Raw genomic sequence first — 144,179 nt, forward strand, 5'->3', positions numbered from 1 at the left:
TTGTGGTGTTTGTTGGTGCAGGTTGTGGAGTGTTTTTAAGCTTTGGGCAATTTGATCTTATATGGCATGGGGTCGCAGATTGATGGTTTCCCCTTCAGGTGAGAGGATTTATGTTCCAGGCTCCCATGAGCTGTTCTAATAAAGTTGGGGTTAGATTTACTGGGGTGTACAAGGATTACCTTTCTCCTGGGGTTTACACCCTTCACAAGCTCGGTTTTCTATAAATTCATTAGTGATATCTGCTGCCTGTAAGACTGAGGCTACGTCTACACTACAGACCTTACTGCAGCACAGCTGTACCACTGTAAGGTCTCCGCGTAACAGCAATATGCGGATGGGAGACTCCCAGAGGCATAATTAAACCACACCCCCAATGAGCGGCAGTAGCCATGTTGACAGGAGATGTCGCCCACTGATACAGCGCTGTCCACACTGGCATTTTTTGTCAGTGAGTCTTTATGAATTGGGCAGACTTTATGTCAGTCTCTCTTATTGAGAGAAGATGGAATTTCAGGCTGTGGCTGCTGTTCCTTCTGCCTGTCTAGGACTCAGAGCTGCAGTTCATGAGCATCTCTCTCAGTCTCCAGCTGTTCCATTCACAATTCCGTGAGCTTCCTTTTCAATTTCAGCCTCTGCTCAGTGTCTCTGGGACACTCTCTCATCTGCATCCTCAGCCGCCTTCTTCATTCTAAATTCTGGCATTTCTTCTTCATGCTTTTACTGGTGCCAGCGTTTGCATTCTTTGTTCCTATTCTGAGCAAATTGGTCATCTCCTGATCTGAGATATTCCCTGTAAGGTCCATTTTCTTATCTTCACATCATTTTTTAGTTCTTTTGTGTTCATAAAAAATTATATGAGGATAATGGACCTTACATTGTGTTCATAGCTTCATAGGCTCGTGACTCACTCATGGTCACTAATCTTTAACCCTTAAAACTCTCAATATTAAATTTAAGTCTTACATAGGGTGGGGTTCTGAGCCAAAGCCCAATTGACCTGTGATGATGTGTATCCTGCCCAAGACTTCGCCAAATGTGACTTTGCCTGGTATGGGTCACAGCTGAGAATGCCAAATTCAGGACAGACTGTAAGAAACAGGGCAGAAATACCCCAAAACTGGTGGTTTATTCTATCATAAGATTTCACCAAGCCAGTAACAAAAGTGAACTCTTGTATCACGCACTAGTTCACAGAGAGCCAAACAACAGTCCCCTAGGCACTCCAACCCCCAATCACCAACCAGACAACTGGACTTGGTGATGAAAGGTTCTTAACACCAAAATTCACCACGTTCAGTTCTTCCAATCCCAAAGGATCAGACACTCACCCCCAGGTCAACATGTACTTTCAGGATCTCATCAAATACCACGCTGCAGCCAATCTTTAGTAAACTAATTAAAGATTTATTTTAAAAAAAGAAAAGAAGGGAGTTATTAAATGGTTTAAGGAATCATATACATTACAATTGATTTCCAAGTCTGTAGAGGTCAGGATGATAGTAGTGATGGTAATTCTGCTACCTTGCAATGTGTCTCTCTGGATCACCCAAAAAGATTGGGGGTCATCAGTCCTTTGTTCAAAGCTCCCCTCCTGTTAGAAAAATCACAATCCAGAGAAATGGAGGAGGACTGAAGACAAAGAATGTTGTCACAGTCTGCAATTTACACTCACAGCACATGTGAATGGAAAGTTACTGGCACAAATATGGAGTCCTGGGTCACATGTTCCTTGCTGAGTCATGAGGCATTCATTGCCTACATGTGCCTGAAGAGACCTTGGGAGGGGTCCCTGGAAGAGCTGATTGTCCTTAATGGGCCATCAAGCAGGCTGGCTAGCCTTGGTGTAAGTCTGTCTTGGGGCGTGGAGGGGTTTACTCAGAAACACAACAGGTTTGAGATACAAATACAGAGCAAAACTTCATAACTTTATATACAATGATGGTATATGGCATTTGGCATTTAAACAGGACAATCATACTTAGACTATAACTTTTCCGATGATATGTTACACGACATACTTTGTATAATATTTATCACAATTGTGTAACAGTGGTGATACATCAGTGATGATACATTACCATAAACATGGTCACCTTTCTTTTATACAGTATCACAATGGGCTCTTCAAACTAGCAGAGAAAGGTCTAATGCTAACCAATGTCTGGAAGTTGAAGCTTGAGAAATTCAACTGGAAATAAAACAGTAAGAATAAGTAACTATTGGAACAACTTACCAAGGATCGTGGTGGAATCTCCATCATTGACCATTTTTAAATGAAGCTTGAATGTTTTTTCTAAAAGATATGCTCTAGGAATTATTTTAGGAAGTTCTATGGTCTGTGTTATATAGCAGGTCAGACCAGATGATCTCAATGGTTTCTTCTGGAATTAGAATCTATGAAGAAAAGAGCGCAATCCTGCCCCCATCTTTGGGTACAGAGGGCTTTGTGCAACAGCCTTACTTAGTTTCTGCTGCAAAAGGGCAAGAGCAGAATTTGGTTGATGGATGTATCCCTGAGAATTTGCTAGGTTTGAAGGTGGGCCTCAGGGCCTGTTCTGCAAGGTGACAGCAAATCTCTCAGAGGAACAATCAGGAAGAAACTCTGCAAGGGTATCCTACTGAAGGTTTTTTCTTCAGAGCCCTCTCGTAAGGGAAAGGATAATCTGGGCCCAGGCTTGCAAATGTGAACACGTGCATTCAAACAATGCACCAACTAGGAAAAAAACTTTTTATTTCAGGAATACGGGGTCTATAGATTTTAAATATATTCCAACCAAAACTAATATACTTATTGCAGAAAAATACTTTTACTCATTTCACCACAGGAAACCGGATTGTCCTCCTTCCAGATTTGAAGACAATGCAAGACTTAAATAACTGCTGATCTATCTAGACATGCTATATACTTTTATTGTAAATTTTAATTAAACTAAGATGCTTTGATGTATATACATCCTGTTTGCATGTATAGCAGAGCAGCACTAATTCACAATAACCACTGGGAATCCATTTCTGAATTTTGCAAGTTAGCAAGTGAATAAATTAAACACACACACACCAGGACACTACATAAAAGATGTAATTTATCCATTAATTTTCACTTATTTATAATGCTTCGGAGTACATTAGCATGTAGAATATTTTGTAATGTTAATATGAGAGCTGACTACAGCATTCTTATCTTTGCTAAGAAATAGGGTGGGACAGTCTGGCTTTAGTGAGAACTATCATAGTTGCCACTAGTAAAGTGAAAATTACTGAAGTTCTGTTGGGTCTTAAATGACCAATGGTAGATTGTCTTGATTATCAATACAGTCAGATAATGGGGAAATGATTATCCCATTGAACTTGTTCTTTATGGCTAAATGAATTCAAGATCAGCCCAGAGGGCTCCTATCTAGGGTTGCCAACTGTGGTTGGACGTATTCCTGGAGGCATCATCACATGACATAATCTTTAATTAAAAATTAATCTTTAATTCCTGAAGACTCCAGGACAATCCTGGAGGATTGGCAACCCTACCCCATCTGAAGTGCCAGCACCTACAATGAATAAATGGTGATATACATATGAATGCTGTAATCTTAATATGCTGGAAAGGTATTTATAAACTTTTAAATTTTCTTGAAGTATTGCAATGAGGCGCAAGAAAAAAAATTGTGCAAATGAGTCTTGAATTGAGATAATTCATTAGAGCCAAGGGTTTCATGAAAGCTTCCCTCAAGCTTGCACATGCCTAGCAGTGTTTCAGCATGAAAAGTTTTAGATTTTTTTTTTTTTTTTTTTTTAGGTAATAACAGCACATATGAAACGTTCAATGTAATGCATTATGTATATTTCTGGAATAATTAAAAGACAATAGCTCTGGGTAAATAATTATATTACATATTTATAACTATCGCAATAATAGACATTTTATATAATCTTCAAATTTAAAAAAGCAAGATATACAATTGAGAGTATTAGAAGACGACATTCAAATCTTGCAAAAGATTATCCAATCTAACTTTCAAAAAAATTTAAAAACAAAAAACAAAAATAAAGCAAACTATTTTCTGGCCCCTTTTTTCCCCCCACAGACAGCACAGTCTCAGAACCAACATTTCATGCATTTTTCTAGAATTGTCTTATTGTAAATAAAAGTGGTTACAAAATATTATCCCCCTCTGAATTAAGAGCACACGCAACGCAACGCATAGACACTGCGTTTCATTTTTAAAAGTCCTTCTCCAACATAAATTTTTATACTCACTCAGATATGGGTGACTATCTGCACCCATGTTCCACAGAGAAAAAGTGTTAAACCTCTCTCTTTTTTAATTGCCTCCTTTTATCAATAAATAAGGTAGCCACAAATGATATTTTCTTTCCCCCACCCTTTACATATTATGCTCACATTCAACCAAATTGTTTCTCCAAGTATCTCGTGAGTGTTCATGGATCATTAACAGTTGTTAGTATTCATAGAAATGTCAACATTTGTCATCCTTACAAAGCAATGTACCTAAAGGTATATTAACATTCGTAAGGACTTAAAAGAGTAAATAAAAAAGTAATCTTCTGTAAACAGTTCTCATGTCATACCCAATACAGAATATTTAATGAAGTATTCAAGTCACTGCTTAAGACAGAGACAATCTTATAACTCAAATATATAGTCATTGGCCAGATATACCCGTCGGAATATAAGAGCTGCCAATGCTAAAGTCAGAAGGACAATCAGAACAGTTGATCCAGTGTGGCTTGTGTTGACTCTTGGTTGCTGCACCTGATTAAAGTTAGTTGAAGATGGTACTCTTCTCTGACTCTGCTGCTGGGCACGGCGCTGGCGAGGGCTCATGGAGGTATTATTAGATACAGGCTGAGTATGCTCTTGATTAGGTGGTGTGGAGTTATTCTGAATTTCAGACTAAAAAGAAAAAAGTGAATATTGTTTTTAAACCGAGACAGTCCGTGCATCAGCAGTGTACATACCTCTACATTTAAGAACAAAGCCTACTCTTCCAATATAATGTTATGATCTGAAAGTCAGCTACAGGTGATCGCCTCTTTATGGTATAGTTTCAACCACCTTCTGTTATAGAACACTGTTCCAAACCCTATGGCTCTCTAGTCAAACATTCAAAATAGACATCCTTCTACACACCTCCCAGCCTTGTTCTCCCAACCACTGTCATCCCAACTACATAAGGTACAGACAATCACCACTCCTGCCTATCATATGCTATTGCTCCCACTGTTTGTCTCTGGATATTGTAAAGAGGCATTAATGTAGAAATTATCTGCATTAAACTATGTACATCAACAATTTGCCTGTCAACTTAGGACCTTGCCTCAGGAAGTATGTACCACAGGACCTAACTACATAGTTCAATTCCTTGCTATGTTGCACCATCCACTATTTTTATGCAGTTTCTGGACTTTTGCTCATTCCCTTGCTGCACAGAAGGAGCACAGAGGTATTTGTCATTTAGAGAATTTGATTCCCCATGCGTCTGACGAAGTGGGTATTCACCCACAAAAGCTTATGCTCCAATACATCTGTTAGTCTTTAAGGTGCCACAGGACTCTCTGTTACTTTTTACAGAACCAGACTAACACGGCTACCCCTCTGATACTTGATTCCCCATGAAATTCCAAGCCACTGTGTGTAAGAAGCACTGTTCTACAGGTTTTAAAACTTGTGTCTAAAAAGCTGTCTCTACTCCATGGTTTTGTGTTTTCTTTGTCATAATGGCTACCTCACATTTTGGGTCCCCTTATCTCAACAATGTTTTCAAGTGAAATATTTTAAATGGTTAAATAAAATATTTTATCCTTAAACTAGTCCATAGCATCTAGGTACTTAAGCACAAATGGTTTACACTGCACAAATGGAAAACACTGCAAATTATATTGGAACTGACGTTAAAGGATGAAATTGGCCATAAAGAAAGTTATAAAAATAGTATACAAAGCGGAGCAAAATTAGGAATTTCCATGTCACAGGAAACCCCAAAATTTGCTTTCAGCCCAATTCACAAAAAAAATCTAAATGTTTGATTTTGGTTTACTGAACTAAACCAAAATGCTTTGTTTGACTGAGTTCAAATTTAAAATTTTTATTAAAGTTAATATTTAAAATGAAATATGCACGAGTTAAGAGGCAAGGTACTGCACATCTGGGGTCAGGCTTGGGTTATGGGGGGTTACAGGTATTGTTTGCAAGGATGAGAATATACATACATATCGCATAACCTGCATAGACCCAGATTGGGTTGCAAGGGTTTTTAAAGTGTCAGTGGATAAGAGGCCTCGGATACACCACCCCGAATAAGGAGTCCAAGTCAGTATCGGTGTAGTGGATAAGTACATGGGTGGGGCGCGTCCCTTGGTCCTTCAGGGAAGGAAGTGGGTTAGTTCCCTGGTCGGCAGTCTTGGTTACTCAATGCGGTATTGACAGTGTGTATTACACTGTAATTTTCCCCATAGTGACATGTACATTCTTGAGAGTTGTAATTTGGGAGCCTGATCTCTCCTGGCTGGATGACATCTTCCATAATGCACCCAGTCTTGTGATTCCCATTATGCACCATGCAGCTCGGTCACAGGGAAATCCACACTGCATTATGAGACACATGGTCCTCCAGGTATCCTGGCCAACAGCAGAGAATGGAGATCTGAACTACAACTCCCACAAGGAGACTTCAGTGTGCAATAAAAACTAATGATTGACAAAAGAAACACTGACATGTACTGAAAAGAAATCCTAATGTCCATGAGATATGTTGTACCCTCCTACGTAATAGGACAAAGGACTCCGGAACTCCAGAGATTCACCTTGAAGTTTCCTTTACATGACATTTCCAGCAGGGGTCTAAACAGGTACAGAACTTCAAATCCAAACAGTTCTGGCCAGCTCTCCTACCATCCTCACGTATCCTAGAGTGCCCTCACAGCCATGCCGATCTTTCCCCATTATATGAATATGGCTTCTTCAACAGCAGAGATGATTTCCGCTGCAGCTACACAGCAGTAAGGACCTACTCAGGCATGCACTGAGCCTACAGGAATGTTTCTAAGGAAGACCGAGGACCACTCTTTAAGCAAAAGGCAAATTATGCACATATCCCATTGATTTGTAGGTCTGTCCTGGGTGGCAGGTGGCGCTAGGGCCAAAGAAAATTAGATTTAGAGACTTTTAGATTTTGAAACTTTAGATCCACAGAAACAACTACATCCACCACCACGAGAGAACAGTGAAGCCAGGAAATGCAGGAGTTGGACACTAAGAAGGGAATGGGGTTCATTTTCCCAAAATGAAAAATCATGTTGTTCATCCAATATGTCTACCTACAGACTATTCTATGTTATTTACAATAAGAGGCCTTGTATATATTTATATTATTTGGAAACATTTCTAAATCCTTATTATCAATTATCATAAAGATGGGATCAGAATGATTAGTGTGTGCCATCCTTGGCTATTCAGCAGGGTTTCTTTGTAAAACTGTAAAATCTGTGTTTAAAGGTTCTCAACCTGCGGCCCAATTAGGACACAGCTGCAGCCCAGCTCAGCTGTGTGCTAAAGGCCGCAGGCTCCAGACTGCCCTGCCAGGCAGCGTGCTCCTGGCTACGGGCTCCCAGTTGGGCTGCCCTGCCAAACAGCAGGCTCCATGGTCCAGGCTCCTGCCGGTCCCGCACGGTGGGTCTCAGGGTCCAGGCAGCCAGCCGCTTGCACCTCCGCGGGAGGCTCCAGGTTCAGGGGCCTGGCTGCCCCCCCAGTGGGGCTCCCGGTCTAGGCAGCCAGCTGCCGCCCAATCCCCTGCGGCGAGCTCCAGGTCTGGGCAGCTGGCTGTCCCCTGGCTCCCCGCAGTGCACTCCAGGGTCAAGGTCCTGGCTGCCACCCTAGCAGGGCTCAGCCCACAGCAGGGAGGGAAGGTCGCAGAGCAGCCAAATTGCCCCCCTCTTTTGCCTCGTTTTGGCTGGACCTCGCCAAACCCCAGTTTGGCTCCAGTTTGCTATCAAGCATCTCCCTGGCTGAGACCTAGGATGGGAGACAGTCATTGTCTTTTAATCTGGAAACGATGACAGCAGAGAGTTGTTGATGTAACAAGGAACCAAGAAGGAATGCTGATAATTTCATGGCTCACAACCATTGGTTCCACTCAGGGGGCTCATAGAGCACTTAGTTTCAACTCAGTTTTGTATCTTTAATAAACGGATCCCGTTATCAGAATGCCAGCTGTACTGACAAAATTTCATTGTTGGCAATGAGGTGTTCAGTGATGGCTAATACCAAGGCCGAAAGATAACCATGTAAAAATGTGATGGGAGTGCCTGTAAGTGGGATGATCCCTACCCCATCCTTCCAAGAGCATACAGACTCTGAAATAGTGTCCAAAGTCATTCCTTTCCTAGGATGTGCCTGTATTGGTAACTTAAAACCAGTAACATAACATTAACCTCAACCTAAGCTTACTCTGAGTGTGGCTGTTTCTAGGGTCCCTCTAGGACCTCTTCTAGCTCAAAAAAGCCAGATTTCCATTTTTAACCTGTCCTATACTGGGGGACTGAGCAGCCCACGTGGCGAATATGAGCTAAACCTTTTCTGCCTGTAGTGTTCAGATGACATAAAAACAAGGTGGATGTCTGGATTTTCAGGCATTTGATAGTGCACTGAACCCTCAAGAAGGTAGGAGAGCAGCAGGCAGGTTGCAGCTGGGCTTAAAGGCTGAAGCTGTGCATCTTTGATGGTTTGGTATGAAGGACGTATTGTGGGATTGGTTCACACCTCTTGCATACCTCTGATGGGTGAATCACATTTATTTATATTCTTCATTGAAGGGAGAATGATCATGGGATTCATACCGGTGTGAATCTGAGTCTGGATTTAGTGGGGGGAGGAGGGCAGGCACAGAAGATGCTTTTGTCGGAAATGTGTGCAAATCAGCTATTACAAGGAGCTATCAACTCTGCTTGTTTAAACTGGATCTGGAGGAGCGTGTAGCAAAAAGGTCATCAGGGTCTTTTGGGATACTGGTGACACAGTGATTATATACAGGAAAATCAGGTATAATGTTGCTCAACTTTACAGGGAAGATAGGCACATTTAACCAGGCACAGAAATGTCATTGGGAGAAGTTAGGATATGTCGACGCTGCATTTGAGAGTGAATCTCCCAGCCTGGTCAACAGACTCACACTAGCATGCTAAACATAGCTGTAGAGATGTTGTGACTCATGCTGGAGCTCGGGCTCTCAAGCCTAGGCAGGGGAAGGATAGGCTTGAGCGCCTGAGCTCCAACCCAAGTCACAACATCTAAGTATCAATTTATTTTTCACATACTAGCGCAAGCCTTGCTACCACAAGTTTGTATACCTGGCTTGGGAGGCTCACTCCCAGATGCAGGGTAGACATCCCTCAGGGATCAGACTGAGGGGAGACAGAAACCCAACAGCAGGGTGCAAGTTGTGGCATAGCTATTTGCAGGTGCCCCTTGGGCAAATACCAGTGACAGGCTCAAAGGGGCTGGCTCCCAAAGGTAAACATAAGACTTGGGAGATACTGGTGGATCTTCCTATCCTGGAGGAAGGAGGGGAAACCTTGAGTCTTCTCGGACTGAGATACTGATGAGAGGATTCAGAGGTGATCTGAAACCTAGGTGTTAGTTAATCTGAAGAGGCCCAATAATTTGACATAGAGGCTATTTTTTAACAGTGCACAGCACCCAAATAAAAGTGTTTTAACACCGACCTCCCCCCAGTTAAAGTTAATAACATCACAGCCTTCCACTTCAAATTCCATCCCTGCAGCTATGCTTCATTCTCTTGCAAATCTTGATCAACAGACATACCATGTGTGACGTTATTGACATGAACTGTGACCATATAGATCACTGTGATAACCAAGGTCCTATCGTTGCACCAAATCTTGTACAAAGGAGGTCAAGTAAGATGTCTATGGAAAGGTTGTAATTTGGTTATGATTATGCAGTCTATATGTGTTTATTGGCTATGTACTTGTATCTCAATGTATTTGATTTTAAGTAGCATCAGAGAAGCATTTGGTAAGCTTCTTGAGACTGGGCACTTATTCAGAATAGTCCTATCAAGAAACACTTAACTGACAATGGACTTTGGGAGACGCCAATCCACATCTGAGCCTTCCTGGGAACGTTCAAACTAATGTAAACAATTGCGTCGGCCTGCAAAAAGCTGAATCATTCATGGACATGTGACTTGCCCAGGTGGCTACAAACTCCATCTTGTTGCTGTGATTTTGCACAGAAGAACAAAGGGGTTTCCATCCACAAGAGAGAATATACAAGGCCCTGAAGCCTCTCCATTTTGTCTTCAGCTGGCTCAAAAGATGGCCTCTCCACCCCAAAGAGATGCCAGAAAGAAACTGGGACAAAGGACTGCAACTATGGGGGTGAGAGTGATTGCTGGACCCAGGCCATAAACCACAACATTGGTCTGAAAAGGACTGGGTCCAGACTAGGAAGGAGTATAATCTGTGAAAGCAGCTTATTGGAACGTCTCTGAGGGTGATTTACACCTGTATTCAGTTTCCTACTGTATTAGGCTTAGACTGGAGTGTTTTATTTTGCTTGGTAACTTACTTTGCTCTGTTATTTCTTGGGACCACTTAAATCCTACTTTTTATACTTAATAAAATCACTTTTGCTTATTAATTAACCCAAAGTAAGTAATTAATACCTAGGGGAGCAAACAGCTGTGCATCTCTCTCTATCGGTGTTATAGAGAGCAGACAATTTATGAGTTTACCCTGTATAAGCTTTATACAGAGTCAAACGGATTTATTTGGGGTTTGTATCCCATTGGGAGCTAGGTGACTGGGTGCTAGAAACAGGAGCACTTTCTAAGCCGTTTTCAGTTATGTCTGCAGCTTTGGGGGTGTGGGTCAGAACCTGGATCTGTGTTGCAGCAGATTAGTATATCTGGCTCAAAAAAGGCAGGGTTCCTGATGTCAGATTTGTGTCCATTAATTCTTTTGCGTAGAGACTGTCCTGTTTGGCCAAATCTTGGGAGATCTGTCTCCAGATCCTGGGAGACAGACCTGTTCTCGCTTACAGACAACCCCCCAACCTAAAGCAAATACTCACCAGCAACCACACATCACTGAACAAAAACACTGACCCAGGAACCTATCCTTGTAACAAAGCCCGATGCCAACTCTGTCCACATATCTATTCAAGTGACATCATCATAGGACCTAATCACATCAGCCATACCATCAGGGGCTCTTTCACCTGCACATCTACCAATGTGATATATGCCATCATGTGCCAGCAATGCCCCACTGCCATGTACATTGGCCAAACTGGACAGTCTCTCCGCAAAAGAACTAATGGACACAAATCTGACATCAGGAATCATAATATTCAAAAACCAGTGGGAGAACACTTTAACCTGTCTGGCCATTCAATGACAGACCTGCGGGTGGCTATCTTACAACAGAAAAACTTCAAAAACAGACTCCAACGAGAGACTGCAGAGCTGGAATTAATATGCAAACTAGATACAATCAACTCAGGATTGAATAAGGACTGGGAATGGCTGAGCCATTACAAACATTGAATCTATCTCCCCTTGTAAGTATTCTCACACTTTTTATCAAACTGTCTGTACTGGGCTATCTTGATTATCACTTCAAAAGTTTTTTTTCCTCTTACTTAAATGGCCTCTCAAAGTTGGTAAGACAACTCCCACCTGTTCATGCTCTCTGTATGTGTGTATATATATATCTCCTCAATATATGTTCCACTCTATATGCATCCGAAGAAGTGGGCTGTAGTCCACGAAAGCTTATGCTCTAATAAATGTTAGTCTCTAAGGTGCCACAAGTACTCCTGTTCTTTTAGCTGAAAGCAAGCTCCTGAACAGATGTCAGGGCCCATATGAAGTAAAAGAAGCCGTCAGGGATATTGACTATAAGATTTAACAGATTCTACCATGTCAAGCTATTGAAGCCCCGGCAAGACAGAAGCTTATGTGGTCGCCCTAGAGACGCCACCAGAATATCCCCATAATTGACCCCTGAACAAGGGGCAGAAGTTATCAAAATGACTGAATGAAACCACAGTGTGTTCTCTGAGAAGCCAGGCAAAACCACAGACGTTCATCATCACGGATCCCGGAGTAAAGGTGAAGGTTAAACCATATCGGATCCCAGAGGCAAAAAAGAGAAGAGATCAGTACTGAAATTAAGAGGATGTTAGATCTAGGAGTACCATAGTCAGTGGTGCATTACAATCATTCTGGTACTTAAGCCAGATGGCACTACGAAATTCTGGAATGACTTCGGAAAATTAAACGAGGTGTCCCAGTTTGATGCTGACGCCATACATCAAATAGGTGAGCTAACTGACCAAGTGGGGAAAGCACAATTCTTGTCCACCCTTCAACCTGACCAAAGGATATTCGTAAATTCCTCTGGCAAGGGAAGCCAAAAAGACTGCTTTTTCGACACCAAAAGGATTGTACCAGTACACCGTCCTCCCTTTTGGATTGCACAGGGCTCCTGCAACCTTACAGTGGCTCATGGATCAGCTGTTACATCCACATGCCAAGTAAGCCGCCACTTACTTGGATGATGTGGTCATATATAACCCAGACTAGGGGATGCACCTAGAAAAGGTGGAAGCAGTACTAGATACCTTGAGGCAAGTGGGTCTCACTGCGAATGCCTCCAAGTGTGCAATAGGTCTAGTGGAAGCCAAATACCTTGGGTATATTGTGGGAAGAGGCAAAGTGAAACCCCAGCTAAACAAGCTAGAAGCGATACAAAGTTGGCCTCGACTGATCCGGAAGAAACAGGTCAGAGCATTTCTAGGGATTGTTGGGTACTACAGGCAATTCATTTCCCACTTTGCTACCAGAGCATACCCACTGATGGACCTCATAAAAGCCTGTGGCCCAGACATAGTGAAATGGGCCTGCACGGCTGAAGAAGCTTTTGCAGATCTGAGGACAGCCCTCTGCAGTAATCCGGCGCTAGTAGCCTCAGACTTTGAGAACAAGTTTACTAGAAATGGATGCCTCTGAGGTAAGGCTGGGAGCCGTACTTTCTCAAATGGTAGGGAAGGAAGAACACCCAGTCCTATTCCTCAGCAAGAAACTCCTTCCCAGAGAACAAAAATATGCTGTAGTAGAGAAAGAATGCCTGGCAGTAAAATGGAACTGAATTTCATTGGGTTACCTCACCTTCCTAGTAGCAGAACAGGGCCCATTTTTACTATCTTTGCTCAGGGTAGGCTTTTATTAGCTTCAGCATGAGTTTACCCTAAGAAAGAATAAGAGCAGGTCCTGTAATACAACCCTTCACATTTCACATCTCATTTTCCCTCTGTTCAGCTTTGATGACTCCTCACTCCCCAATGACTGAAATGGACAGTTTATTAAACTGGTTCCTACTCCCAAATGGTGGTGGCTCAGAAACATGGGCAGCTTTTGAAACATATGCTTAGTGAAGCAATACGAGCAGAGAGATGGACAATCTGATCCCTTAAAATATTAATCTACTTTTGACAGCAGTCCATCACATGCAATAAATAAATGTTTATGTAAGTTTAAAGCTTTAATCATTTCATATCTGTCAACTGCTCTGAAAAAAGCTATGCATGCAGAAGAACTGATAATCTACTGAAGAAAACAGTATTATTAGAAATGGGAATAATTAAATTCTTATTATTTAAAAAGACTTCCTTTACAATTGAAACAAACACTAAGATGCCTGTGATTATTTCTGTTGACTCCAGTGAATTAGTTTTAATTAACTCAATACTCTTAAGAGCCAGGATTTGTGGTAAAAAGAATATAATCAAATGGCTTATTCTGAAACTGAAAAATCTGGAAGAAATCCTTATTGTGGAAAACTACATGCTATTAGCATGCTTGTATTTCCACGTAGCTGGAAAGTGCACTGCAAGATGCAACAGATGGTCTGACGTGATTTGACGTGTTTTTTGTTTTTTTTTTAACCAATTTGCAGCCCATCATTGCTAAAAAAACCACCACAGCTTATCTGAGATTTGTCTACAATTTATCAGTGAATTTAGATTGCATTTGAAGCAGTCACAACAGCAGCTGCCCTGGCCCAATACCAGGCCTTAGGCACTTCCAGAATGGCTGGGTTATATAAACACTATCCCTGGCAGTATTAACATGCAAATGTCATAATAAATTGCACAATTTATTTAAAATGGTAAGAATTAATATTTTCATTTACTTAGCCACATGTATTGCAGAGATTCTAAAAACAGGAACATAATCTTATTTAATTAAAAGAAAATCTGCAAATCACAGCAAACGTATTATGTACAAGAGGCAAAAAAGTATCACACTCTGGTGTAAGAGACTGGGACAGTATGTAGAAGGATAAAGTTCTTGAAACCTTCTTAATAAACTACAGTAGTATTCAGATACCATAAACATTTGTGTATCTTTAACCAACACATGATACAAGTTACTGAATGCTGCAACACTAGAAGAAAATAATCAATTTATTTATAACATACAATTAATGGAAGAAATGGAAAAAGAAAAAGGCTACTCTTGTGGTTAAGGCACAGAACTGGGAGTCAGGACATCTGGGGTTTTAATCCCAGTTCTGCCACAGACTCCTGGGCAAATCTAGGCAGGTCACTTAGGTCTAATTTTCAGAAATGGCCTCTACAGACTCCCTCACTTCGTGGTATCTACTTCAAGTATTAACCCTCTCATGGTCCTCTTCACTCTTAAAGCTCTATAGTTGGGAAGTACTGTTTCACTTGTGTTGCCCTATGTGAAGTTATCACAAGGAGCATCCTTTGGCATTTTTAAATTAAATGCACAAGTAACTAAGGGCTAAATTCTCTTCAATATCCAGCCTGAGTAAACATTGTGTGGGTTGGGAAGCAGAATCTCTCTTAATAGATTGTGCTCCGCAATTCCTACTGCAGCCCAAAGAATGCCATAACCTCTCTAGCAGCTGCATACATATCCCAGTGTATGGTGGATCTGTACAGTTCTGGATTCATCAGACCAGCATTCAGCAGTGCAAAATCAACTATATGATGGGAGTCCCCACAAAAAGTATGGTGATGCCCAGGGGGTTCCATTGCATTCAGGGCCTTCCAGGTAGTGACTGAAATGACAGGTAAATTCTAGACTAGACACTAGCAGCAACATTTTGGATGGGCTGGCGGTATGTGTGCATGCACACAAGAGCAAGCGTGCTTAATATCTTAAAAGATATAGGAAGAGATTGTAGTATTTGAGGTTTGTTTATTATTAGGATGCAGTTGAGGAATTTGGCTATTGGGATCGTCAATAAAGGGTGGGTTTCTGGTAAATGTTATGGAAGTGAAATTATTTTATTATGGCCTGGAGGAGGAAAGCAAAGGAAAGGGCAAAGTCAAAGATGATCTCCAAGCTATGGGCTTCAGGTACAGGGAGGGTGGTGCTGTTATCAACCAATACAGAGAATGGAATTAGTGGAGGTACTTGGGGAGAAAAGGTTAAGAGCTCTGTTTTGGCTATGTTGATTTTGAGATTATGTCAAGCCATCTAGATGAGTGACGCCCCAATCAGGGCTTCTCTATATACAAGAAAGAAGACACAATCCCTGCCTCAAAAATCTTATAATCTAAGAGACATCACTGAGACAAAAAGACGTGCAAGATTGAAGTGCAGAACAAAGATCTAAACTAAAGAGGTCTACTCAACAGTCAGAATTAATAATTAAACCCATGTAACTGGATGAAGTTGCCCAAGGATGGGGTGCACAGAGAAAAGAGGAGGGAGCCTAAGAACAGAGCCCAAAGGAATCCAGCAGAGAGGGAATGAAGGGGAAACTGTCAGTCATAGAATCATAGAATATCAGGGTTGGAAGGGACCTCAGGAGGTCATCTAGTCCAACCCCCTGCTCAAAGCAGGACCAATCCCCAGACAGATTTTTGCCCCAGATCCCTAAATGGCCCCCTCAAGGCGGAGTGAGGGACCATCCGCCGAATTGCCGCCGAATACCTAAACATGTCGCCCCTCTCCGGAGCCGCTGCCCCAAGCACCTGTTTGAGAAGCTGGTGCCTGGAGTCGGCCCTGGAAAGGACAGTGCCACAGAAGCTCAGAAAAGACAGGATATCAAGAAGGAGGAAATGACCAGCCATACCAAGGGAAGCAGAAAAGACAAGGTTGAAGTATCCATCTTGAGACTTAGCTTAGGGATGACTTAGATGCATAGGATAACAGTCAGTTTAGAGTAGATAGACTCGGCATTCAGTATAAGGTCAGTAAATTATTTCAGCTCTTACAGACAGCCCACTCCATGGCCTTGTCTAGACTTGAATTTAAGATTACATAACACATGCTAACTAACACCTTTTAAGAGTCTTCTATCAATAAGACACAGTTGTCTTTCATGTGCTAAAAGAATCAAACTAAAGGCTAGGTTATCCTGATAAGTGCCAACATTATATTTTAAAGCCTAGTCCAGATAAAGCCAGTGAGTTTAGAAATAAAGCAAAAGAAGGGAAAGACTAGTGGCTGGAAAGATAATAAAGCCACCCCATGGTCCTACCTAAGGACTGGGGAGATGAGATCTTGTTTATACACAGAAGGAGGGAAAGAGATGTACTGTGACCAAGGGAAGGTAATAGTTGGAAGTGGATGAGCTCACAAGGTGGACAGATGGAGAGGCTGGAGGAAGATGGTAAGTGAGATTTCAACATCAGTGATAATTTTACTGATGTTAGTATAATTAGTAATTGGTGACTCAGGGCCAAATTTTGTTTTTAGTTTATTTTATTAAAGCAATGGCATGTGCCCTCTCCACATAATTTCTACTCTGGTATACATAGTCTATTTTGTTAACTGCTCTTCGGTCAAAGTATTGATTTCAAGAGTTTACTAAATGTGTAAAAAGTTTTTTTCCTGATCATCATATAAATATAAGGAAATTCACCTATCTTATTATATATTCTTACACAACTAAGTATTCCACAATCTTAAAAAAAGTCTCAGATCAGCTAAATAATTCTCTAGACATGTCTACACATTGCTTGGTTTTCAGATCCTGGCTTCCATTTGCGAATCCACTCACATCTAATAAGATTTATTAAACACATCATACCATTGTACTGGTGGTTGGGTTCTGGAATGCTCTACTTATACCATCCTGTCGTGGCTCAGGTAAGGTGGCAGAGTGGTTCAATTCCGATGTGTTTGGGGATTCAGTGATAGACTTTCTGGATGAATTGATTTCAGCCTAAAGGGAATACATTTGTACATTTCAGATGAGAGATCAAATTAGTTATAATATACTATAATGTGGTTTATTTGATCTATTATGGAGCATCTGTTTCAACATTTACATATGAGATTTACTGAATCCTTATCAATAGACATGCAAATTATGTTTAAGCTATATACAATGTTTCTGGAATTTCTGGAGGTGTTGCAATTCTAAATAATTTTCACAAGCAGTAAGTCTACTAATGCACAAAAACAAATAAAAAACCTGCAGACACATTTCTGATTTTTAGTTTCACTTGCTTGTATACAATGGTGGACGTTAACATCCAAAAGGGGTATAAGATAAGGAACAAAATTGGAAGCATCCTTCAGAGGAGAAAAAAAGCTACCTCAAATAAATGCCAAACATTTTGTAAAAGTTATATTTCTTACATGGTCTCACTAACTTTGACAGCACTTTGGGGAATCCTTATGAAAGCACTGATTGTTTGAGAGTATTTTTTCTAATGTATTACATATATAAAGGCTTTCCTTTAACATTAGGCCTTCAAGCTTTCTACTGCCACATCTTTTTCTTGAAAAAGCTGAACTGGACCAAAGCAGAAGTCAACACTCTATGTCTTGTTTCTCTACCACAACCAACCATGATGGGACCAAGAGCAAACAGCTGGCTATTCAAACTATAAAAGCACAACCAATGTCTTTAGGGAGCTCATATCTGGAATGGAAATTCTTCAGGGATGTTATCCTAGCTTAGAGGAACCCCAAACAATACCTCATTTCATAAAGATGTAAGAAATATTACATCTCAAGAATATTAAACTGTTTATTTTCTACACTATTAGAATCCAATATCTTGTGAGGTGTTGAATGCTTTACAACCTAATTGACGATAATGGGAACGAGAGGCATTCAGCACATTACAGGCTTAGGCCCTTAATTTTCAGTGCAAAAGGGATAAGAGAACATCAAAACATTAACTGTATCTTAGCATCTATAAAATGTCTAACATTGAGAAGTGCTACATGTTTAACAGTGTTCTCACTTTGAAGATTCAAGAGAAAGTGGCATCTCAATGGTGACTGGTAATGGGGTCATAGCAGAGGGGGAAAAGTAGCATTGTTCTCCTGAGCTGAACACTTTACCAATGGAACATAACTAGGAGTAAAAACAGCTGGTCTGAATCAATTTAACTCGCAGCATGCAGTGTAGATAAAGTACTTTGGTAGAGGAGTGCAATGCTACACTTCCCATGCCCTGTGTCTGAATCTCAAGCTACTGAATTTGCTTTCTCCAATCTTATTAAATACATATGTTTTAATGTAAATATAAGTAGTAATATTAAAAAGTGCAAGCAAGGGATTAGGAACCAATAAGTTGTGTAAATAACAAGAGCTTATCTCCTGACATTTTAATGCAACCCTTTTCTCTTCTATGCTCTTGTTCCCTTGTGTTGATCATGCCTTGCTGTTCTGTCTGATACCATAAGATCCTGAACACCTAACATTTCAGTTGGTCTAGAAATTGTTCCTATTATTTTTAAAATTGAAATGAATCTTTAGATCAATTCCACTGAATTGATCAATAGGGTAGAGAAGGGAATTGAATATATTGATTGTCTGATCAATATATTCTATTCCCTTCACATTTAGATAGGCTGGCTTTTTGTAACTCAGTTATATCAAATATACTACTTGTTCAAATGTTAGTCAAACACAACAATAGCACGTTATACGGTGCACTACATAGGAACATAGCTTGGACAAAGGACTTTTCAGAAGACTGAGGCTTTTCCTGAGGAGCGTATAGCAACAGTTCTTTCTTATTCAAAATGCTAACATGGAATACATCCATTATTAGAAATCCCAATGGTTCTTACACCCCTCAATGGTAATTCCCACAATTATTGTGGGTGTACCAAAAGAGTAGTCTGTATTAGACAAATGTTAATAAGAAAATCTGACCTGGTGCTGTGAGCCAATCAAGTCAGAAAACTGGAAGTGAGAAGATATGCCTGGCTTTGCCAGTCTTGTTCCATGGCTTTGGGCAAATCACTTAAAGGCAATAGGCGTAGAAGGAAAAAACTCGGATTGTGCCCTTTTTTGCTTCTGATGTGTGAATGCAATTTGAAAGGGTTTCGGGAGGCTTGTGCTATATATTAGAAATTCAGGTGTTGCTAACCCATTTTTTTTCTAGAAGTGTATAGACCCCTAGTTCTGTAGTAGGTTTAGAGAGGAAGGATAGTCCAGTGGCTTGGCTGCTACCCTGGAACTCAGGAAACCTTGGTTCAATTCCCTTCTCTACCCTATATGACTTTGAGCAAGTCACTTAGTATCTCTGCGCATCAGTTCACAATCTGTAAAATGAGGATAATAGTAATTCCCTGTGGTGTGTGGATAAATAAGTACATAAAGAGTGTGAGACACAAATACCCTGATGACAGGTGCCATGTAAGTCTGATAGGTAGATAGAAGTCATCTTTAAAAATGTGAAACTTAACTGAGTGGGGAAGAGATTTTATTTAGGCTATGAGGTGGATTTGTTTGCTTGTTAGATTCCTGGTCAACTCAACTCCCTGAGAAAAACCACTTTTAAAATAGTTTTGTTAAAAGATTGTACTCCCATAACTTTTCAATTCAGAGCTCTGAAAAATATGGATTGTGAGCCAAGATCACCAGGGAATCTGTTAAATCAAAAAAGAGTAGACTTGACATTTCTAATATTTCTATTGTTAAAAACTAGTATTTAAAAACAAGAACAAAACAAAAATCCCACACACTTTTCAGGATTTATACATCAGAAAGAACCAAAAAGGGCACAGTCCAATTTTTTGCCTTTTGCAAGTCACTTTTAACTCCCTGTGCCTGTATTTCTCCTCCCTATCCCACCTTTGTAAAGTGTTTTGAGATCGCCATATGAAAAATATGATTATGAACAGAATCAGGCCTGGTCCATATTTGGAAGGGAGACTACTAAAAAACACAGAAGTGCTGCAAAAATTGGTATTGGTTGTTCAGCAGGTGGCAATATTCACTTTGATTCTAGACCAAACCAATATCGTAGCACAGTGCTAGGAGGAACTGTTCTACTGGAGATACAGGTGAAATTCTGATCACGCTGAAGTCAATGGGTAGTCTTTTGTATAAGATGCAACACTGAGGTACATGTTTCACTACAGTTAAGAAAGCCCTGCCTCCAGGTACAGCAGAGTCTTGCTCAGTGGTTCACTTTCTTGTTTAGTGAAAAGCATATTTTGCATGCTACTTTCTAAGGATCATACTTGGCTAAACAAAAACCCGATTTCACTGGACCACTGAAAAGGCACTTCCTGCTAAGAGCCCTATCCATACCAGACTCCAATTTTCTACATTCGGTCTCTTCAGCTGTGCAGCTTGTGGGGAAAAAAAGTTCGCAATTTTTTTTGTACATAATGAAAAAAGGATATGTTTGACTCTCTTCATATACAAAAAAAAAATCATCAGAACTGTGTTTGTCTAAACTTCTCAAAGTATTTATTTTTGAGCAAACACTAAACTAAGCTTGGAAAATTTCATCAAGCTATTAGTAACTGAAAACAGGGAGTTAGAATCAACATGGTTAGGCAACCTTTATCATCACCTTTGTTACCACTGTCACTGAACCACAGTCGGTGCTTGTGTTGGACAACACATCAGTTTGCATCTTCCCAGAAACCAACTGTACCATCTGTGGGAAGTGTGTTTTCCCACAGCCTACCCTGAAATCAAGTCTCCTGCACAGCAGTACAATGCAGTGCTGCTGTGTTACAATGTAAGCATTTTCTCAGTGTTTTTGTTTCCTCATAGCAATACTACACTTGCAGTTTCCTCAAATTAAGTGATCAAACAAAGAAAAATTACAAATAGTCTACCTTGAAGCTAATTTGTCTGGCAAGTTCCTTGGCTTCTTCGTCAGCCTGGCTTGAAGCACTTCCTGATGTTAATGGTAACAGGCTTATCTTCATTGCTGAGCCACATATCTCACAGCAGAAATCCTGTGACCTGATAAATAAAATTGTTTAAAACAAGAAAATGTCCATTTAAAACTATGTTTTTCTTGAAAAATAAGAAACACTAACAAGACAACCTACCAAAGCACTTGGGGTACCAGAATTAGCATAACAGTTAAAAATAAAGTATGCTATAAATCTGTAGCAACCATCATTGGCTGCAGTGTTGAAAAATCTGGGCTTAGAATTCTATATACTCTTTCCTAGAGTTAATTTCTGGAAAATATTTATTCTCAGTTTTCATAATATTTCTGTGGCCTCTTATTATATTAAAGATATTACCAACATTATTAATGTCTGTTTAAATTAATTATCAGAACCAGCAAAATATATGATGCAAAAAGCCATGGTATTGCAACAACATAGAAACTTTATACCCACTAAATCCAGACTTAAGGTTCCTATCACAGCGTTGACTCTATTACATTACACGTGTGTATTATGATGGGGTCTTTCATTATGTGATGCTAATAGTAGACTTTCAATGACAGGCCTCTGCACGCACACAAATCCCCAAAGTAGCAAATAGCCCTCATTTAGGTATAGCCAAGATTTTGGTTTTTAAATTAACCCTTTCAAAAATTATTTAGAAGTAGTTTCAGAGTGTTTTTTATTTCTCCACAAAACTTAAAAAAAAAACAACAACAAGGAAGCTAATGAGTTATGAAGCTTTGTGGGGCAGAAAGAGTCCCCAAGCTAGCCCGGCAGAAGAGTCTGTCCTAAGTGTGTGGTTGGATAGATTAACAATATTGTTGGGTGAGTTAAGGGTACCACTGTTGTAGCTCCCTGTGGCATATAGGAGTTTAGTTCGTTTACTTTCCTTTTTCCTCTGTAGAGAAGTGCAGTGTGCGTTGTAAATGGCTTGTCTAGTTTTTGTAAAGTCCAGCCATGTGGAAGTTTGTTTGGAAGGTTGGTTTTGTATGAGAGTCTCCAGGTTTGAGAGCTCATTCTTGATCTTCTCCTGTCTGCTGTACAGGATGCTGATCAGGTGGTTCCTCAGTTTCTTTGAGAGTGTGTGGCAATCTCTCACCATAGTCAGTATAGTATGTCGATTGCAATGGATTTTTTACCTTCAGTCCATTTGGTATGATGTCCATCTGTTTGCACTTGGAGACTAAGATAATTTGTGTTTGTATCTGTGCAAGTTTTTTTTTATGAGGTTGATGGATTTCCACTCCATACGGCTAAATTTAGTGCCTTGCATGGTGTCAAGTATCAGGGGGCAGCTGTGTTAGTCTGTATCCACAAAAACAACAAGGAGTCCGGTGCAAACTGCAGAACTAAAATTCATTTGCAAATTTAACACCATTAATTTGGGCTTGAATAGGCACTGGGAGTGGCTGGCTCACTACAAAAGCAACTTTGCCTCTCCTGGAATTGACAGAGGGGATGGAATGATGAGATTCCTACAATGGTGTGCAGCCGATCTATAACTACTAGTAGCAAATATTCCCTGGTGATGGGACATTAGATGGAGAGGGCTCTGAGCTACTACAGAAAATTCTTTCCATGTGTCTGGCTGGTGGGTCTTGCTGAAATACTCAGCATCCCACTGACTGCTATATTTGGGATCGGGAAGGAATTTTCCACTGGGTAACACTGGAAGAGACCCTGGAGATTTTCTGCCTTCATCTGCAGCATGAGGCACAGGTCACTTGCAGGTTTAGACTAGAGCAGTAGTTCCCAAACTTGTTCCGCCGCTCGTGCAGGGAAAGCCCCTGGCAGGCTGGGCCGGTTTGTTTACCTGCCGCGTCCGCAAGTTCGGCTGATCGCGGCTCCCAATGGCCGCGGTTCGCTGCTCCGGGCCAATGGGAGCTGCCGGAAGAGGCGGCCAGTACGTCCCTCGGCCCGCACCGCTTCCAGCAACTCCCATTGGCCTGGAGCAGCGAACCGCGGCCAGTGGGAGCCGCGATCGGCCAAACCTGCGGACGTGGCAGGTAAACAAACTGTCCCAGCCCGCCAGGGGCTTTCCCTGCATAAGCGGCGGAACAAGTTTGGGAACCACTGGACTAGAGCAAATGGTGGATTCTCTGTAACTTGAAGTTTTTAAATCATGATTTGAATTGTTCAGTAACTCAGCCAGAGGTGATAGATCTATTACAGGAGTGGGTGGGCGAGTTTCTGTCATCTGCAATGTGCCAGTGGTCAGACTAGATGATCATGATGGTCCCTTCTGGCCTGAAAGTCTAAGAATAAATTATTAAACAATTTGTAAGCACCTAGAGGATAATAGTGTAATAAGAATAGCCAACATGGATTTGTCAAGAAAAAAAAAAAATCATGCCAGACCAACCTAATTGCCTTCTTTGACAGAGTTATTGGTCCCTAGTGCATAGGAGGAAGTTGTAGACCTGACATGTTTTGATTTTAGTAAAGTTTTTGATACAGTCCCACATTACATTTTCATAAGGAAACGAGGGAAACAGTCTAAACAAAGTAATTATAAAGTGGATGCATTACTGGATGAAAAACCAGACTCAAAGAACAGCAATCAATATGTTTTGTCTAACTGGGAGGATGCATCTAGTCCCACAGGGCGGTCTGCCTGGGTCCAGTACTATTCAGTATTTTCACAAACTTGGATAATGGAATAGACAGTAAGGTTATACAATTAGTAGATGACACCACGCTAGCAGGCCCTTTGGCGCACAGGATTTGAATTCAAAGGGATCTTGACAAATTGGAGAAACTGGTCTGAAATCTACAAGATGAAATTCAATAAAGACAAGTGCAAAGTGCTACAATTAGGAAGGAAAAAATCAAATGCAGAATAACTAGGTAGGTGGTAGTACTGCTGAAAAGAATCTGTAGATTATATTGAGTTTGGGATTCATTGTAAGTCAACAATATGATGCAATTGAGAAAAATCATTCTGGGATGTATTAACAAGAGTGTTGTATGCAAGACACAGGAGAGAACTGTTCAACTCTACTCAACACTGGTGAGTACTCCAGCTGGGGCTGGTCTCTAGTTCTAGGTGTCACACTTTATGAAAAATGTGGACAAATTGGACAGAGTCCGGATGAGAGCAACAAAAATGATAAAAGTTTAGAAAACCTGACCCATGAGAAAAGGTTAAAAAAAACCTGGGCATGTTTAGTCTTGAGAAAAGATGTCTTGGGGGAGGGTGAGCCTGATAATAGTTTTCACATATATTAAAGGCTATTATACAGAAGATAGTGATTAATTGTTCTCTATGTCCACAGAAGGTAGGACAAGTAGTAATGGGCTTAATCTGTAACATGGGAAATTTAGGTTAGGTATTAGGAAAAACTTTTAACTATAAGTATAGTTAAGTACCATAACAGGTTACCAAGGGAAGCTGTGGAACCCCCCACATCGGAGGTTTTTAACAACAGGTTAGAAAACACCTGTCAGGATGGTCTAGCTATACTCTGTCCTGCCTCAGTGCCGGAGGATGGACTAGATGACGGCTCGATGTCATTTGCAGATCTACATTTCTATGATTCTATCATACTATAGACATTGTCTGCTATACATGTCTCTCTCCCTCCGCCCTCCACCACAGCCACCCACACCCACAGGCAAGTTCTTGGTACTTTTCCTCTTGTATTTTATATTAACTCCAGCCATCTCTTTTCCCTATCCTGCAATTTAGCCTGTGGTCTAATCTAAACTATGACCTTAAAGAACAAATAATGGACGAACCCATACTTTGTCCACATGATGCTGACAGAAATATAACACTATCAAAATCAGGTATTTTCTTTGACAAACATTCCTGGACTTGTACAACGTGCAGGCAAAAAATGTGACACTCTCTACAATGAGTCCCAAATAAAACATTTGGAGTAAATGCTGGTGCAGATCATTGTGGATAACATACATACTTTTCTAAATGCTCTTTCCTCAGAAGGCAAGACAACAGCAAAAGACATTCTTATTTCTGGAGTACAAGTACTTTGCAAAAGAAGATTGAGAACCAGAAGTTTGTACAATGGGGCTAAAGAGTGAAGCGGGTGCATAAACCTTCTGGCCAGCAAGAGCAATTAAAATCACTGGGCTCTCATAGAATCTAGAGATTGAAAAGGTCAGCTAATTTCATATTCCTACCAATGCAGACCATCAGGGGGAAAAGAGGCATAAAGCAGAGAAAATTTAGAATTTGTAGTTTGGTGGCACCCACAATATGCTAGACACAGTACACACCTGAAAAAGCTACAATCTAAGGAGAAAAGCAACACATAAAGGGAGGAAAAGAGGAATATAAACACAGTGCAAATATACTATCTCCAACTACCTAATCACCTAATCATAATTAACTGGCTAATTTATTGCAGACATCACTGCAGAAACGGGTCTGGAGGAAGGACTTAATGGAGAATGTAGTGACTTTTTTAATCAGATGAAGTAATGTGTTGTGTGTGTAGAGGATGCCATGATAGAAGGAGCAAAGTCAAGACTCCTTGAAAAATAAACATGGGGGTGTGATACCAAGGCCCACTGGGGGTTCACTACTCTGTATCAGCAATTCCTATCAGGCCTGACATATTCATTACACCTCACAGTCGGCTGTTATCTGTATCTAGGAGTTATGTAAGAGATCAATGGAAAATGAGTAACTCACTGATCATTAATATTCTAGCATGATGTACGTATGGGGTGTGCACAAAGAGTTACGGATACATGCTAGAATTAGGTTTTAAAATTTGTTTGACAAGCAATACATAATCCCACTCTGCCCTAGACAAAGGAATGTGTAACTGTCTGACCAGCCTCATCATCAGACAGACACAATGAAGGCATAGTTACATAAAAGGCAAACAAAGCCATCAACTTAGTGAGTGGATGAGATAGCCTCTGAACTATAAAACCAGGGGACTGAACTTCAAATGATAACTAATATAATCAACTGATACACTTTCCGCTTCAGCCCCTGGGCAGTGGGGCTGGAGCTGTTAGCCAGAGGAGGCCCTAGCGTTCTGAGCCGCTGCAGGCAGTAAGGGGCTGCTGCAGCTCTTGGCTGCTGTGGGCAGTGGAGGGACCCGGAGCTCCAAGCCGCCAGCTTCACAGCTCTCAGCCACTGCAGGCAACCGGGGCGGAGCTCTGAGCCCCACTGGCAGCAGGGAGACCCCGGGCAGGGGGGGCCCCCACAGCTCCGAGGGGGAGCCCAGAGCTGTCAGCCACAGCAGTGGCAGGTGCTGAACCCCTTCCCCCTATTTCCCCTCCAGCAGCCAGGTTTAGGCTCTCATCCCCCATTTTGTCTCAATAATTTTTAGTAAAAGTCAGGGATAGGTCACAGGCTTCTGTGAATTTTTGTTTATGGCCCCCATGACCTGTCCCTGATTTTTACAAAAAAAAAACAATGACAAAATCTTAACCTTAAATATTATTGTATTATAAAAAAGTGTATCGAGCAAGGTCTTTTATGAAAGCTAATGACATTCTGGTGATTAATATAATTGTGAAATAGGTTTTCTCCCACACACAGGAGGGAAGGCAGCCATCTACCTGTCTCCAATAAAATTAAACAAGGTGTGACCAAAAAAATCAATCGAAGCCCCATTTATGTACGACACAGCAATGGGATAGGAAGTCCACAGGAAAGGAAGAACAGCATAAGGCTGAGTCGGGGATGAAACAGTGAGTTTGGGAAGACATAAGGAGAGAGAAGACGCCATCTTGGCATCAATCACTGGACAGACACAAGAGGCCACAGCTCTTGCAAGCTGAGAAAGAAGGGTCATTCAGCCAAGGTGGCTGAAGTCTCTGGGTGCTGACTATAGGTGAAAAACCTGTTTAGGCAAAGATCTTTCACCTAAGACAACAAGGGAAACCAGCACCTTGTACTTCTGTGGAAGGTCCTGACTGAAAAAGAGACAGTCATGGCAGGAAAGAAAAGACGGTAAGAAATCTACCTTGAACCAAGGCACTAGTTTATTGAGTTATGTCTTAGCCACTAGAGAGTATTTTACTTTCATTTGCTTGTACTATTTTGTCTTTATCCCTTGTACTTGAACTCACTTAGAAACTCTCCTTTTGTTAATGAACTTGTTTTACTTTTAATCTAAACCAAGCCAGTGCTTTGTTTGAATTGAAGTGACCATTAACTCCAGTTAAGGCAACAAGTTGCTCTGCTTTTGTCTCTTTAAAGGACCAGAGGACCATATTACTCTTCTGAATGTTACAGGAGAGCTGCCCATTTCAGGGCCGATGGTTTTGGGGAAATTTGGGACTGGGAGGGTGTTGGAGGTCACCCTGCAAGTAGGGACCTAGACTGGTGGAGACCAAGGTGGGGCTGTTGTGCTGCAGGCAGACTGCTGGGGTCAGAGTGCTGAACCAGGGCTACATGCTTGTCTGCTGGCAATTGGTGCCTGAGCTGTGAGCCACAGCAGCAGACCATTTAAGGCACCCAGGGCTACAGGGTAGGCAGTAACACATCATCATTGGTCTGAATTGCACCCCAAATCGAGACAGGGTGTGTGCAGAATCCAGGCTGGCATCACTGAGAGTAGGGAGCAATGTGGTAAGAGAAAAGACAGATAAATAGAGTTGGTTAAGGGCCTGGAAGGTGAGAAAAGGAATCTTGAATCTGATGTGGTAGTAATGCGGAAGCCTGTTAAAGGATTCAAAAAGATTGAGGGTAATATGATCAGAGGAATGGACAAGAAAGATCAGTGCAATAGACAAGGAAGATCATCTACGCAGCTGTGTTTAGAATGGTCTGAAGAGAGGCAACGTGGGTATTTCTTTAATGCAACATAGTATCAGATGCCACAATATTCAACATCCTTGTTGAAATAAAAGGTCAATAGATCCAGACTGTCCCCCACACACCAATTGGCTGAACATTTTAGTAACTGTGCTCCCAAATCTATATGATGGATTATCTGATGGATGATCCAGTCATAGTGAGGTTGACATAGTTTCTCAAGCAAGTTGCTTTGACTGATGACAGATGTTAGTATCAGGGACTCTCAGTCACAACAGGACCTGCAGTTCCTGGGTGCCTTATTTTGACAAGCTAACCTTTAGAATTCTCCATTCTTATTAATCTTGTATGCGTTGACATACTGTCTCCGAAACGAAGCTGAGCTTTCCACATTGCCTTTGTGTCAAGGCACTGATATACTGACCCACTTTACTCCTTCACTACCTTCTTGCCGCCAAGAGGGATGCTCAAAACTATTAGCAAGTGGAATCTGTTGTGATTTCTTTGCATCTCAGGAGTGTTAAGGTAATAAAACTCTAAGCACCAGCCTTTTGTCCAATGCTGAGTCCTTACTTCAAAAACTACTCTACTGACTCAATCCTTTGGAATCGGCAGGCAGAGGTGGTGTAATCTAGGACATTTCACATTGGGCAGTGTGGTTGAATGAACAAAGTGTTGTCGCATCTGAACACATAACATTAATGAAAGTCTTATTTAAGATTAAGACTGCAACATTGAGGAAGCCAAATACCAAAAGACCAAGGTCTACTTTCTTAAAGGACTTCCATTAAATGAAGTTCTGGTCAGAAATACTGCTCTGCATATCCTGTAAATTCATCCATAGAGCTCTAGCCATGTAAGATATCAAACACCTACATATAAGCTATTGTTAATCACTTTGCAAATACATCATAAAGTATCTCTTTTTGCTAATACACCTCTACCTCGATATAACGCTGTCCTCGGGAGCCAAAAAATCTTACCCTGTTATAGGTGAAAGCGTGTTATATCGAACCTGCTTTGATCTGCCAGAGTGCGCAGCCCCACCCCCCCGGAGCACTGCTTTACCGCATTATATCAGAATTCGTGTTATATCGGGTCACGTTATATTGGGGTAGAGGTGTACCTTTCTTAGAGATTACGTCTTCTTTCAGAAGAAAGTCCTAGAGAGCACTAACTGTTCAACCTTCAATTGGGCCACACAACTCCAGACTTTGTGCACTTAGCATCTTTCTGAACAGTAGCTGAAAGATTTTTCTCAATGTTAGGTAACACACATACTTTGTCTTCACCCCTTCTAGAAATGGAAATTCACATCAACCTTCCATTGCGATGTTTGGTCTTTTGGCTGGATATGCCCGACTAAATCTGAATGGCAAGGCATGGAAGAGAATAAGGGGTTGTAGTTTAAGAGACACTGCCACTTAGGAGAAAACTTGTCACCAACAAATTTATATTACTACCTGCTTCTAAGAGCTATATTTATTATTCAAGTTCTACTATGACACAAAGGTAGTGACTCCACAGAACCATTTCACCTTTGAGGTAATAAGACAATTTAGAGTTTCCCTTCATTGGAACTGGAATTTCAAAAAAAGTCCAGTTAAGAAGCTCTAAGGGTGAGCAAGGGATCTTGCCTTGATATGCAAAATGAAGATCCATTGATCCACTGCCTTAATTCTGCAATTAGACCTCTGAGACCAGTCACTGGTCCTGAAAACTATCACTTTCCTTTTACTTCTCTTTTTATTAGGAAGAAATCGGTTTGGCAAAACAGTCTGTTGGGCTGCAGTAACAAATGTACAGATGGTATTAGCACTCCTACCATTTTCTCATAGATGTTACATGATAAGGTAACAGCCTATAAGCCTGGTGTGCAGAAAGAAAGTCTTCACAGACATAAAAATTTTAAAGGGAATTGATGTTGAAGGCAAAACCAACTTAGGAAAAGAAACAAGACCAGAAATGTAGTCACATTGACACAAGCATACTGTTGGCATTGAAGAAATAAATTAACAATAATAATAATAATCCTGATATATAGTTGCTTATTTCCAATTGACTGACAATCCCAGAAGTGATTATCTAGATCAGAGGAAAGGGGAATCCTCTTTCCTACAGATCTATGATTTTTATATTAAAGATTGTTGGAGATGTTAAAAAAAGAAGACTTACTTCTTGGCAAGTGCTCTTCTTTCCTCAGGTGTGTAGTCTAGGGATCCTATGGCTCCCTCTCCTTTGGTTGGCATAAAACCAATAATGGCTAGTAAAGCTGTTCTTACTGAAATTGGGAAAAAAATAAAGATTCAAATTAAGTTTTTCCCAGAATTGTTACTTAATTGAGTCTAGACTTTGTGGAGGAAAAAAAAAAAGTAATGAGTTTTGCCTATAAAGATTCCATTCTGTCTGAAGAGAATTTCTTGTAATCACACTAAAACCAACAAAAATAGTATACAAAAAATAAGGAGAACACAAGAAAAATCCCTTTTCTTTTATGGCAAGGAGTCACAGATGGAAGGGTTACGTAAGGGGAGATGGTGAAGTGATGGCTGATAGAAGGGGACAGAGGATAAAAGACAGAAAAGAAAGGCTAAGGCCCATAGAAATAATGGATCAAAATGAACAGTTGAGTTCAAAACAAGGAGGGAGGAAATAGGGTGGAAAAGGACGATAATAAGGAGATTACGTTGGCATGGCCTACGTACAGTTATTTGCTAAATTTGGGCCTTAGATTGTCAGCACATCGGGACAAGGACTAGTTTTTCTGTGCGTCTGCAATGAACATAACATACCTGTCATGTGTACATGTTTCTTCTTTTGATTTATTACAACTGTTTATTATATATAATAAAACAATGCCTATATGAAAATTTAAGGCACCATAACAGTAATTAAATAGGCAATCACAGAAGGGTTACCTAGGAAAATTAAGATACAAACCCACAGATAATAAATACCACAGCAGCATATATACTGCCCACAAAAGCCCTCAACAATTGCTGAAAAAAGTTTAAAAGTTATTAAGCAGAGACTGAAAAATTGTTCTGCTAATAGAACTCCTGCGATTCTGCAGCGTCAAAATGTTCATAGCTGTAATTCTGCTTCAGCAGAACATGCTGATTCATGCACAATTCTATGAGCCCTGGTTTTCCACAATACTCTGATCATAGAATTTAATCCTTTCAGTATATTTAAGTGTGACATTTATAGCCAGGGTAGGGACAAATTAACAACAATATAGCATAAAAACAAACAGTGATAGAGGGGGCGGAGGGGGACATAAAAAGATGGGTCCTTCTGCAATGCATCCTGCTGCATGATTCCTCCTCTTCCCACTTCAGGGAAAGGTATAAGAAGTATAGTGCAGTGAGACTTACAAAAAGCAAAAACCATTCAGTCATTTTAAACTCAGGGTCTTGGATCCTCCCCTCTCCTTATAGCGTTCATTTAGTACAGAGTGCCATGTCAGAATTACAAATCATGTTACTCAGTTGACCACACACTACTCATAGAATCATAGAAGATTAGGGTGAAGAGACCTCAGGAGGTCATCTAGTCCAAACCCCTGCTCAAAGCAGGACCAATCCCAACTAAATCATCCCAGCCAGGGCTTTGTCAAGACGGGCTTTAAAAACCTCCAAGGATGGAGATTCCACCACCTCCCTAGGTAACCCATTCCAGTGCTTCAACACCCTCGTAGTGACATAGTTTTTCCTAATATCCAACCTATAATGCTATTCAAGCTGATTCAGAAGGAAAACTTAAAGTGACAAGACTAGGAATTAAAATAGGATTCAAAGTATTTTTCATAACTATAAATTTAAAACACTCAAAATGTTTTATATACGCAGTCATGTAAAATTCTACTTGCTCGTTTACCCGGGGCAAATAAATATCAATAGCTCACCATACTTCTCTTGATCTCCCACCCCCTTGAGCCCATCTGTATTGCATTGTCTCTTCCGAGTCCTCCCTATACCTCCCTCTCACATCAATTTACATCCCTTCACTGATCTCAAACATACCACCTTACCTTTCCCCTTCCTGGGTACCCCCATCTTTTTTCTCTCTTGAGATCAGCCCCCTTTACTCTCTCCCTAGGAGACTTCTCCTATGGTGCTTCTTGTTTTCCACTCTTCTCACAAGACTGAGGAAGGGTGCTGCTGAGGGTGGGTGGGAGGGAGGCCAGGTTCCACCTTCCAGTATGCCGTAGTTGCTGCTCAAGTTGAGGGGAGACAGCCTTCCTACTTCTGTCTGCTTTGGCTTGGCTGCTTGCAACCGTGCAGTATCCCTGCTTGTGCCAGAGACTATCTTGCCAACTCAGCAGAGGAACCATTTAATCTGCAGAACTCAAGGCAGCCTACTGTCAGTGGTAGCCATAGTCCTGGCATCCACAAAAAAAGAAAACCCATGGGACTTATGATCATGGGCTATACAGGTCCCAACAGCTAGTTCCAGACAACTGTGGTGGAAACTGTGACTAACCCATGTTGTTTATGGAAAATTAAGGTGACATATTTCAATCCTAGTGATTAATTTACACCAAGGTGACCTCCACAAATTCAGTGGCTATTTTTCCTATTCTGATTAAAAATGGAGATTAATATGGACGTGTATGTGGGTCCAAAAATGGAGTTGGGGCATAGCTTTGGAGTTTTCAGACCCTAAAGGCCAGCCGTGCTAACTTGAATAGAAAGTGGCATGAAGGGTTAAATTAGATTGAAACAGGAGAGGAAGTGCTCACAGCACCAGCCAATGTGCCTATGTACCCTTTACCTTACCCCTGGAGAAACATACAATTAGTTGGCATTCAGCAAATAAGGTATTGTCTTGGAATTTATTTTTTTTAGTCCTGTGATCAATAGATACTATAATAAGATATTGATTCCATTGTCAATTCAACTAAGATTTGTTTACAATTAAGTGAGCTTAATAGAAATGAATTAAATTCAAAGTGTAGTTATCAACTTATCCAGGAAAAATGACAACACTAAAACCATGTGCCTCTTCCCTCCATTCTACTTATTTCTCTATAAGTGACAGAAGCTGAAACAATGTTATTTCCAGTGTCTCCTGAGGTCATGGGAGTAAGTAGAAGAAATTCTTCTGCATGTTATCAGAGCTTGGCCCATATATCAAGCAATGTGCTTAAATGATATGCTGTTGAGCACAGTATAAAACTGAGATAAGATAATGGATAATTTCACAAAGAATATAATTCTGAAAACTAGTTTTGTTGGTGTCCCATCAATGTTTTGCTGAAGAAGAATTACATTGAATGTTAAGTAATACTCACTACTCCATGAAGGTTGCCACGTTTCAGGGTGATGTCCTGAGATGCTTAAACAAATTTTCTTCCCTACTTCAAACCTGCCATTGGCCTTCAGGGAAGGGAGTCCGGGAAGAAAAACAAGAAAAGACATTCTTCAACTCAAATATTCCTTGTTAAACTAGCTTCTACCAAAAAAACTAAACAGTAAAAATCTTTTCAAGTAAATCTGTTTGCAAACATCATATAACAACTGAACAAATGACAACAATATAAAGCTAGATTAGATTTGTTGAAGCCACCCTTGCTGCTGTCTGCACAAAGCACTGAAGACAATCGTAAGATATCTTTTAAACATAACAAATAGCAGAAATCCTCCAAAAGTGAGTTCTGTATTTCACTTTTAAGATCTGCAACATTTCATATGACAAATGAGAATAACTTTAAAATTTAAAAGCCAAGAATACTATAGAAAATGTACTGGGATTGATTAATAATGGGTGATCATAATCAAATTTTTGAATCATATAAAAGAATTTAGAAGTTAAGGTCACTATGATGCGGTCACGTTTTTGCCAAAACATATTTTAAAGTGTTGGCAAAAGGTGAAAGGTTAGCTCTTGTTATATATACAGGCAGAGCTGGTAGCACCATCTATAGTTAAGGTTGCCTGATACTTTCAAATCCATGTTGGGTGTTCACATGAGGCTGATTTGGAGGGGAAAGTTTCAGCTAAAACAGTTCAGCAGTTTCCAGGAATGAGATTAGGAAAAAATACATTGTTTTGCCCGTTCATTTGTTTAAAAAAAAGAAAAAAAAAATTTCAGTTCAGAAACTCTAGCACCTCTCTGCTTCGGAGGGACTTAAAATTTGACACCAGGAAAGTGCTTTTTGCCATCCCAGTGAAAATTATCCAGATTTGACCAATTTATAACCCTTTGAAAAATCTCAGTTTGCACATGCTTACTAGAGGCTTGACAGAGTGTTGCAGCTAAATTTTCTGATGATTCCATCTGCACTGGGCATGCTTCAGCCCAGTGTTCCAGGGGCTGAGCAGGATCTTCCCTGCAATTACTCCTCCCAGCTGCTGGGGTTCACTGTGGTTCGGGGCACAGGACTGAGAGCAGTGAAACTGTCCTTCCTGCACTATCTATGCTCCCTGTCTGACACACAGCCAGTGTAAAGGATGAGCAGCAAAATGGAATGCAGAATAGGTGAAGAGGCTGCAGGAGCCAGAGGGTAGAGGGGAGCAGAGGAAGAGGGAAGGACCCAGGGAGTGGGGATGAATAGAAGCAGAGGCTGAAGGGGCAGGAACCAGGGGTGTACAGGACAGAGGAGGATAGGAACAAGCTGAGGGCACAGAAACAGAAGGGTCCATAACCACTGTAGCAAGCTCCCCTTCAGAACCTGGAATTGAACTCAGGAATCCTGAGCGTTTAACATTCCTCTGTTGTCAACAAACAGCTGTGAAACCTACTAGAAAAGCATGTGTCTCATCCCCTTCTAGTAGCTGGTCCACATAGAGGATAACAGCCTACTACTACCAGTTACTCCATTAACTCAAGTGGTAGAGATTTGTACGGTAGATCCAAAAGTCCAAAACCCTGCTGACGACCCAAGTAGAGGGGTCAATATGGCTCCACTGATATAATTTAATTATGATACAGTCTTTAATTACATGATCACATGTTTTTTCCATTCTTGTATCTTAACGCATATGCACAAGGGTTCTGAATTAAGGTTGCGTAGGTAACCTTAATTCTGGCATTTCTTAAGTTTTAAGTGCTTGTTTTTGCAACTTTAATACTCTTTACACACACACACACACACACACACACACACATACACAAATATTGAATTATTTACTAAATAAAATCCTCCTGACAAATTTGAGGCAAGGTCCTGCATGGTGCTAGGCACATGCAGCTCTTGTTGATGTCAATTGAAACTGGATCGTAAACCTCTTTCAAGACAAGATCACTCAGTTTGTTTGCTCATCCACGATTTCTCATTGTTTCTCTGGCCTTGGAATAAGAACTTAAAGTGTTTTAATAAACAGATATTTCATTACAGTTACTATAAATAACATTTCAGCAAGCAACATAGGTAACTGTCCCTGCCTATATCACTATTCCAAAGTGAATCAAATGGCATGGCATTATGCCTCCTACCACAGCAGTAGGGGAACTATTTTCCCTCCTCTTTCAGTGGTCAAAGCACTAAATTTAGTTCATCCTACAGTGGTTTTTCCATAATGTATGTAATCTTGCATAAATAGTCTTCAAATTTTTCATTTAGTCTCATTTACAGGTATACAAGTGGATAAACAAAATAAAAAGCCACAATTCTGCACTTTTCTCTAAGTGAACTCTCTCTCATATTGCCAAAAATGATTTGTTAACGTCTTTTAAGGTTACTCTAATTGAAATGACCATATATAAAGGATGACTGCTAAATACTCTTACTGTTAACAGAATGATGCTTGGGGGTTTCATGGGATACTCTGGTGGTAGTACTATTCGTCCATGATAAATTCCTCCATCAAAATCCGAATCTGGAGGGCCTCTAACAGTAAAATGCCATTCAAAAAGATTATCCTAAAAACCAAAAAAACAAGAGCACACAAGTCAGAGAGAGCAGGACAAAAACAGATAATCATTACTTTATTAAAATAAGCATGGACTGTAGCTCTGTAGCATAGCAAAAATTCAAAATTAAAAATCAGAAAAAAGCTAAATGAGGATAACTACTATAAGACAGTGCAGCATTGCAAAGGCTACAGTTAATGAGCAATACAGCACTGAAAAAAGCAGCAGCAGGTTGGCAAAAGCGGGAGGTTGAGTCAGTTTCCATGTATGACTTATTTTTTATTGTGCTTTCTAGAGGTGCAATTTTTGGTTGTTGGATGTTGGTAAGTTTCAACAGAGCTTTCAGCTCACAGCACAAGATCACAGTCATTTTTCACCTAATGAGCCTGAACTGTGGGTTCTTCATAACCCGTGAAAGTATTCATGATTTGTGGTACAAACTCCTTTAGAGCCTCTAATTCTTCCAGAGCCTCTAACTTATGCAGATTGGCAGAGATTAACCTCTGCAACACATTAAAACTATTATGATCATTCCCCTTTCTAAAAAATGAAATTTAATCCTCAGCATATTCAAGATGATAAAGAGGTGCTCTAAACCAGCTATTCCATCCAGAGGTTGGTGGGATGCAAGGACTTTTGTATGTTTCTAATTGAAAAAGGGAAAACTGTGCTTTCATTGCAGGGCAGACAGTGAAAGCTTGTTTTATAGCCACAACAAATGCATTTACTTTTAAAAGTATTTTCATCCACAAATCGCCAACAAGGTTAAGCAAATGCACCATGCACATTAGGTGTACTGCATTTAGAAATAAAGGTTTCAAACTTCAATCCCAAGCTTTCACCATGTAGGTGGCATTATCTGTCACGCAATCAAATGGGGTATTATGAATTTCTCAACAGTTTCCCTTATTGCCTAGCTTACTGTTTTAAATTAACTGCTCCCAAAACCTCGTAACTCAACAAAAATACTTCCAGCTTGTTTTGTTCACATGGAGCTGAAGTAGCTTTGTTGTCACTGCTTGTTCGGCCAAGGATGGCGAGAATATCGAGTACATATCTGTCTTCAGCATCAATAGCTTCATCTGCTACCACGCTGATTCCTTCAAAGCCATACAATTTTTCTTTTAAATCTTAAATGTATGCAGTTTTGGGATGTTAGTCCCAGGATATTAGCGAGGTAAGGTGAGTGAGGTAGCATCTTTTACTGGACTAACTTCTCTTGTCTTTCTCACCAACAGAAGTTAGCTTTTATTGGACTAAATTCTATTGGTGAGAGAGACGAGAGAAGTTAGTCCAGTAAAAGATATTGCCTCACCCACCTTGTCTCTCCAATTATTGAATGTCATGTTCAAAATTCTTCGGTAAGTAAAACTTTCTAAACTGGTCTGCACTAGGTATAACTCCAATGTGTGTTCCAGATTGCATTCTGAAAACCCTCTGAGTTTTGAATTGTCAAGGGTATGCAAGAAGCAGAAAAGGCTTCTGTTATTCTGAAAGCTTCATATCTCCTTAAAGCTGCTCTTCGATCTTAGTAGTAAACAGCTGTTTTCTGACGTTTCAGATTTCTGTTTTCCTCCACTTGTAATGCCTCTTGTTGGTACGTGTTGCACTTTCCAGATTCTTGTCATAGCTAGTGTTTCTAGTAAAATCAACATGTATGCTGCACTACATACAAAATAACTTCCCTTTGTTTTCATTAAATGCTTGAGAATATTGTTGTGCTCGTTGCTTAGCACTTTGCCAATTGCTTTGCCAATTTTTACTCATATTTTGTTGCTGTTGTTGTTGTCCGCTATTTACCGTTATTCAAAGGTTTGCATATTCCAATCATTTTAACTTTTTCACTTCCGCTGACACCGTGAAAAAGTCATGATTGCTTCCTGTTAATTAAGACATGCTCACTGTTTTCACAGTTGAGTTGAAATCAACAGCAAAATTCACAGGTTCTGGTGACAGTGGTGACCAACACTGTGACAAAGTCATATCCCTACTCATGACTAATGCTGAGTGCTAGATCACAGCTCTATGTTTGCCCACCTACTTATCACTCTTGAAAGGACAGAATTAAAAGTTTATTAGATAATATTTGAAAAATAAACGATACAGAAAATTTGAAGCGCCAGTTATTGGTCATTGGAGGTAACATACAGCGTATAGGGGGATGTTAGTATTTTGGTGTTGGACAGCACACATAATATATAACTGCAATGTCCCCAATGGTGGGCAGGATCAAGATACAGCCGACAAGCGGTGAGGGTCCATCACTCATACAGAAAGCAGAGACAGTCATGGGTATAAGTAAGTGGGCTGGGTAATGAGGATGGGGTGACCCTCACGTGGTGGGATTCAGTTAGGTTCGGTGAGTTCAGGGCTCAGGGGATGAAGTCCAGCAGGGGGGGTTTATAGGTCTCTTCCCCCCAGCTCACTCCCGGTATTGGCGGTGGCCGGTGATGTGCTCTGTGTAGATGTCCCGAGACCAACGAATAGTGTCCGAGACCGTTAGGTGTCTCATGAGCCACGCGTAACGATGGCCTACCCCACAGGTCCTCAGCACGCGTTCGTTACATGGGTCCCAGGCACCCAGGGCCCCAACGAGCAGAGCGTCGGTGTGCACCTCGTAGCCCTTTGTCCGCAGGGTGTCAGCCAGGGGGGCATACTTTTCGAGCTTGCGGGCTCAGGCTTCACGGAAGGCCGGGGTCCTGTTCTCGAATGGAATCGTTACGTCGACCAGGATGATCTTTTTTCCAACCTCGTCCATGACGACGATGTCTGGGCACAGCAGGCTGTCGGTGCCTGGGATGGCGCGGTTGACGGTGACCTCTCCCAGGCGCGGGTCGATGGCCTTCACTAGGCGGTCCTGGACGGCGTTGTGGCGCAGCTGCCAGGCTCTGGCATGGGGCTTGCAGCAGCATAGGACGTGGGGCAGGGTTTTGGCGACGTACCCGCACTTCCTGCAGCGTTTGTCCCGGTTCCCGTGGCGGATGGCTCCGTTGAGGGGGACGCAATTCAGCCAGGCGCGGTGTATGAACCGCCAGTTGGTGAACCGGGTGAAGCTGCCCGTGGGGAGGAAGTGGTTGCTGGAGTCCCACTTGCCGGTCACCTCGAAGGCCTTACCCTGGTCCGTTTTTTTCTTCAGGGTGTCCACGTAGAGCGCACGGACAGCGGCCTTCAGGGATCTCTCCAGCATGCCTCTGGCTCCGGGGGTGACGATGGTGTTGTCCTCCGTTCTGATCTGCGGTATCAGGACTTCCAGCTCCTGCCGTTCCTCGCTCCATTCCCAGCAGCAGCCCAGTCGCTTCCCCAGTCGGCACGTGGCGTTGCGGGCACGGGACCACAGTGAGGCGAGATCACCCCTGTCCTGGGCGAATTCGCCGTCCAGGGAGCCGCTCAGAAAGGTGGTCACATCTTGGTCGGAAGGAGGTCTGCCAATTCGTTTCTCGGTGGCGGCGTGCAGGGCGGCCGTTGCGACGTTCTTCACCTTGGAGTCCGGGCATGTCAGGAGGCGGAAGGCGTGCGTGACGACTGCGATGTCGCGCAGGTCTCCCATTCGGGGGACGTTGGCACCACCGTGCTTGATGTATACGAGCTCGTTGCTGGCTCTCTGGGGCAAGGACAGCCATTACTTGACCAGTTGCCGGATGGTCTTGTCCGCCTTGTTGAGGGGCACCTTTGCCACAGCGGATCCTCTCAGGACGAAGGCGATGCGGGGGATCAGGAAGGTGTTGAGGGCGTTGATTTTCTGCCACAGCGCCAACAGGGATGCGTCGATCTTGGCGGCGTCCTGCAGGATCTCCCGGATGGTGTCCTCGGGGGTCTGCCAGACGCGGAAGCCCGTCGGCGTGCTGAGGTGCTGGTACGCCTGCCCCTCCGCCAGGGGGACGACGGACTCGCCCTGGATGAGGAACTCCATCGTCAGTACCGAGTCCCTCTTGCTCCCATCAACGTGGAGGGTCGCGCTCTTCTTGGCATTGAAGCGGAGTCCCGTCCAGTCCGCGGCTCTCCCGATGGTGTCGAGCATGCCCTGGAGCCTCTCGGTGTCGTCCGCGATCAGGACCAGGTCATCCGCGTAGGCCAAGACGCTCACCCTCTCGCCGTGCAGGTCGAAGCCTTCGGTGCCGTCGGAGATCGCCCGCAGGAGCGGCTCCATGGCGAGGTTGAAGACGATCGGGCTGAGGGGGCAATCCTGCTTGACGCCGCTGCGGATCGGTATCTCGGCAGTCTCCCCTTCTACCGAGCGGATGGTGGTGCTGCAGCCCTTGTATAGTTCCCAGATCAGGTGGAGAAAGGTCTCCGGCATCCCAAACTCCTGTAGTGTGTCGAAGATATGGTGATGGGGGATGGACCCGAAGGCGTTGGCCAGGTCGAGCCACGCTACCGCGCACTGCTTCCGTGTTCTCCTGGTCGTCTGTATGACGGTCTGGAGCAGGAAGTTGTGCTCTTAACACCCCTGCAATGGCATGAAGCCCTTCTGGGCCAGGCTGATGGCTCCCTCGGTCATTGCCCACTCCGTGATCCTGGCTGCCAGGCAGCTGACATACAGTTTGTACATGGTGGAGCAGAGGGAGATACTATCAACATCCATTCAGGTTCTGCTTCTCACTGTTCTCTCCCCAGGAGAGAGAGAGACTGTCCTAACAAGCAATCAGTACATTCATACAAAATACCAGCAAACAACATCCTGAAATAGGCCTTCTTATTCTTACTATTACAAAAATCCAGGTGTTGTTTATCCCTAAACTTGGTTTAAAACACTGGAATTAAAACAGAAATATAAGTAAAAAAAAAAAAAAGAAAGTTGATATTTTACCAAAATCATTATTCAGGAGAAAAACTGCAAGTAAAAACAAAAGCTAACCAATAACAATAATCTGTATTTTATAGAACCCAAAAGCATGTTAAGTGCTCTAAGTATGCTAAGTGCACTAAGCTTTTTTGCAAAAATTCCACCAAATGGCGAAGTCCCAACATTTAGGGCTTCTGTTTTTTAGAATTTAGAACCTTTAGTGTGTACTAGCAAAGTCTACATGAACAAATTAATGTGCAACACTTTAGTGCAGGGGTTCTCAAACTTCATTGCACTGCGACCCACTTCTGACAACAAAATTTACAACATGACCCCAGGAAGGGTGACCAAAGCCTGAGCCCACTCAAGCTCTGCCACCCCAGGTTGGGGGAGAGGGAGGGAAAAAGAGGGGCTGTCAAAGCCAAAGCCCGAGCCCCACTGGCCTGGGCAGGGGGGCCAAAGCCAAAGCCCAAGGGCTTCAGCCCCAGGCAGGGTGCCTGTAACTTGAGCCCCACCACCCAGGGCGGAAGCCCTTGGGCTCTGGCTTTGACCCGGGTTGGTGGGGCTCAGGCTTCAACTCACTTTGGGGTCCCGACCCAAAGTTTGAGAACTGCTGCTTTAGTGCACTTTAAAAATCACCCCCCCCCAAAGTCTCCATTACTGCTCTATGTAGACAAGCCTATAGATACAAATAACCATTTTTTAAGTTTCGTTCTTGTCAGCACTAGGATTTCACCTTTCCTCAAATTTTTGACTGTTTATAAAATGTCCAGGACTGAGACTGCAGCATAGATAGCATCTTTAGGGTAAGATTTTTTTTTTTTTTTTTTAAAAGGTGAGATCCTGCAACTGCTCCCTTCTGCTCATACTGAACCACCAGTTACTTCAATGGGCTCCTATGTATGCACAGGGCTGCACACATGTCAATCCAATTACAGGATCTAGCCTTAAACTTTCTGCTAGGGTAACTTCAAAACATAACATGAATTTCTTTTTGGATGCATAACCACTTCACATTTAAATTATGAGGTTATGCAATCCCCAGGGGAAAAAACATATTGCAACAATGTGACATGACTACTTAGATATAATCTTAACTTTTATTATGTACTTTTTACCGATGAGTCAAGTCCATGACATGTCATTAGATTTAAAATGTTCCTTATAGTTTTCAAGGAAAAAATAAAAATCTGACCATTTTAATAAGGTCTATTAATCTCCAAAACCAAAATTAAATATTAAGTATGGACTTAAAGCAATGTAACCAGTCAGAAAAATTATATTAGGTATTACACAGCAGACACAAACTAGCAGCTACAGTGAATATACACAGGAACTAACCTCCAAGGGCTGTGCATGGTAATGATCTGTAGGATCCTTCAATTCGGCTGCTTCCTTCATTAAACGTTTGACAGCTGAAAAAGGAAATTTGGTATATCAATATGAAAAGCTCCCTTAAAAAAAATATACAGAAGATTTTGTTAGCACTATCTTGAAGGAGTCACTTCATCTAACAAAGCAGCTTATATGGTCCAGAACACCATGCTTCTCCCACCTGACTTCCTTCTTCTCCAAGATACACATGATAAATTACTCAGATATGACTCATTAAATCCTGTATCCTAAGAGCACTAAGTTCTGAGAAAAATTATATTTAGTTTCACAGTTTCCCAAATAACATATTTGAACATTATGAGTAAATTGTATGTGATTTATTAATTCAGCCCTACATTAAAGCTGAGGGGTGGAAATATAAAAAAAAAAAAAAAAAAAAAAAAAAAAAAAAGGTACTAGGATTTCACAATTGCTTTCAATAAATACAGATGAACAAGGCATATCTATCATTACATTTTATCACAAGAAGAACCTCCTTGCATTTCAGCAATTGCCTAAGTCGGCGTAGCTTACGTTGCTCCAGGGTGTGAAAAAGTCACCCCCTTAGCGACGTAAGTTACATTGACTTAAAGCGCTGTCTACACCAGGCTATGTCAACGGGAGACACTTCTGCTGCCGTAGCTTCCACATCTCGTTGAGGTGGGGTAATTATGGTCTCCCATCAACACTCTCCCATCAACATAGTGCATCTTCACCAGACGCACTACATCAGCACAGCTGAATTGATATATACCGATATAGCACACTAGTGAAGACAAGCCCTAAAAAACTTTACACCTTGACCGCTAACAGTCAGGAAAGTTACATAACTATTGTCTTTAACAGTTCAAACAAAATCATTGAGAGATTTCTACGAGAGGACTGAACACTGGAAAGTACATGGACACACACATCATACACTTTACATTTTGCCATTTGAAACCATACATACATCGTGCTCGAAACATTTACCCTACCTTGAGAACTAAGCCTACCAGTAAGGATGAAAAATACTTGTGCCCCCATTCCCACACTAAGGCCTCAGTTCAGGAAAGTATTTAAGCCCGTGTTTAACTTCAGGCACATGAACAGTCCCACTGAAGTCAATGGGGACTACTTATGTGCTTAAAGTTAGGTACATGCTTAAGTACTTTCTGCATTGAGGCCCAACGCCACACCTCACCAATGCCACGCCTCCTGCAATTTAAAGGAATGGAACAGTTGGATGCTGTATTTATTTGTAAAATATTGTGAATCAACATTCTATATAATATTTTTAAGATGTAACTTAATATTAGAGCTTATCAAATAGCAAAAAAAAAAAAAGCTGAATACATTCTACAGTATTCATCTAATATTATAACTGCCAAAAAGTACTTAGCTATCTTTAGTGCTAGTCAAATACCACAAAAGTATCAAATGAAATTATTCTACAAATGCCAGTGACATTCACTGAATAATATAGTTGTCAAGTACTATTTGTCAGCCCTATTTACTAGGACTCTCTTGCTTCGGTTGTGTTTTTTCCTTCCCGTCTTTACTCCACTCCATTTCCCTATCCACCCCTCAAAACAGATCATGGTGTATCTTTTTTTGAGTTATTTTCAGTATATTTCCATTTTTCCTTCTCTCTTGCCTCCACCCGCTCATCTCTTTCTATTATTACAGAAATGTTTTCTATCTCCTCCCATATGTTTTCTGTAACTCCTTTCTTCTCTCCCCTCAACACTCTCTTTTGTCAGTAATCCCATCAATTTTTTCTCCCCTCTCGTACACTCTCACGCATATCTACACGCTCAACAGTGGAAAGTTAACCAGATGCCTAGTAGACAGGAGGCCAAACTTAATAGACACAGATGTATGAAAAACTGGGGGGAAGGGGGATTGCTAATCAGGCTAGGTGAAGAGATAGCCTCCACTCCTTTCCAGATGCTTGGAAAGGTAAACGTGCTGGGATTTCTATCAGGGTACTGTCCCTGGACCATGCATGGTAGCTCTATCATTCATATCACTCTCATAGTAATAAGCATTTGCTAAGTGTGAAGCCCCACACCCACCCAACCCTCTCTGACTACTGGAATGAAAGAGAAGGAAGCTCTCTGTTTCCTCTTCCACCCTCAGCCTCATGCTCATAGGCACTGACTTTTATTTTTTGCCGGGGTCCATTCCAAAGCCACGCCCTCGCTCCACCTCTTCCCACCCTCACTCCATCCCCAGCCACTAAGGCCCCTGCCCTCGCTCCACCCCCAGACTCCCGAGGCCTCCGCCCACAGCTTGCTGTTCTTTGCCTTCCCCCAATCCCCTCCCCGAGACGCCAAACAGCAGATCAGCAGGATGGTGCTCATGGTGCTCTAGCCTCCCACTGACAGATATATGGTTTGGGAAAGAGAAGTTTTAAATGTATTTGTTTCAAATGAAAATCAGTGACTACCTTAGGCAAAAACTTGGGATGGGGACTAAGGATTATCCTTATACAAAATCATACATGAAGGATATGCTGTAAATGATTGTATTTTCTCAATTCTTCTCTCTAATGCGATTGCTTCTAAAAATGCTACCTTCATGGATAAATGTAGCAAAGAAGTTGCCAAGAGCTCAAGCGGGGGAGCCATTAAACCTGCTAGGACCACACTGAGGTCCCAGGAAAGAGGCACCTCCCTAACTGATGGAAAAACATGTGTAGGACCCTTGAGGAATCTAGTCACAACTGGATTGGAAAAACTGTATATCCCCGGAAACGGTGGTGATAGCTGGGCGGCGGGTGAACCCCAGCTTTGGGAAGGCTATCCTGCCAGCCCTGCCCCCCGCATGCCGGAGCACTGACACCACCCTCCCTTAAGAGGAGGAGGAGGGACACAGCGAGCAGCAGGGACTTCCGGACGGGTGGGGGGGAGGGAGTGATAGAGTGGAGGACTTACCGGCAGGCAGCAGGGGCCTCGGGGAAGGGGCAGGGCCACCACGGGCCAGGTGTCCGGTGGCAGGTGGCCGGCAACTGCCTATTATACCCGTCGCCCATATAGCTGCTAAATGTACCCAGATAAAAGTGAGAACTTCTTCCACCAGGCAGCATATATTAGTCTGGTGGAATCCTTTATATTTTGAATTAAGATGTTTTGAGCATCCAAAAAACAAGATCTTTTCATGCCCATCCATCCAGCCAATATCCAGGCTATGAAGTGGAGGTAGGCTAGATCTGAATACAGAATGTTCCCATTCTCCTGGGAGATGAAGTCTTACAGAAAAGGTTAGAGTTTGGGAGGGTGCGTTGACAAGACCACAAGATCCCGGTACCAGAATTGTCTTGGCCAAGCAGATGCTACCATGGGTGTCTTAAATTCTTCAACGGCCTCTGAATCAGAGGGGTGGGAGGGTAAGTATGCATTATGCTTGGAGACAATGCAATGAGGAATGTGCCTGATAAGGATCTTGGAGCTAGGCCTAACCTCAAGCAGAAATTGGGACATTCTTATTCCTGTCTTTTTCTCAGAGGTCTCCTAATGGTTGGCCCCCTCCCTGAAAGATGTTTCATATAACGGACTCACAGGCCATTCAAGATCCACGGAAAGCTGTCTGCTCAGGAGATCTGTCAGGGCATTTTGTAGTCCTGGGAAGTATAGCGCTATGGGTGAGAGCTGATTTAGTTTTGGTGACTAGTGAAGACCTCATAGAAGAAAAAGTTGTAGGGGACAACCTTGGTTCGAGCGATCATGAGCTAATTCAGTTCAAACTAAATGGAAGGATAAACAAAAACAGATCTGACTAGGGTTTTTGATTTCAAAAGGGCTAATTTTAAAAAATTAAGGAAATTAGTTAGGGAAGTGGATTGGACTGAAGAACTTGTGGATCTAAAGGCACAAGAGGCCTGGAATTACTTCAAGCCAAAGTTGCAGAAACTACCAGAAGTCTGCCTCTCAAGAAAGGGGAAAAAATTCATAGGCAGGCAAGTATGCTCCACACCTCAGATTTTGGAAGGCATGTCAGATTCTTAAACCTTGGGTCGAGTGCTGTAGCTATCTTTAGAAATCTCACATTGCTACCTTCTTTGCGTTTTGTCAAATCTGCAGTGAAAGTGTTTTTAAAATGAACAATGTGCTGGGTCATCATCCGAGACTGCTATAACATGAAATATATGGCAGAATGTGGGTAAAACAGAGCAGAGGATGTACAAATCTCCCCCAAGGAGTTCAAGCACAAATTTAATTAACACTTTAAAAAAAAAAAAAAAAAAGAGCATCATCAGCATGGAAGCATATCCTCTGGAATGGTGGCCGAAGCATGAAGGAACATACGGATGTTTGGCATATCTGGCACGTAAATACCTTGCTATCCCAGCTACAAAAGTGCCATGCAAATGCCTGTTCTCACTTTCTGATGGCATTGTAAATAAGAAGGCAGCATTATCTCCCGTAAATGTAAACAAACTTGTCTGTTTTAGCAATTGGCTGAACAAGAAGTAGGACAGAGCCTACAAGTTCACTCAGAAGTTTTACATTTTTTTTTAATATATATATTAAACTGCATTAAAAACAAAACAATCTACATTTGTAAGGTGCACTTTCACAACAAAAAGATTGCACTACAGCACTTGTATGAGGTGAATTGAAAAATACTATTTCTTTTGATTATTATTTTTACAGTGCAAATATTTGTAATAAAAAAATATACACTTTTTCAATTACAACACATTTTTATATGTAAATGTAGAAAAACATCCAAAATATTTAATAAATTTCAATTGGTATTCTATTGTTTTAACAGTGCTATTAAAGCTGTGATTAATCCCAATTAATTTTTTTAATTGTGATTAATTTTTGAGTTAACCGCATGAGTTAACTGCGTTTAATCGACAGCCCTAATTCAAACATTCTGAACTTGTTCATTCAATTTAGTCAAAATCCATGTTGCAGTGATGTTGGTTTGCTACCCACCCATGCAGTCATGTTCATTTTTTTTCCCCCTCACCCCACAGTATCTAGATTTCTAAAGAGGTTACTGCATGCATATCCACCAGCGAGAGAACCACCTCCAATCTGGGATCTCAGTATTATCCTTCCAAACCTTATGGAATCTCCCTTTGAGCTTCTTTCTGAATGCACTTTACACAACCTTACTCTCAAAGCAGCCTTTATAGCCTCCATTTCTGACCTTCTGGCTGATGTAAACACCAGGCTCTTATGACTGATTCTTTTTACATAACTTTTCATAGAGATAGAGTGATGTTGAGAACTCATCCCAACTCTAGTCCCAAAGTTGTGTTGGACTTTTATTTGTATTAGTCTGTTAATTTAACCAGTTATCTTTCCAAAACTCTTCAGGAGAGAAGAAATTCAATTCTTGGATATTTCAAGATCGCTGTTATATTACCTCAATAAGACACAGCTTTCAGACTATCTCCTCATCCTATTTTTTTATCTGTAGTTTCTAAGGCTCAAGCCACCTCCTCCCAGAGAATATAAAAATTGATACACATTTACTTGTGTTTACATAGTTCAGAACTTTGTTAGTCAGGTGACTCCCTTTTTTATTTCTTTTTAATAGTATCACTACATTGTTGCATTTGATGGCTTAAAAATGTTCTGTTTATAAATAATATGGTTACTTTGTAAATGATTTGTGTAAAATAGTCAAGATGTGGTTAATTTTACTTGGAGCACATTGTAAAAATGATCAAAAGTAACTTTTCAAGGACTTCGTTGTCCAGACACTTCAGTTCTCTGTCAGATTTGTCTATCCACTTTCAAATGTCACCATCATCCACTGACACTCACTCTACTGATTAAACTCCACGTTTTCTAGATAGAAATGCATTTTAAAAACAGATTTGACTGCCTACCTTGGCTAGGCAAAATATGCTTAAACTGTGTTAGCATGGACACGATTAAAACCATGTTTAAAATTGTTTTGCTAACTCAGTTTCATTTCTAGAGCAGATGCTCTGCTTTCCTTTATCCTTGTGATAAATTTTATATTGAAATCTGCTGCAGCTAATCTGACATGTTAGAGGTGCTATTTACCTGGCTTAAATATCAGTTCTCATTTTCATAGGAGAATTTTGTGATTCATTCTTCAGATCAAACTTCCCACCAGATTTGAAATGTACAAGTAACCTTGATTAGGCTTCAAATAAATGCTTTTAACTGAACTTATAAAGGTTTTCTTGGTTTTGCATAAAGGATATCTTTTATCTGAATGTTTATGTGGATTTAGTCACTTTCTACAGTACGTAATTAGGGCTTCTGATTTTAGGTTTTGACTGATAAAATACCCTGATATAAAAATAATGAAATTGGTGTTAATCCAATAAACTCTGGAACTGGTTACTTTTATCTAAGGGCATGTATACACCAAGCAGTAATGTAGGCTATGGAGGTGTGATTTCTAAAGTGCACTAACATATTGTGCATTATTGGTCGGTGTAGGCTCTGCTGGTGTGCACTTGACTAAAGGTTACCTAGTGCGCTTTAACATAGCACTGTTTGAAACTACTACATTAGTGTGCTAAGGAAAATTATAAAGATATTACTTATTATAGTATATATCACTATAATGAATAATGTAAGCCCTGAAAACCCTGTTTTTGAATATCTGCATAAAACTGAAAAATGCTAAAAATGAAATTATATACCCTGAAAAACAGAAGTGCTATAAATAATTCACTAACAGTCTCACACATTAGTTAGGATTTTCACTTACAACTTAGAACCTATGACTATCTACTATAATGGGGAAAATGACTAGTTGCTATCCTGTAGTGTCACTATGGTTTGGACAAATAACTCTGAAATGACTACTATTTTTAATTATTTTTAACTATTCTAAGGGTGTTGGCCCCCAATTTAAAACATTGAAAGCCTGCGGGAGGAGAGTTTGAGAAAAGATTTTCACTTTAAGCATTTTTTCTGGTGTTTTGTGTTTGCTTAAGTAATAATTATCTTTGCTTTAAAACTTCAGAATTTATCATTGTGTATGTTCATGTTATGAAAGGCCCTATTGTAATGCATGCTGTACACAGATGCAAACTGTAAACTTATTCCTGGCTTTCTAAAGTTTGTGCAGTTGTCAGCAGATTTTTTTTTTTTTTGAAACAGGAATAGATTTACCAGGAAATTACTTGTTTTCTTAGACAGCAAATACTTAATACTTGAATGGAAAGACCTTCAAGGATATCCCAGGTTGCTGCAGAATGTAATGTTGGTGGTTCAGTCTATAGCATTCTTTTCTCTGAGTCTTTAGAGTCATAGACTTTAAGGTCAGAATGGACTATTATGATCGTCTCTAGTCCGACCTCCTGCACAATGCAGGCCACAGAATCTCACCCACCCACTCCCGCAGCAAACCCCTAGCCTATGTCTGACCCACTGAAGTCCTCAAATCATGGTTTAAAGACTGCAAGGTGCAGAGAATCCTCCAGCAAGTGACCTGTGCCCACACTGCAAAGGCAGGCGAAAAACCCCCAGGGCCTCTGCCAGTCTGCCCTGGAGGAAAATTCCTTCCCGACCCCAAATATGGCGATCAGCTAAACCCTGAGCATGTGGGTAAGACTCACCAGCCAGACACCAGGAAAGAATTCTCTGTAGTAACTCAGATCCCACCCTATCTAACATCCCATTACAGGGCATTGGGCATATTTACCGCTAATAGCCTAATTTTGGCAATTAATTGATCTTTGACTATCCCATCATACTATCCCCTCCATAAATTTATCAAGCTTAGTTTTGAAGCCAGATATGTCTTTTGCCCTTAATGCTACCCTTAGAAGGCTGTTCCAGAACTTCACTCCTCTGATGGTTAGAAACCTTCGTCTAATTTCAAGTCTAAACTTCCTGATGGCCAGTTTATATCCATTTGTTCTTGTGTCCACACTGATACTGAGCTTAAATAATTCCTCTCCCTCCCTGGTATTTATCCCTCTGATATATTTATGGAGAGCAATCATATCTCCCCTCAGCCTTCTTTTGGTTAGGCTAAACAAGCCGAGCTCTTTGCGTCTCCCTTCATAAGACAGGTTTTCCATTCCTCGGATCATCCTAATAGCCCTTCTCTGTACCTGTTCCAGTTTGAATTCATCCTTCTTAAACATGGGAAACCAGAACTGCACACAGAATTCCAGATGAGGTCTCACCAGTGCCTTGTATAATGGTACTAACACCTCCTTATTTCTACTGGAAATACCTCACCTGATGCATCCCAAGACCACATTAGCTTTTTTCACGGCCATATCAAATTGGCATCTCATAGTCATCCTGTGATCAACTAATACTCCAAGGTCCTTCTCCTCCTCTGTTACTTCCAATTGATGAATCCCCAGCTTATAACAAAAATTCTTATTAATCCCTAAATGCATGACCTTGCACTTTTCACTATTACATTTCATCCTATTACTACTACTCCAGTTTAAAAGGTCATCCAGATCTTCCTGTATGATATCTCAGTCTCTCTCTGTATTGGCAATACCTCCCAGCTTTGCGTCATCCGCAAACTTTATTAGCATACTCCCACTTTTTGTGCCAAGGTCAGTAATAAAAAGATTAAATAAGATTGGTCCCAAAAATCGATCCCTGAGGAACTCCACTAGTAACCTCCCTCCAGCCTGACAGTTCACCTTTCAGTATGACCCATTGTAGTCTCCCCTTTAACCAGTTCCTTATCCGCCTTTCAATTTTCATATTGATCCTCATCATTTCCAATTCAACTAATAATTCCCCATGTGGAACTGTATCAAATGCCTTACTGAAATCGAGGTAAATTAAATCCACTGCATTTCCTTATCTAAAAAATCTGTTACTTTCTCAAAGGAGGAGATCAGGTTGGTTTGGCACGATCTACCTTTTGTAAAACCATGTTGTATTTTGTCCCAATTACCATTGACCTCAATGTTCTTAACTACTTTTTCCTTCAAATTTTTTTCCAAGACCTTGCATACTACAGATGTCAAACTAACAAGCCTGTAGTTACCCAGATCACGTTTTTTTCCTGTCTTAAAAATAGGAACTATGTTAGCAATTCTCCAGTCGTACAGTACAACCCCTGAGTTTACAGATTCATTAAAAATTCTTGCTAATGGGCTTGCAATTTCACGTGCTAGTTCCTCTAATATTCTTGGATGAAGATTATCTGGGCCCCTAGATTTAGTCCCATTAAGCTGTTTGAGTTTGGCTTCTGCCTTGGATGTGGTAATATCTACCTCCATATCCTCATTCCCATTTGTCATCCTGCTATTATCCCTAAGCTCCTCATTAAAGACTGAAGCAAAGTATTTGTTTAGATATTGGGCCATGCTTAGATTATCCTTAACCTCAGTGTTTAGTGGTCCCACCACTTCTTTCTTTGTTTTCTTCTTCTTTATATGGCTATAGAACCTTTTACTATTGGTTTTAATTCCCATTGCAAGGTCCCTTGCCGGTTCCATCTGTTTTCCCTTAAAACCAATAAACCAAACTACATTCAAAACTTCTTGCTTAAACAACCCTTTCATTAACTAGGAGACAATGCAGGCAGAAGAACAGCTGCAGAGTTGGGGCTATCCAGTTTATTGCACTGAGTGCAGCATATATGATTACCTGCCCTGTGGGCGGGTGGCATATCTGTGCAATCGGTGCAAGGAGCCCCTGGCCCTCAGAGACCACGTATGGACTTTGGAGGCCAGGGTAGCGGAACTGGAGGAGCTAAGAGAGGCATGTTGATGAGGCTTTCCAGGACACTGTAGAATTGTCCCACCTCCGGTCAGACAGCCCCTGCGCTGTTGAGGAGGATGAAAGGCCCCGGGAAGCAAAGCAGTCAACGGGAGCAGAGGGAAACCTTCCCATAGTTGGGACCCTTCTTCCAGATGGTGCCGGGGTTGCCTCTCGCACAGAGGTTACCTCTCTGGGGGAGGGAACTCCAGTTACTAGGAAAAGGCAGGTGTTAGTAATGGGAGATTCGATCATTAGAAACGTAGATAGCTGGGTTTGTGATGACCGGGAGAACCGTATGGTGACTTGCCTGCTTGGTGCGAAGGCTGCGGATCTCTCGAGGCATCTAGACAGACTTATGTGTACTGCTGGGGAGGAGTCAGCGGTCGTGGTACATGTAGGTACCAATGACATAGGGAAGGGTAGGACAGTTGTCCTGGAGGCCAAATTTAGGGTGCTAGGGAAGAGACTGAAATCCAGGACCTCTATGGTGGCATTCTCAGAAATGCTCCCAGTTCCATGCGCAGGGCCAGGTAGGCAGGTAGAGCTTCAGAGTCTCAATGCGTGGATGAGACGATGGTGTGGAGAGGAGGGGTTTACATTCATTAGGAACTGGGAAAACTTTTGGGATGGGGGGAACCTAAACAGGAGAGATGGGCTCCACCTAAACCAAAGTGGAACCAGACTGCTGGCACTAAACATTAAAAAGGTTGTAGAGCAGTTTTTAAACTAGGAGATGGGGGAAAGCCGACTGCTGCAGAGAAGCATGTGGATCGGACAGAGACTTCTTAGGGGAGAGTCTAATAATAGAGAATCTCCAGGTTATAGTCAGGAGCAGAGGATGGAAGAGGATAATGTAAGGGCCAGATCAGATGATAAACATTCACATAAAAAAGAATCTGACACAACAGAAAAGGGCAGACAAATAAACAGTGACAAGTTTTTAAAGTGCTTGTACACAAATGCTAGAAGTTTAAATAATAAGATGGGTGAACTAGAGTGCCTTGTGATAAAGGAGGATATGTTGATATAATAGGCATCACAGAAACCTGGTGGACTGAGAGCAATCTATGGGACACAATCATTCCAGGGTACAAAATATATCGGAAGGACAGAACAGGTCATGCGGGGGAGGGGGGAGTGGCACTATATGTGAAAGAAAATGTAGAATCAAATTAAGTAAAAATCTTAAGTGAATCCACATGTTCCATAGAATCTCTATGGATAGAAATTTCATGCTCTAATAAGAATATAACATTACGGATCTATTATAGACCACCTGACCAGGACAGTGATAGTGATGATGAAATGCTAAGGGAAATTAGAGAGGCTATCAAAATTAAGAACTCAATAATAGTGGGGGATTTCAATTATCCCCATATTGACTGGGAACGTTTCACTTCAGGACGAAATGCAGAGATAAAATTTCTCGATACTTTAAATGACTGCTTCATGGAGCAGCTGGTACGGGAACCCATAAGGGGAGAGGCAACTCTAGATTTAGTCCTGAGTGGAGCACAGGAGCTGGTCAAAGAGATAACTATAGCAGGACCGCTTGGAAATAGTGACCATAATACAATAGCATTCAACATCCCTATGGTGGGAAGAACATCTCAACACTGTGGCATTTAATTTCAAAAGGGGGAACTATGCAAAAATGAGGGGGTTAGTTAAACAAAAGTTAAAAAGTACAGTGACTAAAGTGAAATCCCTGCAAGCTGCATGGGCGCTTTTTAAAGACACCATAATAGAGGCCCAACTTCAATGTATACCCCAAATTAAGAAACACAGTAAAAGAACTAAAAAAGAGCCACTGTGGCTTAACAACCATGTAAGAGAAGCCGTGAGAGATAAAAAGAATTCCTTTAAAAAGTGGAAGTCAAATCCTAATGAGGCAAATAGAAAGGAGCATAAACACTGCCAAATTAAGTGTAAGAATGTAATAAGAAAAGCCAAAGAGGAGTTTGAAGAACGGCTAGCCAAAAACTCCAAAAGTAATAACAAAATGTTTTTTAAGTACATCAGAAGCAGGAAGCCTGCTAAACAACCAGTGGGGCCCCTTGATGATCGAGTACAAAAGGAGTGCTTAAAGACGATAAAGTCATTGCAGAGAAACTAAATGGATTCTTTGCTTCAGTCTTCACGGCTGAGGATGTTAGGGAGATTCCCAAACCTGAGACGGTTTTTGTAGGTGACAAATCTGAGGAACTGTCACAGATTGAAGTGTCACTAGAGGAGGTTTTGGAATTAATTGATAAACTTAACATTAACAAGTCACCGGGACCAGATGGCATTCACCCAAGACTTCTGAAAAAACTCAAATGTGAAGTTGCGGAACTATTAACTAAGGTTTGTAACCTGCCCTTTAAATCGGCTTCTGTACCCAATGACTGGAAGTTAGCTAATGTAACACCAATAATTAAAAAGGGCTCTAGAGGTGATCCCGGCAATTACAGACCGGTAAGTCTAACGTCAGTACCGGGCAAATTAGTCGAAACAATAGCTAAGAATAAAATTGTCCGACACATAGAAAAACAAACTGTTGAGCAATAGTCAACATGGTTTCTGTAAAGGGAAATCGTGACTTACTAATCTATTAGAGTTCTTTGAAGGGGTCAACAAACATGTGGACAAGCGGGATCCAGTGGACATAGTGTACTTAGATTTCCAGAAAGCTTTTGACAAGGTCCCTCACCAAAGGCTCTTACGTATATTAAGCTGTCATGGGATAAAAGGGAAGGTCCTTTCATGGACTGAGAACTGGTTAAAAGACCAGGCACAAAGGGTAGGAATTAATGGTAAATTCTCAGAATGGAGAGGGGTAACTAGTGGTGTTCCCCAAGGGTCAGTCCACGGACCAATCCTATTCAACTTATTTATAAATGATCTGGAGAAAGGGGTAAACAGTGAGGTGGCAAAGTTTGCAGATGATACTAAACTGCTCAAGATAATTAAGACCAAAGCAGACTGTGAAGAACTTCAAAAAGATCTCACAAAACTAAGTGATTGGGCAACAAAATGGCAAATGAAATTTAATGTGGATAAATATAAGTAATGCACATTGGAAAAAATAACCCCAATTATACATACAATATGATGGGGGCTAATTTAGCTACAACAAGTCAGGAAAAACATCTTGGAGTCATCGTCGATAGTTCTCTGAAGATGTCCACGCAGTGTGCAGAGGCAGTCAAAAAAGCAAACAGGATGTTAGGAATCATTAAAAAGGGGATAGAGAATAAGACTGAGAATATATTATTGCCCTTATATAAATCGATGGTACGCCCACATCTTGAATACTGCGTACAGATGTGGTCTCCTCATCTCAAAAAAGATATACTGGCACTAGAAAAGGTTCAGAAAAGGGCAACTAAAATGATTAAGGGTTTGGAACGGGTCCCATATGAGAAGAGATTAAAGAGGCTAGGACTCTTCAGCTTGGAAAAGAGAAGACTAAGGGGGGATATGATGGAGGTATATAAAATCATGAGTGATGTGGAGAAAGTGAATAAGGAAAAGTTATTTACTTATTCCCATAATACAAGAACTAGAGGTCACCAAATTAATAGGCAGCAGGTTTAAAACAAATACAAGGAAGTTCTTCTTCACGCAGCGCACAGTCAACTTGTGGAACTCCTTACCTGAGGAGGTTGTGAAGGCTAGGACTATAATAGCGTTTAAAAGAGAACTGGATAAATTCATGGTGGTTAAGTCCATGAATGGCTATTAGCCAGGATGGGTAAGGAATGGTGTCCCTAGCCTCTGTTTGTCAGAGGATGGAGATGGATGGCAGGAGAGAGATCACTTGATCATTGCCTGTTAGGTCCACTCCCTCTGGGGCACCTGGCATTAGCCACTGTCGGTAGAATCATACAATATCAGAGTTGGAAGGGACCTCAAGAGGTCATCTAGTCCAACCCCCTGCTCAAAGCAGGACCAATTCCCAGCTAAATCATCCCAATAGACAGGATACTGGGCTAGATGGACCTTTGGTCTGACCCGGCCGTTCTTATGTCCAACTCTACACGGCTTTTGGTCTTTCTCACTTTATTCCTACATGTTCTGACCTCAGTAAGGTAGCTTTCCTTGCTGATCCCTCCCATCTTCCACTCCTTGTAGGCTTTCTGCTTTTTCTTAATCACCTCTCTGAGATGCTTGCTCATCCAGCTTGGTCTACAACTCCTGCCTATGAATTTTTTCCCCTTTCTTGGGATGCAGACTTCTGATAGTTTCTGCAACTTTGACTTGAAGTAATTGAAAAATACTATTTCTCTTGTTTTTTTACAGTGCAAATACTTGTAATCAAAAATAAATATGAAGTGAGCACTGTACACTTGGTATCCTGTGTTGTAATTGAAATCAATATATTTGAAAATGTAGAAAACATCCAAAAATATTTAAATAAATAGTATTCTATTATTAACAGTGCAATTAATTCTGCCTCCTGGTTGGGGTGAGATGGCACCATCCAATCTGGAGTGAAGTACTCTCTCTCTCTCTCTCTCTCTCAAAAAAAAAAAAAAAGAGTAAAAGAGGAAGGGAAGGAGAGGGAGACACACACAGAGAGACAGGGTGTAAAGTGGTGGTTCTCAACAGCCATTCAGAGGTCTTCCAGGGGGTACCTAGGCGCTGACTTCCCCTCTTTCCCGTGGGTGCTCGACCTCCCGCTCTGCACCCGGCCCCACTCCCATTCTAACCCCTTTCCCAAAGTCCCCGCCCCAACTCTGCCCCCTCCCTGCCCCTATTCCAAGTCCTTCCTCAAATCCCCGCCCTAGCCCCGCCTCCTTCCCTGAGCATGCCACGTTCCTGCTCCCTCCCCCCTCCGCCCCTGGAGAGGGCTAACGCCACCAAACAGCTGTTTGGCGGCGATCTGGCAGGCAATGCTGGGAGGTAGGTGGAGGAGCAGGGACGCGGCGCACTCAGGGGGGAAGAGGTGAGGCGGGGGGGAGCTTGGCTGCCTGTGGGTGCAGAGCACCCACTAATGTTTCCCCCTGGGTGCTCCAGCCCCTGAGCGCCCACGGAGTCAGCGCCTATGAAGGGGTACATCAACTCATATAGATATTTGCCTAGCACTAGCGATATCAGTAGAAACTAAAATTTCATATAGACAATGACTTGTTTATACTGCTCTTAGTGTTGCCAACTTTCTAATTGCTCAAAACAGAACTCAGTCTCTTCCCTGAGACCCTGCCACGCCCCTTTTTCTGAGGCCCTGGACCCACTCACTCCAGCCCCCCACCCTCCGTTGCTCGCTCTCCCCCACCCTCACTCACTTTCACTGGGCTGGGGCAGAGGTGCAGGAGAGGGAGAGGGCTCCAGCTGGCGATGCAGGCTCTGGGGTGGGGCCAGAAATGAGAGGTTCAGCATGTGGGAGGGGGCTCCGGGCTGGGGCAGGAGATAGGGAGGGGGTGAGGGCTATGACTGGGGGTGCGGGCCCCAGGGTGGGTCTGGGGATGAGGGGTTTGAGGTGCAGGAGGGGGCTCCAGGCTGGGGCCAAGGGGTTTGGAGTGCAGGAGTGGGCTCCGGGCTGGGGCAGGGGGTTAGGGTGTCGGTGGGGACTCCAACTGGGGGTTCAGGCTCTGGGGTGGCACCAGTGATATGGGGTTTGGGGTGCAGGAGGGGGCTCAGGGCTGAGGTTTAGGGTGCGGGAGAGGGTTTGGGGTGCAGGCTCCAGGTGGGAGTTTGGGTGCAGGAGGGGCTCAGGGCTGGGGGTGTGGGAGGGAGTTTGGGTGTAGGAGGGTGTTCCGACCTGGGGCAGCAGATTGGGTGTGGGCTCCGGCCAAGCGGCGCTTACCTCAGGTGGCTCCCAGTCAGTGGCACAGTGGGGCTAATGCAGGCTCCGCGCTGCTCCCAGAAGCGGCCAGCATGCCCAGCCCCTAGGCGGAAGTGCGGCCAGACAGCTCTGCATGGTGTGCGCCGCCCCCACAGCTCCCATTGTCCGCAGTTCCCGGCCAAAGGGAGCTGATGCTCGGGGCGTGGCCAGCACACGAAGCCTCCCTAGTCCCTGTGCCTAGGGGCCACAGGGACATGTCACCACTACCGGAAGCTGCGCTGAGTAGAGCAGGCAGGAAGCCTGCCTTAGCCCCGCTGCACCACCGACCAGACTTTTAACGGCCTGATCAGCAGTGCTGATAGGGTGACCAGCCGTCCCGATAAAATCAGGACCGTCCCGATATTTAAGTGTTTGTCCAACATCCCGACCGATCTTTGATCAGGATGCACTTTGTCCCAATATTTGCTTCGCAAGCAGCACTTGGCTTTTTTTTTCTCTCTCTCTCTCCTTCCCCTGCTCAGCCGGCACGAGCCAGCCTCCCCCGCCGGATCCGGAAGGGGTTACTACTGGCCGCTCAGCCGGAAGTGACGCTGTGGCCGGTGGGGAGCCGCCGGTTCCCCCACCCCGCTCATAGGACTTTGCCAAGAACCTTGAGCGCCATGGGGGGGCTGCGGGGCAGGACCGGCTGGGCTCCGGCGGCTACCGGGCGCGGCGCGGGGCCATAGCAGAGCCCCGCGGTAACGTCACCGATTCCCCAGGGCGTGAGGCCGCGGCAGAGCCCCGGGGCAGTGAATCGCGGGGAGCTATGGGGGGCGGACCCCGGAGAAGCCCTGTGGGAACCACGTGCTTCGCGTCAGGGACAGGTCCGGCCAGGCTGCCTGAGGGCCAGGTACTGGACTGCGCTGGTGAAGGCAGAACAGAGAGAGGCCTTGGGCCAAGCTACTAGGACACGTGCGGGGGAGGCCGAAGGAAACTGGGCATCCAGCCAGTGCCTGTGGCCCCGAAGAACCCACAACTGTGCAGCCCGGGGGAGGGGGGGTTGCTACTCCTGGGCTGGGGCGTTTGGCAGGGGAGGCAGCAGGCTGCGCCTGAGGGTGCTCAAAAGAGACGTTTGAGATTTTTTTCTCTCCTGCTCCGCCAGCAGCACTCGGCTTTTTTTTTTTTTTTTTGCAAACCCCCCCGTCCCAATATTTTCTTCCTCTCATCTGGTCACCATAAGTGCTGACCAGAGCTGCCAGGGTCCCCTTTAAACTGGGCATTCCAGTAGAAAACCAGACACCTGGCAACCCAGACTACTCTATATATTATACACTGAAATCTACATACAATATTTATATTCCAATTGATTTTACAGTTATATGGTAAAAATGAGAAAGTGCATAATTTTTCAGGAATAGTGAGCTGTGACACCTCTGTATTTTATATGTCTGATTTTGTAAGCAAATAGTTTTAAAGGGAGGTGAAACTTGGGGGCACGCAAGACAAATCAGACTCCTGCAAGGGGTCCAGTACTCTGGAAAGTTGAGAGCCACTGGTGTAAAGAATGAGGGATCCTGATGAGGAAGAGTTGGAGGAAACAGAGCCCCTGGCATGGTGGGGAGAATGAGGATTCTGGTGTGAAGGGAACAGGGAGGAGAATGGGGGACCCTGCAGTGCGGGGAAGAGGGAAGGGAGCCCTGGCACAGTGGGGAGAATGGGGGGGCCATCAATGGGGGAAATGGGGGGCAGAACCCCTGGCGAAGGGGATTGGGGGACGCAGGTGGGCAGAGGGAAAGTGGGGTGCCAGGTACGCGAGGGTGGCGGGCACACAGAGGCTGTGGCCTGGGGGGGAAGTGAACGCCCAGAGCCCCTGCCACTGGAGAGAAGGGCCGCCTGGGAATGAGATTCAGCCATTTCCCCGCCCCCGGGAAGGGGCTCGCTGCTGCTGGTCCAAGTCAGCGTCTCCCCCGGGGCCGAGAGCGCCGCGGGCAGGGCGATGAACCGACCTCGTCGCCCTGGGGCTGAGGGAGCTCCGAGCCGCCAACACCGCCACAGATCCCGCTCCGGCCTATCAGCGCCTCCGGGCCGGGCTCCCGGCCCGCTCCTCCCGCTGCCCAACCCGGGGCCGCCGAGGCCTCGAGGGAGGCCGCCAGCCGCTGCCCCAGCGCACGGCGGCAGGGAGCCGGCTGCCGACTCCCGCCCAGGCAGACGGACCCGGAAGACGTTGCTGGGTCCCGCTGCCCCCTCCCCACTCCGGCCCCTCGCTCGCTCGCTCACCCGGGCTCTTCAGGTTGTAGCGGGACTCCATGGCGGGGACGTTGAGCCAGCGACTGACGGCGGCTCCCTGCGACCGGCCCGGCGGCGGCCGCTCCCCGCTGTGCAGCGGCGGGGGCGGGGACTCGCACGTCTACTGCTGACTCGGCTCCGGCTGCGGCAGGAAACTGCCCTGACGTGGCAGCGGCCGCTCTGTGACTCCGGCAGGGAGGGGCCCTGCCCGCCCCACACCGCCCCGATACCCCGCCCCTCCTCCCCCGTACCGCCCCCGGCCCCGGTGCTGCTTCCTACGCTGCCTCCATCCTCATTCAGTACCCGCCTCTCGTCCTCGATCCCCCTTCTGATAGACCCCCCATCGCCAATAACCCTCCTGTTACTGCCCCATCCCCGTTTTCTGCCCCTTATCCCTGTTGCCCTCCTCCCTGATACTCTCCCTAATGCGCACCCCTTATCCTCAGTCCCTTATCCCTGATACAGCCCCCCCATACCTAATCCCCCTCCCAATACCACTCTCATCCCCGATTCTGTCCCTCCAATGCAGCTTTCATTCCCCAATCCCCTTCCTGACACCACCCTGATCAGCTAGGGTGACCAGACAGCAAGTGTGAAAAATCGGGACAGGGAGTGGGGGGTAATAGAAGCCTATATAAGAAAAAGACCCCAAAATCGGGACTGTCCCTATAAAATCAGGACATCTGGTCACCCTACCTGATCCCCCTCCTGATGCTGCCCCCTCCGAGATAGCCCAATTGATACTACCCCATCTCAAATACCCCTACTAATACTGGCCCCATCCCTGATACCACCACCCCCAATAAAGTCCCCCGTCCCTGGCCCCCGTCCTGATACCTCCCACATCCCAGATCCCCTTCCTGATACCATACCCGATCCTCTTCCTGATACCATCCCTATTCCTGATACCTCTGCTAATACTGCCCCCATCTCTGTTACCACCCCAGCACAGTCCTCATCACTGATTCCTCTTCTCCCTCAAGAATACAACCTCTCATCCCCGATGCCTCTCCTGATATTGCCCCTACCCTGATACACTTCCTGCACCCCTACTGATACTGGCCACAATCTGCCAATACAGCCCCTCCATTGCTGACACAACCTCACCACTAATGTTGCCCCCATTCCTGATATCACTCCTAATACCTCCCCCACCCTAATACAGCCCCACTGCCAAGAACACCTCTATCCTCATACAGCCCGCACTGCTGACATTGCCCCATACCTGATCCCTTCTGATCTCCAATACCAACCCCCAATACCACCCCAATCATCCCATTATCAGTAGTGCCTCCATCCCCAGTATCCCACCCAATACCACCTTATTGCCCATATTGCCCTCTCCCTGATACCCCCATCATACCTCTCTCACCCTGATACATCACCACTGCTGATACTTTCCCTATAGTTCTCCCAATACTTTCCCTGCCTTGTTACATCCCCATCACTTATACCCTTCTCAGTGCCACCTTGCGTAACACCTTCATCCCACATACCCTTCCCAATACTTCCCCTGTGCTGATGCACCTTTACCTGGGATACTGACCTAATTACTTAGATTGAAAGCTCTTTGGGAGGGGGACTGTCTTTTGTTCTGTGTTTGTACCACACCTAGGACAATGGGTCCTGGTCCATGACTGAGACACCTAGGCACTATGATAATGCAAATAAATAATAAGAAAATAGGCACCTACATTTATAAAAGTAGCCTGATTTTCAGCACGTCTGAATTCCTATTGACTTCCGTGGGAGCTGTGGGCTAGCAGCATCTCTGAATCAGCCCCCTTTTACTGATGTGCCTAATTTTAGTCACTTAAGTTTGAAAATGTTGGTCTTGGTGCCAGGTTTATCATTTATGTTATTGTTCCCTATTTTTTGTCCCTACCTCCATATCTTTTCCTTCCCATCTCACCTTTCTCATATCCTATGTCCCTCTGTAAACCATCAGCAGTGAAAACCAGTCTCAAGCAGAAAGTTTGAACACTGCAATGGTTAAACACACCTGTACATTTTTGCCTACTTAATTACCTTTTAGTTTCAATTCCAAAAGTTACTCTTCACTTTCTACTCCTAAAATTGTTGCATAGTGTTGTTGGCATAGCATGGCAATTTAAGAGTTAGCTGCATTTCAGTAGTAGACAAGTGATCTTTATGTATACAGGGCAAAGTTCTGGGTGCAGTAGTTGGAGGAACAGGGCGTATATAACCTTGTCTCTCACCATGACTCACCCTTACAGCAGGAGGGCAGGATTCAAATACAGAACACAGAAGTGCATTAGGCTGAGAGATTAGCTACTATATCAGCTGGTGCACAAAAGGACCCATTGTTGTGTAGGTAATGTCCAAGAACACATGGCCCAATCTTGGGTGCATAATCATCATAGAAACATAGAAGTGTAGGACTGGAAGGGACCTCAATAGTTCATCTAGTCCAGTCTCCTGCATTCAAGGCAGGATTAAGTAATAACTAGACCATTCCTGACAGGTGTTCGTCTAACCTGTTCTTAAAAAACTCCAATGACGGAGATTCCACAACCTCCCTACACAATTTGTTCCAGAGCTTAACTACTCTGACAGGAAGTTTTTCCTAAATTCCAACCTAAACCTCCCTTGCTGCAATTTAACCCCATTGCTTCTTGTCCTCTCCTCAGAAGTTATGGAGAACAATTTTTCACCTTTCTCTTTGTAACAATGTGTATGTACTTGAAAACTGTTATCATGTCCCCTCTTAGTCTTAGTCTTCTTTCTCCCTACTAAACAAACCTATTTTTTTCAATCTTTCCTCATAGGTCACGTTTTCTAGAACTCTAATCATTTTTGTTGCTCGCCTCTGGACTTTCTACAATTTATCCATATCTCTTTTGAAATGTGGCACCCAGAACTGGACACATTACTCCAGTTGAAGCCTCATCAGTGCTAAATAGCGAAAGAATTATTTCTCATGTCTTGCTTACAGCACTCCTGCTGATACATCCCAGAATGATGTTCACTTTTTTTTTGAAACAATGTGACACTGTTCACTCATATTTAGATTTTGCTCCGCTATAGCCCCCGATCCCTTTCCACAGGACTCCTTCCTAGTCATTTCCCATTTTGTATGTGTGAAATTGATTGTTCCTTCCTAAGTGAAGTACTATGCATTTGTCCTAATTGAATTTAATCCTGTTGATTTCAGACCATTTCTCCAGTTTGTCTAGATCATTTTGAATTTTAAACCTATCCTCCAAAGCACTTGCAACCCCTCCAGCTTGATAATCTTCCACAAACTTTATAAGTATACCCTCTATGCCAGGGGTCAGCAATGTTTGGCACGCGGCTCGCCAGGGTAAGCACCCTGGCGGGCCGGGCCAGTTTATTTACCTGCTGTCGCGGCAGGTTCGGCCGATCGCGGCCCCCACTGCCGACCCCTGCTCTATGCCATTATCTAAATGATTTATCAAGATATTGAACAGAAACAGAACCAGGACTGATCCCTGTGGGACTCCACTAGATATGCCCTTCCAGCTTGACTGTGAACTCCTGATAACTTCTCTCTGGGAACGGTTTTTCAACCAGTTATGTACCTACCTTATGGTAGCTCCATCTACACTATATTTCCCTAGTTTGTTTATGAGAAGGTCATGTAAGACTGTATCAAAAGCCTTACTAAAGTCAAGATATAGCACATCTACCACTTTCCCCCATCCACAGTGCTAGTTGCCCTGTCAAAGAAAGCTATTAGTTTTGTTTGACATGATTTGTTCTTGGCAAATCCATGTTGACTGTTACTTGTCACTTTATTATCTTCTAGGTGTTTGCAAATTGATTGCTTAATTATTTGCTCCATCTTTCAGGGTACTGAAGTTAAACTGACTGGTCTGTAATTCCCTGGGTTGTCCTTGTTCCTCCTTTTATAGATTGGCACTATATTTGCCATCTTTCAGTCCTCTGAAATATCTCCAATCTCTCTCATCAGCATTTTAGGGGTCTGACATCTTCAGATGGTATGTTGCAGGCACTAGGAATGGTGCATGTGAATTTGTCCCACTTGTTTTTAAAGGATCAGTAAGGGGTGGCACAGCACACAAACTTGCCCATCCTCCCTCACTTGGCTATCCTGAGTCATCTTGCCACATACTAGTCAAATGGCTCTGGGACTCACTACAGGGCCAGACCCTTTCACTCTCCACTATAATAAGGGCAGTATTTTGCCCAAAATCTGTAAAGAAATTTAAAATCCTCCTTGCTGAAGGGCGTTTTAAATAAAGGTGTCATCAGGTGAATACTTGTGTAGTTCAAATAGAGTAATATTTAGATGAGTTGACTGTTGTCTCTGTTTGGGTTATGGTAATTATGCTTGACAGCGGTTACAGCATCACTTAATATAGCTCACAAAGGAAGCACCTGCACTTAATATGAACAATTAGTTTCTAGCTAGAAGAAGAAATACACAGTCATCATAACTACATCAGACTAAATATTTCAGAAACAATCCAAATACAGTCTTAATTTTTAAAAAGTAGGAATCCATTGTAGTTTTTTCCATTCGATTAAATTACATCTTTGCCAGTTTGGGAACATGGGTAACCATACTAGGTTTAACTGCACATCTTGATTACCTTTAGATCCATGTAGGAAGCTAGGTTTTAACTCCACAACTCTCCATTCTACCTGCTGGCTTGTAATAGCCTCCCATTGAAGGACCGTGTGTACCAGGGCTGAAAGCACCCCTTCACTAATTTCCATAGGTAATATTGCCAACCTCAAAAGTCAGGGCCCCCAATATCATGATTTTTTTTAAATTACATTTTAGAGGGGGAGGGGATTATTTGCCTTCTGTTTCCAAGCCTTCATCATACACCATTACAAGCTTCTCTGCAACCTGGAGGTCTAGAAACTTTGTTTTTTAAATGAAAGGTGAGATTCTCATATAATCACTTGACTGAGCTGGGGCTTTAAGTAAAAACATCAAATATCATGAGACTTGTCGTAAGGCCACAAATGTTGGCAACACTGCATTGGACCTGCACACGTTGTCACATGATCTAACTAGGCTATTTCACATGCTGTAAAACTAAAAGTGCTCAGCTGTAGCACGCAGAACTAAAATGTACCTGTATTTACATTGCTACAGCAAACAAATATTTCCTTCTATATGCAGTCACCAGAGAAAGAAACAAGATTTGACAGCTCTTCATAAATAGTGACCTCCTTCAGGACACTTAGGATCACCACTATTGCTGACCCCAAATATTAAAAAAAATCATGAATCAGGCCTCAGAAAAAGAGATTAATCACATTTTTACTTTTTACACAATCAGCTCACGAACACATGGTTTCTGATACTGGTAAAGGAAAGCGGCATGGTTAATGCATATTTTGTATCTAGGTTTGATACATTTTTCTGTGCTCTTGTGAATATTATTGAATTAAACTAACTGATGTGAAATTGAATCACTGTTCATTTTCTCCTGCAGGTCAAGTAATTATGTGAGAATGGCTAATAAAAATATCCCTTCCATTTCCCGGCCTCTCAGCTCCCAGCAGCTGGGGACAAGGGCTGATCCAGCTCAACACAGGACTCAGGTTTTCATACAGCAGGGATTTGGTCTGTTCAATAGGAATTGCAATATAACATCTTGTTAACTAGAGCCTATATAAATAACTGCATTTTTATATACACCTCTACCTTGATAGAACACGAATACTGATAGAAAGCGGTTTCATGTATAACGCGGTAAGATTTTTTGGCTCCAGAGGACAGCGTTATATCGAGGTAGAGGTGTACTTTAATCTTTTAAATGTACATGCAAATAATTTCTTCAGAGGGAGTTTTATGAGATCTCAAAAGTTTGTGGAAAAGTATAATGGTTTCTTTTAAAAAGTAGTATCCCCCACTGACACCAAGGACCACAACATTTAAAACACATTGCTTTATTGATTTACAATTTCTAGCCTTTCAACTCAGGCGTTTGGCTGAAAGAATTTAAATAACCAAAATAAACTTTTTAAAAACTAATATATTAATTTATATAGTTTTTATAACATGTACCCCTTATAAAACTGAACAGCTATCTCTTATTTGGAATACATATTGATAGATTATTATATTGTGCTCATTACATACTGGGTCAGATCAATGGTCCATCTAGCCCAGCATCCTGTCTTCCAACCATGGCCAATGCCAGATGCTTCAAAGGGAATGAACAGAACAGGGCAGTTTCAATTAATTCATCCTCTGTCATCCAGTCCCCGCATCTGGAAATCAGAGGCTTAGGGACACCCAGAGCACGGGGTTGCATCCTTGACCATCTTGGCTAATAGCCATTGATGAACCTACCCTCCATGAAGTTATCCAATTCTTTTTTGAACCCAGTTAATAGTTTTGGCCTTCACAACATCCCCTAGCAACAGGATCCACAGGTTGACTGTGTTGTGTAAAGAATTACTTCCTTATGTTTGTTTTAATCCTGCTGTTTATTAATTTCATTGGATGACTCCTGGTTCTTGTGTTATGTGAAGGGGTAAATAACACTTCCTTATTCACTTTCTTCATGCCAGTCATGATTTTATAGACCTCTATCTTATCCCCCTTAGTCGTCTTTTCCCAGTCTTCTTAATCTCTCCTCATATGGAAGCTGTTTCATTCCCTTCATAATTTTTGTTGCCCTTCTCTGTACCTTTTCCATTTCTAATATATCTTTTTTGAGATGGGGTGACCAGAACTGCATGCAGTATTCAAGGTGTGATCATACAATGGATTTATATAGTGGCATTATGATATTTTCTGTTTTATTATTTATCCCTTTCCTAATGGTTCCTAACATACTGTTAGCTTTTTTAACTGCCGCTGCACACTGAGCGCATATTTTCAGAGAACTGTCCATGGTGACTCCAAGATCTTTTTCTTGAGTGGTAACAGCTAATTTAGATCCCATTATTTGGTATGTGTAGATGGGATTATGTTTTCCAATGTGCATTACTTTACATTTATCAACAGGGCTGGCTCCAGGCACCAGCTAAGGAAGCAGGTGCTTGGGGCGGCCAATACAAAGGGACGTTACTCCGTCCGCTATTGGGTCGGCATGTCCGGGTCTTCGGCGGGAATTCGGCGGTGGGTCCCTCAGCCCCTCTCTTCCTCTTTGAGCTGCCGCCGAAGTGCCGCCGAAGAGGAAGAGAGGGAGTGAAGGACTCGCCGCTGAACTGCCACCAAAGAATGGAGCGGCGCGATCAGCTTTTTTTTTTTTTTTTCCCGCCGCTTGGGGCGGCAGAAAACCTGGAGCTGGCCCTGTTTATCAACATTGAATTTCATTTGACATTTTGTTGCCTCTCACCCAGTTTTGTGAGATCCTTTTGATCCTCTTTTCACTCTACTTTGGACTTAATTATCTTGAGTAACGTTGCATCATCTGTAAACTTTGCTACCTCACTGTTTACCTCTGTTTCCAGATCATTTATGAATGTGTTGAACAGCACTCATCCCAGCACAGATCCCTGGGGGACCCCACTATTAACCTCTCTCCATTATGAAAACTGACCATTTATTCCTTCCCTTTGTTTCCTGTCTTTTAACCAGTTACTGATCCACAAGATGACCTTCCCTCTTATCCCATGACAGCTTAGTTTGCTTAATAGCTTTTGGTGAGGGATTTTGTCAAAGGCTTTCTGAAAGTCCAAATACACTATATCCACTGGATCACTCTTGTCCACATGGTTGTTGACCTCCTCAAAGAATTCTAATAGATTGGTGAGGCATGATTTCCCTTTACAAAAGCTGTGTTGACTCTTCCCCAACATATCGTGTTCATCTATATGTCTGATAATTCTGTTCTTTACTATAGTTTGAACCAGTTTTCCTGGTACTGAAGTTAAGCTTATTGGCTTGTAATTGCCAGGATCACCTATGGAGCCTTTTGAAAAAAATTGCATCACATTAGTTATCCTCTAGTAATTTGGTACAGTGGCTGATTTAAGTGATAGGTTACATACCACAGTTTCATATTTGAGTTCCTTCAGAACTCTTGGGTGAATAATATCTGATCTGGTGACTTACTACTGTTTATCAATTTGTTCCAAACCTCCTCTATTGACAACTCAATGTGAGACAGTTCCTCATATTTGTCACCTAAAAAGAATGGCTCAGATGTGGGAATCTACTTCACATTCTCTGCAGTGAAGACCGATGCAAAGAATTCATTTAGCTTCTCCGCAATGGCCTTGTCTTTCTTGAGTGCTCCTTTAGGGTCCAGTGGCCCCACTGATTGGTTGGCAGGCTTGCTGCTTCTGATGTACTTAAACATTTTTTGATGTTAGTTTTTGAGCGTTTTGTTATTTGCTCTTCAAATTTTTTTTTTTCGCCTTCCTAATTATACTTTTACAGTTGACTTGCAAGCGTTTATGCGCCTTTCTATTTTCCTCAGTAGGATTTGGCTTCTAATTTTTAAAGGATGCTTTTTTGTCTTTAACCACTTCTTTTACTCTGTTGTTTAGCCACGGTGACATTTTTTTGGTCCTCTTTCTGTTTTTTTTAATTTGAGGTATATTTAATTTGAGCCTTTATTATGGTGTTTTTAAAAGTTTTGATGCAGCTTGCAGACATTTCACTCTTGTGACTGTTATTATTGACAAACTAGTAGTCTTATCTTTTGAAGTCCTCTCTATGAAGTCAGACCTGGTACATCTGCTTCAATAATAACTATACAGATACACAGCTCCTTCTTTCCAGGGGAAAGATTACTGTGTTTCCACTGAGTTTAATTCTAAAACTATGGTGTCATGAAACCGAGAGCTTTGCCAAATCATTTTGTAATTAGTGGTACCGCATAAATGAAACAAAGAACTAAGGAACAAGCTTTGTTTGATTTGGTTGGCTGAAGCAGAACTTTGTCCTGAGTAGTTTAGAGTAGTCTTCATTGTCTGAAGTCTAAATTAAGAAAAAATTGTTTTTTGTTTGCAAAGAGGGAGGAATTATATCAAATTACGATATTGTTTTCCCTTTTCACCATAGTTTTAAATCAGTTTAAATTATAAAAAGGATTGAAGCTAAGTGTAAGAACATTTAGGATAAACATGAGAAAAAAGTTTCCTGCTAGTGAGGTCTATGAAACTATAAAACAATTTCTCAAATATTAGCAGTGGAAGACATTTTATTTTCAATTTAGAACTAGACTGAACACAGCAAGAGAGAATATAGTGTAAGGAACAGATAAGATAACCTGATAGAAATTAGGGATGGAAAAGACCTATGTCAGATTTATATCTCCCATAGAGCAACAACATGGAAGGAGAAAAAAATCTACCATGCTCCAACTAAATGCCTTGTGTTAAGCTGTGGTGTACCATCTTGTGGGGTTCCTTTTTAAAACTGTTATTTCTTTTGAGAGCATGGAAACATGCACCACCGATACCTACAACACACATTGGGAGGACAAGGTTGTAGCCAGAGAATTAACTGAATAGTGGTTCAAAAGTACAGAAGGAGCTTATGAAAGCCTGTGTTAGAACCTATATACTGCTGACTGGGTGGCTGCATTTGGGTGCTCTTGCTTTCAGATCTCTATATGTTCTAGTTTTCGCATCTTCCAGATATGGAAATAATAGCGAATGTTTCTGGTATGTATCCAGAGCACTGCAGAGAGCAGAAATAAGAGTTTAATAGCCAGAACTGATTTTGGTTAATAATATTATTGGATCTAATAACTGCTTTGCAAGGAGAAATTGCTAGGTGTGGTTGGCCTCCTGTTCCTTCCCCACTTCCATCCTATTTTTCAGGTTATACTGCAGTTGTTCACAATTTATAGCGCTCCAGGGCCTAGATTAAGCTACTGAAGAGGCTGTAGTCACCTTCCCTTATGTGAAGACTTCTCAGTTTTCCTTAGCTTTAAACTTGTACTCATAGGCTTTCCTTAGTGAGGGGAACATATGGCATTACGATACTACAGTATAGAATCATAGGACTGGAAGGGATCTTGAGCAGTCATCTAGTCGAGTCCCCTGAACTCATGGCAGGACTAAGTATTATCTAGACCATCCCTGACAGGTGTTTGTCTAATCTGCTTTTAAAAATCTCCAATGATGGAGATTCCACAACCTCCCTAGGCAATTTATTCTAGTGCTTAAACATCCTGACAGGACATTTTTCCTAATGTCCAACCTAAACCTCCCTTACTGCAATTTAAGCCCATTGCTTCTTGTCCTATCCTCAGAGGTTAAGAACAACAATTTTTCTTCCTCCTCCTTGTAACAACCTTTTATGTACTTGAAAACTATTTTCATGTCCCCTCTGAGTCTTCGCTTTTCCAGACTAAACAAACCCAATTTTTTCAATCTTCCCTCATAGGTCATGTTTTCTAGATCTTTAATCATTTTTGTTGCTCTTCTCTGGACTTTCTCCAATTTGTCCACATCTTTCCTGAAATGTGGCACCCAGAACTGGACACAATACTCCAGTTGAGGCCTAACCAGCGCGGAGTAGAGAGGAAGAAGTACTTCTCGTGTCTTGCTTACAGCACTGCAGCTAATACATCCCAGAATGATGTTCACCTTTTTTGCAACACTGTTGACTCATATTTAGCTTGTGGTGCATTATGACCTCCAGATCCCTTTCTGCAGTACTCCATCCTAGGCAGTGATTTCCCATTTTGTATATGTGCAACTGATTGTTCCTTCCTAAGTGGAATACTTTGCATTTGTCCTTATTGAATTTCATCCTGTCTACTTTAGACCATCTCTCCAGTTTGCCCAGATCATTTTGACTTATAATCCTATCTTCCAAAGCACTTGCAACCCCTCCCAGCTTGGTTTCATTTGTAAACTTTATAAGTGTACTCTCTATGCCATTATCTAAATCATTGATGAAGATAGTGAACAGAACTGGATCCAGAACTGATCCCTGAGGGACTGCACTCATTATGCCTTTCCAGTATGACTGTGAACCACTGATAACTACTCTCTGGGAACAGTTTTCTAACTTTCACACAGGAAGATTAGCCAGAACTACAGCTGTGGGCTTGCCATCATTCAGTTCTTCAGTTTAGCATTATCATCTCCAGAATAGTCACTTATGTTAGACCGTGAACCTCTTACACACGAATCGTCCTATTGACTCAAATGGGACTACCCCGTGAATATTGCTCAGTGTGCGCAGTCTGGCCCTTAATTCTCACAGTTGAACAAGATATTTTCAAACACACTTACTGTGACAGGAAACAAGCTATTTACTATCTCTTTATAGCGCTAGCTAACAATTGAGAAGTTTAAAATCTCCTAACAAATTTAATACAATTGTAATGATTACTATTAAAAGATCTTGAAAAGAAAAGGATCCAAGAAATGTCTCTCAGAAGCAAACAATTGATACTGTACATGGTGACCTATATAGGATTATTTAACTTTACTAATTCCTCAATTTATTGAAATAGTGGATTTACTTTGAAAGTGCTTAAAAATGGATTTGAGGTTTATAAGGCAAGTCATTTCTGAGATACTACACAACTAAAAAATTGTTAGTAAGCTTGAAAATGTGCAGACTCCCCCCACCCCCACGTTTCTATAATGCCTTATGCAGTGTTGTAACCATGTCAGTCCCAAGCTATTAGAGAGACAAGGTGGGCGAGGTAATATCTTTTAGTGGACCAATTTCTGTTGGTAAAAGAGGCAAGTTTTTGAGCTTAGACACAGCTCTTCTACAGTCTGGCAACACAAATACATTTCTCAGACCTACAGAAGAGCTCCGTGTAAGCTTGAGTCTCTCATCAACAGAAGTTGGTCAAATAAAAGATATTATCTCACCCACCTTGTCCCATAATACCTTGTCAGATTAGGCTCAAACTTTTCACAAAGTATTTTCACCTCACCAGAGTGAAGCTTCAGGCCTCATGATATAAGTCACAATTTTAATATTTTCTGGAAACTATTTTGTGCCATCACAAAAAAAAAAAATCAACTCTTAAGGAGTCAATTCTGACTGAAGCTATTCTGGGAGATTTTTTTCTACATGACATAATGTCATTAATTGTACTGTATCTATTAAAATCTCCCGGATTGCTTTCAATAGTCACCGGAAGATTGATGCCGATTCCAGACGACTCCCGGCCAATCCAGGAGGGTTGGCAACCCTGCTCTTGAGTGACTATGTTTTCAATTACATATCACTAAAGCACCTTCTTGCTGAACACACATCTTCAATAATGCACTTTGCACCTGTAATCACGGCATTATAGAAAGGTATTCTATAGTGTAATCTTAAAAAATCTTCCCAGTCCCAGAAAGACAGGACAGATTTTAACTTTTTAAAAGAAATCACGGTGCTATCAGTTGCATTTATGTACTCTGGGCTTCTGCTTACTGCATTAGTTATATAGCCCTACTCCACAAAATCAAGTTGATGGAAATTTGTATGTTAATACTGACCAACTCCTGCAGCTGGAAGTAAAAAAATGTATAAAGGACATTCAAGCTATTTATTTTAAAGGGGCACCGTCTGTTCAAATACAGCCCTAAATTTAGGTTGTGCAAAAGCTTGTTTTTACAAAATGTAAAATGACCATGAAATTTAAAGAAACAGAATGGAAACACCATGTTCTTTAAAAAAAAAAAAAAAAAAAAATCTCCCTTATGCGTCACTGCTCAAACAGTTCAGACTCCTGGTAGTACATGAGTACCTAACAGGGTTTTTTTTAGTAACTGACTAATCAAAAGTGAAAGATGAATCATCATCCAAGCTGAGGAATGCAAAAAGTGAACAACAAAAGTAGTTTTATTTTAACATTCTTTCAGTTCTTTCAGCTTTAATAATCCAACATATTATTTGTAACATAGGTAAGATTATTTGATTTTTACCCTGATTTTATCCAATTGGAAGTTTTGTATGATAGCTGCAAGAGTCATGACAAAAGTTGACAGTGTCTCCACGTGCACATACAAATATGATACTGTGATTGCATGTTTAGTGGAAAAATGTGGATGCTTACATAAGGAAACCAGATATCTTAATTAACCTCTTCAGTCCTGGTTCCCACAGCAGCAACTCTATGGCAGGAAAAAAAACTAGCATTCTTTGAAGTGTCTGGTCCAATACATGGGCAGCACTGGAGATGTTCCTTGCCCCACATAATCAGATACAACTGAGAGAAGTGAAGTGGTGAAGACTGATACTCCTGACACATCATTGCAACAAAAGAGGGAGACAAATATGCATACACTGTGGCCCAAATCCTCCCTTTGGAAGTGCTATGGAGGGGAGAATACAGGGGGGCACTCACTGACATAGATTCTAGGGCTGGAAGGGACCTCGAGAGGTCATTGAGTCCAGTCCCCTGCCCTCATGGCAGGACCAAATACTGTCTAGACTATCCCGGATAGACATTTATCTAACCTACTTTTAAATATCTCCAGAGATGGAAATTCTACAACCTCCCTGGGCAGTTTATTCCAGTGTTTAACCACCCTGACAGTTAGGAACTTTTTCCTAATGTCCAACCTAAACCTCCCTTGTTGCAGTTTAAGCCCATTGCTTCTTGTTCTATCCTTAGAGGCTAAGATGAACAAGTTTTCTCCCTCCTCCTTATGACACTCTTTTAGATACCTGAAAACTGCTATCATGTCCCCTCTCAGTCTTCTCTTTTCCAAACTAAACAAACCCAATTCTTTCAGCCTTCCTTCATAGGTCATGTTCTCTAGACCTTTAATCATTCTTGTTGATCTTCTCTGTATCCTCTCCAATTTCTCCTCATTTTTCTTGAAATGCGGTGCCCAGAACTGGACACAATATTCCAGATAAGGCCTAACCAGCGCAAAGTAGAGCAGAAGAATGACTTCTCGTGTCTTGCTCACAACACACCTGTTAATGCATCTCAGAATCACGTTTGCTTTTTTTGCAACAGCATCACACTATTGACTCATATTTAGCTTGTGGTCCACTATAACCCCTAGATCCCTTTCTGCCATATTCCTTCCTAGACAGTCTCTTCCCATTCTGTATGTGTGAAACTGATTGTTCCTTCTTAAGTGGAGCACTTTGCATTTGTCTTTATTAAACTTCATCCTGTTTACCTCAGACCATTTCTCCCATTTGTCCAGATCATTTTTAATTATGACCCTATCCTCCAAAGCAGTTGCAATCCCTCCCAGTTTGGTATCATTTGCAAACTTAATAAGAGTACTTTCTATGTCAATATCTAAGTCATTGATGAAGATATTGAACAGAGCCGGTCCCAAAACAGACCCCTGCGGAACCCCACTTGTTATTCCTTTCCAGCAGGATTGGGAACCATTAATAACTACTCTCTGAGTACGGTTATCCAGCCAGTTAAGCACTCACCTTATAGTAGCCCTATCTAAGTTGTATTTGCCTAGATAATTGATAAGAATATCATGCGAGACCATATCAAATGCCTTACTAAAGTCTAGGTATACCACATCCACCGCTTCTCCTTTATCCACAAGACTCGTTATCCTATCAAAGAAAGCAATCAGATTGGTTTGATATGATTTGTTCTTTACAAATCCATGCTGGCTATTCTCTGTCACCTTACCACCTTCCAAGTGTTTGCAGATGATTTCCTTAATTACTTGCTCCATTATCTTCCCTGGCACAGAAGTTAAACTAACAGGTCTGTAGTTTCCAGGGTTGTTTTTATTTCCCTTTTTATAGATGGGCATTATATTTGCCCTTTTCCAGTCTTCTGGAATCTCTCCTGTATCCCATGATTTTCCAAAGATAATAGCTAGAGGCTCAGATACCTCCTCTATTAGCTCCTCGACATGACTATTAACTCCCAAAGAAGGTATTACTGGTTAGGCTGGGGGCAGCTGTCTCCAACACTGCCACAAAAAACCCCACCTAGTGTCAGAGGGGTAACACTGGGAGGAGCTCACTCTCCCTGGTATTTTTGGAGCACTCTCCCCTCTTGAACCTGTGCCAATAATGTAGTCCGAGGTAAAGAGTTTACTCACTTCTCATTTGGGGAATATAAAGTTTAGTATCATAGAATCATAGAATCATAGAATATCAGAGTTGGAAGGGACCTCAAGAGGTCATCTAGTCCAACCCCCTGCTCAAAGCAGGACCAATTCCCAGCTAAATCATCCCAGCCAGGGCTTTGTGTAGGAGTATAGGAGCTTCCGATTTCTTTTTTTTTTTTTAACCAATATACCACAATGTACCACTGCAGCCCCTATTCCTCACACTGATGTCTCTCCCCTCCACAACTTTTGGGTACTAGAAGTGCTCTCCATCTCTCCCAAGCACTCAGATAGCTCTCAGAACCATACATTTGGCATATTTTGCACAATATTTATCAGATACACTAGAAAGGATCCATTTGTTGATTAAATTCCTATTTTAAAATACTCCATTTCTGTCCAATAAACTCAGACCAAAGGAACCACTGAAGGCTAAAGGATAAACAGAAAAATCATGTACATTAGGCAGCAATGAAGGGTTAAAAGCCAATAGTTTCTCCTTAGACTAATATTCACTAAGACATATTGCATTCTTATCTTCCATCTAGCTGGCACTCTACTACCATGATGTTGGGCACAGTAACAAAAGCTAAAGAATTGCATAAGACGTTCCAAGATGGGCTTATAACAGAATACAGTGTATGTATTCAGCAAGTCTCTCAATGACTATGTTTGCTGTTGGTAAAAACGCTCCATTTCTGTCATAAGCCAAAAAATACTGGTGCTTTTAGTCCACAATTAAAGGTGCAGCATTACAATCTGTTTTAGGGTGACCAGACGTCCCGATATTTACTTGTTTGTCCCGCGTCCCGACCAATGTTCGGTCAGGACGTGAATTGTCACGATATTTTGCCTCCCGGTGCACAGGCAGAGGGTGCTCGTGCCCCCCCCGCCCCAACTCCGCCCCCTTCCTCCTCCATTGGATCCCTCCCCACATTCCCGCCCTTGCTCCGCCCCCAGCCCTGCCCCCTCACTGCTCCATTGGATCCCTCCCCAAATCCCCGCCCTGGCCCCACCTCTTCCCCAAGCACACCACATTCCTCCTCCTCACCCCTCCCTCCCAGGCTTGCACTAATCAGCTGTATGGTGGCGCAAGCGCGGGAGGGAGGGGGGAGAAGCAGGATTCAGCACCCAGCTCAGGGGAGGTAGAGGCAGGGCGTGGAGCTGCCGGTGGGTGCTCAGACCCCACCAATTTTTCCTATGCTCCGGGGGCTCTTGGTTTTTTTTTGCTTTTTGCTTTTGTTTTTTCCTCCGCCACCGGCTCTTGGGGGGTTTTTTTGCTCCGCCGGCACCCAGCGTCCCAATATTTCACATCTCTCATCTAGTCACCCTAATTTGTTTTAACTGAATGTGTACTTTTTAACAAAGGAAACTTTCAAAAGTGCTTCTCCCTTATCTTTTCTGGCTACGAGGTTATTCAGTCAACTCTTGCAGCTGTTCTAGAACCATGTGCACATAAGCCCTATGTAGGGAGGCGTGGGTACAGGAGCTGCTCTCCCTTGTGTGCTCTTTCATTTGGCAGAGCTATTCTTTAAGCTACAACTATAAAATGAATACAGAATTGAGAAGGCATGTTTTACTTCTCCCTACCTCCTTTATGGGGTGGGTAGTGCCGTAATTGCTGCAAGAACAGATCTGCCGTTGTGATCAGTGTTAAAACAGAAAATAGCTACATCTATGTAGATTAGAGTAAAAGAGACCAATCCTTCAGTCCTTATTTAAGAACTCCCTCTGAAATCAAAGGGAGATTTGACCCAAGTAAAGCAAGTAGAACTGGGCCCCAGCATGAGCAACTTTAGGATTTTCCTCTAATGCTTTAATATACCTGAAACTTTATATTATATTGGTATGGCAGAAATGAAATACAACCTTTTTCTTCCTCCAACTGTAGAGGCTCAAACTCTCAAACTAAGCATATAAATAAAATCCTTCAGTTACACACCCTGTTCCTGAAATGTTATAAAAACACCAATGCAACATAAAGCAGTATTACAAAATAATAGCTGTATAGAAAGTTATTTTAGAGATATATGTTGAGGTAAATTATAATAAAAAGCCCAACTGAGAGGGCATTACCAGTGTTATGGAGCAGTTTGGGTAGAGTTTAGCCAAAGGCCTGTTTTACAAAACCTAATTTTTACCTACCAGTTGGTAAGGCTCTTATTGCTATCATACTTCAAAATAAGAATTCTTCAACTTACAAATTGAAAAAAAATATATGAAGTTAGATTTGTATGAATGTTATGTATTCTGTCATAAATTTTAAAAAAGTAATTGTATCAAGTTTTCTTGATTGTTTAGTAAACAATTTGTTTGTAGCATGTATATAAACTACACTATATATTTTATCTGACACCATGCATGAAAATCAGCATAAAAAACTAAGTTTATCAAAGTTTAACTCCACAAGGAGAACACGAAAAAAGTGCAAATTATGAACCCAACATTTCTGTCACAGCTGATTTTTCTTAACATGGTCTGGAAAAAAGTTTACAGCATATATTAAGAGAATTCTTACAAGAACATATATTCACCTCAATGTTTATATACAATATTTTGCTCAAAGTGCTCACTGTATATGAATGGATAAAAATGTTTAAATGGTGCCTTTTTGAGGGGTTGGGAGGAAAATCCATGTAATATATCAGTCCCATTTCTCTTCCCCTTCAGTCAGTGCAACAAGAGCCTTGCTGTCAACAATGCCATTAGAACTTCAGCTACAGTGGTGCTCTAGGTGTGCCATTAGGGGTGGCTCTTTTATTTTTTTGCATCTGGCTCTGATGTTTTCTAGATCTCACTACTTTCATTCTCACTTCAAATACTTCATGTATGGCCTTGCGAAAACAATGGAAGTTGTAGTCTATTAGTCCTAGAAAAAGAGAGAGACAAAAAGGAAAAAAGAATTTTAAATTCTAAAATCTTTATACAATATTAAAATACAGTATCAAATTAACTTATTTTCCATATTTTATTTACTAATGACTCACTTAACTGGGTCAATCTTATGGACAATGATTTTTCATTTACTGCAAAAGCACATTTAATATTAAAACTGAATTATTTACATTGTATTATCTCATGATTCTGTCCTAGATTTCCATGTTATTTATTATATTTATTAATGATCTGAAAAGCAGAAGCGGTGGAGAGAGAAGAAGGTAGCAAAATTTGCACATGACAGAGTTATTTAACTTGGCCCTGGTCTACACCTAAAAATTAGATCTACCTAGCCACATCATTCAGGGCTGGAAAATGTTTTGTGCCATGTGCAATGTACTTAAGTTGATCTAACCCCCCACCGTAAATGCAGCTAGGTCAATGGAAGAATTCTTCCATTGACTTAGCTATCACCTCTCAGAGAGTGAATCAACTACCCTGATGGAAAAACCCCTTCCACCAGTATAGGAAGCTTGTACACTGCATGACTATAGCTACAGTCCCATAGTTGTGCCACTGTAGCCTGGACATAGTCCTACCTGGTCTTGACTAACAGTAAGAGGAACTTCAGGGAGGCCTAAACAAGGTAGGTGAACAGGCAACACGATGGCAAATGAAATTCAATGTCTATAAATACCAAGTAATGCATATTGGAAGGAAAAAATGTAAAACTGCTCATACACCAAACAGGATTCTAAATTAACTGTATCAGTTCACAGGTGGGCCCTGGGCATCACTGCAGACAGCTTAGTGAAGACTTCTGTTCAGTGTACAAATATGTTAAAAAAAAGTGAACAAGACATTAGGTTGCATAAAGAATGGGACGGTTAATCTTATAATGCTTTTTATATTAATCAATGTTGCGGTATCATCTGGAATAGTGTGTGCAGTATTGGTCATCCAATCTCAAAAAGGGTATTGCTGAACTAGAGGGAGGTTCAGAGAAGAGTGGAAAAAAACGATAAAGAGCCTGGAAAGACTCTTATGAAGAGAGATTGAAAATAATGGGATTGTTAGAAAGGAGATGAATAGGAGGGGACATGATAAAACTATACAAAATAATGAATGATCTAGCACCAAGGCCGTTAAGCATTGTTTGTTCAGTACATGCTTTGTTTTCTAAAGTGTAGTCTTTTCAATAAGTACCCCAAAATTACACTCCTTGCACACTATAATGCAGCATAGTTACAGAAAAATTCACTATAATAAAAGGATATAATGGAGAAGGTCTTAACACAGTAGTACTAGCACAGCAAAATCTGGGTTAAGCCTGGCAGACTTGCTTTGGAGTTCTTTACAATTTCATGACTATTAGTGTTAGCACAACTTATAATATTAAAAATATAAGAGCTAATTCCAGCTTCAGTGCTAAGGAAATATCCCAGTTTGACAACACCAAATATACTAGAGCTATATATTCACACCAACACCAATCACTCATTCTATATTGATAAGATACCCACTATGACTGGAATTCCGTAAAATGAGACAAACAAGTCCTCTAATCAATTCACTGAACAGGGATAGCACCAGTATTGCTGACCTGCTTACGTACATTCATCTTGAGAGGGAGGAGGTGCATTCTAGGGCTAAGACAATAGTTCATTCTCCACAGCTCAGTCTATGAGACTGTCAAGTATGGTTATTAGAACCAACAATACTGGTGGGTTGGGAGACACACAGACACCTCTCCATTAGGAATCTGACCAAGACCAACAGCTCAATGCACACTAGCCAATGAACAGCTGGACAGTGAACTAGAGTTGTTAATACTCACCTTGGCAAGAGTCAGGCCTTGGCTACACTTACCCGCTAGTTCGGCGGCTGGCAATCGAACTTCTGGGTTCGATTTATCGCGTCTAGTCTGGATGCGATAAGTCGAACCCGGAAGTGCTCGCCGTCGACGGCGGTACTCCAGCTCGGCGAGAGGAGTACCGCGGAGTCGACGGGGGAGCCTGCCTGCCGAGTGTGGACCAAGGTAAGTTCGAACTAAGGTACTTCGAACTTCAGCTACATTATTCACGTAGCTGAAGTTGCGTACCTTAGTTCGAATTAGGGGGGTAGTGTAGACCTGGCCTCAGAGTGGTTACTCACAAGCTTCGTACCTGATATACAAAACCTGAAAACTGCCTGGTTTCCAAACATGCAATTAAAAAAAAAAAATCTCAAAGAGGCAAAAACAAAACAAATCTTTTCTTATTGAAAAGTAAGGACTCAAACGATTTTCTCTTGGGTTCTGTGGATAGGATATTACAATTACATATTCTTATATCAATAAGTGCAATGCAAAGTTAGCGAAGATGTGCTGAAACATTATTTTTGTATTAGTATAAATGGAAGTCTTATTGCTTTTGGCATTTAATTGTATGGCTTTCTTTCATACAGGAAAGTTGTTAATATATTTATCATTTCATCTTATATGAGTGGCAACACAAACACCTCATAATTTTAAGCACAATGATATGAAAGCCATATCAAAATATGCTTTTATTTTATATTTGTGATACCACTAGAAGTCATAACATCATCAAGGGACAACCCCACAGTTACTCATTAGCTTGTGAATATGAAGTAAAAAAATAGATTACTACAAAAAAATTAAAAATACCTTTTCTCTCAAAGCTTTCTTCTCTTACAAAGCAAACAAGAGCAAGGAATTTTGTCACCTCCTTTAGATAAAGGACAGTTGTATTGTTCAGTTTTATGATTGCTGTTGATTCTTTGTCATAAGGTGTTCCCGCACCATCTTCTTTGAGCCTAAGTGGCAAAATTAAAAAAAAAACATGTAGTAAGTCCCTGGACAAATTTGAATTATCTGTCTATATAGAACCTTCCATCTAAATATTTCAAAATGTGCTTATGAAAAATTCAGCTTCATAGCTTCTCTCTGTGAGATAGGTATTATCCTTATTTTACACAATATGAAAATTGAGACAGAGAGGGAGATTAAAGGATTTGTTTAAAGTCACATAGGAAGTCTGTGAGAGCTGGGAACAGAACCCAGATATCCTGACTGTCACATACCTGAAGTAAACCACACTTTCCTGTCTGTTATAGACCAATCTACCACAAACTTGTTTGCATTTTTATTAATATACAACACTCTGACCTTAGTTCAAATAAAGACTGTGAAACAATTACTCTGTTCTGGCCTGACAATTCTGAGTATAGAAACTTGATTTGGGCAGTGGCAGCTGACTGATAGTTCAGGTCAATACATTAAATTCCCCACAAAGCTCCCACTTATGCAACAGTATACCAAGAGGAGAGACTTCTTCCTGACTCAAGCTGATAATCAGCAAATACCTGTGATAAACCTTGTAATTTGATCCCAGTAGTGTAAATGCACATAGCAATTTTATTACTCTAAATGGGTAATGCGCCCCAGTCTCATGAACTATTTGCATCAATATCTTGGGGCAGCAAGTTCAAGATTCCACATTCTGTGGATATGCATTTCCTTTGATTCCTTTTACATTTATCTTCAATTTATTATATGTCGTCTTGGTCTTGTATTTGGGGAAAGGTCAAATGTGCATCAGAGCAGCTTCTCTGCAGTTTAATGTCTCGATCATTTACACTTCTCTCTCTCTGCAAGCTAAAATAATCCTAATCAATTAAAAAAAATCTGTATACTCAAGTCTTACCTTATGTCTCTAAACTACACTATATCTCAATAAGATGACAAATAGAGATTTTTAACTGGTCACAAATGCTAAACAGTTATTTAAAGAGCACATGGGACAGTCACAGTTTTTGCACATGTATATAAGGTGCCATGTCCACTAATGGTACACAACAAGTAATAAATTAGATTTGTTTATTTTTGATGTACACAGCAGTAGCTTTTTCCTTAAAATATAATGTCACAGAAACTGATCCTTAATTATTATATGTATCTGCAAGGCACAAGCTTTTGTAAGATTAGTTAAGCATCTTAATTCATGCAATCTGTAATAAAATATAAACTTTAAGAAAATTCCACATTTTTTCTCCCTTTTTAAAAATCTAATGTGTACTTTACCTCAGCCAAAACTATGCTTTGTACATTTAACAGAGCTGTAAAACTTTGAGAGCCAGGCAAATGATTCAAATGCTACCTGTAAGATAGGGTCTTTTTTAGAAAGAGCTTTGCCCACTTGTTATCGTTAAAGACCCTATTGTAGTGTTTGCAGGTACCAAAGACCACCACACAGTCTCTATTGAGTATTTTATGGATTAACCTTTAGAGGGCTGTGTTCCAGGATGCACTATTTCTACCTCACTATGATCCTGACTTCAGTGGGAACACTGGATGTTCCACACATCTCAGGATCAAGCTGTAACAGGTACCTTAGAAGATTTAGAGTTACAGCAGTGAAATGTATGATTGCTAATGAAAGGAGATGGGAAAATGAAAGTCAAGATAGCTGAGAACAAGAGTATGGGGAGGAAGGAGGCAAGGAGTAGCATATGCTCAAGTACCATTTGGTGGCAAACTAAACAACAATAGTAATGGGAGCTTCACTTTAAAACAAAATGGCAAACATTTGTGTGTGAAATTCAACACTGAGATTCACAAAAGAATGTCATTTTAAAAGGATGGTCCCCTCCCCATTTCTATTTTAATGGCTATTATTAGGGTCCTATCAAATTCATGGCTGTGAAAAATGCATCACAGACCATGAAATCTTGTCTCCCCTGTGAAATCTGCCAGGGAAGGGCAGAGTTGGGGGCGCCCCAGCCAGGGCTCCTACCATGCACCAGGCTCCAGCTGCTAGTCCTGGCGGGGCTGGGGAGGGACAGGACTTTCTTTTCTCCTGCAGAGGCCACTCCCGGGGCAGGTCAGATGCACCGCTGGGAACCTTCCCTGGCTGCAGGAAGCTCTGCGCCCCCACCCCGTTTCCTGCCCCCATTGCTCCCCAACCGCAGAGGGAGGGGTCACTGTACAGGGAGCAGGAGCAGAGCTTCTTGCAGCCAGGCAGCTTCTTGGAAGTAGGTCTGACCCAGCACCAGGAGCAGCCCCTGCAAGAGAAGAGGAAGACCCGTCCCTTCCCAGCCCAGCCGGGACTAGCAGCTGGAGCCTGGCGCATGGTAGGAGATCCCGGCTGGGGTGCCCCCAGCCAACTGCGCTAGAACCAAGGGAGCCAGGGGGCCATGCCCCTCCCCCACTTTAACCTGGGTATAGTTGGGGGGGGGGAGGGGCGGCATTGCCCCCCCAAATTGCAAGCCACGGGCAGGCCTGGAGTGACGCCAGCAGGGGCTGCACTTCACAGCGGGGCAGCTGCCAGCGCCGATCTGTGTCTGCCGATCCGTGTCTGCCCTAGGTTTGCAGTTTAGGGGGGCAACACCACCCCCACCCCCAAACTATGCCCATGTTAAAAATGGGGTGTATGGCCCCCAGCCTTCCTGGTACTGGTGGTCACCCACTTCTACAAAGGTTCCGGAACCTTGTCCCCAGCACTGCCCCTCCCCAGCACTCGACGGTTAAAGGGCCCTTGGGTTGGCGGGTCGGGGGGAGGGGGGGGAAAGACCCACAGCACGCTCTGACTATGGGGCCAAAGGCGGTCACCCACCTGTAAGGCCAGCCCTTTCTCCTCCCCAAAAAGTGATGACCCCACACACACCAAACAACTCTCATGTCTGTGCTGCCCGCTGCTCTCCGGCTACCCAGATCTGAAGGCAGCACCTCCGTCAGCAGCAGCGGAAAAGTAAGGGTGGCAACACCACAACCTCCCTACAATAGCCTTGAGACCTCCCCCAACCCTTTTTTGGGTCAGGACTCCATGGTTATAACACCATGACATTTCAGATGTAAATATCTGAAACCATGAAATTGATGATTTTTAAAATCCTATGACCATGAAAACCCTATGACCGTTGACCAAAATGGACCGTGAATTAGTTAAGGCCATAGCTATTATCATAGCATATTTAAAGTCTCCATGGGATTACATGTATTTGGGATACTTTAGGTGATTTCCCATTCACTTCGACATACAGTACTGTGTTACCTGTAAATTTGCAATGTTTCAAAGTCATTCCAATCTGTAGGACATTCAGTTTTTAGTCACCGTATAATATATTCTAGCCTAATAAGGTGGCTAAAGAAGATTAACAAGCATGATTAACAATAATCTACTTACCCATAGATACAAGAAATATCAATAACAACATCTATCATATCACAGCAGAGCTCATAAGTTTGCATATCCACTGGAGTACTGTCCGTTGCAATATAAATTTTACTGACTACATCAAACAGAAATGCTTTCTCAATCCCAGAATTCTATAAACAAAGAAAAATATTCTTTAATATTTAATATTCTTTAATATTTAAAATATTCTTTAAAGGTATATGTATAAGTCCATTTATGCTGCCTAATATGGGTCTGAACTGGTGCTACAGCAATTCCATAATTCCAGAAGCCTTGAAAACCTCTGATGAACAGTTTTTGTAGTTGAGACAAACTCAGTTAAATTTCACTCAGTACTGTTTTCTTTCAAAAGAACTATTTAACAAATATTTATAGATTAAAGTGACCTTCCTGCCACCTTTCTCCTATTTCCAGGAATTAAGGGATTTCAGCCCAGGGTATGGTTCAGCACAATAGCCCATAACATTTAGGGCAGCTTAATTTTAAAGGACCTCTGATTCATCCATCAACACAAAGAGAACTAATCCTGGGAACTTCCATCAGTAATAATAGGTCTCATGGCCTTGAATTTCTTTTATTTCAATGGAAAAATATAGACCATAGATTGTTCTTAATAACACTTTCTAGTAATCAATTATTGAAATTTACAAACTATACACTCTGGATATCTTAGAATACCTCAAAACCCAAGAACAAAAATATAATATAACATTTGATTGTCATATCTGACCAAAATGGCATCTGCACAATTTAAAAAGAAAAAAAAATTCATTTTGACACAAAAATTCCTCATGAACTTCAGCAGATGTCAAAATTCATTTAAAAATTCAGGTTTTACAAAAAACACAAGATTTTAATTTCAATGAAAATTATTATCTAATTCCCCTATTATTTTAGTCTCCTGCAGTGTTTGAAACTTAAATGTATAGTTTCATACATGAGTTGAATAGGAAAGTTCTATAAACAAGAACGAAAATGACTAATCTAGTTTGTATTTCCAAGTGTGAGAAATACAGAATAAAGAAAAATCATATAGATAAATGTAAAATAGATTTTTAAAATCTTCAGAGTTTTATAATCTAAGAGGGCATAATCAACATAGTTAAGAAAATCTGACTTTTAGAAAAATGCTTTTTCATATTTCAGTATACCTAAAGTGGAGAAAGGAGAGGGTGGATGAGAGAATTCAGAAGGGAAGAGGAAATTGCTCAGATCAAATTAGTGACAGTAAAAAAAGGGTACACATACACAGAGAAAGAAGTCTGAAAATATGAAAAGAGAAGGATCAATATCATTATATATTGTTACTTAGGTAAGGTATAGAAACAAGTCAATACCCTAAAATATTCCAGTAATAATAATAGGAAGTGCATGGAATATCAGCATTATGTTACTTTTTAGGAAAGTGTGGGAAGAATGATTGAAATATCATTGGCTCAGTCTTGCCCTGGTTGAAAACACTGACAATACTCTAACAGACTTCGAGGGGATTGTGCCTAATGTACTGTTTTGCTTTTAAGAAAGTGAACCAAGTTTGTTTTACCTCAAAAAAAATCAGCACTGAAGTTTCAGGGACATGCACCTGTGATTCTAGTTTGGGCCTGCTTCTAAATAAGGTTTCTTTTATTGTTTTCAGAGTACCCCACAACACTTCACAGACAAGAAAGGTGCTGTACAACATAAAAATAGTTTCTAAATATATCCAAAAATGTAAACACACCTTAAAAGAAAACATATTAAACAAATATGAGAGAGTGATAATACATAAGTAGGAAAAAGAAATGGAAGGAAGAGGTAATATCCAGCTGCACTGGATTTAAAAGGGGTGAAGCTAGGGTGAATCGATTTAAACTAAGGCGATTAAAACGACCAGTTTAAATCTATTGTAGAGAAGCTTAATTTAAAAATCAATTTTAGCCTTTTTTATCTTTAAAGTTTCTTAACGAAAACTTCACTTTCATCAGAAGGTGTTAGAGCCAACAACATGTAACTGTTTGATGTATTTTGAAGTGAAATATTCCCTATCCACGAAGCTAAATCTTTGGCTTGGTAACATGCACATCTCTTTATGCTGACATCTGGTTTAACAAAATTAATTCTTGTAAAAATGGAGAATATTTACTTTTAATTTTCATAGATATCAGACAAAATTTTGAAAAGTGCCTAAGTGGCTTAGGGGCCTAAATCCCATTGACTTCCAATGAGACATAGGATCCCAAGTGCATAGGGAGACGTTTACACAGGAAAGAAAAACCTGAGGCTGGCCCGTGCCAGCCAACTCAGGTTTGCAAACTTCATGGGACTTGGGCTGCGGGGCTGTTTCATTGCTGTGTAGACTTCTGTGCTCGGGTTGGAGCCTCAGGCTCTGGGACACTCCCACCTTGCAGGGTTTTACAGCCCAGGCTCCACCTTGAGCCCAGATGTCCACACAACAGTGAATCAGCCCCACGCAGCCCAAGCCCCGTAAGCCCAAGTTGGCTGGTACAGGCCAGTCATGGGAGTCTAGCTATGCTGCACACATACCCTATGTCACTTTTGGAAATTGCACTTAGGCGCTTGATAATTTTACTCATCTTATTCATCAGGATATAGTACATATATATAGTATATGTGAGTTAGGTTGTGAGCAGGGCTTTGGAGCTGTGCTCTGGCTCCGCGCCAGCTCCAGGTAAAAACCTGCAGCTCCACTGTTCCGGAGCTGCTCCGTGCTCCAGCTCTGGGCTCCGCTCCAAAGCCCTGGTTGTAAGAATGAAACAAAACCACTGAACTTGGCATGTTAGAAATTAATGCTTTATGTTTATAATTTTACATTCAACAAAATATTTAGTGCTGTGCTTGAAAGTTAAAAAGACATTACCAGTACATTCCCGTCACATGAAGGATTATGCTATTTAAAATATAGATATTGTTACTTTCTCTCAAAGGATGCCATACAACAGAACAAAAGCAAATACCTGCTCCCACTCCATGTTCCACTGAATAGAAATTTGCCACTGTCTTCAACAGCAGCAGACTAAGGATCTAAGCATTCACAAGTAATTTGGGACATAATCCTTAAAAATTGTTTATTACTTAGTCTGTATTAAAATCTAAAACATGCTAAGTGTTTTCCATAAAGGAAAGACATACTCCATGCTCCAAAATGCCTACCAAGCACTATGCCTGGTAACAGTCCCACTGTCTTCAATGGAACTACTCACATGGATTATGTCCGGTAGTGAGTATTTGCAGTACCTGCCCCTTAGAATGCTCTGGGACTGAGATTTTCCCAAGAGTTCTCAATATAGCTGTGTAATTCATAATGAATAATTTCTCATTCATTTAGCCTCCTTCTGCTTGCTGAATATCTGCAAGCAAAAAACAAAAAAACAAAACAAACAAATAACCATTTCCTCAGTAATCAAATATGTCTGGTACATTTCTTTACTCTATGGATTGATAGCTAAGATGTAAGACATTTATCTAATCAAGGAACAGACACAAAATGTGTGTCTATCCTCAAAGTGAAGGGGGTCAGGATTTGTCCCTAAATATATATGGAGTTTTAAGGAATATCAGAAGTCATTCCACAGTCAGGCCTGTAACATGTTTTCATACAGCTGTATTTAGGATTTTTATTCAATAAGTTATCTAGTGTACAGGACTCATAATGATTGCTAGTATTTTGCATTTTTTGTTACATATTGATCCATTCCAACATATTAAACTGATTTTGAGCTGAACCTTTTAGATTGGATTTACAACAATCTATTTCAGTTTTTCAAGAGAGTGTCAGATTTAAACAACAACAAAATCCAATATGAACAACAAAAGCAAGCTTTACTTTTATTTTAATTCAAAAGTTATTGATTTTTATCTCCCCTGGACCAAACAAATTCTATATCCTAGGGGACACTGATAAAAAATAAACAAAAACCAATCACCTACTAAAAACAAAACCAAACAACAAATATCCCTATGACCGAGGCTCAAAAGGAAGGATTTGTATGTAGCAAAGGCCTATACAGTTAAGGACCAACAGTGCAAGTTTATTTTGGCTGTCTGTAAAGTGGTAGGTAGACTATAAAGACTACAGGACAGGCATACTATGATCATGATTGCAAATATATTACTGCATTCTGAAAGAGTTCCCAGTGACAGGAAACTCTGCTCCAACTGCTCCAACCCCAGAATCATTACAACAATAGATCACTTTTGCTGTTGGAAGGTCTTAATGGGATAAATGAAAACATAACCTGTGCATATTGCTCAACTGAAAAAACACCCTTTATCTCCAACACATGGCTTCCTATGGAAAAAGCCTGATCAAAACTGATATCAAGATTCTGAATCTGATTTATCGTCTCTGAAGTGAAGAACAAGTCTCTTAATTTTGCTATCTGATTACCTCTACCCAGGAGTAAGAATTTGATTTTCCCCACACTGAAGATAAGATAGTTCTGAGCCATCACGCTGACAGTGTTGTTCATACGTTGCAGAGCTTACTAGGTGTATAGGGCAAGAGATAGGCAGTTGTATGTCACTGACTTACTGATTATATTTACCCTGTGTTTACGAGTTGGACAAACCTCCTTGGCAAGATATACCCTGCGCAACATGGGAGATACAGTACAGATCCTTCAAGGACACCATTTTTCAAGGACTTGATAAAGAACTGTTCATCACTACCAACTGATTCCTGCATTCTAGGCATGACTGAAAACACCTACAGGGCATCTCCAGACACACCAGAACATCCCTTAGTCATTGAAGAAACAGCCTATGGTCAATCATCTCAAGAGCTGCAGAATGGTTCAGCACAAACCCTCTGCTAGTTCCAAAACGGGCAGCTGATCCCAATATAAGATTATTTATGATCCTGAGTCTTAGCAACTGGCATGTTGTCAACTCCAATGAAGGCTGTCACCCAAATGGGAACCTATCCAGGATACTGCTATATGGCTATCTGTCTTAGATTTTGTATAATGCTCAGCAAGGTATTTTAGTATTGTTGTCCAAGTGCCTCTGGAACTGAACAACCACCACCTTTTCAATCACTTTCTATGATAACGGGAGATTGGGAATGGGCATTAACTGACCAGCAGTCCAGTATTTCTGGCCGCAGCTTCACTAGCTCGCTTAACTTCTATGTGTCCGTTTTCTCACCCCACCCTGTCAAATTGTAAAGTCTTACCCACCCTGCTAGTCTGCTGGAAGATCAGTTAATTATCATTTATTTGTTCTCAAAGTTATGGACTAAGATAAAACAAGTTCCAAGAGCTGGAAGTTGAAGCTACACAAATTCAGATGAGACATAAGACACAAATTTAACAGTGAGGGAAACTAACTGTTGGAACAACTTACCAAAGACTGTGGTGGATTCACCATCACTGGTAATTTTTAAATCAAGACTGGATGTTTTTCTAAAAAATATACACTGGTTCTAACAGGAATTAATCCAGGGAAGACCTCTGGCCTGTGTTATGCAGCAGGTGAGATGTCTAGCAGATGATCACAATGATCCCTTCTGGCCTTATAATTTATAAAAATGTCAAGTGCTATTTAAAAACAAACAAACATAAGCCATACCACATAGACCTAGGTCACATTCAAACCAATGTCTAAACAGATGAGGGATGACTGTCAGCTCACTCAAAGCGCCATCTAACCTTGAAAAATAATTTGATGATCTCAAAATATTTTCAGTTTAGAAAAAATGCAGCTACATTGTTCTGTACATCTTGCAGTGATTTGGGCCCAAATCCTGCATGAGGTAGACACCCTAAATTGCTGCTGACTTCACTTGAAACTCAGTGTGCACAGCATCTCTCAAAAAGGCACTTCGCAGTTTTTAGGATTCAATTGTTACAGAATAAATCACAAGTTTTCTTGTATTCAATCAGTTCTATGCAAAAATCTAGAAAGTACACAAAAGTACTTACTGAGATAAAGATGTTAAGGAGGTTTTCCAGTGTTGGGAGCTGTGGAATCAGTTTCTGTACCACTTTGCTAAAGGCTTCAAATATAGAATGATCATATATGCTTGTCAGATAAAAGCTGGAAAAAATGTCACCATATTTTCCTTTTAGCCATATAAAAGGAACATTCTGAATCGGTCATAATGAGCACGTAAAATATTTTGAAACACAAAGTACTTGAAGTTATGCATTTTTCCCTTGTGATCAGAAGTTGCATAATGTTTCTAAAACACAGTTCTTCAACAAACTGAAGTCAATAATTAAAACAACAACATATATTTTCAGGGCTATATTTAACATGACAGTATACAATATGAATACATGAAACCATAGATACTGCAAAGCTGTTCTATATATGGAATTTAATGATCTAGTTCCCACTTCAATATCCTCTGGAAAGCATTTTCTGTATACCAGGAGAGCAATACTACATAGCTTTTATGTATTGCTTTACATCTTGAAAATAGTAGGGATGAAATTAACAATGAAAAAGTGCCACCAAAGTGATTAGCTATTCTATGAATTAGCATGTTTGTGAAGCACTATATCATTATGATGGCATTTTTTATTTCACAACAAGTCCCAAGAACGGCATTAAAGTTTCTATTGTCCTGTAGCTCCCAGTTTGTTGAAGTGCATTATTTCCAATTTTCTAAAATAATCTGCTCTTTCTACAGACTGAATTAGTCAAAGGCATTATCTTTTCCCTTAATAGTCATATCTAATAAATTCTTGTTGCCTGCTACTTCAGTAGATTAGAAAGTGATAAACTGTCTATCAGATAGGCTGCTCTGGTTTCTGGCTTTAGCATTAAACATGGCTTTTATTCTTTTCCAGCAGACTGTGTGCACAGTTGCTTCTCTCACCTGAGGTGAATTTTCTCCAATCCAGCATCTGCAAGGTCATCATTTGCCCTCTGGTGAATGTCTCTTTGGGTTTCAATCTTATGATCATCAGACAAACCATCCACTTTATGAATAAAGATTTCAAAGTTTATGTCTGGATTCACTTTATAAGCTCTGGTCACGGTGAGATGCAACCTAGCCAAGGCCTCCATATAATCATCCTAATAATGGAAAAATAAAACCCACAACCTTATGACAAATAGTTATGAGACAAAAGCTAAGTTTTATAAGATACTTGCAGAGACTTCTACAGTTTAAAATTCCTTTGTTTTAAACTTCTGTGAACATAAAGGCCTATACCTGCACAAAAGCCCAATTGCCATCACTAGCAAGTCCATGCAAGGAACCAGACTTTAAAGCAGACTAGTTATTTCTGCATTTAAAATAAAAACTAAAACTAGGTTTTGAACCTTTATTTGCAAAAAAGAGGTTAAAAAATAACCAACTCTGTCAACTTAATTGTAATTGGTGGTTATCATCTTCAAAAGCACTTAAATCCCATTAAAAGTCAATAGGACTTAGGCTCTAAGTGCCTTACGTGCTTTGGAAAATTTGACTGTCTCTGTGTTTGCATTCCATTTGCCTATAGCTGGAGGAGAAAAATGACTAAGACAAACAGGTGGCCTGAATACCACCCTTATAATATTCTCTTTACCTGAGAATCTATGACAAATATCAGTGCTCCAGTGCCTCTGAAAATCATCTCATAGTCAAACGTAGGGTCAAAGAAGTCAATTTGCCCAGGAAAGTCCCATATCTGAAAGTTAACAAAGGAGCTGTTGGAAACATCTTCTCTGCAGATCTTGTTAGTGCTCTCCAAGAAAAGGGTTTCATTTGGAGACATTTTGTGAAAGACAACTTTCTGAATGGAAGACTTCCCACTTCTTCTCAGTCCCATAAGTAGGATTCTTGGCTTAACTTCAGTATTGAAGGGGTCACTGAAATCCAGAACTGAATAAACCACACAATAAGAAGAATGATACACTCCAGCAGGGATAAATTACAACAGTTGTATTTATATTAAATACTATATTATATGCACTTTACATTTACTTACATTTGCAGTGTTAATTACACTACTTTATTTTACGTGCATTTACATCTACATCTAGACTACAACTGCCAAATCTCAGAAAGTGGAAAGAAAGATATTTAAAATAAAATTTCTTCCCCCTCCTAAACTACTGTTTGAGAACCTACTACATCTCATCTGAAAAAAAGATACCTGGGTATAGAGCAATTAGGTGGCATCAAACGCACATGTTCACCCAAAAACAAACTCTTCATGCCTCCCACAACCTAAAAACATCTAGGTCTAATCTCCATTATAATCAGATATATCTTTTTTCAGCTGTGTTTTTGTGGAGTAATAGAAATAACCAGCATCCAGTTAGGGAATGTACACTCTTTAAGGACCATCACTCCTTGCTGTCACTTCACTATTTATCTTACTGCTCACTGATGCCCGCCATGTAGCCAGGATGCTCAGCAGCCCTAGAATGAGAATTTGGTATGTTACTATTGTACTACACTGTAATTGGCATCAGAACAGAGTTAATAGACCAGACCTATCAGTGCTGACAATTTTGGACCTCATATTGCAAATCATCATGTGCAAAACTCCCACTGAAGAAATCACAGTTCTGTGTGCTGTGCATTTGCAGGACCGAAGCTTCAATGAACATTTTAAAATGATGTACAGTAGGGCATGAGGGGAAATCAGATGTGTGTTGCAACTCTCCAGCAGGGACTTATTTTTCCACGGTGTAAATTGATAACATGCTTTGCAGTGACTGGGATGACAAAAAGAGGGTTTTAAAATGTACCCCTTAATTGATATAATGGCAGAAGCATAATCGCTTTTCATTTCTCCCCAGCTTGAAGCCTTACAGCCATAGCAAGATCACCATTTTTATACAGTAAGTCTGCAACCCAGCAACCTTTCAGACTCTCACTCTACCTGCATCAGCTGCTTTGGAGTGCAGGACCTTAAGAATAGATACTCCCTTTGGCCTTGATGCTGCAACCCCGCAATTCCGTTCAAATTACTTTTGCTAAGATACTCTACCTGGCTTGTCACTCTAACTACGTTACTCCCCTCTTTGAGTCCCTCCATTGGCTCTCCCTCCTCCACTGCAACAAATACTATACAAACTTTTCCTTGATTTTTTTATGGCCTTTCTTAATTTAGATCTACCTAATTAACTGTTCTATTATGAGGTAAACCCCTGCCTTTGCTCTGCCAAGGATGCCAGTCTTCATCACCTGCTTATCTGCTTCCTTCACACTTTCTCTTATGCTTACCTATACACAAGGGAAAGATTCCTTTTCAAAATCCACATGGCTACCCCCTTATTCTCCTTCAGATCTTTCCTAAAAAGGCACCGCTACAGCAATGCCTACAAGTCACTGCTGACTGAAAATGGTTCAGTAGGTAGCAGGTTGCTATTACTGCTGATTAGCTGTGTGAACAGTTCATAGGTGTAATAAGCTAATACATGATGAAACATGCTTCTGTTATTGTTACCTCATCCACCCATCCTGATTGCTTATTTTACACACCTGTTATACCATGTCTTTAGATAATAAACTCTTTTGGGGCACGTGCTTCTTTTCGCTCAGACTTAATACACACTATGATCTATCACCTCAGGTATATGTGCATGAGGTGGAGATCAGAAAGCCTCTCACAAACTGTAAAAGAATCAGAGATAATAAAATTATCAGGTAGTTTTTGGTGTGGAGGAGTTATTGTCCACAGCTCTAGCTTAAAAGTCTTCATTCTTATAACACCGGCCACTGCAGCTCAAACTAAAAAAACAAACCAAGATAGTTTTCTATTGCACTCTCATTTTATGACTCAGCCCTTCCATCCCAATTGTGATGCACAGTAACTATCAAAGAAATGTTAGAAGCATCTTTCTTTTTGGACTAATGCTTTGTTTTAAACAATTTGCTTCTTTCTTATTTGGTTTTATTTAAAAAAAAAAACTGACAGTATTCTCTCACATGCAACCCAGCTTTGAAAACTTGCATATAATGTATGTATCTGTGCATATGTGCGGGCATGTTATCTGTTAATAGCCATAGCATTCAAAAACACCACCAGAAACAGATTGTCACAGTATTGATGTAGGTAGAAAAAAGATGATCCCATTAATAATGCAAAGAGAAAGGGATTACCAGGCTGCAGTTTAGACTCCATTTATGTCATTTTGATTCAAGAGGGATAATTTTGTGGATCTTGACAGACTCAGAAAGCACTTGCCTAGTGATCTTCCTTGCATTTCTATGCAAAAGATAAGAATTAAGAACAGCATCAACTATTGGTTTCAGAGTAGCAGCCGTGTTAGTCTGTATCCGCAAAAAGAACAGGAGTACTTGTGGCACCTTAGAGACTAACAAATTTATTAGAGCATAAGCTTTCGTGGACTACAGCCCACTTCTTCGGATGCATATAGCTGTGGGCTGTAGTCCACGAAAGCTTATGCTCTAATACATTTGTTAGTCTCTAAGGTGCCACAAGCATCAACAATGTGATTCTAGTATCAGAGGGGTAGCCGTGTTAGTCTGGATCTGTAAAAAGCAACAAAGAGTCCTATGGCACCTTATAGACTAACAGATGTATTGGAGCATAAGCTTTCGTGGGTGAAGTGGGTATTCACCCACAAAAGCTTATGCTCCAATACGTCTGTTAGTTTATAAGGTGCCACAGGACTCTTTGTCGCTTTTTAATGTGATTCTAATATCACTGTCCTTTTATTGTCTAATTGAAATTGAAATACTTTTAAAATGTTTTTTAAAATAATCTAATTTCTCTTTATCCAATAGCAAGGATTACTGTTGGTTATCCAGACAGTTACTGGCTTTATCCAGTTTGTGGGAGAGAGGAGAGGGTGGGGGGGGAGAGTATATTTAATATTAGGGTAGTACTTTTTGTTGCTGACTCAGTCTGCTAGAGTTACATACCATCCTATGCAGGATTGTAAGTCTCTAAAGAAAATACATGGCATGGGTGCTTCAGGAGGTAAAGGCGGCAACTTAGCAGGCAGCAGTCTTCCTTCTAGGTCAGTACTGAACCAAAGCCTCAGCACAGCGGTGAGGCTCATTGGGCTATTGGAAGTTCCATCTCCAACAGAAGAGAAGTTACTGTGTGCTATTGGACAGCTTGTATTGAACTCCAGAGGTGGTTGCTTTTCATCAGAGGTGAAATTTAGAGGAATAAAGTATTCCAGTATAAGCACCTGTGTACCCGTCTAAGGCCTGCTCCCCACTAAGTCCCCGCTTCGGACTAAGGTACGCAAATTCAGCTACGTTAATAACGTAGCTGAATTCGAAGTACCTTAGTCCGAACTTACCGCGGGTCCAGACGCGGCAGGGAGGCTCCCCCGTCGATAACGCGTACTCCTCTCGCCGAGCTGGAGTATCGGCGTCGACGGCGAGCACTTCCGGGATCGATCCGGGATCAATTTATTGCGTCTTAACCAGACACGATAAATCGATCCCAGAACATCGATTGCCTGCCGCCGGACCCTCCGGTAAGTGTAGACGTACCCTAAGTATCCACACAAAGGGACATAACAAATTAACTTTTTCAGTAAATTATGCAGGTAACCAAAATAGTTAAATTGATAAAAAGCTTTAGATGAAGCTTACGAGTTTTTAAAATGTTTTCAGACCTTAGGCTGAAAGGTGGTACTGGATATAATTACAAAGTACTTTCATGCACTTCTGCAACATTTCATCTGTACCATAAAGCACATACAGGAAAGAGACACATGAGCACAGCATACATGAACCATCAAGATAGCAGCAGACAGTGGTCTGCCTCAGAAAACAAATGTTGTAGCAGACTAACAATGCTGGCAACAACTAAACACCTTAACTAGGAACTCTCACACCCACCATGAAAGACATGTTAGTTCACTGTTGGCGCAGTGTACTGATACAGTAACTCCTCACTTAAAGTCGTCCTGGTTAAAGTTGTTTCATTGTTACGTTGCTGATCAATTAGAGAACATGCTCATTTAATGTTGCGCAATGCTCCCTTATAATGTTGTTTGTCAGCCGTCTGCTTTGTCCACTGCTTGCAGAAAGAGCAGCCTGTCGGAGCTAGCTGGTAGGGGCTTGGAACCAGGTTGGACCGGCAGCCCTCCATTAGCTCCCCGCTCCCCTAAGTTCCCTGTGCAGCAGCTGCCCAGCAAGCTATCAATTGCCGGCAGTTCAGCTGTCTCTCCCCCCACTGCCATGTGCTGCTCCTGCCCTCTGCCTTGGAGCTGCTCCCGGGAGCCTCCTGCTTGCTGTCCCCCTCCCCACTGCTTCTGCCACCCCGCTTATCCCATCTCCATAGAGCAAGGGCGGGACACGACAGGGCTCAGGACGGAGGGAGCTTGCTAGCAGCAGCTGCTGTCTCAATTTGCTGATCTACTTTAAAAGGCAATGTATTTAGAGTGGGATCAGCATACTTAAAGGGGCAATGCGCATCTCTCTCTCACACACACACAGCGTGTGTATCTCTGTCTGCCATGCTGTCTCCCCTCCCTCCATTTGTGCTGCCTTGTAGAGTGTGAGGCTACATTAACAACAATGTGTTAACCCTTGAGGGCTCAGTCGAGTGCTTGTTCGTCATTTAGCAGTAAGGCATTCCCTGGGAAATATCCCACCCCCTGACTTCACCATCTCAACCAAGCTTCACAATCATCATTGCTGTGTACAGTATTAAATTGTTTGTTTAAAACTTATACTATGTATATATAAAATGCGACTTTAAGCAAAACGATGTTAAGCGAATCCAATTTCCCCATAAGAATTAATGTAAATGGGGGGGTTAGGGTCCAGGGAATTTTTTTTTCACCAGACAAAAGACTATATTATATATTGTATATATTATATATTGTATATGTTATGTATTTTTTGTTTAAAACTTATACTGTGTGTATACACACAGTATAAGTTTTAAACAAACAATATATATATATACACACAGTATAAGTTTTAAACAAATAATATTAACATCATTTCGCTTAAAGCCACATTTTTCAGGAACATAACTACAACAATAAGCAAGGAGTTACTGTATATTATAGCAACAAAGAGAGATTTTCTTCACGTATAGTATGTGTAACAATCACTCATCTTCCTTCACTCCTGTGGAAACATCTTTTGTATCAAAAACCAAAAAAAAACATACTTTTTAGACAAATGATCAACCTTCATGAAAAGGTACCAAAATTCAAAATGAATGAATTCAGGAATGGCAAATGAAGGATTTGATCCTGCAAGTTCTTGACTGCTGATGAGGACCATATATCTGCCTTCAGCAGAAACAAAGTTATTGGGGAAGAGAGACCTGCAAGATATCTGACAATGAGAGGAGGTTTATGAGATCTTTTTTCAGAAAAGATGTCCTGGACTGTATGAACCTGAGATCCAGTCTAACTCACAGTACTGATTCCCCAATAAACATTTTACAACTAATGACACTGTCATAATTCATAATTGACTTAATTCAGGGAGTCAAGTATCAGAGGGGTAGCCGTGTTAGTCTGAATCTGTAAAAAGCAACAGAGGGTCCTGTGGCACCTTTGAGACTAACAGAAGTACTGGGAGCATAAGCTTTCGTGGGTAAGAACCTCATGAGGTTCTTACCCACGAAAGCTTATGCTCCCAGTACTTCTGTTAGTCTCAAAGGTGCCACAGGACCCTCTGTTGCTTAATTCAGGGAAGCACTCTTAAGTGAATCTGGTAAGGAAAATTATCTCAATGACTGGCATACTTGAACGTCATCTTCTTATCACCACGCATTTAGTATGTAATCAGAGATGGGACTGAATCCAAAACTCTTGATCCAGAGTCAAACTCTGAGGATCTGAAATTCAAACTCAGTTCCAATTTCCAAAGAAAAATTAATGAGCTGAACTAACTCCCCCAAACTCAACCATCTCCCAGCTTTGGAAGGTTTGAAATCCAGAAAGAAATGTTGTAGCTCAGGCCCATTTCTATAAAGTACTGTATGAGATAGTTATGTATGATATGATAAAAGATTCTAGGGTAGTCATCTAATGTATTCTTATCGCTACACAAGTGTATGTGTTCAAAGTGAAATACTATTAAAGTTAAATAAGTACAGGCACCTCTTGATGACTAATGTTATATAAATTGATGTTTTGTTTGCAAGATGGAAAAATTCATGCCAGTACAGGTTACACAAGAACCTAAGAGGGGTTGAAGTAGTATAGATTCTCTGCACTGGGGTGAATTTCACCTATAAAGTGTAAGCAATGTGTTGTCATCAAGCCTATATGTTCTTCCATAAATTGGGTATGTTAGTTGAAGTACACATGCTTGGGGTGTGCACATCAGGCATGTAAAAAAATGTAGTACATACCTGTTATGTGTCTTGTGTTAATTACTCAAGTGTTATTCCAGGGGAACTAATATCTTGTCTGTATTGGTACAGAGCATCACATTGGCACCACCTACTGGCTCAAGAGCACCTAGACTAGGCAGCCGCTGATTGTGACATAGTGTTATCAGAATGACTGAGGTTAAGTGCAGATGATGCTGTAACTCCTGGATCCAATGATTTTTAGATAATTTTAAAAGGCCTGTACTCATACCACCTTGTACTATGATCCCATTAGATACCACAAGTTAAACAGTGTCAGGTTGGATAATACATGGATGAAAGCCCTCCAAGTAAAACATAACTGCTGCAAAAAGTGGGGTTGGCAATTCAGAGTGGAGGGCCAAGGAAGGGACCCCATTCTTCTTCATAAATAACAAACCACTGCCCTAGCATGGTGTTTTGATAATTCCATTGCTGGAGATATGGTCTTGTGGACAAAACAAACCAAAGTTCTGGGACTTCATAGTTTGTTTTTTCCTAGAAAAGAAAAAGAAAAAAAGGTGTTTGAAAGATTCCCAGTGCTCCAAAATGTACAGTACAGTCGCATCAATGTGTAGGTACATGTGTTTATATAGGGTATGCCTACTCTGCAATTAGATATCTGCAGCTGGCTCACATGACTCAGGCTCACAAGGCTTGGGACTAAGGGGCTGTTTAATTGTGGTGAAGACATTCAGGCTTGGGCTGCAGCCCAAGCTCTGAGACCCTCCCACATCACAGTGGCCCAGAGCCCAGGCTCCAGTTCAAGCCTGAACATCTACACTGCAATTAAACAGCCCCTTTGCCTGAGCCCACAAGCCACCTGACACAGGCAAGTGCGGTTTTTTAATTGCAGTGTAGCTATACCTATATAGGGCAATTTGCTAACTGTCTTGGCCAACTCAAGATCATAAGTGAAAACCTGTTTGATGATTTATTTAATAAAAATCACTTTGAACGAAAGACTGTCTTTTGTGTTCCTTCTAGTCTGTGCTTTTTTTGCATGTTTCAAAGAATAAAAAAAAATTATATTGTCCAAAACCAATTATTCTTAATTACTTGAATTTTTAAATGAATTGTCATATTAGGTAAACTTTGCCAAACTGCTACACTTTTTCTGGAATGCTAATTTAAAGACTGCTTAATGTTAAAACTATACTTAAAAACAATTGATGTGAATTCTATTGCTTTAGGACTGCAGTTTATCTTTCTTATTTTTCAAGTTTCAGAGATGGAGACAGATAAATTATATTTTCAGATTTATGACGAGATGGCAGAATTGCTAGAGCATTTTTCTTTGAGAAGATTAGAGATTTCCTTATATGTAGAGGAACGGGACGATATATTGTCCGCCCACATTCTTTTATTGCACACATGACAAGGCCCTCCCCAGCTTGCCACAGAAATGCCTGTAGATACGTCACTACAACTTTCCAGACTAGGTTCTGAATTGTAGTTATGATATGACAAACACTAATATACACATTTCACTTACTCTGGCAGTGGGGAAAAAAATCTATTCTTCCCTTTACAGAATAAAATTAGTATAATTATTGATATTTCTTACTTAAAAGGCTAACATTTATAAAAGTGAGGTTTACACATAGAACAAATCCTAAAGATGTCAACAGTTTCCACTGGAGGGCAGCATGATCCTTTATCTTAATTTTTATCTGCAACCATGAAAAACCAGACTGCAGAAGTCATGCTAGTTAAACTATGTGCCCTTCGGAAGTATTCACAAATCAAGTTTTGTGCAAAACAACCTATCCAGAAGCACTTTCCTACACAATGGAGATGCTTTTAGGCCATGACAGACTTCAGATATCAACAGCAGTTTTGCGCATATTAATACAGTGCCACTGGCATACACACTGCATTATAAAGAAAAAGCAAGACAAAAGCCTTGCTCAGAGAGTTTATAATCATTGAGAGCAATATGTAGTCTTTACTGTGTTCTACTAGTACATAGCATATACCATATTAGCTTCCTCACATTACTGGAGATGCTAACTGATAAGTTTCTTTCAAATAGTCCTCTTTAAGTCCCTATCCTGTGTCCCACCCCAATAGTGGGAGACAATTACAATATATCCCTTGCCTATTTCACAGTAGCCGGCGTTGCAAGATATTTATGTTCCAGATGCGCTAAAGATTCATATGTCCCTTCATGCTTCAACCATCATTCCAGAGGACATGCGTACATGCTGATGATGGGTTCTGCTTGATAACGATCCAGAGTAGTGCAGGCCAATGCATGTTCATTTTCATCATCTGAGTCAGATGCCACCAGCAGAAGGTTGATTTTCTTTTTTGGTGGTTCGGGTTCTGTAGTTTCCACATCGGAATGTTGCTCTTTTAAGACTTCTGAAAGCATGTTCCACACCTCGTCCCTCTAAGATTTTGGAAGGCACTTCAGATTCTTAAATCTTGGGTCGAGTGCTGTAGCTATCTTTAGAAATCTCACATTGGTACCTTCTTTACGTTTTGTCAAATCGGCAGTGAAAATGTTGTTAAAATGAACAACATGTGCTGGGTCATCATCCGAGACTGCTATAACATGAAATATATGGCAGAATGTGGGTAAATCACATAGCAGGAGACATACAATTCTCCCCCAAGGAGTTCAGTCACAAATTTGATTAACACATTATTTTTTTAACAAGTGTCATCAGCATGGAAGCATGTCCTCTGGAATGGTGGCCAAAGCATGAAGGGTCATATGAATGTTTGGCATATCTGGCACATAAATACCTTGCAATGCCAGCTACAAAAGTGCCATGTGAACATCTGTTCTCACTTTCAGGTGACATTGTAAATAAGAAGCGGGCAGCATTAACTCCCGTAAATGTAAACAAACTTGTTTCTCTTAGTGATTGGCTGAACAAGAAGTAGGACTGAGTGGACTTGTAGGCTCTAAAGTTTTACATTGTTTTGTTTTCGAGTGCAGTTATGTAACAAAAAAATCTACATTTGTAAGTTGAGCTTTCACGATAAAGAGATCGCAATACAATACTTGTATGAGGTAAACCGAAAAATACTATTTCTTTTGTTTATCATTTTTACAGTGTAAATATTCGTAATAAAAATAATATAAAGTGAGCACTGTACACTTTGTATTCTGTGTTGTAATTGAAATCAAAGTATTCAAAAATGTAGAAAAACATCCAAAATATTTTATAAATTTCAATTGGTATTCTATTGTTTAACAGTGTGATTAAAACTGCGATTAATTGTGATTAATTTTTTTAGTCATGGTTAATTTTTTTTTGAGTTAATCACGTGAATTAACTGTGATTAATCGACAACCCTAGTTCATACATACTAGAAGTGAGGGTGGGGGAGGGATGATGTTCTTGTGGCTAAAGAACAGACTAAGAATCAGAAGATCTGGGTTCTGCTCTGCACAGACCCTCCAGATCTGGCATTCTACTCCTGTATGACTTTGGGCCAGTCATGTAGGTGCTTTGTAGTACAGTTTCCCAATTGCAAGTGAGAAGATTTTTTATTACATACAGCTCAAGTGGGTTGTGAGGCTTTACAAAATTAAGTGCTTTGAGGTCTTTGAATGGAAGAACAAAGAATGATTATATGTGGAAAGCTGGAAGATTGCTGTGTTTTATGCACTAACATTTTCCAGTGTTCAGCCAAAAGGCAAGTAACTACTAGTCTTGGGAGGTGATCCACAATATGTTCAGAAACTCCCTGTGCATGTACAATCATAACCCCTGTGTGGATATGGTGGGGTACAGGGACAAAGCAAACTAATAACTTTGGGAAAAAGTTATCTGCCATATATTGATCTTCCTCCACTCCTCTTTCATGGGAAGGAGGGATCCATGAGACTGATCTTTGCAGAGTTTGCTCCCTGAGTCCTGGAGAATGGTAAGGGTAAGCCAAGTAAGCCAAGGGGAAGAGAAAGACATCTTTCCCTCCAGCCCAATGGAAGTTAAGTAAAGGAGATAACACAGCTCCAGGCTCCCTCTATAGAGACTCTGCCCTCTGCAGGTCTCAGAAGCAACAGGCAGGCCAGATCCACTGGATTTCCAAGAGAGCTGTTGGTGGCCAGAGCCTGCATGGAGGCATAGAGTCTCTATGAATTGCCCTGCCCACTTGTGGATTCCAGAGAGCCATCCGGTTTAGAAGAGGGTTTCATGGTTCATTCAAGGGAAAAAGGGTACCCTGAAGGAACAACAGAGGATAAATTCCATAAGGGGATCCTCATGGAGATTTCCTCCCTCAGTGCTTTTGCCTCCTTCAGATGTTTCTGGGACACAGCTGTTTTCATCAGTTAAATATAATATTACTATGCTACTACGAAAAAATGTTTTCTAGAGTTGTTGGGTTTTTTTAACTGCTGCAGTGACAGCAAGGGTCTACTGAGAAATAATCACCATTCTCTTCTCAGTAAGTTCCTTTGGATTACTTGTCTACAGCAAGTCTTAAACTCTACCCAAATTTAGTTATTTAAAAATAAACATGCTGTTGATTAGAAAACAAAAAAATTATAACTAATTTATATCAATCTTTGCAGACAGCTTTCCTAACAAAAGTGTTCATATATGACACATTGGGAAAAAGATGTGGATAGACAAATTACTCCAGAGGAATGGGGTTTGATTTGTCAAAGAGGACCAGCAACCTCCATCTGTAGCACAACAAAAGAAAATGTCCTTAAGATATTGTTTCAATGGTACCTCACACCAGTCAGGTTAAAAATAGAGAGAGACTGTATGGAAATAAATGTTGAGAAACTGTGGTGAAAGATGAGATTGTATGCAGGACATGTCCAGTCATTAGAGAGTATTTGGGATGCAATCTGTAGCCACATATCACAAACTATTGGATATTTATTATCAAATGATCCTTTGGTAATCATCCTGGGACTTCCAGGTGAAATGGTCACACAAAAGAAATAAAGAATTAATCTCTCATCTGCTAGTAGCTGCTAGGCTATTGGTAGCATCTCATTGTAAAAAGAAAAATAGTCCAACTATGGAGAAATGTTTCAAAAAATATGGAAGGCTCTGGTTATGGAAAAATTAACACACAAATTATGTACCCAGCAAAATAGACAGAGGACAGATAGATTCTTAGCTATTTGGTTGCATTTTATTCAATATTCAGACATAGTACAATCACCTGCAAAAACACCAGTACACCTGTCCAATTTTTTTTGAATATTGATATATATTGATAGACATACCTGGTCTGTTAAATGTGTATACAAAGATTTCACTCAATATAATAAAAATCACTAGAAATGACATAAGTGTTATAATGATGTTCATTCTGTAATATGGTAATACCCTGTTAAATAGAAAGAGTGGATTAATATAGTCCTGTATAATATCTCTTTAAACAAAAGCTAACTGTTGTAATAAATTGTTTTGTTTCTGATATTTACATGGCAAGGATTTGTAAACTTCTTAAAACTTCCTAAATAAATAAGTAGTTTCAAAAAATAAACACACTAACACAGAAAATCCCTTACTCAGATGTTTTAAGTGGTTTTAAAAGCAACAACACCTATTACACCATATCAGTCTGTATAATATAAAGTCTGAATATTTGGCTTTATATTATGTACTTAAAAAGCAACCCCCTGAAATATTCAATATTCTCCAAGCTCCTTTGTAAAATGTAACAGTGTTTCAAGGGGAAAACAGTGCACATTCTAAGTGAAAGCAATAGGTGTTGGCCTGGCCTACCTCTTTTGTAATGTATTTCCCAACAAGCATTTGTTTTGTAACATCACTGTTGCCTCTACATGCACTGATGGATAAAGCAAATGGCAATGCAGGCACCCACAGCAACATATATATGCATACGGTCACACATACATTTAAGCAGAGCCTGGAAGTCTGGGGACTGACATTCACAGCTGCAGAGCAGCCCTGGATACAGAGCTCTTTGCTTGCTGCTGCCTTTTATAGCCTGACATCTGTCCTCCCTGCGTCTTGGCACTTTAAAGAAACATCACCAGGCCATGTCCATTATATTATACATGGAAAACTTTCACAGCAGAAGACATGGTAAGTACTATATGGAGATGTTTTTCTGTTTGAATGTCTCCTATTCCCATTCCCCAACATATAACCAGTGCTGCTCTCCTCTCCCCATCAGAACACTGAGTCCCCAGGTCCTTCCATCCATTCCTGTTCATACTTCCTAATATATCCCTATTCCTCATACATTCCCTTCACCATACAACTACCTTGTTCTCCCTTCCTGCCTCCTACCCCATAACACAGCCAACTTTGACATGCTCAAACTTGCTTACTCTCCCCCACCCCACAATACAGGATCACTGCTCTACCTCCCTACTCAGTATCCCTTACCCTCCCAAAACAGACCCTAACCCCATCACCAAATCCTGTCCCATCCCATACCCACACAGCCAACACCTTCGTTTATCTCATTCTCAGGGCCAGCCCCTCCCCCTATTCCCAAAGAGCCAGCCTCTTCTCCCACAAAGCCCTGGCTGGGATGATTTAGTTGGGAATTGGTCCTGCTTTGAGCAGGGGTTGGACTAGATGACCTCTTGAGGTCCCTTCCAACCCTGATATTCTATGATTCTATGACTCCACCCCCCACTCAGCCCCTGCCTTGCCCCTTCCCCCACATCCAGAGCCAGGCTCCATCCCCACATTGCCTTCCCCTCCCCACAGAGCCAGTCCAGTCCCAGCCCCCTCTCCAGTCAGTCCATGGCTTTATCCTATCCCCCCATCCAGAGCCATCTCCTCCCCATCCCCAGAAAACCAGCCCTTGCCCTGCCCCATTCCCTGCTCCCCCACACGTAGACCCAGTCCCCCATTGCCATAGTACCTTCCCCTGCGCCCTCCCAAGAGAGCCAGTCACCCCCAGCCCCTGCCCCCCACAGCCAGCCCATCTTGCCCCATCCCCCCAAACCCACAGTGCCAGCCCCTTCCCACCCCACACAGCCAGTCCCTACCTTGCCCCATCCCCCCACACCCACAGTGCCAGCCCCTTCCCACCCCACACAACCAGCCCCTGGCTTGCCCCATCCCCCACACCCACAGTGCCAGACCCTTCCCACCCCACACAACCAGCCCCTGGCTTGCCCCATCCCCCCACACCCACAGTGCCAGCCCCTTCCCATCCCACACAATCAGTTCCTGCCCCCACACCCAGCACCGGGGCGGCTCCCGGCCCCGCAGGCATTGCGGCGGTGGCGGCGCTGCCCTCCCCGGCACGGCGGGGCACTCACACGCTTCGTCGGCGCCGGTCTCCGGGTCTCCATCCGAGAAGGACTCGGCCCCATCCCCGTAATCCGCGAGCCCAACAAGCTCATCTTCTTCTTCCTCCTCCTCCTCCTGGGGCATCCTCGGCACCTGGCTCATCGCGGCTGTCGCGGGAGGTTCCGATTCGGTCCCTTCCCTGCGGGTCTTGGGCCGGGCGGTGCTTGGACCGGAGCAGGCAGCCAGAGCCCGCGTCCTCCCCGAGGAGCGAGCGAGAGAGACTGCGTGACCCGAGTCACCTGACACAGCCGGGCGGTCACTCACTCTCTCACTCACTCACACAGGCACCGCCGCCACGCTCTGCACACGTAGGGCAGGGCCGTGCACCAGTGTCTCGGCACACGGCTCCGCCTGGGCGGCTGTACGCACCGCCAGCCCCCGGCACTGGCACAGGGGCACTGCCACTCTGTGCGCGCCGAGCCAGCCCAGTCACACACCCCGTCACTCACAAACAGGCACTGCCACACCGAGCTGTGCCCCAGGCAGTCACACCCACAGCCTCCCCACTGTCACTCACAGACAGGCACTGCCACACCGAGCTGTGTCCCAGGCAGTCACACCCACAGCCTCCCCACTGGCACTCACAGACAGGCACTGCCACCAGGGCCGCCGAGAGCAGGTTCGGGCCCCAGTGAAAAAAAAATTTCGGGCCCCCCCAGCAAGGGCGGACCTGCTAAACAGGGCCGACAAGAGGGGTGGGGAAGCCGGGCCCGGAATTTTTTCGGGCCCCCCAGCAAGGGCGGACCGGCTAAAAAGGGCCGACGAGGGGGGTGGGGGAAGCCGGGCCCCCTTCCAGACCGCTGGGCCCCGGTAATTTGTACCGGCTTCCCCCCCGCCTCGTCGGCCCTGACTGCCACACCGAGCTGTGCCCCAGGCAGTCACACCCACAGCCTCCCCCTGTCACTCACAGACAGGCACTGCCACACCGAGCTGTGCCCCAGGTGGCAGCCAGTCACACCCACAGCCTCCCCCCATTACTCACAGACAGGCACTGCCATACTGTGCTGTGTGTCCCAGGCCACTCACACCCACAGCCTCCCCCTGTCACTCGCAGACAGGCACTGCCACACTGTGCACATTTCACTGACCTGTGCCCCAGACCAGTCACACCCAGGCCAGAGCCTACCCCCGCCATTCACAGAAAGGCACTGCCACACTGCACACCAAGTCATGCCCCAGACCACCCATTCACATAGCCTACCTCCATCATTCAGACACAGGCACCAGGGCCGTACCTAGGCATTTTGGTGCAGCCCCCACACAGGGAGGGTGTCCCCAGGCCTCCACGGCGGGGTGTGTGGCCCCCAGGCCTCCGTGGGGGGGGGGACGGCAGGAGCAGGCTTGGAGGGCAGGGAGGAAACTTCCCCCAGATTGAGCCAGCAGAGTGGAGCGGGTTGGGGCCAGGTCGTTCCACTTCCTGCCACCGGTGATTGCAGGGCAGGCCCAACCCCACACTCACAGGGCAGCGGGAAGTGGAGTGACCCGGGCCCAATCCACTCCGCTCTACTCCCCTGGCTCCCAGCCTTGGGACTTGGGGGATGGGGGAACCGCCCCCCAGCACTCACCGGCGGTGCGGCAGGGAGCTGGCAGAGTGGAGTGAGCTGGGGCCTGGTCACTCCACTTCCCACCGCCTGGTGAATGCAGGGCGTGCCCGACCCCTGCTGCAGTCTCCCGGGATGTAGTTTGGGAAGGGGTGGAGTGGGGGCAAAGCAGGGGTAGGAAGGGGCGGGGGCAGAGCAGGGGCAGGCGCTTTGGGAAAGAGCAGGGCTGGCTCCAGCTTTTTTGCCGCCCCAAGCAGCCATTCGGCGACAGGTCCTCCCTCTCTTCCTCTCCGGCGGCAATTCAGCGGACGTGCCACCCCGATACCGGATGGAGTGCTGCCCTTTTGAATTGGCCGCCCCAAGTACCTGCTTCCTACGCTGGTGCCTAGAGCCGGCCCTGGGGAAGAGGCAGAGCAGGGGCAGGGGCAGGTTTCCTGGCCGTCTCAGCCGGCCGGGGAATTGGGCTGGCTGCTGGAGCAACACGCAGCTGCGTAGGGCACCAGGAAATTCGGGGCACCAAATTGCCCCAAATTTCCTGGTGCTCTACACAGCTGCGTAGTTTGCATATGGGTAAGGACAGCCCTGATGAGCACTGCCACACTGTGCACAGCGAGCTGTTCCGCAGGCCAGTCACACCCACAGCTTATCCCGTTATTTACAGACAGGCACTGCCACACTGTGCATGCGGAGCCGTGCCCCAGGCCAGCCACCCACCCACCCAGCATACCCCGCATTGTTCCCACATACTCATTGCCATACTGTGCACACTGTCGTGCACTATGTCATTTACAGATGGCTCTTAGACCCATACACTTTGGCATTCACACATATGCAGGAACACATACAGGCCCTGGTATATTGTATACTCACACATTTATAGACTGTACTTACAGAGAAAGATATCTCTTGTAACACATGCACAACACACACACACAAAATTATTGATGTACACACTAGTGGAAGCTAGTTTTCACATATTTTAAAGAATCTACATCTACTAATTCACACATGCACACCAATGCATATTCAGAGCTTCACCCATTTATACACATGGGCACTCAAACATGAAGGCACAGACACAATTAGTGATACCATAGTGCCATAGCAGCATAGGGGAAAATCTCCCACCTACTGCCTCACCTGAAGACCACCCCTGCCTTTCCTATAGGTCCTCATCTGGGCTAAACGTCCAGTATCTAGATCTGGGACTGGTGAATCTAGGTGTACACCTTTCATAAGTAGCAGGGTGAACAGTTAGGGCTCAAATGGGCAGAAGAATCCTAATATGGATTAATGGCCATTAAACCCCAGGTGCCTGGCAGAGGACCCTCTTTAGACAATGTCAGGAGCCACATAGCCAAATTAGCAGGCACTGCGGGGCAGATGCAGCACCCTTCAGCCTTCGAGCCTTGGCTCTCCTCTGGGTAAAGTTTGCGGTATCCCAGAGCGTGCATCCTGCTACTATGCACCACAGGTTGCACGTTAAACTATTCTGTGTGGACAATCTACTGGTACCAACAGTTTCCACCCTCCCATCATCATTCATCAAACCCTTACAAAAAGACTCACAATGTGAGTTTCCCGTTAGGCCTGAGAAGCTAAAAGCTGGTAGTCAACAATCTCCACATGAGCGGTCTAGGTGTGATGGTTGCATGATTCTCGCTCGGTGATGGAAACAGAGGTCCTACTTAGGCAACTAAGCCTCACTTGCCTCAATCCAAGGAGGCCCCTATAAAAGTTGGGGGTAAAAAAGGCTCGCCTCTCACCGACTCCTGGCTGGTTTCCCACAATCATCAGGATCTCCATTTTAAGTGAGAGAAACAATTTTAAAAACGGACAGAAACTGACAATTGGATGCTGGATTGTTCTCACACTACTTGGCTCAAAGGAAAATTGAGCCTGTAGAAGAACTGCAATTGTATAAAAAGAGGTATACTGGTATCAAATAGATGTTGCTGACTTATCTGAGACTAGACTAAGTGGTACATTTAGAGAAAAATAATACACTTTCTACTGGTCAGGCTACAAGGCAGATCAAAACATCAGCCTACACAGGGTAGGTTTCGCAATAGCAAACTCCATTGCTAATAAACTACCACAGCAATCTATGTCAATATCTGAGCTCCTAATGACATTACAGATACTATTGTCCCACAACAACTTTCTGACAATAACAAGCACCTACGCCCCAACACTACTTGCTCCTGAAGAAATGAAGACTCAGTTCTACAGCCAGTTAAGTGACTCTCTCACTCAAGCTGCTGAGAATATAGTTCATTTCCAGTTGAATGACTTCCCAATCCTGTAAGCATATTTCAGCAAATTTCTGATGTAGTAGAAACTCCGAGTCTTGAGGTTCAATGGCAGTGCAAATCTGCTTGGTCCACATTCACAGCTGACCAAACCCTTCCATTCAGCAATATGTAGGGGTAATCATTAGCGGAAACATCTCTCTGGCATAGATTCCCAGATCTCCTTCACAGGACTGGAAAGCCACCTCTCTTTTCCATTCTGGTACCTTGCAAACCGCTATGTTCTCCAGATGTTGCCCAGCCTTTAAAGAAGAGATTGCAAACTGGTAACATAGCCCCTGGAAGGAACTGCCAACCCCCCCACCCCGACCCCCTTGAGACACTATAAAAACTTTACATTTGAAAAACATAAGTACATTTATCGCACCATTATTTGCCTCTGCTCCTTCCTCATGGGCTGCAAAAGTTGTCTGAGAACCAAGGAAAGTCTAACAGTCACATTCCTGGAATGCTGACAAGTAACAAAATTGTAACCTTTACAGCATAGTTATGTTATGTCGGGAGATTACTCAGTTACTTCTAAAGGAAAAGAAAATATGCTGTGCTTCTCTTTGAATCAGCAGGTCCTTTGGCTCCTGAGAGGGAAACCATTCTGCCAGGAGGGCAGGAGCAGCACCCCACACACAGTGGAGGCAAATGGAGAAGGATGCTGGAAGACCTGCTCATAGGGATAGACAAGAGGAACTAGCAGCAGTCTTAGTACCTCAAGGCATGGGAGGATTGGGCTCTTCAGCAGGAAGAAACACTGATGAACCAATTAATAGCGCAGGAGCCACGCCATAAGGAACAGGACGATGCCCACAAGGAAAAGGAGCATTCCCTAATGAAGAGGCTCATAGAACTGGTAGCCAAATGAATTCAGGGTCTCTCTGCTTCTGAGGCCACTGCACCTGTCTGTAAACTGTCACCTCCTCTTCCTTCTCCTGCTGCCACACAGGATGCTGCTGAGCATAAAGTATGGAGCCCCATATGTACATGCCAATGTTCCACCATATGCTTTTCCAGCAGCTGTATAAGGTGTAAAGATGTCCCTCAGCACGGTCATATATCATCTTCTGTCTCCTTGCTGTGCCGAGATGGCACATCTGGCATCCCTGATTTCCCTTGTGCGCTGGGGACCAAGACCAGTGTGCACAGTTTGTAAACCAGACTTGTTCTGAGCCCACTCAAGACAGAAGCACTCCTCTTTACTCTCACAAATGTTATGGAATGTGGAGCATGCAATGATTATACAAACCAGCGTTGTCCAATTGGCATCCAGATGGGATAGGAAGCGCCAAAAAGATTTCAGCATGCTCCATGACTATTTTTTCATAGATTCATAGATTCTAGGACTGGAAGGGACCTCGAGAGGTCATCGAGTCCAGTCCCCTGCCCGCATGGCAGGATCAAATACTGTCTAGACAATCCCTGATAGACATTTATCTAACCTACTCTTAAATATCTCCAGAGATGGAGATTCCACAACCTCCCTAGGCAATTTATTCCAGTGTTTAACCACCCTGACAGTTAGGAACTTTTTCCTAATGTCCAACCTAGACCTCCCTTGCTGCAGTTTAAACCCATTGCTTCTGGTTCTATCCTTAGAGGCTAAGGTGAACAAGTTTTCTCCCCCATCCTTATGACACCCTTTTAGATACCTGAAAACTGCTATCATGTCCCCTCTCAGTCTTCTCTTTTCCAAACTAAACAAACCCAATTCTTTCAGCCTTCCTTCATAGGTCATGTTCTCAAGACCTTTAATCATTCTTGTTCTCTTCTCTGGACCCTTTCCAATTTCTCCACATCTTTTTTAAAATGCGGTGCCCAGAACTGGACACAATACTCCAGCTGAGGCCTAACCAGAGCAGAGTAGAGCGGAAGGATGACTTCTCGTGTCTTGCTCACAACACTCCTGTTAATACATCCCAGAATCATGTTTGCTTTTTTTGCAACACCATCACACTGTTGACTCATATTTAGCTTGTGGTCCACTATAACCCCTAGATCCCTTTCTGCCGTACTCCTTCCTAGACAGTCTCTTCCCATTCTGTATGTGTGAAACTGATTTTTCCTTCCTAAGTGGAGCACTTTGCATTTGTCTTTGTTAAACTTCATCCTGTTTAACTCAGACCATTTCTCCAATTTGTCCAGATCATTTTGAATTATGACCCTGTCCTCCAAAGCAGTTGCAATCCCTCCCAGTTTGGTATCATCCGCAAACTTAATAAGCGTACTTTCTATGCCAATATCTAAGCCGTTGATGAAGATATTGAACAGAGCCGGTCCCAAAACAGACCCCTGCGGTACCCCACTCGTTATGCCTTTCCAGCAGGATTGGGAGCCATTAATAACAACTCTCTGAGTACGGTTATCCAGCCAGTTATGCACCCACCTTATAGTTTTTGCAACTACTGAGTTTATAACTGAAGTCTCTATTTATTCAGTTTATAACTGAAGTCTCTATAACTACTATTTTGCAACTACTGAGTTTATAACTGAAGTCTCTTTTTCCAGGGTAAATGATGTTGGGTATAGTTTAATGAGCCAAAGCAGGAATGGGTATGCAGTGTCCCCAAAAATAACAATCGGTACAGACACACTGTAGAGAACCATATCCTTTCTGTAGAATAAAGTCCCTTCTTCAAGTACAATCCTGATTTCTTCAACATCTTGAATCTGCCTCTAAATCTGTCCACTAAACCTTGCAGAATGAGCAAATAGTAATCTTTTCGGTTCACATACTCACTTGCCCTTTTTTTTGTGAACAAAGTATTGGGATGTGTGTGCCATTGATAGCCCCAGAAAAGTTCAGAAACCTCATCTCCTCAAATCCAGCTATTATTTCTGCAACTTTGATTATTGCCACACCCATAAGTAGATCACAGTGCTAACTACCTCACAAACCTGCATAACCACAATGCTGACAGTGGATTTTCCAATCCCCAAGTGGTTTGCAATGGACATTTATCTGTCTGGTATTGCCAGCTTCCAAAGGGCAGTAGCAACCTGCTCCTGCACAGGTATGTCTTCCCTGAATCAAATGTTCTGTCACTGGGAGTTTGGCACAAGCTCCTCACACAGCTCCAGGAAGATCTCTTTCCTCATTTGGAAGTTCTGAAGCCACTGCTGATCACCCCAGGTTTCCAAAACTCTGTGATCTCATGACCTCATATTGGTTCTTTTGTATCCAAAGAGATGATCCATCCAAGAGCAGATTGTGGCAACACCAGCATTTACTATATCTGTGCAGTATGAGCTGAATGAATTGTCATTGACCCTCCAGGTCAGCCATCTTCAACATGTCATAAAAATCTGTTCAAATTCTATCCAGCATCTCTCTGATTATACCTACTCCACTGCATAACCATTTGTCCTATGACAAGGAGCAGAAGCAGAACCACATCATCCCATTGCTCCATGTCTTCCACCCAGTTTGGCAGGAAATAACAGTGAGGGACGATGTGATCAGGAACTACCATTGACCAATGTGTGAAGGTGGGGGACAGTACTAACAATGCACAACAAACTAGTTCCTAAAGTGTCCCCTGTGAGGCATAAAACCTGGCATATCACTCCTGAAATGGTAGCGCTAACATTGCGTAACAACAGTGCAGTGTGGATGAAGGTATATGTGTGTACACAGCATCATGCCTGTGTCCAGCTGTGATAGGGTGTCCACCCCATACAAAGCCTAAAGGGTTAAGGTGGCCAGGTGGTCAATTAACCAGCTATACTGCACCTGGGGGGAGGAGCCAGGGAGTGGGGACTAATTAGGGACCAGGCTCAGCTGGACAGGAATAGGAGGGGCCTGTATAAAGCCCAGTAGCAGTGAACAGCACAGTGTGAGCCTGCAGCAGTTGTTCTCAGGGGGAGAGGGAGAGGGAGCGGGAGCGGGAGAGGGAGAGGTGGTGGTGGTGGGTGGTGGTAAGCAGCCAGGGCCGGCACCGGCACCAGCTTACCAAGCAGGTGCTTGGGGCGGCACGTCCAGCTGTTCGGTGGCAATTCGACGGACAGTCCCTCGCTCCTACTCGGAGCAAAGGACCTCCCATCGAATTGTCGATGCAGATCGCGATCGCAGCTTTTTTGTTTTTGTTTTTTGTTTGGCTGCTTGGGGCGGCCAAAACCCTGGAGCCGGCCCTGGAAGCAGCCCAGGGGTACACCAGTAAGGTTCAGGATTGTGCAGACCTTGTTGTAGGGTCCCTGGTCTGGGTTTCCCTGCCAGCCCCTGGAGAAGTGGCACCCTTAAGGGGCAGTGAATGAGAAGACTGCCTGAGACAGTGGGTCCTGAGAGATGGAGAAAGCATTGCCCCCACCCCCAAAAGGGGAAACTACAGTGAACTGGCTGGTGGGCCAAGCCATGAAGAGGGAACAGTGGAGTCCCAAGGAGAGTGACTGAGTGCAATTGTAGAAAGGGATGTTGGCCTGGCAGAGCTAATCCCCAGACACAATCAGGAGTGAACAATGCACTCCAGGACACCAGCACAGCATATGTGTGTATGGGGAGCATGCCTGAGCATGTACATAGGCTGGTAACTGTGTTCATGTGTGCCAGTGTAGACATAGCTGCAGATCCTCTATTATAAGTCTGGGGTGGTGGATTTAGCTGGTTGGGAAATGGAAGGGTTTCTTAACACTTTTTTTTTCTGTTGAAATGTCATTTCTCTTCTCCTCTCCCCCCCGTCCCCCCAAGCCATGGTTGTGGTCAGTGGGTCCCCACTCTTCCCCCCGCAAGTCTATGAGAGCCACCTCCTCCAGCCCACCCTCTGCGGCGGCCTTTGTCCTTGCCCGCTACGGCCGCTGGGTGTCGCTGCTGCAGAAAGCAATGGGGAGGGGGGGCTAGTTACCTGCGGAGGGAATCTGAGCAAGAGCTCGCAGGAACTTCACGCCGTCCCGAGGGAGCTGCGAGGAGCAAGCGGAGAGGTCCCCGAGGAGGGCGGGGAGGAGGCAGGAAACCCCCCTTGCACGGCCTGACCGCATTGGCCACGCAGGCGGGGCTAGCGCACCGCCGACTCCCGGGAGCCAGAGGAAAAGGTAGGACTTTTTTTTGCGCGCCCCCCTCCCCCATTTACTAGCTAAGAGTGACTCCTTCTGCGGGGGGGACCTTTCCCCAGCAGGGGCTGGGCTGAGTGACCGGCGTGTGGTGGCCCTGCTAGCTCGGCAGGTGTCTGAATTACTTCTCTGCTAACGGAGCTGGACTGCAGCCTAATCCCCCGCCCGCCTCGCACGGGACTTGGTCCTCGCTTGTAAACAAGCGGAGGGCGTGGGGCGCTGGGCGTTAATGCAGCAGCGGCTTGGTCCCTCCAGGGCTGCTTTTTCCTCAGCACGACCTGGAGAGCGAGGAGCAGCTAGATTGGCTCCGTCCCCTCCCCGGGAGAGCGGCCGGAGAGCCGCGTCCCTTCCTTGGGGAAGGCGGGAGTTAGTTTCCGTGTCGCAGGGAGAACCCGGTCTCGACTCCCCCGGGGGCGAAGTTCCGCAGTGGTGACTCGAGCCCCACTCCTAGTGGCTCTATTGGGAGTTGAGTCAGGAGGACTGCAGGATTGGGCCCCAGGTGGCTGCATTCTCCTTCCTCTGAGGGTACATCTACACTACAGGGGGGAGTCGATTTAAGATACGCAAATTCAGCTACGTGAATAGCGTAGCTGAATTCGACGTATCGCAGCCGACTTACCCCGCTGTGAGGACGGTGGCAAAATCGACTTCTGCGGCTTTCTGTCGATGGCGCTTACTCCCACCTCTGCTGGTGGAGTAAGAGCGTCGATTCAGGGATCGATTGTCGCGTCCCGACGGGACGCGATAAATCGATCCCCGAGAGGTCGATTTCTACCCGCCGATTCAGGCGGGTAGTGTAGACCTAGCCTGAGACAGCAGCGATGGGAGGTGCCCCCCGAGGTGCTCCTTGTAAACAGGCAGTCAGGACACAAAGGTCCCTCTTCATGGTAGTTGGACACCCATCTACGCCCTCCAGCCCCGCAGGAAGATAGTTTGGTGATTCTTTCCCCCTCCCCCCCCTTCTCTGGCACTGTCTCTCTCTCTGGTAAATACTCCGTGCTGTAGATGTAGTATTTGCTACTACACCATGATTTATCAGCCCCGCTCATTATGAAAGCCCTTATTTTCAGGAGTTTGCGTCAGTCATAGCAGTGTTTGGTTTGGGATGTGATTTAGGCTGCCTGGAGGCATGGAACAAAATTAAAGGTTGATATGAACTGTGAGGGAGGTTTTCCTGCTGGATGTTATAAGTAAGTGTTTGGATGGGAGTGAGCTTGGAGCCAGTTGATGCTTAATATTATAAAACTGTTTGTTTTACGCCAGGGATCTGACAGAGTGAGGCTTTACCATCTGCAGTGTTTAAATAGTAAGATAATTTTGGATGCATTTCCTCACTAAGTCCTGATCCTGCAACTGGATCTCTGAAGGTGAGTGACCGTGATGCCTGTGCAAAGTCCTCATGAAGTCATTGTGGCTCCACAGAGAGAGGGGGGGTTTGTCTGCATGGGTCTGATTGCAAGATCAGGGCTTTAATGTCAGCATTTCAAGCTTTTATAGTGACTTCTATTCAGAAATGGAAATCTGGCCCACAGTCACCCTTCCTTTTCTTGACATCTAATAAAAACTGACAAATGTTTCCATTTGTTTATTACATGTAGTAACTGCTCCCATGGATTTAACACCTTGTGATTACAGTATGTTCAGCTATAACTGGCTATATGCTGTTTCCATCAATGAATGATCTGGAGTGCCATTGGCTTGCAGCAGTCATTTTATTGCCAACACTAACATAGTAAACATTTAGCATACTTTGAGTTAGTGTAGGCATTAGAGCAGGAAGCATTGGCTGAGTTCCATCTTAAAGAGTATCCATATTTCAAGTTATTTGTGAATGGATTATTTAGATTTATATAAAATGGCTTATAATCATTCACAGACAACACTTGACAGTGCATATAGGTTGGTGCTGAATTTGCTTCCTTTTGAAGGAAAGTGATGGTGGGGGGCAGATAAAAAACAATTTCAATAAGTATCTTGCAGAAAGGAAGATCAGTGTGTTTCACTCCAGTTACCTGTAGAGCTATTCAGATGTTGATGAATGTACATATTGTTCTTTAATAGACAGAAGCCCCTTGAATTACAGTAAATCAGTTTATCTTCAAAGAGGGAAGAATGTGCCAATGGCTGTGATATATTCCACAGAAGAGCAGACTTAACACATACATGATGGTGGTCTGTTTTAGGCCCAGATCCTAAGAAGGTTGCATCTGGGTGGAGTGCCATTTACTTACTATACATTGCTTGTGGCACCTTAGAGACTAACAAATTTATTTGGGCATAAGCTTTCATGGGCTATAACCCACTTCATCAGATGCATGGAGTGAAAAATACAGTGGACAGGTATAAATATACAGCACATGAAAAGATGGGAGTTGTCTTACCAAGGGGGGAGGGTGTCAGTGCTAACGAAGCCAATTCAATCAGGGTGGATGTGGCCCATTCCCAACAGTTGACAAGAAGGTGTGAGTATCAACAGAGGGAAAATTACTTTTTGTAGTGACCCAGCCGCTCCCAGTCTTTATTCAGGCCTAATTTGATGGTGCAAATTAATTCCAGCTCTGCAGTTTTTCATTGAAGTCTGTTTTTGAAGGTTTTTGTTGATGAATAGCCACTTTTAAGTCTGTTATTGAGTGTCCAGGGAGATTGAAGTGCTCTCCTACTGGTTTTTGAATGTTACAATTCTTGATGTCTGATTTGTATCCCTTTATTCTTTTGCGTAGAGACTGTCCAGTCTCTATGTACATGGCAGAGGGGCATTGCTGGCACATGATGGCATATATCACATTGGTAGATGTGCAGGTGAACAAGCCCCTGATGGTGTGGCTGATGTGGTTAGGTCCCTTGAATAGATATGCAGACGGAGTTGGCAATGGGGTTTGTTGCAGGGATTGGTTCCTGGGTTAGTGTTTCTGTTGTGTGGTGTGTAGTTGCTGTTGAATATTTGCTTCAGGCTGGGGGGCTGTCTGTAAGCAAGGACTGGCCTGTCTCCTAGGGTCTGTGAGAGTGAGGGATCGTCCACCAGGTTAGGTTGTAGATCCTTGATGATTCATAGATTCTAGGACTGAAAGGGACCTCGAGAGGTCATCGAGTCCAGTCCCCTGCCCTCATGGCAGGACCAAATACTGTCTAGATGCTGGATGCGCTGGAGAGGTTTTAGTTGGGGGCTGTAGGTGATGGCTAGTGGTGTTCTGTTGCTTTCTTTGTTGAGCCTGTCCTGTAGTAGGTGACTTCTGGGTACCCTTCTGGCTCTCAGTCTGTTTCTTCACTTCCCCAGGTGGGTATTGGCCTCGTTAGCACTGCAAAAAGTAATTTTCCCTCTGTTGATATTCACCCCTTCTTGTCAACTGTTGGGAATGGGCCACATCCACTCTGATTGAATTGGCCTCGTTAGCACTGACCCCCCACTTGGTAAGGCAACTCCCATTTTTTCATGTGCTGTATATTTATACCTGCCCACTGTATTTTTCACTCCATGCATCTGATGAAGTGGGTTATAGCCCACTAAAGCTTCTGCCCAAATAAATTTATTGGGGCTTGTCTACACTACCCGCCAGATCGGTGGGTAGCGATCGATCCAGTGGGGGTCGATTTATCACATCTAGTAGAGACGCAATAAATCAACCGCTGAGCACTCTCCCGTTGACTCCGGTACTCCACCAGAACGAGAAGCGCAAGCGGAGTCGACGGGAGAGCATCAGCTGTCGACTTACTGCAGTGGCTTCACTGCAGTAAGTAGATCTAAGTATGTCAACCTCAGCTGCGCTATTCATATAGCTGAAGTTTCGTCTCTTAGATTGACCCCGCACGGTAGTGTAGACAAGCCCTTAATTTTTAAGGTGCCACAAGGACTCCTTGTTGTTTTTGCTGATACAGACTAACACGACTACCCCTCTGAAACCTATACATTGCTTGATTTCAATGTGACTCTGTGTGGGAATAACAGTACATCAGGGCATCGCCTTTTACAAGGTCACAGCCCAAGTACTGACAAGACTAATGACTTAAATTCATAACTTTGCTAGATACTAAAAATTGTGGGCTGAATAGAGAGAGACTGGATTTATGGCTTAATACAACAATCTATAACCCACTAACAACCCCTCCTTTCTTTCCTCCCTATGACAGGAGGGGTGTTAATGGGTCACTTAACACACATTTAAGTCCCTTCGTTTTCAGTTTTACAAAACATATTAATTTTTTTTCTGACCTTTTAGCGTACTTTTGTATCATTCAAATATATATAAAAATAACTTGTTTTATTAGGAAAATACAATACATTGCATGAGATATATGTATTATGATGATACATTTGCCTGTGTGTGTGTATATGCAAAGCTGCCTGTTGAAGTAAGGCTATGTATTAGTCTAGAAGATACCCACACTAAACAAACAGGCACGCACATAAGCTCTGAAGTGCATGTGCATCTGAACATACTGATGAATCTCACGCCCACCACATACACATTTCAAGCTGTTAGCAGATAATGGTTTAAAGATTTGACACACTAAACTGAGAAGAAAATGAAAATCTGTATCAGAATACATTTCAGAACACAATGAAGTATTCAAAAGGTTTTAAAAAAAAACAGGAAAAAAGGATGAAGTTGAGTGTATGCGTTGCAAATGATGTGTCCCAATTATTAAATGTAAATATTTATAGGCTAATAGTTTTAAGTCTACAACAGTAAACTGTTTATTCAAATGAAAAGTTTTATTTGGGGATTAGAGAGATATTGTTTTCTTAAACTCAGAGGTGGCATTGTGTTTTGAGTTCTGTTTTAGTTCTGCAGCAAACCACATTGATTAATGGAATTAACAGTATTAATCTACCGAGTACTCTTTTTTTTCTCCTGTCTTCCTGCCCACCAAAATAAACCCCAATATTTACCCATAAAATATTAATATTTTTGCACTGATTTTCACCTGTTTTTGTGGTAATAAACACTGATAAATCCTGGGAAAAATAAAATAAAATAACTGAAAATGAAGGGCCCTACACATATTTCGAAGGACCATTCAAGGTAAACTATGTATGCTAAACAATCTATTCCATCTTCTATTTAGCTGTGACACTACATTTCCCAGACCTGAAGATCTATGTGTAAGCTTGTCTCTCACCAGTAGAAGTTGGTCCAATAAAATATATTCTCACCCATCTTGCCTGAAAACCTGGCACTGACACTGCTACAACAACTCTGCACAAGACTAATTATGGTCGTTCTAAAAACAAACAAAGCTTTACTAGATACTTCTCTATGTATGATAATGGCTTAGATCCTTCAGACTATACACAGGCAACACCGAAGGTCTGAATCTAGTATGCCTAATTCAAGGTTAGGTCATGTCTACACTAGCGAATTTACAGTGCACACCTTACCATCATGCTGCTGTAAGATCACTCGTGTAGCTGCTCTAGGCCGATGGGAGAGAGCTCTCCCATTGACATAAAACCACCTAAATGAGTGGCAGTAGCTATGTCAGGGAGAGAAGCTCTCCCGCTGACAGCACTGTGAACACGAGCACTTATATCGGTGTAACTTATGTTGTTCGAGGGCGGAATATTCACACCCCTGAGCAATGTAAGTGTTGCTGATATAGGTTGGTGTGTGGACAGAGCCTAACTCAGTAAAATAGAAACAATAATGTTTATCGACTTTGTAGGGATGTTGTGACACTTAATTGAACAACTTTGAAATCCTTGAATGCAAAATAAGTGAGTGCTAAATTTGTATTTATTTCTATTCTATTCAAATCTTCAATTCCTTATTTTTCCATTAACAATGAGGACTTCAGATGAACTTCCAGAGAGCCTATAGCTATATCTTTCCTTAGAGGTATATCAGATTAACATCTAACCAGAGGCAATACTTTATTTAAAACCACAAATGAGATGCCTTATTTCACTTGTGGAATGAGCCTAGTGATATTTCCTTTGTAAGGATAAATAGATTGTAATTCCTCTGGGCAAATAAAAATGGAAATAAGTAATTTTAGTTCTCTATATTGATGGGAGGGGAAGGAGAAGGCATATGTGTGGCTTGTCCAAAATCACCCAGCCCTGAAAAGAAGAAATGTAATTGCAGTTGGAAGAGAGTGGGCAGTAGCAAAGTAGGTTTATGCTGGCGGACTAACTGTGCACCAAAGAACATTCTCCACAGGATTCAAGTCCCTCTTTCTTCAGGGCTTCAGTTTACATGTCACTGGCATCAACTGGGAGGAAGCTGATTAAGCACAGGTGTGAGCCAACTCTCCTTAAAGGAGGCAAAAATATACATGTTCTCTGGCTCCAAGAGTTATTTGAAGACATTTTACAACCAAGTCCTAGATAGTGTGGATATGTTCATACAAGATATACTGTGTAAGCTGTGTGTAGAACTATTTGAATAATTACAAAAAATTTATCATACTCAGCTGCCTGGGGTTAGCTATTGAACACCTCCACTGCTTTAGTGCCAAAGTGAAATAAATAAAACAGGACTGACATGCATATGTTATATGTGAAGCTAATTTACATTACAAGCCAGAATTTGCTGGAATTCACATGGAATTAAAATTAGTTTTCTGCCTCTCTTGTGTTTGGCTCCAGTGAAACTCAAGCTAAAACTTAAAGTCAAGGATGAGTTATGACATGAGATGGAGCAGAAATTCTGAAACAACTGCATTTATTGCTGAAATCTGTTTAATTCTTTAAAATGTTCTTAATCTTCAGAATCTATTAGGAATTAATGATACAGAACAAAACACTGAAGTCTTTGTTTTCACTTATTTAGTGTTTAAAGGCTTAATATTCTAAGGAGTGGCTGAGACAGAAATGAATAATAGTGAAAGCCCTTGACATCTAAGATGGTTTGCACATTATAGCAAAATACTTAGTTGAAGTTTGTCAAGTATCAGGGGGTAGCCGTGTTAGTCTGTATCTACAAAAACAACAAGGAGTCTGGTGGCACCTTAAAGACTAACAGATTTATTTGGGCATAAGCTTTCATGAGTAAAAAACCTCACTTCTTCGGATGCATAGAGTGAAAGTTATAGATCCAGGCATTATATACCGACACATGGAGAGCAGGGAGTTACTTCGCAAGTGGAGAACCAGTGTTGACAGGGCCAATTCAATCAGGGTGGATGTAGTCCACTCCCAAATTTGGTTTGCCTCCCTAAAATTAATACTTTGAGGGGAAATATACTTTTTCATCCACCAAGTTTAAATTAAAAATAAAACTTGTTAAAGCAACTAATGACTTTGACATTTTCTACAGGAATTAAATCTGGATATTTTATTGGGATTAGGCCAAGCTATCTTGATGTTAGTATGAAAAGAAATACTTCACTTTCTGCCTGTTGAAATCCGTATCATTCCTTTTATTAGCCAGTTGCTTTCGATCTTGGAATAATCAAAGAATGACTTAGAACTTTTATTCGAGTTCATATGTAATGCATTTAGTAACTGAAACTTTAGGTACTATGCAGTGAAAATATGCATGACCAGGAATTTTGGCTCTAGCTTTATAATTTTGTGTAATATAGTAATAAAAAAAGTGTTATCCATATAAAATTGGTATTTGCTAATTATTGGTGCCCAGCACAGTGGGATAAAAAGGATACAAATACAGATTAACTTTGTGTCTTAAACTAATGAACCTCTGCTTAGAAAATGTCATTGTTCCTGAAAGTTTATATAGCTTCTAATTATGGTGATACCAGGAGACAAATTCTGTTCCCATCTCTGTCACTGACTTACTATTGCCCTTGCACAAATTACTTCAACCATCTGGGTTTTGTGAATTGTGAAAGTGTTGTTGTTACCATCTTTTTTTGATGGTTGCTGAATTGCAACATGGTGGATTTAATTCATAAACATTTGAAGTTAGAGATTAATGCTTGAAACCATTTGAAATTTGGGACTTTTTTTTGCTGTTCCTAATAAAACTATTCTCCTCATCTTGCTGTTCTCTGTGATGATCTGCACTGGACACCCAGAACTGTAAGCCACTGTTACCCCTCTGCTTTAGCAAATGTGAGTTTTACTGGAGATTAGACTGTGTCAGCTCCCTTCCTCTTTGCGTCACTCACAACTTCTTCTTCAAGACTCTGCCCATGTTTGTTATCTGCAAGGCAAGGTAATCAGTGAACCCAGTTCCTGAGTTCCCCAGAGGAGCGTGTGTGTGTGTTTGTTCCTCTCATGTCCAGTCCCTCATGGGACACTCACAGAAGGTTTATAGTAAAACTAAGAATAAGTTTTTATTAACAAAGCACAGGGTTTTAAGTGATACTAAATGAGGAAAAGAGACAGGCTTGTTTACATACAAAAATGCTTTCTAGTGCCTAAAACTTAATTATAGCACGTTATAGTTGCCATTTGTCACTTACAGCAAGTTATCAGCAGTTCCTGCCCTTCAGGCTCAGGGGGGCCATTCTTCCTATGCTCAGAGGGGGCTGTTCCCTTTGTCCCCTGTATGATGGATAACTAGGAATGTCCTTTTTCCTCCCCCTTCATATTTTCTCACGTCCATTATCTTGTCTCAAGAGCCAGGAAGACTTCCCAGGAGTGCAGACTTGGACACCTGCTATGCTCACTAAATTGTTTCCTCTGTTGCTTCTTAGCTTGGTAATTTTGTTTACCTTTATATGTAATTGTACTTTAATTGTCCTCAACCTGTAATCAAGCCTGTCAGACAGGTAAATCCACATTCCTTTGTCTATTGATGACTGCATTTATGCACTGCCTCCAAGGTGTATTTTAAGAACATATTTCCAGTACACATACCTAATTCTTTATACATAACCCATACATCTATCACACAATTTTTTGGGGGGGACCAGCATGTCACCACTTTACATATGATACCTTACATGACACCCTTTAGATACATATTATGACAGCGTGGGATAGCGAGTGCATCCAAATTACTGTATAGTGGGCCCTCTGCCAGTTGACACTGAGGAGCTCTTAGGGGCATAATGTCTCACTTGATTACTGTAACAAACTCTTTTCCAGCTTCCTCCTTTTCTTTTCTTGTCCCCCTCCAGTCGGTCTAGTTATTGCCTCCAAAACAACTATGTTAAGAGAACAGTAAGGTTGCAAAGTGAAGCACTCAAAGGTAAAGATATGCCAGAATTAAGCTTGTAGGACCACTGCCTCATTTGTTGCAGAAGTTGAAAGGGGTAAAGTGAGTGAGGCAGTGGTTTGCAGGAAGAGAGAGGATGCTCTTGTAGTTAAGGCATAGAATGGTGCTTTGGAGAAGTGGATTGTATCCCTTCCACTGAGTCTCCCTCTGGGATGCTAGTCAAGTTAATTAAACCAAACTTTTCATAGGTGGCCACTAACTTTCTCCTCACTTTCTGGAAGCACAGCTTGAGGTCCTAGGGTCTGATTTGCTGAAGTGTGGAGCGCTCCCAGCTGCAACTGAAATCATTGGGAGCCATACTTTAAACACACAAAGCTCTATATAATACTAAGTGCTCTGAGTACTCAAGCCATAGGCATCTAAAACTGGGCACCCAAAATTAGTAAATACTTTTGACAATCTTTCTGTGCCTCAGCTCTCCTTCTGTAAAATGGGATAACTATACCACCTCACTTAACAGGGATTTTGTGAACATAGTATTTATGAGGCACTCAGCTGCTGTAGTGATGGGCACCATAGAAAAGCCTTAGTGCCAAGGAAGATGGAGGAGATATTTATATAGTCTACCTTGTTTTGGATGTCCATGTTGAAAGGATGGCCCTGCTTTCTAGCCTGGACATAGTGCTATGAAAATTCCATTGTAATGAATCTGTGGAACTTAACACTAAGAATAGGAAAATGTATCCATGCTTACCTGAAAATATCTTTTCTTCAAGTAATAAGTTGCACAGATCTGGCCTACCTTGGAGACAAAGTGATCATCTAGCAAAGAGATGGAAATTTAACATTTTAGTGGCACATGACATCCAATTCCAAGGATTTGGGTTTGTTGTCATTAGGTGGTAGAAACTGTTGTGTTTCTCAAAATATATTTATCACAATCCGTAATTTTTAAAAAGTAGATCTGAATTATCCTTTGAAAATTCTCAACTGGGACGTCAGGAGGTAGAACTGACAGGTCTGGTTCTACCCCACAAGCTGCAAGCAGACTGAAGTTTGTATTGTAATGGATCTGTGGAACAGTGTAGTTCAAGGATATTTTCAGATAATTACAGATCAGTTTTCCTATTCTAGGCAGAACAATCTTCACACACAAACATCTACAGCATGGGTTCTTTTTATCACAGGCACATATGCTGCTCTGCCTATTTTCCCAGTTCTTGTGAGAGTTAAGAATGTAAGGTGTTGAAACATTTTTTGTCCTTCTACATGTCTCTGGAAGAATTATTGTACATTTCAAGTACACTGTTTTGGTGGGGGGACAGGGTTTTTTTTTTTTACACTAAAGAGTGCCCCCCCGGTGAACTACAATTTGAGGTATAGGAGCTTTCCCTGAAGGATCTTGGAAACAATGTGGTACTCTTGTCCCTGCAACATGAACAGAGGGAAAGGAGGAGGCTGTGTTCATCAGGGGAGGGAGTTGGGTGCATTTCTTCAAATGGGACACATGAAACACGGAAGGGGAAGCTGGAGGCAGAAGGCCACCAGCTGTGTTGAAAGACCAGAAAGGGGCCAAGGTACCAGTACAGTTTGTGGGAGGGATGGAAAGTGTCCAAGTGTCGTGTGAAGAGCCATACCTTGTCTCCAACAGTAATTGGAGGATTGACTTGACAATGGCAATTGGCGGAGTGCTTACAGTCCTTCCTGGTAGCATCCAACTGGGGTTTCAGTTCCTCCTGGATGTGGTGGAGGTGTTGAAGCAGGTTGAAGGCTGTGGGGATGTAGGAAGTCGGTTGTAGGGATGGGTGGAATTGGGTGAAAGCTATAGTTAGAAAAGAAGGGGCCTTAGCAGGTGAATTTGTGATCAGAGTTGTTACACACGAATTCTGCAAAGGGTAAAAGTAGGATCCAGTCATCCTCGTGATAATTAATAAAAACACAAATATTGCTCCAAAATTTGACTCACCCATTCTGACTGTCCATGCATCTGGGGGTGATATGTTGTGGAGGTTGCAGGCTAAGTTCCCTATAAGCTGTGCAGCAGCCTTCTTAGTGCTGTGCAGGCACTCAGGGAACCCGCCTGGGGATGGGACACCCCTCTCCCAGCCCCAACCTAGCTTGGCCCCCAACCTGCCACGGCCAGCACGCCCCTCCCCTGGCCCCAAATCTGCCAGGGCAGCCCAGCCCAGGCTGCGGGTGGGGCGGCCGTGGACCCGGCCCGGACCTGTCAGAGGAGAGATGCCTATCCTGCAGCCCTAGCCCCGGAGCTGCCACGGCAGGGAGAGGCGCTTTCCTGCCCAGCTGCTACTGCAGGGAGAGAGCGAGCTGGGGGGAGCCCTCTCTCCCTGCTGTAGCCCCAGAGCACTCTACTGTATCCCAAACCCCTCATTCCCAGCCCCACTCCAGAGCCTGCACCCCCTGCTGGAGCCCTCACACCCTTCCACCCCAACCCTCTGCCCCAGCCCTGAGCTCCTGCCCACACTCCGAACCCATTGGCCCCACCCCCACCACATGAATTTTGTTATGTGCACCAATATGGAGGTGATGTGTGGGGAAAAATTAGAGGGAACACTGGTTGCAGGTAGACATCCAAGAGCTGGAATAGTCCTTGGCAGAAGGGGGAGGAGATGTGACAATTGGGTCTCAAATTTACCCAAATTGTGAGCTTAATTGTAAAAAAAGTATGAAAAAGTTCATAAGATATTACAATGACCTATAATAACAAATGTTGATGGGAAAAAGTGTAAAAGGGAGACAGAAAATTTGAATTAGTCTAAACTAAAAGGTCTACTGATATGATTGAAGGACTGTGTTGAAATTATGCTTATTTCAAAACAGGAGATGTGGAGCCAGAAGTTAATGAGCCAAAATTGATATGTTGGATATTAAGCCTAAATAGTGGACAAAATAATGAGGGGATGGGCTGTTCCCTTTTTGGGTCCTTAAAAGAGAGATTTTGTGGGGATGTGATGGGTTCCTCCTGGGGTGCCACCTGGAACTGGGGTATCACCAAGTCCCCTGACCCACCAGCTGGGGCTCCCTCTCACATTGTGCAGCTGTGACAAGCTGCAGAGCCCTCCAACCTGCACTTTCACCAGAATACATACAGGTGTAGGGACACACCAAGCTGCAGTTACATGCAGGCTCTCTGACCAGCTCCTGCATAGGAAGGCTACAGCTAAGGCAACTTCCAGCTCTCCAGGCACATACCAGAATTACACCGTCTTGTGCTGCACAAGGAACTGTACAGCGTAAACTTATAAAGTTCATCCCCTCCCTCAATGTGGAGAGGAATATGCAACAACCTTTACCCCTACACTATGACCCCATACACTTCACTCCAACTGATTGGTTTAGATAAAGAAAAAACAAAATTATTAACTATAAAAGATAGATTTTAAGTGATTATATGGCATAGCAAACAGATCAAAACAGATTACCTGGCAAATAAACAAAAAACACAAATTAAGACCAATAGATTGGATATGAATTAACAGATTCTCACCCTAAGAAATGATACAAGCAGGCTGAAGATTCTTAAGGGGCAAACTGCACTTGCTTTACAGCTTGGAATCCCTAGGTGTTTCATTCACATGCTAGAAATCCCTTTAGCCTGGGTACAGCCCTTCTCCCAGTTCAGCCTTTTGTTCCTCAGGTGTTTCCAGGAGTCTTCTTGTGTGGGGAGTGAAGAACCCCAGATGTCACTCCTGGCCTTGTATAGCTTTTGCATAGGGCGGGAACCCTTTGTTTCAAAGCTTGGTTCCCAGACCAGTCCGTGGAAGAATACTTACAACCCAAGGTGGAGTCCAGCATCATGTGGTTTGATCACATGTCCTTGTAGGGTCATAGCAGCCATTACTCACAGGCTGTTTGGAGTGTTCTCAAGAAGGCTTATCCCCAAGTGGGAGATAAGCTTTCCCTAAGGCCTATTTTTTTCCTAATGGCCCATTCCTCTGAACAGGCTTTTCCTCACCCATTACCTAGACAGAAAACATCTTGTCTAGTGGGCATTACCCAGGTGTAACTACATTTGAAATACAGATACATAGTCAACATTCATAACTTCAGATAAAGAATTGATACATGCATGCAAATAGGATAATCATATTCAGCAAATCATAACTTTTCCAATGACACCTCACATGACTTATCTTGCATGAAATGCATCAGAATTATGCTATAATGATACAATAATATCACTATGAAGAATATGGGGTGCAGAATCACAGAGGAAAACCTCAAAAGAACAAAACGAAGAACAGACTTAGGCTTCCCCATCATGACGGCTGTGCCTGCTGTGTTCTGGGACACAGGGCCTTCTCTCAGGATCAGGATGATGATGCCCTGGGCCAGAGACATTTTAACCCCCATCAGCTCCAGCTGAATCACCAGCACCACCTGGGATGATGACTACTACCATGCTGCTAGGCTGAACCTGCCCACCCACACCTGGTGCACCTGGCGCAGAGGGGCAGGGCCCTGGGTTGTTTCTGGGGCAAGCCCAGCCCTTGCACTGTATCAGGGTTGGGTGCAGCCTTACTACTGAGTCTGTATCCAGGGTGGAGTTCTCGCCCACACACTCAGTCTAACAGATTGCCATATTTCAGCATTCCTTGACCCTTTACCTCTACTATTGGAAGGAACCAGATCGAGAAGAGAGCTCATCTACACTGTAAAAATCTAGAATGGTGTTACAACACAACAGTATTCCAACATGGCTAAAACAGAGTTTGGTGTTGTGGTATAAAGAAGATTAAATCCTATACCTGGACTGTGCCTTGGCTTTGGACACTGTAATGCTGAAATCTCAGGGCATTTATGTGTTAGCCATAGCACAGGTGCTCATGACCAGTTGTAACACTCCTTCCTCGTGTAGTGGGACTAGGACTACATGGAGATACATTAGGGTGCAATGGTACTGGAGCACGAACTGCATATCTTAAAATTGGCTGCTCTATGCAGTGTTTACAGTCAGTGTTGCTGACTTTACAAGAACTGTGATAATGCGGCCTGCATATCAGAGCTTCTTTCCTCCAGATTCTTCTTTCTCCCAAATGTATGTGGCAAAGCATCATGTTATAGCAGACTTGATCAGCAAATTTGGTATAGATTCATCCTGTGCTCTGGAGGGGACCCCAGTCCCCAAGGTTGGGGGTTTCAGGGTAATGACAGTCTATGGAGACCCTGGCAGTTTGGATTCTATTGGAGCCAAGGTATCTTCAAGGGGTGATGAAGGAGGTGAAGGAGTTGGGTGGTAATGTGAGGCACGGGGACCAACACAGATACCCCTTGCCTTTGGCAGATCCCTCAGAATTGCAGGTGAATTTCTTGCCACTTCCACAACCCTCTCCTTCCACAATGGAAGAATTAGAAGGAAAATTCATGAGTATAAATTTGCTGATTTTCCACTTCCATGTGTTTCTTGGCATGGGGCCCTGTGTATGTTACTATTAGGACATATTCTCAAACCAGGACTGACGTGAGGTTACTGCTTTTTGGGGACATCAGTTTGGAAAAGAATCTCAGTTTCTGAGGAAAAAGTTTAGCCATTATCTCCTAAAATGACTTGCCCATTAGTGATGATGTTTTATCTATGCTAAGTTCCTGTTGGCACAGCAGATTTTCATTCTACCCGATTAGGTGTCATATTGCAGCATAGCAGATGGCATGCTTTTGTAGATTCACATTAGTAACAGAAGTTAAGTCCAGCAGTATTTTCTTTGGGTCTCTGTAACATTACCTGCAGGTAACCCCAATGCAACACTCATTAGAAGTAAGATTTGACCTTTTGTAACATCTACCTAACTTTTCTTTTGTTTGTTTGTACAGCTGGTAGGATTGTCACATGGTGTTTAAGGTGTATCTAACTTAGGCACACTATAAATGCCTATCAGAGTTGTATCTAGGCCCTGTCACTATGAGAGATTGTAACATTATTTACAATGGACCAAGGGGAAAAAAAACTAAAACAAAATTTACAATTCAGTGAATTTTCCCACTTTTCCAATGTCTAAAGGCACCAGGATAAATTAAGGAAGTAGACAAGAGTATATACAGTACTCACACAGAGATTGAAAGAAATATGGTGAATTTCTCACTCTTAATTGTGAATCTGCTAGCTTTTACATACAATAGTCAGATAATTGCTTAGGATCAGAAACAGGACGTGTGCCATTCGTGTTAAAATTAGTTTTCTGGCACACTTAATTTTGTTTTAATGTAGTCTTTTTGTGTTTATAATGTTTTTCTGTAAAAAAAAAAAATAATAATAAAACAGCATCATACTGGGGTTTTACTGTCCCATTACAAATTAAATTTGCCACCTATTCATAAATTTGGGGTAGTTCAGATTTCCAATCCAAAGCTCTTAAGTTTGTTATATGTCTGTTTGAGGAGTATATCCAACATTATCAGAAGAATAGACTAGATGATTTAATCATTTTTTTCCATCTCTGAATTTAATGATTTTTATATAAACAGCCATCTCTTGTAGTGCGTCTGACATGCATGTGCATGGTCAAGTAATCATAAGTTTATATGGAGTGATCCAGTGTAAATGAATTTTAGATGTGTGCTGATGGCTTTTTGTCCATAACCTATTTATTCAGAGGGAGCTTTTGAATATCACGAGTAATCATTTTGAAATGTATTCAACTGCCTGTGTCTGTAGGTTTCTGAATGCTTAACATGAAGGTATTTTGTGTGTGTGTGTTGCTGTGTTTTTGTTTTTTGAACTAAGCAGAGTTCAGTTAGGCAAAATTATGTGTGAGCTTCACTGACGTGCAGTCCTAGAAAACTTCAAATACTAGGTCCACAGATGGCCGCTCTTAATGGGGGAAAGATTGGTTTAATAAATAGTGTCAAAAAGATCAAAGGAACTGGGGAATTTATGGTAGTTTCTCATCAGAGAGTCATAGAGCTATTTGCAGGAGGGCAACTCAGTTAAATTGATTTTTGCATGTGTAGAAACTGAGCTTTCAAAATAGTTGTTGGTCCTAGGCTAAGACCATATATATTTTATCCCAGCACGATCTCTTAAAGGTGAACTACAAAACCAAGATGAAAAATGAATTCAGCACTGACTTATGCACTTAATGCTCCCTAAACTGGGGGAGTTCTGCAGAAAAGGAAGCTTTAAAAGTTAAAACTTAATTTTCATCACTTTAAAATCTTCTGGTACTAAGACCTCCATGTAGCAAATCAGGCTATACTAGAAAATTAGTGTGGAGGAGAAATAATATTTTAGGAATTAAAGTTAAAAATGTTGAATGCCCTCTGTGTCCTGCTGAGTGCTGGGGGCAGTGGTTAGAACATGGAACTGGCAGCCGAGATTTGGTTTGTACTCCAGGCTGTACTCCAGACTTTCTTTGTGACCAGTCACAAGGCAAGTCACTTAATCTCTCTCCAGTTTTCTCATCTGTTGTATAAAGAACTTTGAGATCTCTGGAGCGCCATGTAAGTACAAAGTGTAATTATTTAGCACAAAAATCTGTTCTTAATTGAGTTCTCATTTAGGCTTTGCAGTTTACATTTAAAGCTGAAACTCCCTGAAACTAGGTTTTCCCAAAGTAAGCCCCATAAGACCTTTAATTGTTCACTGCAATGCAGAAACACAGTCAGGTTCTTTTAACAGTTTAATGATGCATTGTTCCCTTATAGTTGTGCTAAGGATATTTAAAATGTTTGCTGAGAGGTCAAAAGACAGGTCAGTAATATCACAAAGTGTCTTGTGTGTGGTTAGGAACCTCCCATAATGCCTACCATCCAAGGCATTTGAAAGGTACGGAGTTTGAAAAGACTGTTGCAAATGATTTAAGCTTCACTAATTCCATTTGAAAGATACAAGAGCGAACACAATGTGGGGCAGATCAATGCAACCTAAGGCCTTTAGTAGATATAATTCTTCAAAACTTTTTCTGTTAGCAAGGTTATTCACCCTTGAATCAAGATTGTCTTCTGAAATAAGTGTGCATTGCATATACTGTGGAACCTCGATTCTAGGCTCATTAGGGCATACTTTCAGAATCAGCAAATGTTACCTATATAATGTAATCATTCTAGTACATCTTGATGAAGCAAAAATCTTGTAATGAACTAAATTCCTAGGACAGTGTTGCGTAATCCATCCCATTCCAGCCCCAAACTTTCCCAAACCCAGACAACAAAACAGAAATTTGCATTTGTGCAGATCCAGCTCATGTGTTAGTATGTGTCTTCATAGAACCCAAGGGGCATTTTGAATGTAAAAATGCATTAAAATAGCTGGCTTAATTTATGAAAAAAAGAAAAAAATTATTATGGTGATATCTGACTATAAAAATATTTTTATTCTATATCAGGATAGTATGTTTAATTTTTTTAGTGCGTGTGCATGCACACAAATTATATAATTAGATGCTTGCTTGAGGTGCCTGTATATAGACTTGCAAATGTGCAGATGAGTGCACTATAAATGCATAGAGAGAGAGAGAGAGAGAGAGATGCACCAGCAGAGATTTTAATTCCAAATTTTAGAGGAAGTAAAAAAATATCGAGGACCTTGCAATCTTGTCTTTAATTGTTGTGTGAGAACTAAAATTGTAAATCAATTTATTTTAGCTGTTCCCCTTACTTTGCTAAAAGTAGAGATTTTTGCATAACACACTAAGTTTAAGTGGTTTTAATAGGTTTCACAACAGTAGACTGAACAAGGCATGTGCGTTTCTGCCCAGACTTCAAATCTATTGAAAACTGCTTTGGGAAAACCATTATATGTAATGGATATGGATTTTAAGTATTTTTGAGAAGTATGAAGAATCTCTGCTCACTTGAGAACATAACAGTTGTGCAATCCCATGAACATGTGAACAGCTGTGTCAATAAGCCCTCTTGCCTAGTCTAGGGAAGGTTTGTTAAATGCAGGTGAAATGAGTCCAAGAGGTAGGCTGAAATTAACTGAACTTTATTTGAGCCCTGCAGGAAAGGGAATTGGATAAAACTTGAAGAGTTAAAGAAAAACAATGTGAAATGCATGGTCTCTCATTCACTCACTTCATTTATGCCTGTCAACTGCTGGAAGAAGAAACTTGAAGAGCTCACTACAGGTGGAAATAGCAGCAACACCTGTAGTTGAGGTTGCCTAACACTTTTCATTGTAAGCCTGTTTTCAGTTGTTTATAACTTTGCCAAACTTTAACAGTTTGGGCTGAAATTTCCCATACTTGCTTTCTGCCTCAGGCTAATTTTTTTGAAAGTTTCAACCAAAAGTGGCTCAGCTGTCTCAGAAAATGAGGGTTGGTGAACATAGGTAGTTTGGTTAATGTTAAAAGTTTCGCATATAGTTTATTTGAAGGACTTTAGTATCTTGGAGCAGGAACTTGAAATTTGGCAATGGGATACTGCAGGGGTCAGAGTAGCGTCTTTAGCTGCCCCATGAAAATCCCCTTAGATTTGGCCAAGGTATCTCTTTCTTACGATCTCCATTTGCACATGCTCAGTAGAACTTTTTAGAGGCTTGCTGCTAAAAGCTCTGAAAAATTCCATTTCCATTGAGCATGCTCCAAGCTCCACAGATCTTGAGTTCCAGATGAGACACAGGAGCAACATAGGCCAGCTCTTCATCTGATTAGTGTTAATAAATCTATGCACTTTGCCACCCTTTATTATTGAACCAGGCTTTATACTTCTACCTTAGAAGTCAGGCAAATATATTTTTCTCCCATTTTACAGATGGGGTAATTGAGAGGCAAAATGTCACCCCAGGCAGAGCTGGGAATTAGAACCCTATCTCTAAAGTGGGAGATCCAAGTCTTGTCTACATCTACTCTGCCTTTCAGGATGAAAGTGCTAAACTTATGTGCTTGGCTATGCTTCATGTAACTACTACACTCCATTCTCCTCCAGAGTCCAGAAAAGAACCCAGGAATTTGATTCCCCAAATTCTCCTCCTGTCTAGCAAATACTTGTGTAAGGTACTGGCAAAATGTTTGTCTCATTCCTCTGGAGTGCATGGTCTATATAAAGGGTAATGGCCCACTACAGCTATCAGTTACTCCTTAGCTCAAGTGGCAGAGGTCCTGGGTTTAAACCCTGCTGATGACCCTAGAGGTGGGTCACTGTGGTTGCACATGATGCAATTTTGGGGGGGTTTCTTTTTACAAATCCTAAGAAATCATATTAAAAATGTTAAAGGTCAGTTTTTTAATAGCTGGTTAGTCTTTGCTCCATAGGACCCCTGTCTCATTCAGTGCCTAGGGTGGACAGTGAATGATGCAGAGGCATTGAATTTAAACCCTAGAGAAAGATTGCTAGAATTAAAAGTTGAATCACTTAATTCTAGCAGTTCCTAATTTTTGTGTGATTGACTTTTCAAACTTAGCATTGACTTAACTCCTTCAAGAGTGAACTTTGACAGCTATATTTTTTTAGCTTTCCCATTTGTAATTATAACCAACTAATTCATAAAGCAAAATAGAGTGTTTTCTTGTATATCCATTTCTGTGTACTTTTGTTTTCTTTTAATGTTCTCTGTTGCATGACTTTGCCTTACACATAAAGCTATATATAAGCTGTGCCTCTCCATATTTTCCATTTAAATACCTTAACTATAGCACTGTACATGGAAGCAGGATCTTTATGGGAAATCCTTCTTAATATATGAAAATGATCAATTCACATTCTGAAGCATAAGATTCGAATTACTCATATAAGAACCAAATTCTGTCACCCTTTCTCATACTGACTAGAACCTTACTCCACAAATGGAAATGTATAGAGGAAGGTACTGCTGAACGTAAATGTCTGTCAGAATCTGTCAAGTAGCTTGCACAGCTGTAAATGTTGTTAATGATTACGCAGTTGTAAGCAGAGTCAGGATGAGCTCTACCCTGACATCTGGTGGTGAATTGTGGCGAGTTGTGGAAAAGAACTTCAGGGGCTGATCTTGTTTCCATAGGTACACCCACCCCACGTAGCATGAGCCCACAGCAGCCCAAATGGTCACTTTGGCTCCTGTGGCATCCCCAGTTTCTCTGTTATTGGGCAGGAAGAATAAAGCACTGACCAGGGACAGAGACTTTTGTTACCCTGATTATGTGAATCAAGTACAGTGGAACTGTTTTATGACAGAGGGATTCACCATCAACTAAGTAGCACTCGCTAGACAAGGGACATGGGTTCCACAACCCAGTGAATTGAGAGAGGCTGGGGACAGGTATTTGTACCTGATAGTATGGGCCCCTTTTGAGGCCCTGAAACACCAGTTGCACCCCCTTCTCTCTCTCCACTGTGTAATATCAGAGCTAATTTTGAGTCTAGTTAGGAGTCTAGTTACAGGCTACTGAGCTGAATTCACTTTGGGCTAATGGTGCACCAGCACTGAGGCTCCCCTACTATAAGCTGAAATCACTAAAGAGCTGAAATCACTGAGTGCTGTGTTAAGTAGTGGGGGGCCTGAAAATATATTGCGGAGTGGCTGGCAGAGCAGTTCACGGGACGGCAGGAGTGGCTCACGGGACAGCTGGTGGAGCGGAGCGGCTGGCAGAGCGGAGCAGTTCACGGGACGGCTGGTGGAGTGGAGCGCCTGGCAGAGCGGAGCAGTTCACGGGACAGCTGGTGGAGTGGAGTGCCTGGCAGAGCGGAGCAGTTCACGGGATGGCTGGTGGAGCGGAGTGGCTGGCGGAGCACAGCAGTTTGCAGGACGGCTGGAGTGACTCGCGGGACAGCTGTGTGGAGCGGCTCAAGGTGAAGGCTGCAGCAGAACCCTACGGAGAGGTGGGGCAGTCGGCCTTGGACCACGTAAAGTGCCCCTTAACACTCCCGTGCCCCTTCCGCCATTGCCACCCAGGCTGGGAGGTAAAACTCTGCAGATAAACTTTTGAACTCTGGGGCTGCACTGACCAGGGACAGAGACTTTTGAGTTGTTGGACTTAAGACCCTGAGGGGAAAAGGACACTGTCAAACTTGCATGGTTTGTGTTCTGAATCCTGTTTGTGGTGTTTCCCCAACATAATGCCGCATTGTTTCCCTCCTTTATTAAAAGGATTTTGCTACACTCAGACTCCGTGCTTCCGAGAGGGGCTGGATCCCCAGGCCCTTTAAATTGCCGCCAGAGCCCTGCTGCTGAAGCTCTGGAGTAGCGGTGGGGCTCCTTTAAATAGCTGCCAGAGCCCCGCCACCGCTACCCCAGGGCTCCGGGGGCTATTTAAAGGGCCGGGGCGGTAGAAGCAGGGGAGTCCTGGGCCCTTTAAATAGTCCCTGGAGTCCTCCTGCTGGAGCTCTGGGGTAGCAGTGGCAGCCGGGGACTCCTGGTAGTGGCGGCCGAGCCCTGGGCCCTTTAAACTGCTGCCGGAGCCCCCGGCTGCCGCTGCTACCCCTGTAGGGGAGGGGGAGGGCACTTACCAGTACAGGGCAGGCCAGGGTTTGGCTCTGACCCCCCCATCCCCGCCCCTTCCACCCGAGGCCCCGCCCCGTCCGGGGGCCAGAGCTGGCCCCAACCCAGCCCTGTACCGATAAGTCCCTATTTCTACTTTCACCCCTGGTCCCACTCCTTAAATCTATTAAGTCCAGGTTCTAGTCTCCCTGAAATTATAATAGTAGAGCCCACCGTTCAGTCACGTCACTAGATAATTTCTAGATCAATATTATTGGATGTATCAAAAGTTTGCAGAAAAAGACCTTTTAGCAATTCTATAACATAAGAATATAAGAACGGCCATACTGGGTCAGATCAAAGATCCGTCTAGCCCAGTATCCTGTCTTCCAACAATCGCCAATGCCAGGTGCTTCAGAGGGAATGAACAGAACAGGTAATCATCAAGTGATCCATCCCCTATTGCCCATTCCCAGCTTCTGGGAAACAGGCTAAGGACACCATCCCTGCCCATCCTGGCTAATAGCCATTGATGGACTATCCTCCATGAATTTATCTAATTCTTTTTTGAACCCTGTTATAGTCTTGGCCTTCACAACATCCTCTAGCAAAGAGTTCCACAGGTTGACTGTGCATTGTATGAAGAAATACTTCCTTTTGTTTGTTTTAAACCTGCTGTCTATTAACTTCATTTGGTGACCCCTATTTCTTGAATTATAAGGAGTAAATAACACTTCCTCATTTACTTTCTCCATACCAGTCTGATTTTATAGACCTCTGTCATATCCCCCCTTAGTTGTCTCTTTTCCAAGCTGAAAAGTCCCAGTCTGTTTAATCTCTCCTCATATGGGAGCTGTTCCATACTCCTAATCATTTTTGTAATTTTTCCAATTCCAATATATCCTTTTTGAGATGGGGTGACCACATCTGAACGCAGTATTCAAGATGTGGGCGTACCATGGATTTATATAAAGGCAATATGATATTTTCTATCTTATTATCTATCCCTTTCTTCACATTCTGTTAGTTTTTTTGACTGCTGCTGCACATTGAGTGGATGTTTTCAGAGAACTATCCACAATGGGTCCAAGATCTTTCTTCAGTGGTAACAGTTAATTTAGACCCATTCATTTTATATGTACAATTGGGATTATGTTTTCCAATGTGCATTACTTTGCATTTATCGACATTGAATTTCATCTGCCATTTTGTCACCCAGTTTTGTGAGATCCCTTTGTAACTCTTTGCAGTCTGCTTTGGACTTAACTACACCTTTACCCCGATATAACGCTGTCCTCGGGAACCAAAAAATCTTACTGCGTTATAGGTGAAACAGCATTATACTTGCTTTGATCTGCCAGAGCGCGCAGCCCCCCCCCCCCCCCGGAACACTGCTTTACCTCGTTATATCCGAATTCATGTTATATCAGGTCGCGTTATATCCGGGTAGAGGTGTATCTTGAGTAGTTTTGTATCATCTCAACTTTTACCACCTCATTATTAACCCATTTCCAGATCATTTATGAATATGTTGAATAGTACTGGTCCCAGTACGGATCCCTGGGGGACACCGCTATGTACCTCTCTTCATTCTGAAAACTGACCATTTATTCCTATCCCTTTGTTTCCTATCTTTTAACCAGTTACTGATCCATGAGAGGACCTTCCCTCTTATCCCATGACAGTTTACTTTGCTTAAGAGCCTTTGGTGAGGGACCTTGTCAAAGGTCCTCTGAAATTCTAAGTACACTATATCACCATTGTCCACATTGGTATCAATAGCAGAAATCCCATTCACTACAGTAGGTGCAGGATTGGGTTCAGAACTGCTTTTTTCACTTTTTTTCTGCTGTGTCACCAATTATCCTCTTTCTCGCTCAGTAGTCTGCAACACATTCCAGAGAGTGTCTGTGTGTGTGAGAGAGACAAAAATGCCAAGACTGATACTGAATAAAGGACTTTGTTTGTGATGAATCTTGTAAAATCAGAACTTTTCACTGAGGCACTAAATCTTTGTTACTGAGTCTTTTGTTGCCTTCTTTCGTGTAGGGGGGAGAAGTTGTTAATTATTGTCTTGTGACACTTCCTTATGCTCTGGTCTGGATAAACCAGAAGGATTAATGGATTTAGTCCAGGGAGAAAGGGGAATGGTGCAATGGATGTGAAATGCTAATGGAAAAATGTAATATATGTAGTAAATGTATTTGTTTTTGTTCATAGATGTGTGAAGTATTATGTAAGCAGAGAAATGGGAGTTGTTATTTTAAAAACAGGTCGGGGCACTTGAGTATCAAGTGTTTTCAGGCAGCTGAGAGAAGTGAGTGCCTGTTACACTGGCAAGTTCTACCACACTTTGGAAGTAAGTTCCTCAAAGGTCAGAACTAAATTTAATAAACTTATCTTTCAAACTCCATTCTTGAAGGTGTAACAGTATCCTGGAAGACTATAGAAAACTGGAGAACTAGTAGGATTATGTGACATTGTAAGGGTCAAAGAAATAAAACCTTAAAAGGAGAAGTGATTTTTATTCCATTATTTAAAACTCACTTTATTTGTTTGTTTGTTTCTGTTAGCTCCTATTTAACAGAAACATTTGGAGAAAAACTCATTTTGTTAAGAATTCACCATCATTGCCCCTCTAATTAATGGCTGAAAAAGCTGCTGCTCTGTATTTTTGACTCCTCCAAAAAGTTTCTTCTTCATGCTAAGGTCCACAGATTTGTTACAATGGGCAGCTTGGGAGCAGACCCTGACTTGTCTGTCACTGACAGCAGGGAAATGTCCAACCTCCTGAAGTTCCCACCAGTTTTTTCTGCCTCCACAGTGGCCAACTGCTCAATCAGATCTTCTTTCTCCAGAGCTTTTCATAGGAGATGTGGAAAAAACCAGTGGGTGATGAGTTCAGGTATCAGCTGGTTGTATCAGATTCATTGAAAAAGGTCCTTTGATTATGTCATGATTTTAAAACTGCTGGACATTTTGAAGTTGTAAAAACGTTGTTCAAGATTAGAGAAAAATTCTATTGGGGAAAATGTGATGCTTACATTGCAAAGGAGGTTTGTTTAAGACCACAGTATCTTGTGGGGACACCAATGGGTTGTTACCCACACAAAATTCTCTGTTACACACACTGTAGGGCATCCACCTTTACCCTTCTGTGAGCTCAAGGTGTAATCTTGCTAATTTAGGCACCACCACCTTTTTCCAGTTCCTAGGGCTCCAGGCGAAAGGCACCTAACTTTTCCCAGGGCGTAATCTGGTTAATTTAAATACCCACCCTTGCCCAATTCTTAGGGCTCAGGGTATACTCTTCTGTGGGTTTGCAAGACCTTTTACCAGTGAAAAAGCCTTACACAATAATATCCTTATCCTCTATTTATTAACAATTACCAAGCAGAATAGCATTGTATGTTTAGTATGTGTATGCTCACCAGTCCTCCTCATGCAGGTGGACTTTACCTGTTGGCCAGGCAAGGTCAGTCTCGTCTGGATTCTGGTTGCTGCATGTCACGGTCATAAAGGATTCTTAGCAGCTTTGATCTTGTGAGTTCTTCTTCTTTCAGGTCTTTCTTTCCTTGTTATTCTTCTCTTCCTTCTGCTGGTCTCCTTCTCCTTCTTCTTGGACTCCAGTTTATATGCCATGCATCTGAAGAATGCCCAAATAAATGTTAGTCTTTAAGGTGCCACTGGACTCCTCGTTGTTTTTGTGGATACAGACTAACATGGCTACCCCTCTGATACTTGAATTTATATAGTGAAATTGAGTCCTGCTTAGCTATACTTAACCAATCATTTTACTAAAATATTACTCACCAATCCTAACATACTGTAAAACAATTATTTAACCAATCATACTCCACCATCTTAATTGATTTATGACTAGCAAAATTAGTTATGTAACAGACAGAAGCAATCAAAGAACCAGACAGAGACCATACAGATAAACAATAGAGAAATGGAGACCATAAAGACAAAACAATAAAGAAGTAGGGATTTCACAACCACAACTTGTTGATAAGTGATTTCTTGCCAGAAAGGATGCCATCAAACAAAGTTTTCTTTAACCATCTTAAGATTTGTTTCTTTATCTGGTGATGATGTGTACTATTAGGACAGGATCGCCTTCTTAACAGGCCAATATTTCATTGTTTTAATGTGATTTAGATGGAATGTGAGGATGTGACTTTCTGGTTTCTGCTCTCTTAATATGGCTGCAGACAAAGGCCTCAGACCTTACAATATGGCTACAGGAAAAGGCCTTATCCTTACAAGGGTTCATTGCTGTTGATGTGCTTTGGCCTTTGCCTGAGATGGAGTCTGGCAATCAATATTTGTTGGTAGCCATAGTCTACTTTGCAAAGTGGCCTGAATTTCCAGTAAGGAACCAAGATGCTATGATTGTAACAGAGGTTCTACTAAAGGAATTCTCCACCAGATTTGGTGTCATGAATGAGTTACACATGGATCAAGGGAGCAACTTTGAATCCATAGTGTTTCAGTAGGCTTCTGAGATTCTAAGGAACCACAAAACTCTCACCACCCCAGCACACTCACAATCTGATAGGATGGTGGAAAGTTTCAATTGGATTCTTGGGGGGGTTCAGCTGGCTACCTTTGTAGAACAGCACAAAAGGGACTTGGACCAGCCTAACCCCTTTCTTTTGAATACTTATAGAACAGCTATCAAATAGAGTACAAATTGTACCCCAGTACTCCTCACATTTGGGCATGATGAAAGGACCCCAGTGAACCTCTGGTAGGGAGTTCCTGACAAGGAACGAAGTAATTTGTACCATTTGGACTGTATAGAAACCCTACAGTCCAAAACTGAAAAAGTTCTCATCTTTTCTAGAGAAAATTTGATGATACCCTCTGATAAAATGAAAAGACTCAATGATGTAATGTCTAGGGTTACCATATTTCAGCAATCAAAAAAGAGGACGGAGGAAGCCCCACCCCACTCCCTCCCACTTCCCACCCCCTGACTGCCCCCCTCAGAACCCCCAACCCCCCCCCGCTCCTTGTCCCCTGACTGCCCCCTCCTGGGACCCCCTCCTAACTGCCCTACCTGTCCCCTGATTGTCCCAACCCTTATCCACACCCCTGCCCCCAGACAGACCCCTGGCACTCCCACGCCCCATCCAACCACTCCCCACCCCCTGACAGGACCCCTAAAACTCGCGACCCATCCAATCCCCCCTGCTCCCTGTCCCCTGACTGCTCTGATCCCTCTCCACCCCCCCGCCCCCTGACAGGCTCCCCCCAGAACTCCCGACCCATCCAACCCTCCCCCTGCTCCCTGACTGCCTCCTGGGACTCCCCTTACCATGCCCATGCCGGTCAGACGCTGGCTCCACGTGGAGGCAAAACACGCTGCCGCGCGCACATCCCCCTCCCCCGCAGAGCGCTGAGGCAGCGGGAGGGGGGGAGCGGGGGAGGGGCTCTGGCTGCTGGAGGCCAATGGGAGCGACTCAATCAGGCCCAGCCGCTCAATCAGCCGCTCCGCACTTTGCATGCAGGGGAGGGGATGGGAGGGGAGGGGGGAAAATCCCGGACCTTTTAACCTTATTACCAATTCCTCACGGATGGCTATTTAAAGATGAAAAAGCTGGACATGTCCAGGGAAATACGGATGGATGGTAACCCTAGTAATGTCATATGGGGAAACTTTGAAAAGAGGGTCCCTTGTCTGATTCCACAATCATAGGGGAAAGAAGAGATTGAACCTAGTTAAACCTTGGGAGGGACCATGGGTAATAGTGGCCGAAATAAATGAATTGGTGTATACAGTTGGGTCCCAAGACTAAACCCTAAGTTATACATAAGGACCATCTGAGAAGGTATCAGGTGGACAAAATTTCAGCATGGCAGCCACCTGAAACTAGAAATATAGCTATGGAAACTGAGGCTGGAAAATTTGTGACAGTAATGAGTTCCCCTTTAGAACAGAATGGGTGTGTGATGGGTTGAACCCCCCTTTTGGGGTGCCACCTGATGTGCTGGGGTCTCACTGAGCCTGCCATTTCCACCAGCCCGGGTTTCCTCACCCTGTTCTTGCTGTGCTAGGCTCTCAAGCCTTCTCGAGCACACACAGAGGTAACGCGATACCCAGCTGCAGACACAGATTGAAATCAGCTCTGTGTGGGAGGACCTAGCTTAGAGAATGGTCAGCACTCACGTGCACACCTCCTTTGGGGTATAAAACCCAAAGTGATATTGTCTTGCGCTATATAGAAAGATCGGCACAGCGCAAGCTCATAAAAATTCACCCTCTCCCTCAATGTCTAGAGAAACATTTATAGCTTTTTGGCGCCCTTCCCCCCCCCGATATGAATTGCATAAATTGGGTTTTGAAATAAACAAGAAATAAGTTTATTAACTGCAAAAGGTAAATTTTAAGTGATTATAAGGGATAGCAAACAGAACAAAACAGATCATTGAACAAATAAAACAAAATACGCAAACTAAGCTTAATACACTCAAGAAACAGGTTACAAAATGTAATTTCTCACCTTAATGTTATTTTAGGCAGGTTGCAGAGTTTCTGTAGCTTAGAGTTCTAGTTATTTCTCTTTGCAGACTAGACCCCTCTCTCAGTCTGGACTCAGCCCTTGCCTTTCCCTCAGCTTAGTTCCTTTTCCTTCAGATGTTTTTAGCAATCTTCCTTCCTGGATGGGGAGGCAATGAAGAAGAGATCTGATTGCCTTACTCCCCAGCCTTAAATAGAATTTACATAAGGCTGGAACCCTTTGTTTCCAGTAGAAAAATACCAGTAGTGTCCAAGTTGGTATTCTGTACCAGGTGACATCATCAAATGACCCTACAGTGTCAAAGCAACATCCCAGGATGCACCTCAGGACAGTAGGAGATTAGTATCTTCAAAGTTCTATTGTTCTTCTTAAATGGCTCATTCTGGCTGATTGCCTACTGTCTGGTGGGCGTTCCCCCTAATATACACACAGTTATAATTGTTACAAAGTCAATATTCCTAACCTCAGATACAGAAATTATGCATGCATAAAAATTGGATACACATTCAGTGATCATAACTTTTTCAATGATACCTCACATGATCCATCTTGCATAAAACATCTTAGTTATGTCATGGTCATATCATAACAATATTTCTATGAAGCATATGGGGTGTAATATCACAGGGTGGGCCATGCTCCACAGAGCAGATTCCATGGAAATAATAGATGTTCCTCAGGGATCATCGAAAGAAGGCCCCTATTAGGCATTTGGGGCAGGGAAAGAAAAACTTGGGTTGATGATGTGAATATATTCCAACACACACTGTAGATATGTAAATAGTTAAGACTGCATCGACTGTAATTTGTTAATTTTTTTCCTGTTTAGGGTGTCACCACTGTAAGTTCCACCAGGGCAGTGGGCAAAGCTGAGATGGGGGAGAGGGTGTGTCTGTGATGATGTAGGTTGGGTATAACTGCCGCCCTTCATTTAAGATCGTAAGGAACAGGTCCTTTATGGAACCAGAGAGCTGAAATAATAGTGGCCTGTACCCCAAACACAGGCACACATCACTTCCCAAGACAAAGGCACCCGCATGGCACATGTGAGCAAAGGAGTTCCCCTGACTATTGTTTTGTGAAGAGAGAAGCAGGAAAAACACCAGACAACTTGGCAGAGAGTAAAGCTAAGAACGCATTCAGAACGAGCACTGGGAATGTGTCCCTGAGAAAATCTGAGAGTGATTTTGGGCTAAGTGCAAACTGGAAAAGGGGATTGGAAGGAACTGTGAGCAAAGAAACTGTCTCTTCTTGTTCATTTACTGCAGTGTTCATGGAAACAGGACTTTATGTATATTCTTTGTAAATAAACAGGATTTCATCAAAGAAACACCTGACTCCATCATTACCAATTTCTCCTCCTTAATTGGAGCAACCTACAAGAGAATTTGTGCCTAATGGTTCTGGTCAAAAGGGGTAATAGTATTTTTAATTTAGACAGGTAGTCCTCACAACTGTCATGACATTTGTTCCTTAAAATTAATTCAAGAAATATTCTTCCTTCTCTAAAGCATCAAAGTCCAGTCTTCGGGAGCACTGATAATTGCAGCACAGCTTAGTCATGTCCGCTACATGGCCATTAGTTCACCAAATTCTGCCTACTGATCATCCAATCTTCGCCACCACCATTTCATTTCTTTTTGCAGAGGTCTTCTCTATGCTTTAGTGCCCTTGGGAAGATGGAGGAGATATTTATGTATAATTTGTCTTGTTTTGGTTATCTGTATGTAAAGGATGATCCTTCTTCCCAACCTGGAGGCACACTGCTATGAAAATCCCATTGTCACAGCACTGTAGACCTTAGCGCTAAGAAGAACATGAAAAGTTATCTGTGCTTACCTGAAAATTTCCTTTCTGCAAGCAATAACATCAATAGATCTGGCCCACCCTGGGGACAAGTGGATAATCCAGAACAGAGATGGAAATTGACAACATAAAGCATTTGGGTTTGTTGTCATGAGGGTTTACCATGTTCTGCAGTAAAAGGAAATTGTTCTCTTTTTCCTCAAAGTATATTTAACATAATCTAAATTAGGAAAGTAGATTTGAATTATGCCTGCTGTGGAAATTATCTCAGCTGGAGGGAACAGGAGGCAGAGTAGTCTCCTGCTGCCAGTGACTGACCGGTTTGGTTCTACCCCCAGGCTTGTAAGCATGCTGAAGTAC

The 144,179-nt window shown here is 42.4% G+C and overlaps 3 protein-coding genes across 9 annotated transcripts in view; 1 reads left to right on the top strand and 2 right to left on the bottom strand.

Moving 5' to 3' along the window:
• Positions 1–1,383: 1,383 nt before the first annotated feature.
• On the bottom strand, positions 1,384–59,890 carry UBE2J1 (ubiquitin conjugating enzyme E2 J1). Of its 2 annotated transcripts, none has more exons than XM_005299714.5 (8): positions 59,649–59,890; positions 41,916–41,989; positions 35,669–35,800; positions 33,231–33,315; positions 30,110–30,215; positions 21,124–21,253; positions 17,113–17,247; positions 1,384–4,909 (listed from the first exon to the last, which is right to left on the bottom strand). In XM_005299714.5, exons 1-8 carry the CDS (start codon positions 59,677–59,679, stop codon positions 4,640–4,642), a joined length of 963 nt encoding a protein of 320 aa, XP_005299771.2. In that variant the 5' UTR covers positions 59,680–59,890; the 3' UTR covers positions 1,384–4,639. The 2 variants fall into 2 exon arrangements, with proteins under 2 accessions (XP_005299771.2, XP_065446254.1); XM_065590182.1 differs by lacking the exon at positions 59,649–59,890 and adding an exon at positions 59,378–59,528.
• Positions 59,891–74,732: 14,842 nt separating this feature from the next.
• On the bottom strand, positions 74,733–114,012 carry RRAGD (Ras related GTP binding D). Of its 5 annotated transcripts, none has more exons than XM_065590187.1 (8): positions 105,155–105,408; positions 93,099–93,230; positions 91,192–91,487; positions 90,498–90,697; positions 89,596–89,710; positions 83,663–83,805; positions 80,146–80,294; positions 74,733–77,469 (listed from the first exon to the last, which is right to left on the bottom strand). In XM_065590187.1, the coding sequence occupies exons 3-8, from the start codon at positions 91,432–91,434 to the stop codon at positions 77,318–77,320; spliced, it is 1,002 nt and encodes a 333-aa protein (XP_065446259.1). In that variant the 5' UTR covers positions 91,435–91,487; positions 93,099–93,230; positions 105,155–105,408; the 3' UTR covers positions 74,733–77,317. The 5 variants fall into 5 exon arrangements, with proteins under 5 accessions (XP_065446259.1, XP_023958802.1, XP_065446258.1 ...); XM_024103034.3 differs by lacking the exon at positions 93,099–93,230 and adding an exon at positions 103,130–103,233 and having other exon boundaries at positions 105,155–105,289; XM_065590186.1 differs by lacking the exons at positions 93,099–93,230; positions 105,155–105,408 and adding an exon at positions 113,865–114,012.
• The window catches only part of ANKRD6 (ankyrin repeat domain 6), a 173,235-nt gene continuing 142,967 nt past the window's right edge, over positions 113,912–144,179 (top strand). The window contains exons 1-2 of one of the 2 annotated variants that reach the window (XM_005299720.5): positions 113,912–114,051; positions 115,333–115,436. The gene's annotated coding sequence lies outside the window, so the exon portion shown is untranslated. The remainder of the gene's footprint in view (positions 114,052–115,332; positions 115,437–144,179) is intronic. The other variant, XM_005299724.4, reaches the window with a different exon arrangement.

The sequence above is a fragment of the Chrysemys picta genome, chromosome 3 (assembly GCF_011386835.1).
Source record: "Chrysemys picta bellii isolate R12L10 chromosome 3, ASM1138683v2, whole genome shotgun sequence".
In the NCBI taxonomy this organism is placed as follows: domain Eukaryota; kingdom Metazoa; phylum Chordata; order Testudines; family Emydidae; genus Chrysemys; species Chrysemys picta.

Coding starts and splice junctions, on each gene's coding strand:
- UBE2J1 (XM_005299714.5), bottom strand. CDS start 59,679: ATGGAGTCCCGCTACAACCTGAAGAGCCCGG. Junction 21,254..30,109: donor AGAAGAGCACTTGCCAAGAA/GTAAGTCTTCTT, acceptor TTTATTTATCAG/GTCACAGGATTTCTGCTGTG. Junction 17,248..21,123: donor CCAGACAAATTAGCTTCAAG/GTAGACTATTTG, acceptor TATTCCCTTTAG/GCTGAAATCAATTCATCCAG.
- RRAGD (XM_065590186.1), bottom strand. CDS start 113,997: ATGCGGTCAGGCCGTGCAAGGGGGGTTTCCTGCCTCCTCCCCGCCCTC. Junction 80,295..83,662: donor GATATTTCTTGTATCTATGG/GTAAGTAGATTA, acceptor TTTGCCACTTAG/GCTCAAAGAAGATGGTGCGG. Junction 77,470..80,145: donor AGAAAGCTTTGAGAGAAAAG/GTATTTTTAATT, acceptor CTCTTTTTCTAG/GACTAATAGACTACAACTTC.